The sequence below is a fragment of the Corylus avellana genome, chromosome 4 (genome assembly GCF_965113065.1).
Source record: "Corylus avellana chromosome 4, dhCorAvel1.hap1.2, whole genome shotgun sequence".
Classification (NCBI taxonomy): Eukaryota; Viridiplantae; Streptophyta; class Magnoliopsida; order Fagales; family Betulaceae; genus Corylus; species Corylus avellana.
This window is the reverse complement of record NC_142493.1, coordinates 35,798,849-35,900,122: the sequence shown is the minus strand read 5'-3', so window position 1 is coordinate 35,900,122 and position 101,274 is coordinate 35,798,849. Positions and strand designations below refer to the sequence as shown.

Below are 101,274 nucleotides of genomic sequence, written 5' to 3'. Positions count from 1 at the left end.
ATGACACGTACGTACCTTTTCCCTCTGTATTATCACCTGTTTTTAACTGCCAAACTAGAAAAGTTGCTTTCACTGTTTCGAATCTCAAGCAGCCTTGAACACTTCAAAGAAACTTCCTCAAAAAGCCCACCTAATAACAACAAAAGATCCGTGTCTTTGGGCATGTGATCCAACTGGCCCTTTTGATATCATCACTCACATTAAAGCTACGTCTCTAACTCTCATTCTACGAAACTTACAAGGTACAGATTCCACTCTTTTAAGCAAATCTCTTCGTCTTTATCAACTTTATTCCTTCTTTAAGGTGTTCTTTAGGATAACCATTTTGCTAAGACTGTCCCCATTGCACATGCATTTGAGAAAGGTTTCCAATGTTGTTCGATTGGGTTTCGAATTATTTGATCACTTGTTTGGATATGTGAGCTTTATTCGGCAGACTGCAATTTGAGCGGGGAGATTGCGGCTAATCTCAAATCCGATTGATTTTGTACTTGGTGTGTGTTTGTCTCAACCAATGTTATTATTTGTTGGGTAAACTACAAATCTCTAGCGATGTTTTTGAAAATAAGGAAATTGACAAATGATGATGGGATGAGATACCTTGAGGTTGTAATTTAAAAAACCAAATAAGACAAGTTGTAGGACAGAGGACCTTCCGTCTCAAGCATTTTGAAGAAGGTTCCCTAAACTTGTAACTCAAGTACTACCCTCAGCTTTCTTTTCATTTCTTGTAAAAAGGGTAAAAAAAAAACTCAATCATTTGGCAACTAAGACAATGTTTCTTTCGTTTCAACGTTGATTGGTTGGGTCATGCCCGTTGTTGTAGGCCTATTGATCCAGGTTTAGAAACTAGGCTCAAGGAGTTCCCTGGGCCGTGGGTGATGCCCGTTGTTGTAGGCCTATTGGGTCATGCCCGTTGTTGTAGGCCTATTGATCCAGGTTAAATGAAATAGATGCATAAGCATAGGCTTCATTGTGTGAGATCATAAGAGATGTGTACCTGCATTGGATGCAACGGAGTTCAACTTTGATTTGAGGTTACATCGAATTTTTTGGAGGGTGATGCAATTCAAACAGTGGTTGTTTTGAAAGTTAAGAAACAAATTTGGAATAGATATAAACATCTAGTGATTAGAGAGATACGATAAAGTGTTTTGAATATGTTACAAAGTTGACAATTTTGTCACGCCAAAAGAGACGCTAATTCTGTTACACATGGATTAGCTAAAGCAACAGTTAAACAAGTCATAGATAAAATTTGAATAGAATAAATTCTCAATTGTAACTGTCACATTGTATTATTAGAGCAACAAGCTCTATTTCTTTTTTAGTATGAATTTTTCTCTTGAAATATAGTCAATATTACTTCAATTAATAGAGTCAAACACAGTTTTTTTTTTTATTATTCAAACTACGGAAAGGGAAAGGGAAAAATCAAGCACATTAACTTGTTGGTAGCTGATTTGTGGAGACGATTGTGAGTCGAGAAGGCCGCCAGAAAGTGTAACCGGGGTGTTGGATGAATGAAAATCTGGCCCACGAAACATTGTAGCAGTCTCAAAGCCCAAGTTGGGACCCAAACAAGAAATAAAAATTAAAAAAAAAAAAAAAAAAAAAAAAATCATATATGCAAAATGATGTACGAGAAAGGATAAATCTATATACAGAATTTAGACTTGAGGGAGGGGTGGGGAACAACATGGTATGTCTATTGCTTTCAAGTATGTAACAACTCCGGTGGAAGTTTGAGAGGCAAAGAGAGTTGTTGCTGCAAGAATCCAGGGTTTGTTGTCACTTGCTTCTGTCCTTCCTCTCCACGGTCCTCCGCCAGCCTGATCCAATCTGAGATTGCCTCTGTGACTTCTTCAACCAGGTCAACAATCACTCCGTCCACACCCATACGATGTTGCACGTAAACCACCTCTGGAAAGTTACTGCAAATGTCCAAGTATTTTATTATTGAATTCGTGAGAATAAGTGCTGGTGAAAAACATAGCTTAGCTTAGCTAATTACTTCAATTGGCCGTAAGTTACAAGGGAAAGCTTGGAGTCTTTGATTCTAGTTACTGCTCCTGGATTTCTAAAGATGGCTCTGAGTTCAGATACAATTCCTTGCAAACCACCCGTCAAGCACACCTTGATAGCCTCATCCAAGGAATTCCTTCTTATGTCTATGTATATTTTGGATCCTCCATTTGTGAGGAAGAACACCTGGATTATATCATTAGCATTAAACTTACAAATCAAATCAACTTACTTAATATTTTCACCATTAAAACCAGGACAAAAAAAATAATAATCTCGTTCAAATTGCTCTACTAACAAATTCTATGCAGTGATTGAGCTTATCTTCACTTAAATCAGAGGAAGTTTCCCCTGTATTTTACAGAATCCTTGAAAATGAGTATCTCGTTTAGTTTTTTTTTTTTTTTTTTTTTTTTTTCTCCAAATTATTATATGGATTCGTCAAATAATTTATTTTGCAATGTAATTATCTCATCCCATGTTGCTTTTAATGATGGTAATTTAGAAACTAAATAATTTTAATTCACTTTTACAATTATGGAACAGAAGAAAACTGCAGGCCCAAATGCACACAGAAATAGAAGAAAGTGATCTTACAGGGTAGGTGGTCTGCAATTTTCTGATCAACAGGGCAGCATCAGGTTGAAAGCTTGAAAAGATGATAGGTCTGTTGTTGGCACACTCGTTTACCACCTGTCCCAAGAATTAATGCTGTCATTTCCTCAGCATAAGGCCAAAACGCAAAAACCAATATTTAGGATAAGAGCAAGAATTATACCTGCAAGATTGCTTGAAGAACACGAGTGAGTTGTTCCTCCGTATATGCCACCTGATCATCCAACTTCAATTCAATGTTGAAACCGATAGAATTTTCAACTTTCTCGAAGGCCTCTTGCAATGTGCATAGAGGGTCATCATTTTCAACCTTCCACTCAAAGATATTGCCATCCTTTGTTCTTCTAAAGAGAGGCTTCCCCACCTGCAATTTTAGTAACAGCAGCGTAATTAACAAAATGCAGCTACAAATTCAATCATTAGGGAGAAAAAGTGAAACAATGACAATTACACTTCCGAGCTGTTTCTGGGGTCCATAAGAAAGAAATTCAGCTACAGTGAGATCCGTGACTCTTTTCTCAACAATGGCACCCTAAAACCAAGACTCAATTATGGTATTTGAGAGCCAAAGACAGATAATAAAATCATAAAGTTTAGTGAGTTGGGGATTCAACTAATCAACCTTGTCTTGAGTGAGGATGAAGCCGTCATGGAAAATGACAGGACACCCATCTTCAGTAACCTACAAAAATAGCTTCCGTTTACAGATTCGTCTTAAGGTTTCTTCCATCACCCAATAGTAAACCAACAAAGACACAAGTAAACAAATTAGTACCCATAAATTCAGATAATAATTTTAACGTTGTGTAACAATAGTACTACTCATTCCAATGTTAAAGATCAAACAAACTAAATGATCGATTGAAGGCATCTTACACAAATTACACAATGTGACAATTATAACTAAAAAATTCATATTTGGGAATGTTATGACGGTGTCATGTATATTTTCACGTCAATTTGTAAGTCTATGTAATACTTACCATCTCAATAACTAAAAAATTAAATTTGATTGTGACAAACCCAATAGCATGTCAATCAATATTACAATAACAAATTTAAAATATTTAATTAAAATAATAAAATTAGAAAAAATTTCTTCAACTCAATACAGAAAATTATTATGTATTCCTTAACATATAAGAATCACATTTTTTTTAAAAAAATTGTTTGTTTTAATAAAGTTTCTCTCAATTCTATTAATAGTTTTTTTTCTTCTTTTTTTTTTAAAAAAAGTATATGTTTTTCACGTAATAAAATAACACATGACGTACAATTTTACATGAATAAAATTTTGAAAGAAAACTCCATCCATTATTAACATGAAATAGAAAGATACCCTGACACGTTGAACAGTCATACACGTGGTCGTGAGAAATCTTAAACCGTCTCAACCACAGGTTCTCCGCGAATGGAGACACGATCTGCAGCTTTTTTATTGTCCGGACAACCGCCAAGCAGACAAAATTCGTTTATTTTTATTTTTTTTTTTAAACAATTTAAAACTAGAAATAAGCTGATCCTCTCAGACCAACAAAAGTTCTCTATCTATATATAGGCTATAATTATGAGTAATTATAGGGTATTCTCTTGTATAAACAGATTTTAATTATTTAATTTTAAAACTAATGTCTAAGATTTTTCTACCAAATAAATTTTATTCTTTGACATTTTAGAAAATTTTGATTTAATTAAATCACCAGCCAAATGTGGCTAAATTGATATGACAAGGTATTTTGGGAATTAGGCAATTGGACCGCAAACTTATTTCCCCAAATTAAAGTCCAAGTCTTTCTATGTTTTTCATAACATTCTCGGACAAAGAACCCAGAAAACAAAGACAATGTGCGGAGGTTTATGTGTGTTTATTTTACCTGAACGTCGAACTCGATGAAATCAATAGGCAATTTAGCGGCGGCATTGAAGGAGAGAATCGAGTTCTCTTTCAAGAATTCCATTCTTGGGACCGAGGATTGCACCATGTTCATCCCGCAGCCCCTGTGTCCCATCACCGTAAATTTCGAGAATTCATAGCCACATTTACCTTCTTCACCTCCATGATCAGTAACACCTAAACACAAAAAATAAAAAAAGACCCAAAAAATGAAATTGACAAGAGACTGTAAAACAAGAAGAAGAAGAAGAAGAAGAAAGAAAAAGCTTCTTATTACAGCACTGACCTTTGAAGAACTGGGTGGAGGAGAGGGCTAATTCGGCATTGTCCGCGAATTGATCAAGATTGGGGACGTCGGACACATGGACGGCTTTGAGAGCCATTGCTTTTTCTCTTTCAAGTTTGTCGATTAAATTTCAAGAAGATTGGACGGGAATTTCGAACCTTGCTCCAAGAGAGTGAGTCACAGACAGGTAGGGAAGAAATGAGTGAGGCCCGGAGGGGTATATAAAGGATGGGCTAAGGCCTAAAAAGCCCAATACCAAAAATAGTCTATTGGACAACACAAACCTTCTTTTGCTTTGCAGAAGGAGACCCGGATAGAAATAGAATTATTTAATCGTACAGAAATTTTATCCAAATCAATTTTGAGGAAATATCCTTTAACTCATGTAATATACTGTAAAGTGTCTGTAAACATTTAAAATGTACATTAAATTCTTAACCTCATTAATAGCAGACACTTGGCACTATTTTACATGGATTGAAAGATATTTCTTCCGGGTTTAGAGAAAATTTCTATCATTTCTAATTTATGAAAAAAAAAGTTTTCTATAAATTGGATGGATTTTTTTTTTTTTTTTAATTTCAATTCATTCTATTAAATTGTGACTACTTAAATAAAAATCACATATATTCTAAAATTAGATGTATTTTTAATAAAATATGTAATTATCACATAAAATTACATGCATTTTGACCATAGTTAGTAAAATAGTCCTCATTGAAGAAAAGTTCTAACCAAATTTGGTCAATTTGATTTTGAATTTTGATCTTTGTTTGAAGAGGAAGTTGCGGGGATGGGTCTATATTAGTCTGTGATTGTTGGAACCAATATGATTTCGGCGTTTTCCACATCGTACGTGAGAAGAAGAGAACTGATTCACAGCACGCGGCGTGCGTGATCTTTACTCTGAGAAGAAATATGTTAGCAAATGTCTGAACCCATGTCCCCGATACGTGTAAGAAACAAAATATGAACACGTAGTATGACTTTCTGTTTTTTTTTCTTTTTGTCGTCAAAGCCACTTTCTTTTCATTTCCAATTTGTGTGGAAATGACTACTTTTCTGAAGAAAAAAATACCAATCAAATTCAATTTAATAGCAATATATTAAGAGAAAAAGAAACACCGTCTAGATTGTAGTACACACTACACGCGTGTTTGCTATAGATTCTTCTCTAAAAAGAACGGTAAGGAAGGTTCGGGAGACTAAAATGAGTGGCCGTTGTCACAAAGTGAAGTCCCCAGGCAGATATTCAGAAGATGATCATGAAGCGTGCACCAACCAACAAGGCATAAAAAATAAAAAAAAAATCAGAAGCTTTTCTTTAATGATGAGCAACTTTCGTGAATCATGATTCCCTGGCATGCCCGCAAACAAAATATCTAATTAAATTTGTGTAAAATATTCACATTCAGAATAGTACTTTCTTATGGTTATCTACTTGCGATATCGATCTCTAATAATCCATTATCCAAATTATTAGAAATTCAAATAATAAATAGGAAAGAGTCTTTATAAAATTTGCTAAAGTATGTAAGTTTATATTTGTTTTCTCGCATTTATTATTCGAATTACTAACAATTTAGACAATAAAATTAATGAAAATCTTTTATCTTCGAATTTAAATGCATGCATCAAGTGTTTGACATTGAGAAAGCTAGCTTTATTAATGCTTTAGCTCAAAAGAGAAGGAAATAAACACTGGAATGAATGCACCATTAGAGCTTGGAGAAAACAGGGTTTCTTTTCTGGGTGTGAGCTGAGATTGCCTCTGTCAAATCATCGGACACAAGCATAGCCGAGTTCCAAGTGGCAACATAATCCAACCCTTGATCCAAAGTCAGATCCCTACTTCTCAGTAACACTGCTTTTGTACCAGTCACGGCTAGGGGGGATTTGGAAGCAATTCCTGCCATATCCAGTATCATTATAGTTAAAAAGATAATTTTTTTGAGCATTGGGGGCACCCAAACACAGATTCTACCCTTCATTACTATTCTACTTTTCCCGGTTACATATTTCCTTTTCTCACAACAAAGTTATAACTTCTTGTTGTAATGCTGCCTCAATTTCTTTCGTTTTGGTCTTCCTATTTTCAAAACAAAAAAGTGCTAATAATATCTAGGGTTTCGTATGGGACTGAGATAGACAAAATTAAACCAAAACAAGTAGCAAGGATCACTAGTTACACAAACTCATTGCCATCTCTAGATAAGATAGCTTAAATTCTCAACATCTATGCCGTTACCAATCCCAACACACCACATTCTACTAAAAGGAAAGAAGCAAATTGTTAAGTCATCTCTTCCAAAAAAAAAAAAAAAAAAAAAAAAAACTACCACTAATTAGTTAATGGGTAATCTAATTTACATTCTTAATCATGGGTACTTAAATTACGCACCATTTAAAAAATATTTAAACATATTTTATTCTTTATAGAGAAAAGTCATTTGTACATTAAATAATCTCATCTATAACTACAACTCTTTTATAACTGCTAACCATAAGTTAGCATGTGATTAAAAGGTGTTAAAAAATTTTTAAAAACCGATGTCACTTCAATCTTATTGCTGACACGTGTTGTCAAATTATAAAAGAATTATAAACCATTTGTCAGCACTAAGTAGACGTTTGAAAAAAGTCAATTTTCCTTCAGATAATTAACAAGATATTTTATCATTTAATACTTTAATACTCCAATATGGTATAGCCTATATCCCAAAAGCGTGTTCAAAAACAGCATTCTAATAAATATCTTAAATATTCCACTAAGCATTATTTTAATCAATCAACCAAGAAATAAAATAAAAGTAAACAGAAAAAGACAAGCTTACCCTCAGCGACAAGTGTCACTCCTCGATCCATTTCCTCCTTAGAACCGAAAATTCTAGAAACCAGACCCAAGTCTTTGGCATCCGAACCCGAGAACCTCCGACCCGTCAAAGCCAGCTCCATAGCGTGACCGTACCCGACTATAGCGGGCAGCCTCTGGAGCGTCCCGAGATCCGCAGTGATCGCCAAGTCAACCTCTTTGACCGAGAAGAACGCGTCCCCCGTGCAAAACCTCACGTCACATGCGGTTACGATATCGACGCCGCCGCCGATACACGCCCCGTGGATGGCGGCGATCACCGGCTTCCGGCACCGCTCGATAGAGGTGACCGCGTCCTGTAGGAACTTGATGTCTCGCCGGAGCTTCTCTCCGGAACGGCCTCGGTCGCTACCAGAGAGTGTGCTGTCGGAGATCGAGCCTAGGGTTGTGAGATCGATTCCGGCACAGAAGTGAGCGCCGGCTCCGGAGAGGACGACGACGTTGACGTCGGGGTTCTGGTCGAGGGAGGCGAGGGCTTTGGGGAATTCGGAGAAGAAGTCACGGGAGAGAGCGTTGCGATGGGACGGGCGGTTCAGGTAGAGGTGGAAGACGCCGGAGTTCGGTGTCTTCTGAACGATTTCTAGGGTTTTGAATTTCTGCATTGTTCGTGTGTGCTGACCGGCTTATTCGCTGTTTGGATGATGAAAGAAAATCGATTTAGATAAGGGAAAACATCAGGCGACTGGAAATTTACAAATTTACAGTGGGTAAAAAATATTAGGAAGTTTAAAAGTAAAAACAAATAAAAAATACTAACTTAAGGTCCTACCGGGAGTCGAACCCAGGTCGCTGGATTCAAAGTCCAGAGTGCTAACCACTACACCATAGAACCACTTTGCTGGTGCATGGCGGTGCATTATAAATTTGTACATGTTTTATTATCGGATTTAACCTCACGCTACTGTATTCAATTAGAAGATATGTGCCATCTCCTTTGTATTGCATTGAAATAATAATAATAAAAGAGTTGTGTACGGAAATTTTGGGGTTGATTGAATTGCTTTCAGTTGCATCAAGGTTTCCTTATTTATCTCATACTTGTATGTGATATTAATATATATGCTGCTACTCTTAAACAATGCAAACCAAAAAAGGATTAACTCAGCATTGCACGAAATATTAATTGGAATTAGAGTAAGTTAAGGCTGATAAAATACCTCCTGCTTGCACGTAATCAAATTATTTGCACTTTTTTTTTTCTACGCACTCAAATTATTTGCACTTATTACATGATTAACTGCAACTTACAAAGGCAGGCACTGGGGACTAGAGCCACATACGTTCTTAATAGGAGACTACAATTCATCAATATGGTGTCAATATTGTAACACTCAAATCCTATTTTGGGAGGAAGAATAATTCATATAGAATGTATAAATTATTAAGGCACTTAACACTGTTTCGATTTTGTAAGTGATTCTAGATAAACTTTAAATTGATAGCATGTTGTGGCTAAAACTTTTTTTGAGTCGTTAAAAATGGTATCGTAATAACCTAATAATTAAGGTTATATGGTATATATTGGAGTACTACATGACGTAACTCTGACAAATGAGAGCAATTATGGGTACTAAAGACCCGTTTGGTTCGCGGAATAAACTCTTTGAATAAAATAGCCATTCCTTTGTTTGATAAGAGTTTATGCCTAAGAATAGTTATTTCCGTAAGAATAATTAATTTCTTACACACAGGAATAACTATTCTTCTAAAACATAAGAGAAATTAATAGATATTCTAGAAGGAATAGGCTGCATTTTCCAATATAATACACTTTTTCTTTTTCTTTTTTTCAAAAGTACAAAAGAAAAAATAAAATAAAATAAAAAAAACTGAAAAATAAAGTGCGTGGCCGGCCACCCACAAAAGAGTTTAGGGGACTACCACGAGGTGCTCTGTGGGGGGTCGCACTACCCCCGTGGCGTTGGCTAAGGCCACCCCAGATTGGATCTCTCCATTTAATTTTTTATATATTTTTTTGTTTTTTGTTTTGATTCAATTCGACTTAAAACATATATATGTTGTTACCAAACTAAGAAATAAGAATAATTATTTCATTTCACTCTCACATATTCCTAGTAATAGCTATTCATTTTTCTAATGGAATACACATTCTGCAAACCAAACGAGCCCTAAGTCCCATGTTAATCTGGACTTTATGAAATTTTATAGAACTTTATTTACAATTTGACTAATTAATCCTTTTAAAGTGACAAAGCAAATGTAGCTAATGTTTTCCTTGATTGATATTAAAGCTTCTCATTCTCACATACATCGTCATGGTGTTCTTTATCCAACCTTATCGCCCTAATAATTGAGAAATGGTGATATCTTTGATCAGCAACAGAACTCCATCACTAATCCTGGTGTCCGTCTGCTACTAAAATAAGATGACTCCGCATTCATGTCAGCTCAGATAGGATTCCAAATCTTTCGATCGAACCCAATAATCAAGGCTAAAAGTATGTGATCCCACAGATTCAGCAGCTTGTTGATTGATTGATATGATCATGATTCTTATCTTCCATCCTTCATACGTAATAAAAGGTTCGAAAAACATTTAGATTTTTAATGCGTCCAATCCCCGCATATCTCTCTTATCCTGAGAAAAGTTGACTAGCTAATTAATTACAACCACGGCACGGTACCATATATATATATATATATATGTGTAAAACATATTGGAACACCTGGCCTTCTTCTTAAATCATACCTTTATAATGAACATTTCAAGCATAAATGTTAACAATGCTGATGAGAGACCACATAATATAATCTTTTAAACGAACATTCATGAATTTTACACCTGGCCTTCTTCTTAACATACCTTTATAATGAACATTTCAAGCATAAATGTTAACAATGCTGATGAGAGACCACATAATATAATCTTTTAAACGAACATTCATGAATTTTACACCTGGCCTTCTTCTTAAAGCATACCTTTATAATGAACATTTCAAGCATACATTTTAACAATGCTGATGAGAGACCACATAATATAATCTTTTAAACTAACATTCATGAATTTTATATATATGTTTTTCAAAAAAAAAAAAAAAAGTGAAAATTATATATTTTAATAAAAACGCATTCAATAGTCATATGCTTTAAAGATAGATATTAATTTTCTTTGGTCAAATTTAGAGAAAATGTTTATCCATATAGAAATAAGTGGGAGATTAATAAGGTTATCGACGTTTGTTTTTAAAAGTCGTACGAAGATTTAGATGAGTTATGAAATTAAAAGCATATCTAAGTATCTATAATTACACAGGATTGTCGATTTCGATGAAAGGCTTTTGTCCATTGACGAGAAATAAAGTATAATATTCTTCGCTCATCAACAACCCATAGTGCCAACCATACGTCAACAAAAGTAATTAAAGATCAACCCACAAAAAAGGGCAAAAGAGCCTAGCGTTGTTTTTTCCCATAATTTCTTATTTCTTTTTTTTCCCTGAGCTGATAAAAAGAGCCGATAGATAATATTTTTTTTGCTATCACTTCAGTTTCCCTGTGCCGATATAAAGTAAACATAACCTTTGTCTATATATATATATATATGATCCAAAAATAAAAAATAAAAAATAAAAAATAAAAACTTTGTCTAAATGATTGCATAATCAATTGAGTGACTCTATATGAAGGGGTGTGATCAGTTAACGTTGTAGCATTATGGGCCACGAATGAGACGAAAAACTCCACATTAGTTGGCGAGCAATACATGTATGATAAAATGAATCACCATATTCACCTAAAAGGCTGCAAGTGGAGGAAATTTTACACTACCAAAAGTAATCAAATCAGACACGCACCCCAAAAGCATCATCTTTAGAGTCTAGAGATCCGGTCGAGTAAAAGATACCGTAAAGAGCTATGTTTTTAACTGTACAAGTCCTATCACAACTACAAGTCTTAATACACCTACAACGGACATAGTTCAAGATAGTCCGAAATAATTAAGTGGATGTTGCAGTAATGCCACTGAGGATAAGATATTGTGATAAAAGTGTTTAAGGAGTCGGAGGATCACGAAGAGTTTGAATTATCCTTTGTTAGTCTCATGTTATCAAGAGTCGTTTTGTCTTCGGTGACATTACTGCAATCATCCACTTCTTTTGGAGTATCTACTTGTACTATGTATATTAACAGTATGGCCTTAAATTCACTCCACGTAGCATTCCAAAACAAATCCCAACGAGGTAATAAAAACAAGAAGGAATAACAACATCATCAGTATCTTTTGTTGATCATCATGTTTTGTCCTCCTTCTCGTACATAACCGCATAAATTAGGAAGGGTAGCTTGAAGAAGAAAAAAGCCAGATCACACCCCCTATACCACACGAAACCCTTTTAATTGCATATATATATATATAACACAAACAAACAAATGACAGATAGAATCAAAGTAATAAAAAGCTTGTGAACATCGTGTAAGCCAGAGAGAGAGGTGTCCAAATGACACTTAGAGCTGACTCGGCGACGCTTGTTCCGTTAAGGGCTAAGAGATTTTGAGAGAAACGCCTAAAATTAAGCAGCGTTCCGAGAGGTCACGTGAATCGAGCTCTACGCTGGATACCTTTTGCATTATACTAGTAACGTAAAAATCTTCCTCCTACTCAACCTCGTCCCACGCTCTCTCATGGCGCGTCACCTCCTCATCTTCCTAGAACTGAAACTGTAGCAGAAAAGTCGCGTGAAAAATGTGAGTTACAGTACTATTATATTATATATCCAATTTTAGTTACAACTTACATGGCATGGCATGAAAAATGTACTGTGCTTTAATGCATTTGACTGGAGATTTATCACACGCGACTGTGGGCGCACGTGGGGGTGGGAATTGTGGTTGAGTGAACGATTTTACGCTACCCTACCTACTGGTGCCCCACCTGTCATGAAACGAGAATGAGTTCAATACGCACACTCTCTTATTTTTTCTCTCCCCTGCGAGCCATATATATGTATATATATATGCCTACAACAACCATCCTCACCACGCCTCCAATGTCTGCATGAGATTGAGATTGAGAGAGAGAGAGAGAGAGAGAGAGAGCTAGGGTTCCCCTTGAGGCCCTGCATCAGTTTTCTTCATAGAAAGAGAGAGAGAGGGAGAAAGTTTGGAAATTTTTGTTATCTGGGATATGGCATTCATACACAGTCAGCACTCGTTGACACTTACCTTTGGCCTCCTAGGTAATATTTATATATAATATATGTACTATGATGCTTAGTCATCGCCCTATTGTCTTTCTCTGATAGGTCGTTTGCGGCCATGACCAATATGGTCTGTACAAAAGTCATTTCGGTTCTTCTTCTTCTTCTTCTTCTCTTATGCTATGTATTCTTCTCACGTTTCAGATTCTTAGTCTTGTTGATCATTCTATTTCTTCATCTTTCGTATTAATCTTCTTTGGTTAAATCGTCTGGGTCCAGTTTTTCACTCGATCTCCCTGGACAATCTTCCCATATTTTTAAAATGATTTAGTTTGTCTTATTATTCATTTTTAGTTTAAGTGAAATGATTGCCTGGATTAATTGTGCTTTTAGTTACATACAGCTGGGTGTTAACATTTTTAGCAATAACGTAAATATATCTACTATTCCACTTTTTTCATGAATAATAGTGTGATCGAGTTGATGATCCACCTGCCTCATCCTAATACCAAAAATATTTCTATTTTAATTATTTGCCCAACTCAACATATATTGTAAATTATTCAAATCAATTATTGCTGGTAAGTAGTTGTTATATATATATATCCAACTGTGTTTAATGGAAGCTAATATGTTAACTTTTATTCTGCTTATGCCAGGTAACTTAATCTCATTCCTGGTGTACTTGGCTCCAGTGTAAGTACTATACATATGTGTCCACTTTTCATTTTCACTTGTATACATGCTGTGATCAATTGAAGAATATTTAAGCAAAATAGGAATAACGATATTTACATTGCAGGCCAACATTTTATCGAATTTACCGAAAGAAATCAACTGAGGGCTTCCAATCGCTGCCTTATTTGGTGGCGTTATTCAGTTCCATGCTTTGGTTGTACTACGCATTAGTTAAAAAAAATGCGGAGCTTCTCATCACCATCAACTCATTTGGATGTGTCATAGAGATGATCTACATCGCCTTGTACATTGCTTACGCACCAAATCTTCCAAGGGTACGTACGTAAGATTTTTTTTTTTTTTTTTTTTTTAAATAATAATAATAAAATAAAATAAAATCGGGAACTATATATGGATTTATAATTAATTAGCCCGTTTGTGTTGTAATTAATTTGACGTTGAATTTTAATTGATTGCAGAAATTTACTGTCAAAGTGTTTGTTTCTATGAACATGGGATTGTTCTCCTTGATCGCTCTTACTTCACAGTTTCTTGTGAAAGATTCACACCGTGTCCAAGTCCTTGGATGGATTTGTGTTGCTATTTCTGTGAGTGTCTTCGCAGCGCCCCTAAGCATTTTGGTGAGTATATATAGAAGCATTTATAACTAAGACGTACACTTAATTAGTTAATATTATTTTATTTTAATTTATTTAATTCCTTTATTTTTATTTTTTTCTAGGCACAGGTAATTCGAACAAGGAGTGTTGAGTTTATGCCGTTTACTCTATCATTTTTCCTCACATTAAGTGCCATAATGTGGTTTGCTTATGGTCTTTTCCTCAAGGACATTTGCATTGCTGTAAGTAATCTCCATTCCTAAAACTCTCTCCCCATTTCATATAATATAACCTTCGATCAGTTTCAGCGATTAATTTTTCGATCTTTATTAATTTGTTGATGTGTATAGCTCCCAAATATCCTGGGTTTTGTCTTGGGGCTGCTCCAGATGCTGCTGTACGCACTGTACAGGAACTCCAAAAGGGTAACTGCAGAGCAGAACATAAAAAGTATAGTGATATTAAGCACGTTGGGGGCTTCTGAAGTGTATCCGCTGGATGCTCAACCATATATTACTAACAAAGATGCAAAAGAGCATGACCAAACTGGGGTCGACCTTGAGAAAAGCATGGAAGCCCCGGTTCATCATGAACTCCAAGCAATTGAATGTGCAGTTTGATTCACATGAAGTATCTATCATCATCCATCCTGTTACCAGTACTACTACTGCTCAGCCCCAAAAGTGCTGCACTTCTTGTTTTCCTCTCTCTCTCTGTCTATGTGTGTTTATATCTCTCTCGTCTTGAACGTGCACGGCACGTGATTGCTATCATATGTATGAATCAAAAATACAATGTTCATCGTTGTTGATTTTATTCCACATGTGACATATTTGCGCGCGTGCTTATATATATATATATATATGTGTCCAGTTGATGAAAAGAGAACCCGGCGCCTGCGGGGTTTCAGTAATTGTCATCTTCTTCTTCTTTTTTTCTTTTTCTCTTTTTTTACAATTAAAAAAAAAAAAAAAATCCGCAAAGGTGTTGTTAGTATATATGTTGGAAGTGAATTAAGAACCTTTAAGCATGAGCAGTGGGAATAGCAATATTAATCTTTTGTGTGACATCAGCATGCATTGACACAAGTAATCCCAGTGGGAGCTAGCTGCTGCTGGACATGAGTAGAGAGGTCCACACATGCGCTGTTGAGGTGGTAATTGAACCCATTGACTTGTACGCCAGTGGAGCTAAAGCCCCTACTTTACGTCATCTGAGAGACCAAGACTCTTTCACATTCACCTGCCTCTTTCACGTTGCCTTTCTATAGAAAGGTCATCATTTTCATTTGGAAAAACAATTGTAAATATCTATCTAGCCTTAATTGTATCGAACCAGCTCTTGAGGTTTAAAATTCGTCAAATCATTATGCGAGTAATTATACCCCATTATCGAGTCTATTCGTCTCTACCCAATTCATATGCAAGGCTTTAAAAAAAATGAAGAAAATAAAAATAAAATAAAAAGGGGAAGAAAGTGGTAAGACGACCACTACGCAACAAAAAAGAGGAAGAGTTAACCATCACCCATATATGAATGGGTCAATAGTCCCACACACTAATAGAAGATGGGAATAAGTCATCTTACCGCTTATTCTATCCGCAGGTTGAGGGTATTAGTCACAACCCCATGTTACCAATGGCCGCGAATTGGACAATATATTCACTCACTGGCAAAGGGTGAAAAAGTGATGAGGCAATTATACCCCCTCCTTTATTAGAAGGTGGGGCGACCGACTCACATATGCAACCAATATATCAAGTTGAGATTGTGGTGTTTGTACATGGAAAACTTGTTTATTGGGTCCAATGTGGTCTTACATCTAAGGGACACAATTTCTATTAAAAACTCTTAACAAGTAGTGTACAAGAGTAATTTGATAATGAAATTATACCTTAAAAAGTGATTTGATAAAAGGTTAAATCTCAAAGACTTCTACAAATATTTTTTCTTTTTCTTTTCCCCTTTTGTTTCTTTGTTTTTTTGTTTTTGATTTTGTTTTTGTTTTTGTTTTTTTTTTTGTTTAAGTACGGCATGCCATTAAATTAGATTTCTCTAATCACTTTAAAACCCCATTTAATGAAGCTACAATTATTATAACAAGCCTCTTATTTTTCTGTAACATTAAAAAGACAACCGATTTAAGGCAGTCGTCGGTGCCGGCAAACCCGGCCAGAAAAGGTGACGAATCACGATTGAATATTGACATTGGTACAGAGTAAATAGACACGTTTTGTTCGAGACAATAAAACCTAAATCAAGGAGCTATAGAAGAAGCGCATCACATGACTAGACAGACGTGTCTACTCTCAAAATTTTTGATTACGTCCCACTCACCTAGCAGATAAGATAATGTACACTCTTTTCTTCTTTTTTTTCTCCTTCCTCATGTTTGATCAAAAGAAAAAGTGAAAGTGGAAATTTTTGTAAAAGAAAAAGAAAAAGAAGTTAAATTAGAAAACATGTTTGGCACCATACAATTACCCCCATCTCTCTCACTCACTGGTAAGAAAAGGGTAAGCTGCTTGAATGCATGCACCAGCTAAAAGAACCATCAGATTCCAACATTTCTTCACCTGGTCTGGTGGAACATGGTGCCTTTCAGTGTACATGGGGGCACTAGCCATTATTCCCATCAAAATTGCCTTGTACACCTTGTCGTCTTTTCTCTCGCCAATTCTCTCCCCACATCTTTGCCTCGGCAACGGCTCGTTCTCTATCTAAATCCCTGTTTAACATCCTTGCAGTTTCTTTTGGTGAGTCATCTTTCTCAGACCCTTCAAAGTCCCACCGGCGACCGGATCCTCCACCTTCCTCATTCTTGAATATCCTTCCAAGTCTTTCATCTCTGCTTCTTTTTTCATCCCTATCACCAGTACCTCTGTGGCCATGCCCAGGTGTATTCGGGTCATATGCCTGGTTTGCCAGATATGAGAGGGCAGTAACCACATCCCCAATGAGAGGACGAGTGGCAGCCTGCTCTTGGATGCACATGGATGCCACAGCTAGAGCCTGGTAGAGCCCCCGCATTGGATACCGCCCTTGCAGCAGCGGATCTGCCAATTTTGAAAATTTTCTACGGTCATTGAACAATGGACGTGCCTGCATGCACAGAAAAACACCATCACCATTCTATTATCACTGCATAAAACTGGGGAGTGTACAAGAAGAAGGAAAGTTTAGATAGATTACCCATGTGACAAGGTTCTGTTCCCCATGGGGTCGACCACCATCGATGGCCTTACGTCCAGTAATCAGCTCTAAAAAGACAACCCCAAAACTGTAAACGTCTGACTTCACTGTCAATTGTCCGGTCATGGCATACTCAGGAGCACAGTAACCGTAAGTGCCCATCACCCTGGTGGAAACATGTGACTTGTCTCCAACGGGACCAAGCTTTGCAAGCCCAAAATCAGAAAGCTTTGGTTGATATCCTTCATCCAATAATATATTGGATGACTTGAAATCCCTATAAATAACTGGAGGATTTGCTTTGTCATGTAGATACTCCAAACCTTTAGCTGCACCAGCAGCTATTTTCATCCTCGTGTTCCAATCTAGTGGTTCCTTATCAGGTGGAACATCTGCAGAAAGATCAAGATCAATACACTATTGGCAGACCAATCACTAAAATTTGAAACAATACGGTTTATTTTTGTACCAGTTAGTGTAATCTATCAGTCATATACATTCACTCACTTATGCCCCCCAGCTATATGATTTCCCTTTTGCTTTTTAATTTAAAAGAACAGAGAACAAAGATAAGTTCAACAAGATGAAACAGCAGAAATCGTGCATCTGTCTGCATCAACTTCATCCAAACTAATCAAACAGAATTCGTGCTAGGTAGCTCATAATTAGGTTCCAATAAATTATCCCCAGCATTTGAGTGCACTAGCACTTAATATATATGACTTCCTATTTGGCAATCCGGCATTAATAAGACAAATCTTGCCATGCCATAAAGCATGAGATCGTTATCCTTTTATTACATCATACATTTCCTTAAATGAATAAAAAATGGGATTGAAGAATTTCATGAATATAAGAATATCAATAGCTGAGACATGTCGGCATAAAGACGACCATATTAATGTCCTTAATAGATAATGTCATTTCAGCTTTTCTTAGGACCTACTATAAGCCAATATTGTTACTATGATCTGCCAACATCTAATGCAGCAATGCCTTAGCAGATAGTCCTAATCTCAGGGATAACCAATCATTAAGCCAAGATCTCAATAGCAATTAAACCAATCCCAGTAGCTGAGAATTATAAACCATCTTTTGACATATCTAATAATAGATATTAATTAAGCATAACATAAGGAATTTACAAGTGAAGCACAGACCTTAAAGTCTAGGAAATGAGAGAAGACAAAACATGCCATATAGCGTATCAAAAAATTAAAGATTCATTGACAGCACAATTTAGAGAACAGGAAATGAGGGTGGGGAAGTTAAATCAGAAACTGAGCACACATAAAATGCCATTGGCTGTCCCCAGATGAAAAATCGTACCGGACATACACCAAACAAGTAGAGAGCATTGAAAAAGAATCCTTGACTAGATTTATACCAAACTCTATTTCAGCACAAAAGAAGCCACAACAGGGGAAATGAAATAAGTACATCACATCTATGCACTGACATTGGTTTTTGATTGAGCAATCTCAACTAATGCTACTCAAAGGATTTCCAAGAATCCAATCCCTTATGATCTTATTTTTGTCTTTTCTCCCGTTATCATCAGTGCAGAAACATATCTTCTATCTGTTCTATGCCATAGTTCAATATTTGTACTCTTCCTGTTGTTGAAAGAGTAGATTTTATTTTCTTAAGTAACTCAGAATAATTAGTTTCACTTAATAAAACAAACAAGTGAGAGAGGACAAAACTTCTGTTCTTAGAAACAAAACAATATGCAACAAGATGTTACCATGAAGGTGATCTTCTAGAGAACCGAAGGGCATAAATTCATAAACAAGAAGCCGCTGGTCCCCATCAGCACAATAGCCAATCAGACTCACTAGGTTAGGGTGGTGTAGAAGGCTAAGCATGAGAACCTCCACCAGAAACTCCCTGTTGCCCTGAAGACCATTTCTATCCAATTGTTTAACAGCAACAACCTGCAAAAGACAAGAAACTAATTTGAGGAACAAGATACACATAAACCATTTTCTCCATTCATTAAGATTGAGTTGAAATTCCTCACATTTAAAGAAAGTAGGTATTGTCAGAAAGAAATCAGAAGCCACTAGAATGGGGGCATGTTATTAGGATCTCAGTGTTTCAATCACAACACCATCAATCTTAGCCTAATATATCTGGCCAGTTAAAGATTGATTTGACTTCTTTGAGAGAGACTCAAAGATTTTCTTTCAATTTTTTCATTTTACAGATATAGCTAAGCCTATCATATATTACAATTTTGATTGAAACAATGATTGAAATAATCACTTAAAATAATAACCTCTGTTACATATATCTTTACATTTTTCCTCTTTAGATGCATATAGAAAAGCATCATACAAAGCGATTAATTCACTTGACTGCTATGAACTTCAGGACAAACTCAACAGGGAAGCCACGCTATGAACTTCAGGACAAACTCAACAGGGAAGCCACTTAACTTTTAAAGCCATTATGAAGTTAAGTAAACACATAAACATTTTGTGACCTAAATTAAGGTGATTACATCAATTACTAATAGCATCCCCAAAAAGGACACATGCGACACAAATATGTCCTTACAGTATTTATTGCTACCACTTTTCACTGCCACAATCATTTACATATTTTGGGGGGGGGGGGTTTGGTGGGCGCGTTGTTGGGCATCATAGATGACTTGTTAAGATGGAGAAATTAGCTTCCCATGTCCAAAAATTTATAGCTTCTACCTTCAGAATCCTGAATAGACAATCCGAAGGTAGGGTGCAGTAATCAAGGGAGGGTAGGATGTAAATTAGGAAGATGAGTTTACCAAACAGGCAGAAATCTAGCATATTTCAAAGCCTCGTCAATGTTTATGTCATCCATTTTTATGTTGGCAGAACAAAATGTTTATAACAATATTATCCATGATAATTGATATAAGATTTATGACAAAACCAAACTTCAATAAAGAAATGTACCTGACCAGTGCTCTCAAGTCTGCCCTTATATACACGCCCAAATCCCCCTTCCCCTAAGAAAGACTCTGGCCTGAAATTCTTTGTTGCAGCTGCAAGCTCACGAAAAGTGAATGTTTGAGCAGCAATATTGACACCAGGCCCATCCTTGGGACTCGGTAATTCCTTTTTGAACCCTACATTGCTCCTTGATTTGAGTCTGTCAGCTCCTACAAATTCCATCATAACAAAGAAATGCAGATTCATAAGTATCACGCAATTCCCACCTAGACACTCAGAGACCAAGCTATATTTAAGACCTAAATTCAGTACAGATTGCAAAGACAACAAAATCCCATCACGAAGGCAAAATGAAGGAAACTAGAGTAAGCTATAATCCAAACCAGTATGCAATCACTATGATCAACTTTGACTGCACAACTTCGTGAATAATAGTTCTACTAGATTCAGCTATCTCTTGGACAATCAAATCAAGTTATGGGAATCTTCCAGTATTAGTCGTATTTGGAGCCAAACCTTCAACAGCACCAATAACCATTCAGATCAACCAAAACAATCAATCAAATTCATCATGAGATCTCAATTTTCAAAACAAAAGGACATTAACGGTATCGAAATCTGGTGGGGTCTACTTAAAACAGTCCATAAATTTGAGTTTCATAAACCTCACCAAAACAATTAATCATGTAATGATACACAAAACCAAATATAAGAACCAAGCATCATGAACATGTTCTTTACAAACATAAATAAATCAGAAATATCCCAGATCAGATCAAGCAATAACATGGCAAAAGATACACATACATAAAGATCATATTAACAAAAAACTATGAACAAAAAAAAACAAGAACCTGAAGAACTAACCAGAAGTCAATCCGGAAATGTTAGAGGAGATCGTGGACTGGCCTTGCTTTCGATCATTGCTTTCTTTCGCGGGATTCAGCTTCTCCTCCTCCTTCGAATCGAAACACGAAAAGCAACCCATTTCCCCAAATCAAATAAAAAAGCGTTTTTATCTCTCCAAAACAAAAAATAACTCCAGATGTATCCAAACTCAATCTACCGGTTCATATTCCAATCCAATTATCACCCAAATCCCCATCACAACACGTCCAAAATTCTGGGTCTCTCTCTCTCTCCGATCAGCTTGGGAACGATGACGAGAGATTGGCAGAAAAAGAAGCCCTCCAAAGAGAAAAGACAAAGCGAGCGAATCCAAGTTTCATGAAACACCACCAACAACGATAACAAGGAGAAACAGAGAGCCAAAAAAATAATAATTGCAAATTACAGAGACACTGCAAGGAGCCGGCAGGGTTGTCTTCCGCTTGGTTTTACATTTGTTCTAACATTACACACACGCCTTATATCAATCTCTGTGTCCCTCTGTGACCTCAGTTTCCCACTATATATCTCTCAGTTTGACCAAAATAAATACGGAATTTCTGTGCGCGTGTTTCTCTCTTTAAATATTTTTTTTGCTCTCGGTAAAAATTTAGTTAAATATAATATTACAATGGAGTAATTGTTGTAAGAAACGCCGATATATGTTATCAAACAATAAATATATGGAAGGAAGAAGAATCTTATTTGATATGTTTCTTCTCATTATTCTGAAATTTTTTGAAATTATAAATAATTTATATTAATATGTTAAACTCTTAATATTATTTAATTTAAAGCTAATTATTTAGATTTAAAGAATATTTCCTGATAAAAATATATTATAAAAAATTTTAGATTTATAATTGTTTTATAACTTACTGACACATGTCAATACGTAATTTGAGCCATGTCAACAAATTATAAATGTTAAAATCATACTTTTATTTTATTTTATTTTGTTAATATAACACTTTTAAAAATTAATTGACAATATTACATCAAAATAAGATAAAAAGAATCAGGATTCATGTATTTTCAACTACTATAACTAACAAAATTGAGTATTTATGGATAGGGTAGTTTATTGCTTTATCAGGTAACAACCAAAATTATATAGCGTATTTTGTTTTTATTTTGTCAGATAAATTAACGTTGTAATAAGTGGGTGTACTGTGTGTACATGTGGGGTGATGGAGCCAGTGAAAGGCACAGACGTGTCGTATGGCAGAACTGGCGGAAGATAGATCGAGCCGCGGTTCCATTTAATCCACAATACGCGCACCGTACCCGGCCACTACGACGTTAATTTTGGCAACTTGGAAATTAACTAATTATTGACTAATGGTGTCCTAATACCTGTATTTTCCTCACCCCCTCTTATCCAACTGTAAACCAAATTTAATTCATTTCAAGTTATTCTTGAGGGCAGATTTTTTTTTTTTTTTTCCAGTCTACGTGGCATGATCCTAGCATATATGTTGTTCAACAATTCTTAACTTATTACAGCTAAACACAGTTTTTATGAATGCTAAATAGTTATTATTATTGTTGAACATGCAATTATTATATCTGTTGAACACATCATTATTATTACTCTTGGAATAAGATCTTCTTCGGTTAGTTATACTTAAGGAATATTTTTATTTTTTCACTTTTAAAATAAATAAAAATACTACTTCACTATAATTAATTGAATATTTTTCGCTTTAAATAAACTGGAAAAACTCATAATTCCAACTTTTCATTATTGTTGAATATATAATTATTATTATTATTGAACACACAACTACTAGTATTGTTGGACACGAAACTATTGTTACTATTAAATTTTTAGTATCTATCACTATTGACGTGACATTGTTATCGCTTTTGAATTCGTCAATATTGCTATTAAACATGTACCTATTGTCATACATAAATCAGATCAATGTTGTTGAATATATACTTATCAGTACTAATAAAATTATAATTATTATCACTATTGAAGTTATGATTAAAAATATTCATACAACTAAATATAATGACTATCGATTGCATTCCTATAGTACTCTGGTACTTGTCAACTCTTCTAGTTGGTGTAAGTTTCAGGCTTGATTGTATTTCTAACAAATTCGAACCTATAGGGACTTGAGTTGCTCGCTTAATTTTCAACACACAAACAACCGCAAAAAAAACAAAAAAAAAAAAAAAAGTGCCCTAACAACTATTAATTGTTTTGTTTTTGTTTACTATGACTTTTATTGCTACTTAAACATATAACATTATTATGTTGCAAATGCAGTTGAGTCAAGTTGTGAGTAGCTTGAATGAACGGTACAGTGACTCGACAAGTCGATTTTTACTCATTAGCTTGAAGATGGAGTTGTCACATGAGGATGGGGAGTGGCATTTAATGGGATTATAAATGGGCTTGTCAAGGCCATTTACTTTGGCATCTACTCTTTTCCCTTGGGTCTTTGGAATCTAGAAAGATTATCATGTTTTATAGGATTGGGTTGATCCTGATTTGTTGACCGAATTATAGTTTATTTAGATATACTCCCCTTCTTTGTTAGGATTATTCAAGTTGATTATAATTTAGTTAGTAAATTGCAGTCAATCTTCATCCTATTTTATAATTATCAAAATCGCTTGAAAGTTTATGGCCAAATTGTGTAAAATCCTACCGACATGTGCGATTCGGGCACAAAAACAGTGAAAGCAAGCCTATTTTCCAACTCAAATTTGAGGGATCCTCATCCATTATATAAAAGCAAGGCATTAGTGGCAGTAGTAGAGTGGTAGTTCATTCACAAATTCACCAAACTGAATTGCTAATGTGATGAAACCACAAAAACTTCAAAAGGCTTATTTGATATAGAATAATGACTAATTTACTAGCCATTAGTCCCATTAGAAGGTCATACCATGATGTTAGCATAAAATAAGGATGCACTAGATAATATTCGTTAGTTATATTTGAAATGTATTTTTGTCTCATAAAAAATTAGTAAACCAACAAAAATACAATGAATATAACTAAATAAATATTCAAAACAACCTGTTCACCTCCACTACGGCTGACTACCACTTTGCCCATCCCTTTCGGACCGCAGACTGGTGGGAATATTAGATACCATTCCCACTAATCAAGAATGCTTTTTAGTGGACTAATTTCGGTCAAATTAATTATGATGGGATTATTTTAAATCCAACTAAATAATTAAGGGCTTCTGTTCTAAAAAAAGGCTTATTTTCAGGAAAAAAAAAAACATGAAGGAGCATAGGAGTCTTTTCTTATATTATGCAGACTTGACATCTTTCAAATCGTGTAGAAGAGAGTAACCAGATATTGACACTCACTTGAGGGTCTTCGTCTTCCCAGCATACGTCTCCACTGGGGCGGGGAAATAGATGAGAGCTGACAAAACTTGAAACAAATATATATGTATATATAAAAACAATTTTAGGAAAGTACAAAATTATCTTACAGCTTAAAACACTAGATTTTTTCTTATTTTTTTCTTTTTCTCTCTCATTTCTTTCTTCTTGCCGACAACTCCTCTCCCATTTCTTCTTTTTCCATATCCTTATCATTTGACAGAAAATGAAAGATTCAGTAAATCCCTTTAGGGTGATAAAATCTCTAAAAGGTTAACCTTCTCCTCTAAGATTTCGTTTTGAATCAAAAAAATAAATTTAAAGGCATTAAAATCGATTTTTGAGACATTAAAATTTAATTTTGAAGTTGAGTTTGCGTTTTCGGTTGGATTTGGCCGGCGATGAAGAAGAAAGGAGTTGTGTTTTCCGGTTGGGTGTTGCAAAATAATTCCGTGTTTTCAATCCTATTATTTAAGATGAGTTTAGTTTAGGTGTTAAAAATGTATGAACATTTTATGCACCAACCACATAGTAGGTGCTCTCTTATATCCTCTTATGTATCTTCTCACAAAAATTAATTTTATATATATATATATATATATATAAAATGAAGTGAGAGATAGAATTTTGGTAACCACACATTTAGAGTACTTTTCCCTGATCATATATTTACAAGTCTGAGCTTATTGCAACTGCCAAATGCTGTCGTTATCGTCCGGTGACTACAACTCAGAAGAGAATGTAAATCTTGTAATTTACTAATTTGGAAGTCAGAGAAAATGCCACACGTTTTCCGTTCAAACTTTTTGGACTATTTGAGATTTGAAATGAGGCGTGGGTAACATACACGTGCCACCGACAAAATTCCTAAAGCAAGCACACAGTGCCGGAGGTGGAAATCGTTCATGCTTCTTCTTCAACCTTTGATTTTTATATATTACTTATTCCCAATATTTATCATCCTATTCCTCCAAGAAGCTTCAATTGTCATTCTCAATCACAAAAGATTTTACTTTTTTTATACCTTTTTATATTACATTACCCTTACCCGACAGTGAGGATCGGAGCCACTACCCAATGTTCCAACATCAACGCTTTGATGATATATAGTAATCATATCCACCACACAAATATTGAAAAAATATTTTACAAAGCTGATCGATGTAACATAGATTCATCAAATGGTTACTAGAAGGTTGAGAGGTGGTGACAGCTAGCTTTGAAAGTAGTTAAGAGTCATTTCTTAATTCAACCGCTATCAGGTTATAGCAGTTTTGAATGTAGATCAGCCACCTTTAGATGTAATTATTATGCGATAGTTCGGCTACTCCTTCTCACATAAAATAATGGTCGTGGTAGTCATTGATCATATTCAAAAAGCAATTTTTTTTTTTTTCTTCTTAATAAAAATTGTACACTCCGACAAAAATTAAATTTCAAAAAAAAAAAAACACCGCGTTACATTTAAGAGGTAGTCTCACACGAGTCTTTATTAATGACTTGAAGGCCGAATGACTCATAAAATTGGTGAAACTCTAATGAAATATAAAAGGCATTTACTAGTTTGAATAATATTTATTTACCTTTTATTCTAGAGGACGTAGTACAGCCAATTCTCTGTGTCACTGGGTCGGATAACTACTTTTCCACATGAAGAGATGGTTTTGCCGGATTCTCTGGAAATCTTTGTTTCTTATTTTCCTTTCAACCTTCTCTTAATTAGTACTTAGCGCGTAATCAGTCAATCAAATCACCCTAGAAACAAAAATCGTAAACTCTGTCAGTACATGCAAATGATGAATGGAATACGTACAATAGCCATTGAATTATTGGCTCAATTATTATGTGCTTCCTCACATGCAGAAGAAACATATATATACACATGGTTGGAATGCGTCTACAACGTACATATCCACTGTCATACATCCATCGCAGCAAACAGGTAAATCATGATGATGATTAGGGAAATATCCCAATGTTTTTCTTCATATCACACTTGGACGTAAGATGAAAGCGGATTGAAATTAAAAATTATCTAATTTTTAATTGTGACAATTCATTTTAAATTTAATGGTCTATAAAATTATTTAAACCTCGATAAAACAAAAGTCAGCATTTGATGCTTCGGTTATACAAAAACAACTGACATTATATAGACCATTAAATTTAAAATAAAATGCCACAATTAACAATTGAATAATCTCAAATTTCTCTATAATAGGAGGAGATCTCAATTCGATAAAAAGCGTTAAGTCTGGTAAAGTGGGTAAGGCTGCTGGCCGCCTACCCAAGAGTCTGGCCCATGCTTCGTTCGGATCGTTTCAGCCATCTCTTCGTCCATTAAGCCTTTTTCACTCTTTCATTTGGTTCGTCCAAAAGTTTTGTGTTTGTTAAACTCCAAAAAACCTCGGGCTCCTCAGGCTGTGGAGCCCTTCTGCTCAAACACCATGAGACACACATCTCCAATCTCATATTCTGTAGGAAATTTTAGAGATTTGCCTACCATAATACATGGGCTCATCAATCTGGGCCGGACCAATTAATTTCTAGGGCCAGTTAGCCTTCCACCCAACAAACACACGGAAGACATCTTGTCCTTGTCATTTTTTTTTTTCCCTTATCCTTTTCCTGACAAAAGAAACAAACTAACATAGCTTATTTTCCAAATCAGACAAAGCTATCAAATTAAATCGTTAAATTTTATTTTTCATTGACCGTTGAAGTGTTGAACACCACCATCGTCTTCTGGAATGCAATGCAAGGCATGTAGAATAATCAAAACACATCCATGTCGTGTCACATTGAACAGCAATCAATCTAAAATTCAGTATTCTAATAATAATCTCACGACCAATGACCACGATGGTTTGTCAACTACCGGACTCGGGACTTGCCGGCGCTATTTTATTCCTCCTATCAATCTGAAGAACATGATGAGTGGCACCCAATTACTCGTAATGCTACACGCACTCACTCCACCGGATAAGAACAATAAAATAATAATATATAAATAAAAGACTTGGCAACTTCGTGGGAAGCATACACATACGTGATGCAACCTTGTGAAACGGGTCAACCTACCAACTGCCACCACCCCCAAAATAAGCGGCTGCACCTTAAACCTCCACCACGTCCGTACACCCTTTTCGTTTCATTTCCTTCCAAACAAATTGTTATTGAAAATATTTTCCTTTGGTGAAGAAAATTTATGAAGAAGATATGATTCTTGACGTCTTTTGGCAACTCATAATCCCTCCTTAATTTCTTTTAAACACGCACAAACGCAGAAGGCGAAAAAGGAAACTAATCGACAAGTCATGGAGAAGAAGCCACATTCTGATCAGAACGACAATGTGTCATCACCCAGAGATAATTCAGAGACCGTTGATGCGAAATCGGACGATCATCAACAACAACACGAAGAAAAGGAAGAGAAAGACGTCGAGGAAGACCCACCACAGTTGGATCCGGAGCTGAGCCTCGCACAGATTCTGGATGAGGTTGATCGGTTCCTGGAGACCCTAACCAATGCCCAGAAAGGAAAATCGGATCCACCGGATCAAGTACCCAACTCTGTGGAGTTATTATCGAAAATGGTAGAGTCCATGATCCACGCGTACAATGCATGCAAAACGAAGTTTGGTCGAGACCGTGAAGACGACGCGTCGTTTCTGGAAGCCGTGAATCGGATTTCGAAGCTGTCGAACGGGATTTATGAGTTCCCAATCCAATCATCTTCTCTCAACCGAGCAAGCTCCGTGCTACAACGAGCGATGTCGTTTTTGGAGGACGAGTTACGAGTCCTCCTTCATGAAGAACCCAAACCCAACAGTAACGTTTCAGATCAGAAATCTCAGAAGCCATCGAAGCAGTCCTCGTTCGATTTAAATCACGAGCAAGACCGGTGCGTCCTACCCGACCCGATCGAACAAAACAAAGAGCAAGAAGAATTCCCAGGATTCTCCCAAGAAGCCATTTCCAACATGAACAAGATTGCGTCGGCGATGATCTTCGCGGGGTACGAGAGCGAGTGTTGCATGGTTTATGGCATCTTAAGGGGAAGCGCATTCAAAGGGGCGTTGAACAAGCTCGGCTACGACTACGTATGCATCGACGACGTCCAGAGAATGCAATGGGAGTCTTTGGAAGGAGAAATCGCCTTGTGGATCAAAGTCGTCAAGCAATGCTCCACCAATTTCTTCTCCGGCGAACGGAAGCTCTGTGACTCCGTTTTCTCCGACCACTCCTCCTTGTCTCAAACACTATTCCTAGATCTCGCACGCCCCGTCGTTTTACAGCTTCTCGATTTTGCAGAAGCGTTGGTGGTGACGAAGCGGTCGGCCGAGAAGTTGTTCAAGTTCCTCGACATGTACGAGACTCTGCGCGATCTGGTTCGGGTCATGGATGACGGGTCGTACCCGGAGGAACTGAAATCCGAGGCGTCGGAGGCCAAGACCCGGCTGGGCGAAGCCGCAATGAGCATTTTCTGTGATCTCGAGAACTCGATCAAGAGCGACCATGGGAGGACACCTGTCCCTAGCGGCGCCGTGCACCCGTTGACCCGCTACGTCATGAACTACCTAAAATACGCGTGTGAATACAAGGAAACCTTAGAGCAGGTGTTTCAGAAACACCTCAAGATCGAATCCGATGACGTGTCGACGCCCAAAACGTCGCCGTTCTCGGTACAGATGATGACGATCATGGACCTCTTGGACGCGAACCTTGACATGAAGTCGAAGCTGTACAAAGACTACGCGTTGTGCTACGTTTTCTTGATGAACAACGGGAGGTACATCCTGCAGAAGATCAAAGGGTCCACGGAGATCCACGAGTTGATGGGCGACACGTGGTGCAGAAAGCGGTCGTCGCTGATGAGGCAGTATCACAAGAACTACCAGAGAGAGACGTGGAGTAAGGTGTTGCAGTGTATGAGCCACGAGGGTCTTCAGGCGAGTGGGCATGGGAAGGTGTCCAAGCCGGTGTTGAAGGAGCGCTTCAAGAACTTCAACGCTATGTTCGATGAGATTCACAGAACCCAGACCACCTGGGTCGTCAGCGACGAGCAGCTTCAGTCGGAGCTCCGGGTTTCCATATCGGCGGTGATGATTCCGGCTTACCGGTCTTTCTTAGGGAGGTTCCAGCAATACTTGGCTCCAGGGAGACAATCGGAGAAGTATATCAAGTACCAGCCGGAGGATATTGAGACTTTGATTGATGAACTGTTCGATGGAAATCCAGTGTCTATGGCAAGAAGGAGAGCATAAGTGGATTAATTTCTATCTCTCAATTTCATATATATAAAATGTTATTTCGTTTTGATCATATAATTTTTTACACACAATTAAGTTTTGCAAATTACTGGCATGTTCTTCTAAATATATATCCTTTAATCTGGGTCCAAGTCAATATGTTCAATCATGTTCTCTCTGCTTAGATGATGGTGCTTTTTAATAGCAATTCAATCATGTTCTCTCTGCTTAGACTTCCCACTTGAATGAATGCATCACTGAAACAAAACAAAAGAGACAACTTCACTGCGGTTGATGATGTACGTGTAGATGACTGATCGAGCATGCAACGCGACGTTATTGTTTGGAGTAATTAATTATCTTCTTTTTTTTTAAATGTATATCTAGATCAAGCAAGCATCAAGATCACACTCACACGGTCGCTTATATTAGTTTTATTCTTGTAGAGTACTCGTAGAGGTGACTCTTTTTTTTGTTTTTTTTTCCTGAGCTATTCATGCTGAATGCATAACATGAACCCCTTCTGACGACCATGTCATATTCACAACTTGCTTTAGTGAAAAAATTTCTAGCATATATATATATATATGCTTTGAATTTTTTTTTTTAAGAATATAAACTTTTTTTTTTTACACGAAACTGTTTATCCACTGGACTTTCGTTCGATGGCAGCAATTAATAAGCCAAAATGTTTCTCTTAAGAAGCTTGATTGATATTGTTTTTTTTTTTTTTAGGTCAGGAAATATTCTTTTCTCATGCTATTATTCTTCGTGTAAGGTTCCGTTTGTTCCGACATTAATATTTTATGAGAAATATTTTCTCTGTTTTTGAATGTCTGGAATGGAACAAAATATTTTCATTTCACCAAGAAAAATATTAACTTGTTTAGATGTCAGATTTTTTTTGTTTACAATGCCTAAATAAGTAGCCAATCAATATATTATTCTTTTTGAAAAATCAGAATCATGAACATAACTTGGGATTTGCTTTTACCCAATCACCTACTACATGCAACTAAACAATAAAAGAATCAACATTTAATGGTTATTTTGTTGAGACATAGTGTTAAAATTACTCTCCATTTAGCTCAACAAAGTAGCCAAGAGTTTGCTGAAGAGCTTTTGAGTACTGTAGCTCAATAATCTATAATTTTATTAATAAAAAAATCATTTCATCTCTCTCCTTTAATTAAAAATTATTTAGACTTCTCTCTCTTCACTTGTAGAATTACATAAAGAATAAAAAATAAAATATTAAAAGTTGATAGTTAAAATGCAAAGCCGAATATAAGTATTTTTAAAAAATAGATAGTTAAAATAGAAAAAAGTGATATTTTAGCTAAATTTAACTAAACTTTTGTTGAGCCAGATGTAAATGCTCGCTCCCTAGTAATTTAGCAAATTTTGCTTTGTCGATTAATGCGGGCGTGGTTTGCGTGGGAGCCTAAAAGTCACATCCTAATAGCTAAAGTAATTAACTCTATATGTATCCTCGAAAAAATAACACAATACAATAAGATTATCTAAGAGAAGAAGAAGAAAGAAGAAAAAGATTATAATTAGAGGAGCTAGGAAAATGATTTACTGATTTCCTAGTTTTTTCGAGGTTAACCCTTTGTAATCTATGTCTTCTGAGCTCACGATAAAAGAAAATTGAAAAGAAATAAAAGAGCCAAAGTACTGTCGAGGAAATTAAGCTTTAAATAACATTAATGATTTTTTTAAAAAAAAAAATTGTTAGAATTTTTGGTGACTTACCGAGAAGCTTTTGAGTTTGAACTAAAAAAAATTGATACAATGTTTTATTTCAAAAATAATGTCGTGAGAAATCCTTTCTATATAATTTTGTTTCTTTTGGAGGGTTGGACCGCCATATTTAGAAAAGGGTAGAAATTTCCTCTAAACTAATTTGGAGGAAATATTCTTCAACCCATTTAAAATAGAGACAAGTATTTATAAATATTTAAAAGACACATTAAATTTAGTCTAAGTTAGTAAACTACTATTAATAAAGTTAATAATTTAATATACATTTTAAATATTTATAGACACTTAGCACTATTTTACATGAGTTAGAAGATATTTCTTTCAGACTGGTTCGAAAGAAATTTCTGTCATTTAGAAAAATAAAATAAAATTAGGGAGACTTGCATTTGGGCTTCAAAAGTTCATATAAGTTTTTTTTAGGGGGCTATGGGCTCAGTTTGTTTTTTTTTTGGGAGGTAAAGCTTTAGTTTGGGCTTAAAAGGTCCATGTAAAACTCTTATTGTATGGAAAGTTCAGCGGGGTCATGGGGGCTTGAGGGGCTAATGCTATGGCTCGTCTCCCAAATTGTTTGGTGGACATCTAAATACTCATCGTACCAATGAAGAGAAATATAATACTTCGAGCAGATTGACCTTTTTATTTAAGGAAAATTTTACAAAGATTTTTTTGATTTATCATACGATTTGAAAAGTATCTCTTTAAATTTTAGGGATAAATGCAAAATTGATCCATGTGGTTTGCCTAATTTACAAATCACTCATTGTGATTTAAAAAATAATTTATAGGTCCCTAGGGTAGGCCAAAATAACTTTTTACTCCTTAAACTCATTTTCCTTTAAATGACTTAACGAAAACTGTTACATTGTCACATCACACCCAATAAAAATAAGACTTGTTTTATTTTTTATTTATGCTTTAAAAAAATGACAAATTAGTTTTTCCATGTCATTTTGAGACTCCAGCACACACTCCGCGTCAAATTAAATAAATATAATCCCTCAATTCCTACAGTGCGTCTTCATCCTTATATCCCACAGTGCGTCGATAATCTTCTTCACCGATTCACTTTCCTGAGTTGAAATCGCTGCCAGAGAACCGCCGGAAACATCACGACGATAAGACGCCCCACTTTCAAGCTTTTTTACTTCCAGTTTTAAGATTTTGGGCATCTTTGATCTTATGGTTACTCTGAGATTTGGGCATCTGCGTTTTTTGGCAGTGCTTTTTACAGAAACAATCTCTCCTTCTTTGTGTGTCTAGTTTTTTTGTTTTTGTTCTATAGCAAGTGCTTTCTGGTTTATGTTAAATAGATGTTGGAAGATGGTGGCTTTAAAAAGCAAACTGTAGGTTCATCTTTTAAAAAGTGATCTCTTTTTTGAGATATGCTTTTAATTCACATATCAAAGATGCCCAAAATCTTAAAAGCAAAAGTAAAAAAGCTTCAAAGCAAGGTGGTTTACCGTCGTGACGTTTCTGACGATTCTCTGGTGGCGATTTCAATCGTACTACGAAACCCAACAGCTCACCTAGAGATGAACGCAAGAATCGTTGGAGAAGATAAAGACGACGGCGACACATGGGATATAGAGGGATTAGGTTTATTTAATGTGGCGTGGAATGTGTGTTTGAGCCTCGAAATGACGTGGAAAAACTTATTTGTTATTTTCTAAAAGAATAAATAAAAAAGAACACGTGTCTTATTTTTATTGGGTGTGATATGGAAATGTAACGGTTTCCGTTAAGTCATTTAATGGAAAATGAGTTCAGGGGGTAAAATGTTATTTTGGCCTACCCTAGGGACATATAAATTATTTTTTAAACCATAGTGAGTGATTTGTAAATTAGGCCAACCACAGGGACCAATTTTGCATTTATCCCTAAATTTTAAAATCTTTCAATTTTATTCTCAATTTTTTAATTTAATGCATTATGCCCTTTCCGTCAGTTTTTGAACATTAAAAGTAATGAAAAAAAATTTTATACCCCTGCAACTTTTATACAATTATAAATTTACCGTTAATTTGAAAAAAAAAATTAAAAAAAATTAAAAGGTAATTTAGTCTTTTTAATAGTTTCCATTAGGATTTGATGACAAAAAAAAAAAAAAAAAAAATTGACGTAGTGGTTCAATTACATCAAATTAAAATTTTTTAAAATTTTTTAAAATTTAGAGAGGCATTATCAAAATGTATAACAATTAAGGAGTTAAGGAGTTGTAAGTGAAGATATTCCTTATATTTATGAAGTAAAGATGAGTGATCAGCTGTGTGTTGTAACACTAACAAGATTTACGTACCGTAATAATAACTCTAAATTCTCTATTTGTTTTGTTGAGTCTTGATTTGGTACCATGTACTTAAAATTCAACCCATATATAAAACCAAAAAAATTATTTGGTAAATAAAGTAAAACATTTTTGAAGTGAGGTCAAAGTGTTTGTACGAAAAACAAACAGTTTCTCCATTGAACTAATTAAATACTCATAGCTGAATAGCACCATCGAATAACGAGATCTCGACTACTTGGAATGGGTTAAATAAAAATCAAAAGAAAGAAAGGAAGGAAGAAAAAAGCCTTAAAAGCAGAACCAGATGACGTGTATCACTAGGTGAGCAGCTAATATATATATAGAAGGATAAACACCGTGAGAAAAAGAAAGCCCAAAGACGGTTAAACAGGAGAGGACGGGCACTTTTAACAGCTAGAAAGGTAGTTTGAGGTCCGACCTATCCGATCCTGCCGGTTCAAATACAATCAGATCCTCATATTTCGCCGGAGTTCGGCGCGTATCCGTATCCGCCGCCCGACCCAGGCAGTGGTGCAGGGCACGCGTTGCCTTTTTCTCAGTACTGTTGACAACTGCCACTTTGTCACTGCTTTAGGTGGACAAGTCAGCAGGAGCATAAATCCCATACGTATTTACTTCTTTTTACCTGATTTATTGATGCTTCTGGGCCTGGGCACACAGAATCATGCCCCCCCTGCCCCTACATATATTGCAACTGCGTCACGCCAAAGTGTATGTTTTGTCATGTGGTGGAAATTATATAAAGGCCTTGGTCCACATTAATTAATTGGGTCGCAACCAAAATTGAATCGTGTCCAACCAGAGGAAACATATTCGGGAAATATTCATTATACCCAACCTTCAAATTTATTCATATATTTTTTAAGGCAACAAAACTGATCGATTTGCAGTCGAGCATGTCTCCAATGAATAGAAAAACATATAGCCATTCTTCAAATTTAATTAATGGATACATCTTTTCGAATTGGCTCATTCATATTTATTATGTCAGTTTATAATAAATTTTGAAAATATATATATAAAATAAGGTTGAGACATTGAAACCCCAGCAATGCTGGAATAGGATCCTCTCCAGTCTATTTTAGTTCATGACTAAGATTTCTTCTTAAAAATCATAAAGCGACAAATAAGACACATGTCTATTAACAGAAAGTAATAATAAAATATTATTTTAAATTTAAATACAAATAAAATATTAAGGGGTGGCCGAACCATCCCAGTTTGGGGTTGGGTTGGCTTCGGCCACCCAAGACCACCCCATGCCCCTTGGGGGTGCCACCCCCAAGGGCCAAATTTTTTTTTTTTTTAAAAAAAAACCGTTTGGCCCTTGGAGGTGGTCGGACCACCCCCAAGGGCCATGGACGGTCGGTCTGGGGTGGCCGAAGCCACCCCCAGGCCCAATGGGGATGGTCCGGCCACCCCAAGGGCCAAACAATTTTTTTATTTTTTATTTTTTAAATTTGACCCTTGAGGTGGCCAGAGTGGCTTCGAGCCTTTGGCCACCCCAGCCCCAAATTGGGGTGGTCCGACCACCCCAATGGGTTGGCTAACAACCATTTAATATTTTATTATTTTTTATTTAAATCTAAAATAATATTATATTATTATTTTTAGTTAATGAACAATTGTCCTATTTGTAGCTTCTTAAAAATTTTAGCAATAAATTAAATATTTTCCAATTGATTTTGGACAAGAGAGAACCTATTCCAGCAATGGTTGTAAAAATATCACGCTTTGTTGCCTTTTTTTTTTCGTAGGATGGGAGGAAGGTCAAAGTGAGAAACCCAAGGAAGAAGAAAGCATTGATGATGATGATGATGATGATGAGCATCATTCAAATGCATGCCTTCCCCGTTGGCGTTGAGAATCCAAATGCAAAAAGGCAAAACATGCGCGTAATGGTCACGTCAGAAGGCAAGGGGGGGAGGGTCCGACAGCAAAGACGGACACAGCCGTCTATATATATTAAAACTTCAACTCTGTAGAAAAAAAAAAGGCCAAGGCTGTGCCCCATGTCTCAAAAGCATATATGTAGATTGTAGACCCTCATACAGTAATCTCCAACGTAGACAAATACCCTCCGTAGCCGCCTTCTATGGCTGACACCTCTGCTTCCCCACACTTTAAGCTTTTTACTGTTTAGAGTAACATTTTTTGTCATCATCTACGCCTCTCACTAGCTAGTCAGTACAGACAACAATCCTTTTGAAGCAAAAACCACAAGATCCTCCACGCACGCGCTGCGACAGCAACAGACAAACTCTACATATTTACTCCACTGCCCTACCCAACACCTTTCCTATAAAACCTCGCCATATCACACTCTCATAATCTCATTCTTCGACTTGCTCACAAACACTAATTTTCCAAATTCACTACTAGCTTTCTTTGGTTTTTAATTTTCAATTAATTAATTAAGTTAATTAAGAGAATGCATTATCAGGCTGCTGAGTACTCGTGGGGTTACTATATGCCTGCGGTGAGGAGCATGGCGTCCGACCCATTAGAGCGGGTGTTGAGGGTGGCGTCGGAGAGCGCGGTGGTGATATTCAGCGTCAGCAGCTGCTGCATGTGCCACGCGGTGAAGAGGCTCTTCTGTGGGATGGGCGTGAATCCAACGGTGTTCGAGCTGGACCAGGATCCCAGAGGCAAAGAGATTGAGAGGGCGTTGATGAGGCTGCTTGGGAACTCTCCCGGCACTGTGCCGGTGGTTTTCATCGGGGGGAAGCTAATTGGTGCCATGGACCGAGTCATGGCGTCCCACATTAACGGGACCCTTGTCCCGCTTCTCAAGGAGGCTGGAGCCCTGTGGCTCTGATCAGCGTCGCCGTCGCACAACAAATTAGCGTGTTAATTTTATACGCGAAGGAATGAAGGGAGGGGAAGGAGCACTGGGTTTCATTTTAGTGTGTTTGATTTTAATTTTCCTGGCCTTCTCTAATCTTTGATATAAAAGCTGAGCTACTTTTGAGGTTTCTAACTTGTGTACGTAATGAATGTTAAATGGAGCAATGTATTTGAATCTCGATCTCTCTCCTTTGTATACAGAATGGAAGGTGAAAATCAATATTTAAGCTTCTCTTAAACCGGTTCTTGATCGTTAATTTATCGTAATCAACACCACGCACCCATATAATGGGAAAAAAACGATTAGAGTGTGAGTGGTCTTTGATTTCCGGCAAAATCTAGTGGTGTCCGTACGCGTGGCTGTTCAAGTAGTTTCATTCATTGCGATGTTTATCTTTGTACGCCACATGGACCAAGCTATGATGACAAGGACGGTGGTCTTGGCCATCAGCACGAATAGCTGTTTGCCATGTTTGATTTCGTATGAACAGAGACTCTGAGTCATGAACTCACCTTTGCATGTTGGGACCCGTTTGTTTCGATTTAGCAGCTGGGCCAGCTTTGCTTTATCTGGTCGGGGATCCTGTTTATTACCTGTATAAAGTACATGCAATACGGGAATGTCACGTGACAGGGTTGGTGGGTCCCACTTGCTCTTTGCATGTTTTGAGTTGCTTCGACTCCGACCAGGGTGGGTTCAATTCAACCAACCCGGATAAACATATTTTTATTTTCAATGGGGATAAGGGCCTTGGCCCACTTTCCATGGGCTACCATTTGAAGGAAAAACTGAAAACATTTTGGACTGTTATAGCCCAAAGGATTACTGTTTGGACTGAGGCTTGTAGGATTCTTTTCGGCTGCCTTTTTCCCAGTCTGAGGCCCAAGAGAGTCGCACTCAATGAACCATTCCCTCCCTCCCACCCAAACGTGCATTTTGACAACGAATATATAACAGGATAAAAAATAAATAAATAAAATCCAAGGCTAGGAAGCCCTTAAGGTGCGACATGTGCAATATGGGTGTGCCAGTACGAAAAAGAAAGGCGAAAAAAAAGGGTGTGCCAAGTCCCATGTCCTCTTATACACTTTTGTGTTTTTTTGTTTTTGGAAGAAAAAAAAGTTGCATAATTCATTTATAATCAAGAAGAAAGAGCTCGTCACTCTAATAAAACAATGTCACAGATACAATTTAAAATCTCTTTTTATCTAAACTTGATTCATGACCAGTTTATAAGTTGCTGCTTTGTCTAACTCATGTGCTATAGAGTTGAATTCTAGATTGACATGGTTGATCTGCCAATTTTGGAACATACTCAAAAAGCTTCTTCTATCCTCTACTAGCTGTCTAAATCTACTCAAATTTCAATCCGTTGCTTTCATAGCATATCACCCTACTACATGATGGTTTAAAAAAAAAAAAAAAAAACCCAAATCACGACTAAATTCTGCCAAATGTAGTGCTACTGGTTTCATTATGGCGAATTTGGTTGTACTGCAAGTACATATCCCTCATGATCTGCACAATGATGACAATGTGCTCTTATTCTTATATACTAGTTTTGGTGAATCTCTTAACCCAATTTAGCTGTATGCAGATGAACATTACTCTAATATAATAATATGCAGCTCACCATGGTGCCCAACAGTTAAAAATCTGTGCATATCCTGTGAGTCCCACTCCAATAATAATTTTTCTTTTGGCAAGGAAAGACAACCCACAAACTACAAGATGAATTATACGCTCAGGAAACATGATCATTGCACAGTACTGTCGTCTACTGAACGTTTTGCTGCAGTCCATTTGTGGCGTACAATGAATGAAAACTTACCCAGGTGCTGCATGTGGCCTGTGGTGCAAGCCGAACGCTTATCTGAACTAGCCAAGTAAATTGGGTGCCGATTTCTTCTTGTTTCCATGAACAGCAAGTGGAAGGAACAAAAATGTGTCAGAGAGCAAGCAGGCCTCAGTGCAGAAATAATTTTTTTCTTTTTTTTTAAAGAAAAAATTCCAATCTTCCACTGCAACATGGTCCTTCAATCCTTGGACTTACTGTTTCTCCTACGTGGGAAATCACAGAACCTCCAAATCGAACCCCACTTACAAGTTGTCAATCTGCTACAGAGCAATAATCTCTCACACTCTCCCCACCATTGTGCAATCCGCCAAAAAAGGCTCTTCACATGTCTTTGTTTGTAGTGAACAGATAAAGCATTTTAACTCTCTGATTACAGTTGGTCCAATTACCAACTACTCACGGGCTCATTATATGCGTACAGAACACACTTCTTCAGTTATATAATAATGCCGCCGATGCCTTTCATGCAGTACCGCCTATAACGATTGATGCTTTTGTAGAAGCTTCTTCCCACTTCTCCAAATTTCCCTTCCCATGGATTCTGTAATTCTCCTTGTTCTTGCATTTCTCTTCACTCATCCACTTTCTCTCATAGCTCAACCAACAAATCCAGTCTCCCACATCAACGTAGTGGGTGTTGTTTTTTGTGATATCTGCTCCAGCAACACTTTATCTAGACACAGCTACTTCTTGCCAGGTAATCATCACTTGAGACAGAAAACTACTCAATTATAGTTTCATTTGCAAATGAAATCTCAACTTTTCAGTTTCCAACAGTGTGCTTTTGTTTTACTAATCAGGTGCAGATGTTCAAATCCAATGCAAATTCAATGCACACTCACCAAAAACCACGGAACAAATCTTGTTTTCAGTCAACAGAACCACGGATAAGCATGGAGTATATAAACTAGAAATACCGACTGTTGATGGGGTTGACTGCGTACAAGGTTTAGCAGTGACATCACTGTGCCAGGCAAGATTAATAGGGAGCTCAACCTCAGCCTGCAATGTCCCTGCTTCAAAGGTCACATCAAATGTGATCACAGTCAAGTCTAAGCAAGATAATCTATGTATATACAATTTGAATGCATTGAGTTACAAGCCATCTAAGAAGAATAGCACCTTATGTAGAAATCAGGAGGAGTTGCTAAGCTCTTTGAACTCCTCGAAGTGCTTTCTTCCTTACTTCCCACCATATGTATTCCCTTGGCCCCCCTTACCTAAATTACCCTTCCCTCCCTTGCCACCCCTCCCTCCACTGCCACCTTTCCCATCACTACCCTTCCCTCCATTGCCTCCTTTCCCATCACTACCCTTCCCTCCACTACCACCTTTTCCATCTTTTCCCTTCCCTCCACTACCATTTCCAAACCCACCATCTTTGCCCTTTCCATTCCCACAACTCCCTCCTTTTCCTCCTACTCCATCTCTTCTTTCCCCACCCCCTCCACCTGCATTTAATCTAAGAGATCCAAGAACTTGGATACCCAATATCCCTCCATTATCTCCTCCTCCTCCTCCTCCACCAACATTTAATCTTAGAGACCCAAGAACTTGGATACCATATATCCCCCCATCCCCTCCTAATAGCCCTCAAAACCAAAATCCATAGTGATAGTTTACTTCTTTTCTTCAATTATATCAAATACTATGTTTGATCATTAATATTGTATGTCAATGCTGGAAGACAATGCAGATAGAAAATACAATATATTTTGCCTAATTAGATTGTTACAATAGGCAGATGAATTTCTTCACATTACTACATTGTGTTTATGAACACACTTAGCAGTTAGCAACCAGTAGACACACTTTTTTCATTTTCGCTTGCAAGTCCCCCACACTAAACAAGAAGAAATTATCTAACTATGAAAAGCCTTCACAATCTCAACAGCAGTAAATTTATTGGATAAGAGTCCAATGCTTAGAAAATAAATTTTAGTGGCTGAGCTACAAACGAAACCACCTTTTTTCAGGAGACAAAATGTAAACACAAGACAGTCTCAATTGCTGTCATGCTAAAGAACACAATTAGGATGCAACCATACGCTTTTCTACAGCATTATCTCACCTTACAGAGTCTGAGAAAAATCTCTTCTCTGTCTCTCCTCAGCAGCAAACAAAATCTTATTCTTGAGCATGTATGAGAAGGTGGCAGAGGAATTTAATCCGTAAGAGCTCAAATCCATCGACACCAATCGATAAAACAAACAGCAATCCATCAATACTCAATATTGTACTGAGAAATCATGTAACTATTCCGTTCAAACTATATTAACAATGAACCCAAAACATCTAACTAATTTTTGTGCTTAATTTAAAGACCCTAATTGATTATGCCCAACTCAGATAATGAATCTGCACCTTAATTCGGAAGGAAAAAAAAAAAAAAAAAACCCTAAACAGTATGACAGATTAGATTGCTGAATTTTGCTGTATCTGACCTGTAGACAGTGATCATTTGGGATGTATTCATCTATAGCCTATAGGAAGCAGTTTCAGAGGGTCTGAGGCCCAAAACTGGCCCATCAGGTAAATATACTAAAAGAACTTCAAACGGGCCGACGCCCAAGGATGCTCGTCTCTTTACCACGTAACCAAAGTACAAGTTCCATTTCAAATGAAATTGAAATAGATAGTATTAATTTTATGATAAGATTTGATATGTGATATATCTAACAATTTTTTTTTTTTTTTAAAGTGTTAATATTAACTTTACATTGATGTACAAGCTTTAAATCTTGATATCCATTTAATTTGAAATGAAGTGGATTTTATTCTGTAATTAATAGCTTTTTCCAACCCATAATGATTAATTTGAAGTAGTTGTGTGTTTCATGAACAGTCTTGATGATCAAATTTTGGCTTTGGAAAATGCTTGGCATATTATAACTTTTCTTTAATTCATGTACATAGTAGCCTATATATAATTAGTGAAATAGTTAACAGTGTATGGTTAACAAGTCAAATTTTTCATTTAACTGTCACCTCAAAATCTATAAATGATTTATAGTAAAAGTTATAATAAGCGCACTCATTTTGTACCAATGGGCTAGAACAATGTGGCCGGATTTGGTCAATTGTTAACCCGCCAAAGTAGGTTTCTTCTCCTAGCAATATTGAAGTTCCTAATGAGGGTTTGTGCTCCTTTATATGACACATTTAAGGATGAGCACACACCCCTTTTCTATAAAATAGAGTTAATTACAACAGTTAATGCTGGTGGCAGTTTCAACCCTTCTTGCCTTCTAGCTGCTTCACCTCCTCAAGCAGCTCAGAAATTGTCGCAGATGCTTCCTATGGCACACAAAATAAAAAATTAATACTTCATTAGCAAAAGAAAGATTTTTCAGTGTGCTAAATTAAGATTTTACAGTCTAAGAAAAATCTGCTGACCTTTAACTTATTCCTCAAACTCTTCTCCAGAGCATCTCTCCGCCCCCTTTCTTCTGCGATCATATCAATCAGAGTTATTTGCTCTTGGTCCAGCTCATCTATTTTACTTTGTTTCTCTTGAACCTGATGGTAATGAAGAGAAACCAAAAAGACCAAGTAGAATAATCCACTATGAGAAATTACGGGCATAACCAAACTGAAATACTGTATAACAAGAACAAATATATAAAAGGATGAAATGGGCAAATGACTATCCACTTACTTGAAGTTCAAGTGATTTACGCCTCTCTCTTTCATGCTGTAAATCATTTAGCACTTCATTCATCTGATGTAGACTGCCTAGTTCCTTCAATCTGTAAAGTAGATTTCATTGGTTAAAAAAATGGAACCGCAAATGACACAATCAAACAACATGAGCTCAAGGAAGGTAACAAGAACAAATATATAACCTTTTACTTGATTTTCCCTTGTCTTCTTTTGGTTTGGTTAGACTATTTGAATGGTCATCAGGCTGGGACACTTTTCTTTCTGCGATTGTGGGAGCTACCTGCGTGTTGGGGAACATAAACAGAACCATTTAAAGAGAGATAAAGAATTGTAAAAAGTGACTATTTAAAGAGAGATAAAGAATTGTTAATCAACAATCAATTCTACCTTTGAATTTGATGTGGGGTCTTGCTTAGATTCACGAGAGGAAGGTGATGCTTCATGAAAACTTTCATCTTCACTTGCAGAGTCTACAGGTCGTGGTCTTTTATTAGATTTCACAGTGGACTTTGATTTAGAACCCCGACTTGGAGAAGCACTTCCATTACATTTCTCTTCCTGGGCTGGAGAAGCAGTAGTGGATTTCTCTTTGCAAGATACTAAAGATTCTTTGTCTGGAGAATCAGCCTGACGTCGCCTTGCAGCATAACCAATTTCCTGGCAGTTTGCGCTCCTAAGAAAAAAACGTAATTAAGTCGTTTATAATTGCCTCTGATTTTCTGAATACAAAGAGCTCAAGAGACAAACCAGTAGTTCCTTTGGATTTTAATTAATCGCTGCTCGAGTCTCGAAAGCACTGTTGTACGCTCAAAGCCCTGTTTGTCATGAGCTGGTTCAACAAAATTAGCTTCCAATACACCTGTTGCATAAAGAGTAAGTAATTAATGACATTAAAACTCGTCAACAAATGCCAAAAACAATACTAGATTGAGAAACATACCAATAACTCCACGACCATCACTGCCGGCAGGATTCCATAGCCTCCAGAATGGCTGACAAAGAATAAATTTGCATGTCAAACAAGACAATCAAAGAGAATGTAAAGTTAACATAACAAAAATGGAGAAGAAGAGAAAAACAAACCTTAATTAATCGGTTCTTATGATATATACTGAACCCCTGAATATCAATATGGGATTTCGCATCCTTTACAAACCCAATTGTCCCGAGGGCAGCCATCTGCTTAAAGCATGCATCAAGACAAAAGCAGGTTATGGTGAAGTGAAAGGCAGGCAAGTAAGCTAAATCAAGTAGATCAATCTTAAAAATAACATTACATTTGGATCTTTTTGAAGATGCAGGGGTTTGTATGCTATCTCCTTTGTTAACATCATGTCATTCACTATGTTGTGATGTTGAACATCTTTCCCACGCAACATAATTCTGAAGTTAGCTGGAAGTTTCAGATAGAGAATCGATGCGTAACTCTGACAAAGATGAAATACAGAAATGTCACTAACCATATATTGCAGTCATGTATTGAATTTAAATTAAACTCAAGTAAAAAAAAAAAAAAAAAAAAAAAAAAAAAAAAAAAAGAAGAAATTTACACATACCCTTAGTGAGTGTTGATAAGTTAAGAAGTGTCTAGAGTTGGGATATTGTTGTGCCATTTGTATGCTCTTTTCATCTCGGTTGACTCCTCTAAGTTGAATGTCCTTTTACATTGAACATTATAAATATTTAGCCTTATCAGAAACTGCTTGAGCCATCAAGTAAAATCAGAAAATAAAAGTAAGAGTGATTAAAACTTACATGTTTATCTGTGTCAAAATCAAGTTCCAGATTTCCTTCGTCATCTTCCCAAAGGTTGTATATAATTATTCGTGTTCCATGATCGTTCAGGGAATTGAACTACATCGAACAAAGAATCATAAGTAGTGATAAAATGAGAAATGTCATTAAAAATTTGATAGATTTTTGAAATTGAAAAAACGAAAAGAAGACTTACCTGCTTAAAAAGCTCTTCTTCACTTGCATAAGGTGACCACTGCAATATGGTTGCTAAATTTCTATTCCAGTCATGCAGAGAAGATCGTGTCATCTTCTTCCACTTTTGTCCTTTTTTCTCAAAGTCAATCTTGTCATTCCAAAAAAACAAAAAAAAAAAATTGGTGATAAAGAACGGTCCAACACTTGGATGAAAATTCAAGTATATAAATACATGCAAACTAGAATCATTACAAGTGGGTCTTACCATGGGAACCACAACATCTTCCTTTCCAGTACCCCTCAAAAATGTGTAGGATAGCATTCCGATGCTTTGTGTGAGCCTTAAACAAATAAATACAATTAAATTAGTCTTGATTCTTGAAGATGACATGCAAACAAATTGAGCAAACCCATAGAAAGTAAATAAATAGATAGAAATTGATCTCTAGTTGCCATATATATGATCACCATAATAGAAAGATCAAAACAAGCAAGCCATAAACAAAATTTAATTGTAAGCAAATTAAAAAAAAAAGAAAAGAGAACCTACCCTTGTCCATCATTCCCTTGGCAACGTGAAAACACGAGAACATCTGCTCCTAGCCTCATTGTACTTGTCTTGAACCCATTTCCATCTGGGAGAAAATTGGGGGGAAAAAAAAAACAGAAAGGAAAAGATTAAGGCATATGATCAAGGCTTCTGCACATCCAATTATTTATCCATTAAATTGATGTGTGATCTTTTTTAAGTGATTTAGGAGCTCACATTGACCAATGGTGTTGGCCATGTTGCTTTTTACAGAATAGCCAAGAGACATGCACTGCCGCATCTTATCAGGAGTCATTCCACCACCATCATCTGTAGCACAAAAGTAGAAAGCAATAGATATTTAATGAAATAAATAAAAGCATATGAGGAGCTAAATTAATCTTTTAAAAAATTCTTCAATATCCGAAAATGATAATAATAAGACAGGACAATAAATAAATAAATTTTCAAAAAACAATAATTGAATAGAAGGCAAAACAATCAAGCTACCTACCTTCAACTTGCAACATTTTAGTGCCATCTTTCCTGTTTTCAAGAACATCGACATAAACATATGTAGCTCCATTACAGACCTGCATGCCAATTAAAAGACCAGAAAAAAAAAATGAAAAGATGAAAATTAATATGCATGTAATGATTCTTAACTTTTGGAGTAAAGAAGCGAGTGTTAGTACCTCATCCAAAGAGTTATCTAGAAGCTCCGCAAAAGCTGTGCAATTAAGACCCACAGTCAATAATATATTCTTTTATACATAACCCAACTATTTTGGAGAAAAAAAAAAGAAAAAAAACATATTGGTTATCTACCTCCCAGAGCCCATTTATGGCTGGTCGCATTTGAATGTAGAAATTTAGGATGGACCCTAACATGTTCTATGCCTGCTGCAAAATAACAAACGAACAAAAATTGAAATATGTTTAGAATTAAACATACTAGATGTTTGATTTTCTTGCTTTGAAGTTGTTATACAAACATTTGATTTCGATCGTTTTTGTTAGATCATGTCAATGAACATGTGAACTAAACATAAATTACAAGAAACTCATAACCATAATTAATAATTAGAAAAATAACAATTTGTAACTCCATATATATCCACTATACATTAGAATTTATGAACATTGATAATGTAAAATGCCAAAAACTAATTATTTGATAAAGAAACGAAAGAAACACAAATTCAAATTGAAAAATAATATTTGATTTGTTGTTATAAGACCTAATGCCCCAAAAATGCATATATATTAATTCCACCACTTGCTCATATTCATTCAATATATAGCGGTAAGGCAATTCACTACAAAGAATGCTTAAACAAAAACAATCAAACACTTCCATGTATCTTCTTTTTTTTTTTTTCTTTTTTTTTCTTTTCTGTTAGTACTTACACACATGATTCTCGATCGTAAAAAAAAGAAAAGAAAGCATTAAACGCAGACATGCAAACTGTAAAAACGAAAAGAAGCAAAGGAAGAAAGAAAAAAGAAGAAGGAATAATTATTAAAGAAAAACAACTCATGCTCTATTAATTACCAGAAGTGGAAGCAACATCGCCTCTGTTGGTGATCTCGTAATCACCTGCTTTCCAAAACTGCTTGCAATTGTGAACAACCAGACCTTTTGGTTTCTTATAATTAACCAACGCAGCCTCCACTGGAACCCTCACCGACAATGGCCAAGCCTCCGTCACAGGCAAAGCCTCTTCGCCCTTCACCGGCCCGACAGAAGAGATAAAATTCCTGGCAAACTCGACTTTTGAATCGTTGGAGTCGTCGATATCCGAAGAACCACTCGAACTACTGGTTCTACTGCTACTGCTATTATTTGTAAAAACTTGTGCAGTTCGATCCTTCGGTTCCGAAAGGTTATTACCTTCCGTGACAACTTTCTTTCCTTCAGACTTCATGGTTGAGAAAGCGAGGGTTTGGCTTAAGGGTTAGGGTTTTGTTTAGAGCGCAAGAAAGAGCGAAAGTTTTCTTTGCTTTCTTTCTTTTAGGGTTCTTTCTTCTTACTTCTTATTTGTAAAGATTGTTAAAGAGGAAACAGTGCCACGATTACACACACACACACATATATATATATATATATATATATATATATATATATATATAAGAGATATGCTATAATGCAATAAAATAATTATTTTTTGCCCATAAAAGTTCTAAGTGTTAAGAGGTTATAGGCTTATCAGTAGGTGGGGCCACAACAATTATAGATGGGGCCTATAATCTCTTGCCACCTAACACTTTATGGGCCAAAAATGATCATTTTATTGCATTATATCATTTCTCTATATATAAAGGGCCGTAGCCAATGGGATAGCACCACGTGGAAAGCGAGCTCTCATAATCCCATTACAGGTCGGTTTAGAATTTTTTTTTTATTTTTGACATTAACTTGCGGCGCTTTGTTTGGGAGTAAGCAATTGTATTCATCATGTATCCTCTTCACAATGATGGCTCTTAAAAGATAAATCACAATTGAGCTTATAATTAAAAGAGAAATCACAATTGAGCTTATAATTAATTATTATTATATTGTAATTTTAAAAGTAATTTTATTTTTTTTGAGAGACATAATAAGAATTTATAAAATTATTCAAAAGAGAAATCATAATTGAGCTTATAATTCATTATTATTAAATTGTAATTTTAAAAGTTAATTCAGTTTTTGAGAGATATAATAAGAACTTATAAAATTACTCAATTTTATAACATTTAAGCACGAAAATAAAGACATAAGAAAAGAGAAGAGGTTCAATCCTAATTCTCTTTTCTTTTATTATCTCTTATTTATGGTTTAAAATTTATAAATTATATATGCTTGATTTGATAATCCAAAATAAACCAATCACACAGTACTTGCACAATTTAATTATTTAGTTATTGAGATGATAACTGTCACTTTGACTTATAAAATGATATGACAGTTCACAAAGCATTATCATATCAATTACAATTAAATTTAATTATTTAATCAATATGTTTTGACTAATTGAGTATGTATCTTACAAGTAGACTGCCATTTGCCATATCAATTTGTGGCAAAGCAAGAATCAGTTTATGATAAATGTGGAGATAATGAAGAAAGTGGAGATGGAAGTAAAATGTATAGAGTTTGAGTAATGCTATAAGTTATTCTTGTGTCACTCCAATAATGATATAACTTCTAAAATCACCATTGGTTTTGTGATTGATTATTATTGAATTTTGATCAAATTGTGATTTTAAAAGCCACCTCATTATTAGAGTGACATAAGAGAGATACAAATATGACTTCTAGATTGAATTACTAATCAGTTGGAGTTGTAGAGTTTGGAGTAGGTAACAATAATGATGGAAGACATATATGGAAGAAAAAATCAATTTGATTAGATGATTCATATGGACCATGGTAAAGTGAGTGAGTGAGTAATGACTTATTCTGGATTAATGTAGAATCAAATTTAAATATAATGACAAATTTTAGATTGTGAATGTGAGAAGAGAATTAGACGTGATCCATTTTTTCTCTTTTAAAAGGTGTTTTCTTCTCTATTTTAATTGTAGTCCTGATTATTCCCAAATAGTAGCTTAATCGGCTATTTTGATCCTATTATATTTTTAAGAGTCTTTAAAGTCTTTATTTTTATTTTTAGGAGTTCTTATTCATTTAACGGTTATGAACTTTTATTTGTAAGTATTAGGAAATCGGTCTTTAATTGTTTAATTCCAATAGGATTTCATAGTAATAGCAGGATTATGAGTTTTAGCCTATTTAAAGGCAACTTTTATTTGTTCTTTCAATTTTTGGATATTCTTAAGAGTATTCTCACTCTCACTCTCACTCTCACACTCCCACATTTTTTTTTTAATTATTAATTATGTAATTAGGGTAATTTTGTATTTTATAAGGGTATATAGAAGGGATATTTCACCTATTTACCATTTAATTTAACCCTAATTAATCCTAACCATAAGACTGACATTACAAAATTTTAAAATATGGAACCTGATAGCACCAAAACATCCATGTACGTAAGTGAAGTTTCTCCAATAATAAAGTATAATAGCTAACTTAACAGAAAAATAAAATTCAATGTGCTTATCGAAAATCAATTATTAAATTTGCAGGACGCACACCTTTACTTATGTGAGTCATACAAATTCAATAATTGATTTTCAAAATATAGGGATGAAAGAATAATGGGAGAATACAAAATAACATTGCTCAATCAGAAAAAGTTTCGAGGGAATTATAACATAATAATTAAAACTAAAATTAAGAGAAAATATCAAGCAAAAGTAAGCACAATTTAATTTTTATAATCATTCATAATAAACTTGGTATGTAACTTGTAATAATTTTAATCTTAAATATTTGGCTTATTTGATCATGTCCATTAAATTTAGGGTTGCTTCTCTTGTTCTTGGAAGTGGAAATATTGGACTCCATCCCATATTGTCCAATGTCCACTATCGTTGTTGAACTCCATCCTGTATAAATTTAAGGGAAAAATGTCTTAGTTTCTTAGAAGTCCCTGAGTTATCACTTTTTGTCAAATGACTCCCTAACACACAAATTTAACGGAACTCTAAGGGAAGGATCAACCTATTTGACACAGATTGAAACTTTTGATCACAGTACAAAAAATGAAACTTCTGGGACATTTTCCTAAATTTAATAAATGCTATTCTTGCCTATCATTCAATGAAAGTTTAAACGAGCATAACTTGATTTTTTTTTTTTTTTTAATGTGAAAGTTCTGAGAAAGTTTTTTTCATTTTCTTTTTCCTTCTTTTGGGATGAGCCAGCTATTGTCGACCTACTCTAGAGAGTAGAAAGGGTCAATTTCCTCATTATACAACCAGCCGGGAAGAAAGGAGTGCGTAGGTATATATATATATAGACGGACAAGCAAGTCAAACAAAGTGTTAATGAAGCTGGCGATTGCTTGCGGTGGAGCCGGTGGAGGTAAATCAGGTCAAAGAATCGAAGGGCTTTAAAGATATCTACTTCTTTAGAATATTGTTGATTTTAAAAAGAAGATTATTAGGCTTACAAACACATTTTATAAAAAAAAAATTTACAAATTGATGTATCACAACATGATTGAATAGGAGATAAATTCAAATTTTGAGAAACTCAATCATGTTGTGTCACATCAGTTTGTAAAAGTTTTTTTTATTTTTTTATTTTTTTTTATTTTTTATTTTTTATTTTTTATTTTTTATTTTTTATTTTTTATTAAAATGTGTTTGTAAGCCTAATATTTCTCTTTTTAAAATACATTTGAGAAATATTACATATCGTGTTAAAATTGTATGCGAAAGAAATACATCGATTTAATATCCGTCATCGGATTCATCTTTTGTTTTTTTCAATTCATCCAAAAAAAAAGAAAAAAAAAGAAACAGAAAACAATATCTTGATTGCAGAGAAGTTTTTTAGGTCTTACTTAAATTAGGATTTAATCGAGCATGCCCTAGAAGATATTGCTGTATGATAATGAATGGAAAGGAAATGTATAAGATATAAGTTTTGGAAGGAGTCCAGCAAAATAATTTATATAATTATCAGTTTTTATTATTCAATTCACGAACCACTTCATTAGTTTCTTTATGGTTAATATGTCAACGGCTTCATTAAAAGACAAAATAGGCAATACTTTTATAAAGATTTATAAACACTCGAATAGTCGGCAGTGATCTCATTTAATTTGAAGAGGCCAGGAAATTTTGGTATATATAATCCGTATAATCAGCACGGCAGTTATACATTCATTATTATGTTAAATAATATTCCAATATTAATTAATTTTTAATTTTTTTTAACAAATCATATGTGATAGACTGATAGTTGTAGGATAAAAAATTATATAATATTATGGATCAATGCAAAAAATTATCCGTCATAAGGATAAACTGATATGGCATGGCACTAGTTCTGGAGAATTTTCTGTCAAAAGTGCTTATCATATTGAAAAGGAGCGTCAAGAGAGGAACAAAGGAGAGAGCTCCAACCAAGGCAGAGGTCAAGCGGTATGGAAGACCATCTGGAGCTTGAAGGTACCAAATTCTTCAAAAGTTTTTTTATGGAGAGCTTGCAAGAACATCCTCCCCACTAAAGATAACCTAAAAAGAAGAGGAATCATTGATGAAGAGTTGTGCATTTTCTGCTGTCAAGAGAAGGAAACGGCACACCACATATTATGGGCGTGTCCATCGGCACAAGATGTTTGGGGTTCCAATAATCACAAGCTTCAAAAGTGCAAATGGAATTGCAGTAATTTCATTGATTTTTTTGAAGAAATGGCGCTATGCCTAAATAGGGAGGACCTGGATCTTTTCGCTATAACTTCCAGAGGAATTTGGCAACGTCGCAATTCTGTTGTGCATGGGGTGAATTCTCACATCCAACGACGGTGGCAAATCTGGCGAGAGAGGGGCTGATGCAATACACTCAGGCAAATGCTAAGGAATCGGTCCTGGTAGTAGATAATATTGTTGGGACGGGATTGAAGTGGCAAGCTCCTCCACTTGGATTTTACAAGGCAAATTGGGATATTGCTCTATCTTCGGATAGGAAGTGGATGGGTATAGGAGTCATTATCAGAGATGAAGGTGGAAGGGTGCTTGCAGCTAAAAATAAAACCATTGGGGCAATTTATGAATCGACTGTTGGGGAAGCTTTGGCAGCTCTACACGCAGCCGAACTATGCCGAGATTTGGGTTTTTTTGATGTAATTTTGGAAGGCGATTCATTATTGGTTGTTAAGGCCATTGGGGAGACAGAACAAAATTGGCTTCGATATGGGCATTTAGTGGAAGATACCAAGCTAGTTCTAAGATCCCTCCATCAATGGAAGATTAGCCATATTAAGCGAGAGGCTAATGAAGCGGCTCATGGCTTGGCGAAGGAGGCATTGAGGGTATCAAGGGATAATTTGTAGATTGAGGAGACTCCTACATGTATTTCCAATATTGTTCTTTTAGAGCTTAATGATCTTTCTTTATAGAGCTAATGAATGCTCTTGTATTCTTTTTTCATCTATGAATGAAGAGTATCCATTTTTCTTTCAAAAAAAAAAAAAATGCAAAGAATATTATGTAACTTTTAGAATATGGTTTTAATTGTATAGCTAGCCAAACTTATAATTTAAATGGAATTACCCTAATAATGATCTGTTAACGTTTTAATTAAGTTATCATAATTATGAAAGTATTTAAATCTTATACGGAGTATTAATCTGAAACATTCTTCAAAATGTGACAAGTATAAATTATGTCAGCAATAATCTTAGTGGCATTTTATTAAGAACGAGAAGAGTAATAATTGAGACCTAGCTTGACATCGTCACCTCCTCTCTCATTTTTTTTTTTTAAAGATTCTTTCTTGTGTCGGTGATGAAATCAATTAATATTTTTATCAATATATATTAATCTTCTAATATAATGCTATATATTAAGGGAAAGTCTTCAATTCTATGGAATTGAAGTTAAATTTGGACTAAATTATTGAAATGAAGCTCTCTTTTGCATCTCAATGGGCAATCTCATGTAGAAGATTGTATGGATTTCACTTGCTTAGACAAATATTTGAACCGTTCGTCCCTATATATCCGTTTGGACAACTACACGAACAAATAGAATTCAAACAAGTACTTCTCACATGATTCTACTGATTGTTCAGACAAATATTAAAATAATTTCATTCCTATTTATTCACACATGCAGCTCTAATTACTGAAGTTCAAACAATCTCTCACGAGCCGAGCCTATCCGTTACAATAGACAACCAGCTGATCATCTTTGCATGGCACCCAAATCGTTAAACTAATTCAACGGAAAAAAAAAAATTGTCTCTTCATTAAAGTCAAATCAATCAACAAATTCTATATCGCCTTAACTGTAGAAGGAGATACAAGTGGATGTTAACAGTACGTAGCACGGAATATAGACAAAGGCAATCATGTCTCCAAAGAGCTTTACCATGTGGCTAATAGTGCACGGTAGTAACTTTTCGTATAAGTAATTATACAATTGTCAGCTCAAAATTTATTTATTTCCATTAATTGTAGGTACATAATGGAAATAGTAATAATTAATTGGATTATTTTAAAATTTTGGTTGGCGAGCAGCCAAAAATTGAAAAAACAAATACATGGATGGTGGATTGACTTTTATCCCACCATTCAGTAATTAGCCACGGGAAAAAAGAAAGCAAGGATTCATCTCCGGATTTGAAAAGTCTCATTAAGTAATTTCCAGGACCACTGCATGCACTAACTAAGCCTACTTCAATTTCTACTCGTATACCTCTATATATAAACACATTGAAAACGACAAATATTCAAGGAGAAAGATACATCCCGTGGGCGGCTAAAAACTGTATGTAAATAGTAAGTCTTTCACCCATCCATCCTCTGACGCTGTCAATTTATACATTAATCTAACCAGACATCCTAATAATCCGCTAAGAGAATATATAATTAACAAGTCATATACTAACTAGGGCTCTATTTGTAATTTTTCATAATTTTGTTTAAAAATACACTTTTAATGAGGCCAAATAATGAACTATATAATTAAATTAACAAATCTTTTTGTTTCTTAATCATTTCATGATCAATGATAAAAGTAATCCCATAAACATGTCCCTCAAAAAAAGAAAGATATATAGATAGATATGGTGGTAAGAAAAGTTTTTGTCCACTTCCATCTCCATTCGAGGAGCTGGCCTCTTCATGTCACCGTAAGGGTAAAAAAAGAAAATTGGAATAGTGTAGCATAGACAAAGATAGGCTCATAGGCCCCCTCTGTCCTTCAAACGTTGACAAGTGGGCTACCTTTAAGAATATTTTATATCCCATTTGAGCTTTATTTATAGCAGACGAAAGCTAGTGGTGATCATCGTCAACTAAAGACGCAAGTGAGGCCATATCCCAGCACTAATAAGACTCTTCTCCTTCAATTCCCCTCTTATCCTCTTCTTCGTTCTAGAGTTACCCAAATGGCTACCTTCCTCTGAATCCTCTTCTTGTGCGCATGATTTCGTCTTTCCTTTTTCCAGTTTCATTAGATTAAGGTATCATGAGTAACACAATGAGGCCAAGGATCAAGGTGAGGTTTCATTTGGTTTACGACAGAGGTTAACCAAATCACCCAACACTTTCAAAGCATTCCTTTTACGTACCCAGCTCTCGCCGTATGTTGTGTGAGTGATTTTTAAGCTCATATATATCCTATATAGATATTATAGAATTAGCTATTTTCTGGTTAATTAATTTTTGTACCGACGAAAATGGATGCGATCACTAAGGAAAAAGGGAAGAGGGGGCTGATCATCAAGACATGGGAGCGATGCAAATCCATCGGGCGAGGCCCAAAGAGGAGTTCGGGTTCGGGGCCCGTACGTGGCCTAACTCTGAAGAGCAAGTCGTGGCCGTCGCTGGTGGAAGAGGAAAAGCGTGCTAGAAAACGACGGGTGGCTCCGGAAGGTTGCTTTTCGGTGTATGTGGGGCCTCAAAAGCAAAAGTTTGTGATAAAAACAGAATATGCAAACCATCCTCTATTCCAGATGCTGCTTGAAGAGGCGGAGTCGGAGTATGGTTATGATAACCAAGGCCCGCTTGCTCTTCCATGCAACGTTGATATCTTTTACAAGGTATTGTTGGAGATGGAGCTGGATTGCCGTGATATTCATCACGGCTGCGGCTTGAAGCGTTATGGCTCTTATCACCTTCTTAGCCCCTCTAGAATGGTGGCCACAAATATTCACTACTTTTAAATGTGTGCCTAGCCTGCCTGCCTTTTGATTCTCATCTTTTCTTTTTTTTTTGTTCTTCTTCTTAGACTCGTGTGATATAATTAAGTGTTTTAAGAAGGTTATAATTTTGTGGGGTTTTTTTCTTTCTCTTGTAACATGGTTAATTATGTGGGATTCATGGGTGTTCTAATTACTTTCTGTAATCATGTACTGTTGTAATCCATATGCAGGAAAGAAATCCAAGCTATATATTTTTGTATCAGAGTATTTGTGATCTCTCCCTAGTTTCTTCACAAATCTTCATCGATCACCCATTCAAATCCAACATTTCTAAACTACTTGTAACTTCAAAAAACATTTCCATTTTCATGAATAAAAACAAAACCAATAACATCAATAAACACCCACACCAACTCAAACGAAAATGCATACATGTAATTTTCACTTACACTTTTACTGCAGCTAGCTAGCATGTTAAATTTTATGTGAAAATCATGTGTATTTTAAATGGTTAATTTAAAGAAAAAAAAAAAAACTATATTCACTTGAATAATTATCAATTATGTACTACTAAAAAAAAAAAAAAATTAATTAATTAGTTTCATTTTAGCCTTTGACTTCATGATGAGTAGTGGGGTCTGGTGGCCAACGGATATTGATTATACTATACATGTTGGATCTTGGCAGTGTCAATAACTCCAATTAGTCTGATTTTCGCCTTTTGACTTATTAGATGGACGGCTGGTCTGATGGCTAACGGATGAGTATGACTATTTTACGTTATATATATACACACACATTGATACAGCTTATAACATTTCTGATCTATTTCTGGACTAAAATTTTAATTTTAGAAAAATTGGATTGTATTGAATATTTTTTTTTTAGGGATCATCATAATAAAGTTTTAAAAATATACTTTATATATGCTTAACAATTTTTTTTTGGAGGCCAGAAGGGCCCCTCCTGGCCCCCCTTGGGTTCCGTCCGTGACTGTGGTACGGCAGGCATGGCATATATAGGCTTAAGAATATGAATGTATCACAAATTAATTTAGACATCATATGGCTCGCAGACGACGACATAATTATGATCATCTTGGGTGGGGTATGAATCGTATGATGGAGAGTGACTGGTAGGTAAGGGGCTTAATTACATTTGTGATTTGGTGTATGTTTTAATTACTTGATTATTTGTAATTGCATAAACAATCCCGTTAAATGCTGCGCTCAATTAATAAAATTCAAGAAAACTCAAGATCCCTTGCAATTTTTCAAATTATGTGAATTTAATTAGGCCGTTTCTTGCATCAAACAACTTTAAAAAGTTACTGCTTATTAAAACAAAAAAACACTTGATGAAAATACATCGCATGCAAAAGTAAAGCTTAAGGATCTACAATGGATCCTTATCCAAATGGAATAAGGCTAAAACAAAGGCTTTAATTAGTTAAAGATTTAGAAGTCTTAGTTTCAGCTACTCTCTCTCTCTCTAAGGATTAGTGTAATTATTTGTTACGTGTGTGGCATAATAAAGCCAAAATTGATGAAATTAATAAGATAGTTACTTGGTTTTGCGTAAGGATCATTCTAGCTTGATAACAGGTGGCATGATTGCAAAGTTAACCCATGCTATATATTTACGTAAGGATTTTCTTAATTATATATAATGGGTTCACCGTTCACACAAAATAAAAAAACTCGATTAAAAAAATTTGGGACGTATGTTAACTTCATTTTCACGTTTTCTTGCACAACTTATAAAAGCATTTACTAAGAGTCCCACACTTTCAATTATTTAGTCCATGCTTAATGAATAATATTAGTCATAGTATGGCTAACTTATATGCCGACGTGGTACTATCATGTCAGTAAAAAAAAATATTTGCACATTTTCCTGATCGGTACTACTTTCAACCATGACACTTGAAGCCAAAAGATAGTCGGCCACTCATAAAAAATACTAATAAAAATTTATTTTAATTGACATGACAGTATCGTGTTATACTCCTATATTGGTGCATATGGGGTCGGTATATGCTTTCGCAATCACCGTGTAGCATGGGATAGATGACTTTCATTATTATCGGCCACCGTTGTAAGTTTCTATGAATGTTGGCGTGTGTGTATATGCTTAGTCAATATTACCTTCAACAATTATGATTATATTTAATTTTCTTCCATTTTAAAGAAATAGATATAGTTTCATTGACGCCAGAAATTTGTTTACCTTCAACAGTCACATGAATGGACCACTTACCAATAGAAAATTACATGAATGGACTTTTCATACTAAGCTTCGTACATGTATTGCCCCGTCTTTGAGGCGTGCCATTACTTACTTAAATATCACAATTGACCTTCAAGGGATTTTAAAAAAAATTATTTTCTTTTTTTTTTTCTTCATTCAACAAGCCATTTAATAAGTTCAACTATTGTTTTTTTTTGTAGTATACAAGTAGTTGAACCACTAAACGCTAGCTATTTGTGCTTTTTTATTTTATTGATATCGTTTTTTAAAAAACAATTGGGGTTAATTAACTACATTTATGATTTACTCTCTTCTAATTATCAATTTTTTTACAATGTTCTTGTTTTAATTTTTTCAATGTTCCCCTCCTCCAATTTACCACTACCATAGTAATTAATGTTCTCATTTTGCGACTTATAATAATAAAAATATCATTTATTAAGATTGCAATTGCAATGTTTTCGTTCCGTTGAGACATTGTAACTCCAATAATAGATCGAATGATTATTATAAAGAAAAAAATTGATATAATTGAATGACGATAAATGTAATTTCCCTAAAAAAATATATAATATTAGGCATTGATGCTCCTACGTGATGGGGATGGGTACTGCCATGTCCATTATTATTATTATTATTATTTTAAAAGCGTCCATTGATTTTCTTGATCTACTAAAAAATGCTACTGCAAATTGATTTGTCCCATTCAACTAGCCGAAAAGAATAGTTGTTGTAAGTTTTAAAATAATAGAATAAGAGTAATCATATACATCTTTAAATCAGTTTTCTCATATTCTTAGGTGACTTTTAAAATTACTAGTAAATTTGTAATAATTTCTTTTTTATTAAATAATTCAATTGTAGTTTCACCTATAATTGAATAATTTGATTATACAATTGTATTATATATTCTATTTATAATAAAGGTAGGATATAATTTTATTTTTTTTTTGGTAGAAAAAAACATAGAATAGAGATGGGCTTTCTTTTTCAAACTGTGGCAAATGGGTGAATGCAAAGAGCACTCAGCACGCCCGTGCAATTTTTTTTTTTTTTTTTTTTGCATTAAAATATTTTTTTAAAAAATTTCCTTCACAGCGTGCGTAGTCTGCATCACGGCTCGTGGCAAATTATATAAACTTAGAAAGCTGGTCTATGCACATTTGAGCTGCTTAAGCCTGGGCAGATGGTGCTGCCACAAAATTCCACAAAGGGAGTGTTCATGAAAAGGAAATGGACGTTTATCATGATCTCTTGCTTCTACATTCCATTCTTCTCACTTGTACAGTTTTTTTATTGAAAGGGTATTCAATGCCATAATGGCAATCTCAATTATACCTGTAATTAATTACACGAAATTCTGCTTCAAAACGAAATTCCACCAATTATCAGGAGAAGGAATGCTAATTCCACAAGTCAGTCCATCAAAAAAATATAATCAATCATGTTTATCATTGTTTTGTACTTTTATACTAAATTATTCATAAAAATGCCTCCACTTATTTATCCACTTGAACTACAATCTCATGGATGCAAATTTAGGGACAATTCCACTTTTGCATGATTCCAATACCATGAGTAAAAGTAAAACTCAATTAATTAGTGGATTGTTGTGTCATACACAGTTCCCACAACTATAGAAAAATAAAACTTACCATTAACCATTATCTCGGGTACAGAAAAGATGATATGACGTTTCAAACAAGTTATTTACTATCGTATATGCGGTAGAATCAGTACTTATCTAAAAAATTTAAGCCAGTGAAAAAAGATTAAATGCATTATATATATTTTTTTATTTGATAAAAGTGAAACCCAAACCAAAATCACCCCAGTTCAATAACTGATCACGTCAACCATCATCCCACGGGCTCAAAATCACCCAATACAGTTAAGTTCTCAGCCATAAACACCCAATTTAATTAATTCCCCCCTAATATCAAACCAAAACCTCAAAAAAAGTAAATTAATTTGAATAAAAACATACAAATCCAGTGATCCACACTCAAAAGGAGAAAACAAAAAGAATTTTCGGAAAACCTGACTCGGCCTTGATAGCTGCAGTATGTGTCTCACTAGTTTTCCCACTCCAAGAGCCTTCCACCAATCTGGGGAACAATTCTCTATGATAAAAAGAATGTCCCCTGCAAACTTCATTTTTAATTAGAGCCATCAATTTTGCAGATCAAAGACATGCATGTTTAAGTCAAGAACACGATACGAATACGGTGAAAGAGCAAGACAAATTATTGGAGTATAAGAACAATATTATCATGTTAATTAAGCAGTTGCAGTGCTGTTAGACCTACAAGGAGCACTCAGGCCTTCGGTTAGAGTAATGATCAGCACAAAATATTGAAAACCCACCCAGAAAACCCTCCACTAATCACTGCCAAAAGGCCCAACTGAACCCACGACGCAACTAATTGACCCATCAAATGGCCCACTCGGAACATTCTGGAAATGGCAACTGAAGGGACACGACCCACTTGGAATAGGATCCTCTCCAAGCCGGTTCACGGTGGCTAATGTTAATAAAATAAAAAATTGTTGTTGTTCCTTTTTCCAGTTTCTTTATTTGAATAGAAGCCGGTTCATTGTTAATGTCCAAACTTTCAATTGTATCCATGTTTTTTTAATCTTTCTGTCAATAATTTTACTGTTTTTTTTTCTTCTTCGGCCAGTATATGCTTATCAAATAGCAGTTCTCTTTCTCTCGACAAACGACACAAGATTGCTTGTCGAAAACAGAGACTGAGCCACAACAGAGAGCGAGAGTGAAGGTGGACACATGATGGCCAACACATCGATCATACTCCACAACGCCGTGATCGTGACCATGGATCCCGAACGCCGGGTGTTTCGCAACGGTGGGATCTTCATCCGACACGACACAATCGAAGCCATCGGTCACTCCCCCGATATTCTTCGCGATTTCTCTGCTCTCGCCAACCAGACCATCGATCTCCACGACCAAATCCTACTCCCAGGTCCTCTCCCTATTCTTATTAGTTTTCCTTGGTAATAAACGTTATGGCGATACAGAGGTAGTTGGAGAGATTAATTCTTTTGAATCAAAAGGACTTTTCATTTCTCACTATCAAAACAACTACTTGCTTAATTGTGACAAATTGGTTGCCTAGGCACTGTACTGAAACTTTTATTACAAAGTGACAGCTACTACATGAACTGAAATGACTGCCGCAACAGTATGGAAAAAATTTATAGAAAAAACAGTTATAATCCAAGCATTTTCCCCCTTATTTATTTATTTATTTATAGATTAACCCAAACATTTTCCTACCAAATTAGTATCATTGTCTAAGGTCTCATAACTGATTAGATTACGTGTTTGGTGCTAACCAGGATTCATCAACACTCACGTGCATTCTTCTCAGCAACTAGCGAGAGGGATAGCGGATGATGTGGATTTGATGACATGGTTGCACGGTCGCATTTGGCCGTACGAATCCAACATGACTGAGGAGGATTCCTATATCTCCACTCTGCTGTGCTGTATCGAACTCATCCACTCTGGTGTAAGCACCCACAGAGGCACAGACATTCTTTTGTTTTTGGTTTTTTTTTTGGGGGGGGGGGGGGGGGGGGGGTTGGTATTTCTAATGTTGTCGTTGATGATATTTGTGGTTTTTTGAATCAGGTAACATGCTTTGCTGAAGCTGGGGGGCAGCACGTATCTGGAATGGCGAGGGCAGTGGAGTTATTGGGCTTGCGCGCATGTTTGGCCCAATCAACCATGGATTCTGGTGAGGGTTTGCCGGCATCTTGGGCGACTAGAACAACAGATGATTGTATTCAGGTTGAGTTTATGCCTTTTTTGTCTTCACAATGTTGTACTTATTCAAGTTTCATGTGTGATGGAATCCCATGTTAAGTAATAGCTATAAAAGTAATATTGAGTAATAGCAACAGAAGTAGGTAGTTGATCAAATGTCGTTGATCCAAACTCAATGGCTTAAATTTTTGGTTAAAGTGGTATGCAAAATGTTATAACAAGGCTACATGAAGAAGTAAAAACTTCCCCTAGGTGCTTTTCTCCTAACAGATTTTACATGTGATTTATTTTTTTATATTGCCAAATATGTTATATTCATTCGTTTTTGTTGTTCTTGTCATCAATTTGATTTGCTTGTGTTAAGGGCTCAGTCTCAAAAGGAGCTCTACAACAAGCACCACAATACGGCAGATGGGCGCATCAGAGTATGGTTTGGAATTAGGCAAATCATGAATTCAACTGATTGTTTACTGCTTGAAACTAGAGATGCTGCGAGAGAACTGAAAACTGGAATCCACATGGTAAGGAAAACTATAGCTTCTGGGAGAGCATGCTTGTGCATTACATGCCTTCTCTTCCATACTGTATATGAATTACAAGATATGATCACTACATTACGATACATATAATCCATCAGCCTTTGAAGATATCTATCCTGATAGATTTGTTTAATTCGTGCTGAAGCCTTCTTGTCAAACTAGAAAAATGTCAAGTGAGCAGCCGTTCTTGCATGACATATGAAGTTTCTGTCATACATTATGGACCAACATTGGCATAATGTAAATGGTACAATTTTACAAACATTTCTCTTCAATATTTCAAGTAGGTTTTATGAAATGGATGTGAATAACTTTTAAGTTTTAACTTATTTTGAAAGGTTTTCAAAAAAAAAAATAAAAAAGGAAAAGAAAAACTAAATTCCAATTGTCTTTTTCTTCTCGAGAATCCTCAAATTTCCTCCAATTTAAACATTAAAGTTCTGCAACATGTCAGTTTGATCTGGCTGACCTTTGATGCTAATGAACATTATGGATTTGGAAATAGAATGACTTGACCTTTCTGGTGTTTAGCATGTTGCAGAGATACCCTATGAGAATCAACTGATGATGGATACTCGCAAGGTTGATCATGGAACAGTTACATACTTACAGAAGATAGAGTTCCTCCAAAACAATCTGTTATCAGCTCATACAGTTTGGGTCAACAGTACTGAGGTGAATTATTTTTTCTTTTTGCTTGCTGCACTTTAAGAAAATCAATAGATCTTAGTTTTTCTTGTGTGTACCATCTTATTAAAAAACAGGAAAAATAAGGATGATGTTCTATACTCTGAAAAGGTGGCGAGTAGAATAAAAATTACGGGTTGGTAGAAGTGTCAGTGGAGTTGGACTTTCCATTATTGGCGTTTGATCTGTTTGGATTTTGTGGCTTGGGTTCTTTTAGTTGAAAATATGAGCATTGTTTACATACCTATTCTGTTTGTCAAAAAATTTCGTTCATACATATAATTTACCATTCTGGGTATTCTTTAATTGTTTGAACTTATTCCTTGTGATAATTATGATTCTCTGTACCATGGATGGTATAAAACTGTACATCTTATTCTTAATTTGGGATTACAAGAAGAAGAAAAGGTTTCAAGAGTAACCAAACCTTAACCATCAATATGTTGAATGTATATACCATGATCAGCATTAGAATTGATGCTATATACCATGTTCCCACGCTAGTAGGTGGTAATCCTTAAAACTCATGCTAATCAGTGTAGCATTCTCTGAAGCTATATGTATTGATGGCAACTGGCATTAAGTGAAAAATGGTATTGAGTTAAGTCAAAGCAGACAAACTGTTGGGAGCATATATTACATGCCTATTGCAATGTTGAATGTGATGGTGTATGGTAGTTACTCCTATTACTTCATCAATTACTGCCGGCGATATCCATATTTGTGTGTCATGCCTTTTCTTATTTCGTGGTTTTAGTATAGTGACTGTTTTCTTCTACATGTCTTCTTCAGATTGGTTTTCTTGCAAGGGCTGAGGTCAAAGTATCTCACTGTCCCGCTTCTGCAATGCGAATGCTTGGATTTGCACCTATTAGGGAGATGCTTGATGCTGGCATTTGCGTTTCCCTGGGAACAGATGGGGCACCATCAAATAATAGAATGAGCATTGGTTTGTCCAAATACTATATCAATAGTTGGCTTTTTTCTGAATTGCTCATTTTTCGTTAAAAACTGTCACTCCTTTAGTATCTCAGACACATTCCATCCCGTACACACTGAAAGGAAGTATATGCTAGGTATTAGCTGTAACTGATATGCATATTTAAGAGGATCCTTGTGGAGGAAATGCCAGCTTCTCTAGGGTCTGCTGCATAACCTGTAATTAACTGGAGCAAAAGGAGTTTCAATTTACTATATCAGTTCAGTACAATCTTTTCTTGATAAATGTTTTTTGGAATTAAGGATTCTCGCTGTAAGACTTGTGTCTGGAAATTAATATGTGGATTCACCTCTTTGTAGTTGATGAGATGTACCTCGCTTCTCTTATTAACAAAGGACGGGAAGTTTATGCAAAAGGAACCACTGATCCCACTGCTCTTCCCGCCGAAACAGTCCTCAAAATGGTGACACTAAATGGTGCAAAATCAGTACTCTGGGATAATGAAATAGGTTCCCTTGAGGTTGGAAAAAAGGTTGGACCATTTCTTCAAATTAGTCACCTTTTTTTTTTGTTGCTTCATTCTCCTTTTAAGTTTTCCCCAGAGTTTAAGTTTTATTGCATGAAGAGAAGTTCCTATCTAGATCACTGTTCAGCTATGTTTAGTTATATCTTCCATTAGATCACAATTCCCATATTGTTTTGGTCATTCTCCTGACGATTGAGGCTGATTAATGTTTGTTCCTTATATTGTAGGCTGACATGGTTGTTGTCAATCCTTCCTCTTGGTGTATGGTTCCTGTTCATGATTGGTATGAACTCCATCCTAGAAGAAAAGATATGCAGTAATTTTATTCATAAACTATTTTGTAAGTTTTGGAATGAATTTATTCCATTACTTGGATGGTTGTTCGTCTTTCTTGAAAATGAATCTTCTTGGTCTTCTTTCTTGGTTTTCTATTTTATGGTGTGTTTTGTGATTAGATTGTGGTTGAAAGTACGTGAATCTAGTTACTTAAAATTTTTCTGATTAATAAGTAATGATTTGAAACTCGATCGTGTGGAATAATCATTGACCTGACCATCAGTTATTCTCAATTTTTTTAGTATTCTCTGGCTTTTGTTGCTAATAAGTACTATATTCTATCTGCCCGCAAGGGTTATAGCTTGAATGGCTGCTCGTTTGGTGTTCCTCTTCATAAGAACAGAAAAGTGTTATAGTCTCTCTGTTCAGCTTCGTGTATTCTTCTCATTATCATCCAACCAGTAATTTGTTCAGGTAGATAGATTACCGATTTGTGATCTCTTATTGAATGTTTTGCTTTACTACAATGCAGCATATCCAGCATTGTGTACTGCATGCGAAGTGAAAATGTGGTCTCTGTTATGTGCAATGGCCAATGGATTATGAAGGACAAGAAGATTTTGCGAGTAAATGAGGTATCTTGAAGTTACTTTTCATTGGTGTCAGTTATAAACTGAAAGTTAACAGTATTGGCCTTCTTTTTCCTTGTTTCTAAGAGTTCCATGGTTTACTTATGGATGAAAATTGTAACTCAACAGGAAGATGTTATTTTGGTGGCACGGAAAGCTGCTAGCGAGATTTTGAAGAGGGCAGGGATAATAATTCCAAACAGAATGAATATCCTGTAATTGTTCAATTTCTTTTGTGATGAAAGTACTTCCTGAAAAGCATTTGCCTTTGTATGATTGTATTTTTTGATGCTACCATCTGAGACTACTCACTGCAGCTAAAAGCCTTGTTACTCGGGCTTCTCGTCTCCATCTCCTAGTTTGCTCTTGGCACCTCAAGCAATCTAGCTTGATACCACATATTGCATGCAATGTGGAAAGCATTTTCTTCATTAACTCTATTGTAATTTCCGTCCGTCCCTCAAAATCTTAGTCAACAATAAGAGCATCATTAATTTGCTGTAATTTTGTTTTTTTTTTTTTTTTGTGAGTAATTTGCTGTAACTTTTTACTTTTCCTAAACAAAGGAGGAGGTCCTGCAATGGATTTGTTGTGGATCAAAGATAGAACATGAAAACGGAGAGGTCCTGCTTGACATGTTGCAAACCAATGTTGCCAAACTGGCGGAATTTAGAAGACCGGAGTTTATGTTGCACTTAATTTGAACTTTGGCCCATTAAAACAAACATGACAAAAAGCAAGTAAACCATAAAATTGATAAACACAAGAAATTTAAAAAACACATAATCAAAATGTTCGAAATTCATTTGCAATTAAGGATCTATTTGTTTTTACGAATGATCCTTTATGGAAAAGGTTTTTTTTATTTTTCGGTGTTTGATATGACAATTTTTTTTTTTTTTGGGTCAAATTGAAAACATTTTCGGTTGGCCGGAAAAATCTTCTTTAAGTTGTGTAAAATGGTTTTTTTTTTTTTTTTTGTAAATGATTTTTCAAGTTTGAGTTTTTCTTTTGCTCACAAACCCTCTCATGCAGTTCATTCTCAGTTGCCAGTAGCTGCCACTAGAAATCGCCTACTGTCACTAGTCATTGTTGTTGTCATTGATTTTTTGTACAAGTCAAACACTGAAAAATATTTTTTGTTTCGAAACAAATAGAGCCTAAGATTCACTTAGAAAATGAATTTTGAAGTACAATGATGCTATCAAAACTCTTGTTATGCTTGTTAATGTTGGTGTTAAATACAATTGTATTTTAAGAAGAATGTTATGCTTTGAGTTATTTGTTAATATATTTTGAAAATGATAAAATATTCTAATCGAATAAAAAACCCATAATTAATATTTTTGGGTAAAAGAAGAATTAGTGCGGGGGCAAAGTCGTCACCCGCGTAAACTCGGAAGAATCTAGGGTCATCTAGAAGAACTCCAGGCGCCCCACTATATAATGCCCTCCAATTCGAAAATTATCTGACCTGAAACTTCTCGAACTTTCAATACCCTCCTAGAACCAGAGACACTGTCCGATTCCACTCTTTATAAACACCAGAATCCTATTTCCTTCTCACTCAAAAAATCCAAAACACAGCAAACACTTTCGTAATTACAAAAAACATTGAGAGATCTAATTCGGTGATGGATAGCCATTGGTGTTTCCCATCGCGCTACCTGCAGAAAACCGCACCTTCTCGGAAGGTGGTGTCGATCCCGGTCCAATTCGTCGGGTCGGGCGGGCGGAGTAGGTCGGACTCGGCCGTGAAGATCCAGAAGGCGTTCCGGGGGTTCCTGGTGAGGAGGAGCGTAAGGAAGATCGCGGAGATAAGGCGCGAGGTCGAGGAGATGGAGAGGAAGGTTTCGGAGGAGTCGACAGTGGAGTCGATTCGGTGCGATTCGAAGGAGAGGCTGAGGGTGAACGAGGCGCTGATGAGTTTGCTCTTCCGGTTGGACTCGGTGAGAGGCGTGGACTCGGCGGTTAGGGATTGCCGGAAGGCCGTGATCAGAAGGGCGATCGTGTTGCAGGAGCTTGTGGACGCGATCGTCGCCGGCGTCGGGGAACAAACCCTAGGTTCGACCGGTGGAGGCGCTTCCGAGGCCGGTAAAGAAATTGCCGGAGCTGTTGATCAATCCCTAGAAGCTCCGAAAGTGGATGATGGAGAATTGCGAGGTAAAGCCTCTGAGACAGAAATTTCTGCTGCTGATTTAGTCGATAATTGCTGCGATGCGCATGAGAATTGGGGAAGTTTGGAGGAGTCGGAGACTCATGTTGTCGATTCCATACCTAATTCCTTTGAGTCTATGCCTAATTTGAGTGAGGCTAATGATAAACATTGTGAGAATTCGGAGAAGGTGGATTTGGGTGGAGTTGACGAAGTGGGTGTCGAAACGAAGGCGAATGGAAGTGAAGAAATTGCTGAGAGCGTGGGGATGAGTCAGAGTGAGTCTGGGTCCTCTGCGGATCCTGATAGTTTGGTTGAAGGAGTTGAAGAAAATTCAACGAAGCAAGAGGAGGAGGGAATGGAGATTGTTGGACCTGAGAGAAAAGAAGAAGTGGGTGGTGATGGGGGAAGAGAGGAGAGCAAGAAAGGCAGCGAAGTTCTGGAGAGGATGATGGAAGATAATGAGAGAATGATGGGTTTGATGACGGAGCTCTTGGAGAAGAATGAGATGCAGACTCGATTGCTGAGCTCGCTGTCTCATCGGGTGGAGCAGCTGGAGAGGGCTTTCATGTGTGAGAAGTTGAGGAGGAAGAAGAAGAAGAGGCACGCATTTGGGGCCGTAGATGGCCTAGAAAAATTGCCCGATACAAGGAAGTCCGGTAAGAGATAGCAGGCTGGCGATCTGATTGTATAGGATTCTGAAAGCTGATGACCTGAAGATGTTGTTGAGAAAATAAACATGTTGGTTTCTTTTCCTTCTTGGGATCTTCCTTTAATCCATTTGAAGTTTTGTTTGGCCAAATGCGAATCTGTTTTCTGTACAAAGATTTAAAATCGAGTTACCTTTTTCTTCTTTGTTCTACTGTATGTATGTCTCTGTTTTTTACAATCCTTTTGGTACCCTTCTTGCCATTTTTTATGTACTCGCGAACTCGAAACAAAAATCATGAATTAAAACATGTTAAGATTCAAAACATGAATTCGACATGTTTTCGTTACAGAAGCTTAACTGTGATGTGATGTAATAACTCATGATATTAGATTAAAGCCTCAATTAGCTCCTCTAGCACAGAGGTCACAATCCCAGAGGTTATGAAGGGTCCATTGAACAGTTATCAGAAGCTTGTAAAAGAAATCACAAATTTCTCTAGAGAATCGTATGTTTGGGATTGTGACCTCTGCGCTAGAGGGGCTTAATTTTTCACAAGTATATTTTGGCCAACTAAAAAGTTGTTGATGTGAGGTATGCCATTAGGAAAAAAGCTTTTTTGTTAAGACGGTCTTTAGAGTTGTGAGGACACAGGTTTTCACCTTAATATGTATATTGTAATGGACCGGTGTTTTTAAAACAATTTTTTAAAACTTACATTAAAAATGTTAAACGCACATTAATTTAATAGACTTAGATAAATTTTTTACAATAAAAAAAAAACAATTCTATTAAAATATAATATTAATTTCCAAAGACAATTTCTTTTAAAGCAATTTTCTTGTAATTTTTTGAGCTTGTATTTTAATTTTTACTTAACTTTGTAAGAATTATGTGATTAAAAGCGACAAATGCGATTGACCAAGTCTGTTGATGACTCACTTTCTCAACAAAAAAAACAAAGGGTCTGTTGACTCATATAGTTTATTAATCTTAAAAAAAAAAAAAAAATAATAATAATAATTTTTTTTTTTTCATTTACAAACACATGTAATCGTCTATGATTGATTATTAATTAATCTTCTGTAATCGCTTGGAATTGATGAATTTAGAAGATCGCCGTAGTTTTTTTTCTTCTTCTTCATAATTAAGCGTAACTAATGCTAGACCAACCAATTAGTATACAATTCTTTTGCAGTCTGATTGAAGCCATTAAAAAAGATTTAACAACTTTGACTCACCTGCTAATACTTGAGCAATCTCAAATTAAATGTGTCAGTAAGTTGTTGTAAAAGGGGAAAATTACACTTATCTTTTCAATCTACCACTCCATTTATCATGTTTTTTAACATTTCAATTTAATTAATGTGTTCTACTAATCTTCTTTTGATATTGCAATGCCCCGTGTTGCCTTAAAAAGATAAAAATACTCATAAAAACCTCAAAAAAGTAGAAAATTATTAAAGACTTTAGTTTGTAGGATGAAAGGGGAAGTGCAACCCTAATAGTAAATTGTTGAGTACTTTAACCAAATTAAAAATTTAAGAGGACAATAAATAAATAAATAAATGGTGGATTGGGAGAGATAAATGCAATTTACCCGTATAAAAGAGCTGTAAAAAAAGTATTAGATCTAACATTATTCATTAAATCATAGAATTCAAGGATACAACGCTAATGAACTCAAATATCAACCTCTTGAAAATGAGTTATATATATATTTTGGCATAAAAAAATGAGTTACAATTTGCTTCATGAAAAAAAATAATAATAATAAAATAAAAATCCAATAGTGTTTTTCCTTAATGTTCTCCTCCGGCCCACAATTATTATTTTTATTTAAAAAAAAAAAGATAAAAAAACACAAGTAACTACTTCTTATCCAGTATAAATTGGAAAAAAATAAAATAAAATAATTCTATATTTCTCGATAAGCAACCTGGTGAAATCATATGACTTGATTAGTTGATTTGGCTGTTCTGACCACCACCCAAACCCTCCCTCACCCTTTTCCTCTGTCTCGCTATCTCTCCCTCGCTCGCTCTCTCGCTCTCTCTCTGCGCAAGTGCTCTCAACAAACTGTTTCCGAAACCCTAGATTTCCCGAGACTCCAAAATCCCCAATCCCTCTCTCTGTCTCCCTCTCTCTCGCTCACTTCCTTGGCTTTGTGTCTTCGGAGCTCCAATCCACAGTGTGTGTATGTGTGTTTGTGTAGGTTGATTAGATCTTCGCTCTCCCTTTCTCCCTCGCTCGCTCGCTCGCTCAAGTTCGTCACCTTTTGACTATTCAATGGCGGAAGGCAAGCTCGATCTGCCGGACGATCTCCTCGTACCCAAGCCGTCCGATCATTCCTGGACCTCCAAAGGTACTCCTCGCTCTTCCACTCTACTTCTTCATTTCTTTTTTCTCATTCCATTTATTTTATTTTCTCTGTTCTTACATCGGGTTTTCGATTTGTTTAGCCGATTTCAGAATAAAAAACAAAATAAAATTTTGTGTAGCTGATGGATTTGATAGATTCCGATTCGGTACGAGGTTAGGGGGTATTGATCTGGAGCGTCCTACTTGTGATGGACCAGTTCATTTCTGTTTTTGAACAATCAACGTCGTCAATTAGGGTTCCGAGCCAACGTATTGGTCATGCTTCAGATCAAAGTCTTTTTGTTAATTGGTTTTAGAATTTATTTATCGGTGATTGTTTGATTGATTTGCGATTTTCTAACTTGTTACTGGATGATTTATGGGGAAATTAAGAGTTTCCAGATATTACGGTCTTTAGGTTTCGATTAGTTTGTTGTAATTATACGTCGGTTCCAGTTGCTTCTCTTTTATTTCCTCTTCTTTCTTTTTCATTTTTCGTTCCAGTATTTTGTTTTAAAACTATTAAGGTTTTATATGACAATAAGGTTGTTCTGATATTTCGATAAAGATAGGCCTCTTCGTTTCACTTGATGAGTGGATGGGAATGACATTGGTATTATGCTCATGATTTGTTGGTGTGTGGTGATGGCTAATTTAGGAACTTTGTTGTTGATATAGCTCAAGTCTTTCATATTTTAGAACTATGAAGATTCTGGTTCAGTGCTTGGAGTATTCTTTCGGTGCAATTCAGATCCTTTATCTATCAGGAAAAAAATGTTTTTCTTCTAACTCTCTCTTTTTCTCTCCCTCAATATCTTTTTTTGGGGGTGCTCCAGGAGGGTTGGATTGCTTTTATGATGGATTATTTTTTGTTACCAGTTGCGCCTTGCAATTGAAAGCTAAACATATATTTCTGTGTTTTCTTCTGTGTTCATGCTATGCCAGTGGAAGCTTCTGGAGGGAATGAGGAGGAAAAGGGGCTTATGGGGTTACTTGATGAGTCAAAAGGTGGTGTTCCATTGTTAGATTCGTTTGTTTCCAAAATAATGAGCTATTGGTTCCTATCTGTGTTACTTGCTATCATTTTGTCTCCTGGTTCTATTCTGATGTGAATTTTCATTATTTCAGATCAAGCGGCATCAGAAAGCAGCATACCTCTGTCTCCTCAATGGCTTTATGCCAAACCAACTGAGCCAAAGATGGTATAATCTAGCCCTCCAGGAAACATGGTTCTATTTGTTTTTCCTTTTTTTTTGGTGGTAAAGTAATGTATATGCACTAAGTTATTGTTTTGAATTTATATTGGAGGTGGTAATTTTACATCTTTTACTGTATCAAAACATATTTTTTTAAGTAATTGGAATTGTCCAGTTGGTATCATGACTACAAACTTGTCACCATCTTACGCATTTTCTATTTTGAATTTAAAAGGTTCTTAGAAATTGCTTGATGATTTTCTCTTTCAGATTTCTGTTAGTAGTGAAATTTTTTCTTGTTTGGTAACCCCCCTTTTTTATGGTACTAGATTCTGTTGTAGTTTTGTTGTGAAGTGATATAGGTATATAGTATATATGCATGTGTACCTTATTGCCTGAATTGTATAAGGTTAAAGGACAGTAGTACTCTGTGGTGTATATATGCCTTGCCTTCAGGTCCCGGCTAAATATTACTTTGTCTGCTGGGCATTAGAATAGATTTGATTTTATGGCCATTGTAAAATTCTCAAATTTTAGTGACGTTTTCAGGTCTGGCGTACACATCTCAGAGCACATTCTTGGCTGTGGATTCCCTTTTGTATATCATATTTCAATTTCAAGTAACAGGAGAACAATTAGAAAATAAGTGCAAATAGATTTTGCTCGTTTTGTCTTGATCTGCTATAGAGGAAGAAGTGATAGGCTAAATATTTTTTATTGTAAGTACTCACTGTTACCAACTAGATTTAGTATTGTAATTTTACTCATTTTTATTTGTGAGAAAGTGAGAGGCACACTGATTGAGGATAAAATGAGGAGCCGTTTGAGATTGTTCTGACAAGTGCTTCAGAGGCCAACCAATGCACCGGTATTAGACGGTGACTGTATTAATGTGAAAGGGGCAAGAAATGGAGGCAAAAAATGAAGTGGGTAGAAGTTATGAGGAAGAGCATGATTATGCAAGAGGTAAATGGGGACATAACTCTAGATAAGGTTGATTGGCGCTAAAGAATCCATGTAGCCGACTAGTTGGGATTAGGGTTTAGTTGACTTGAGCGTTGACTTTCAGGAAAAAAAAGATGGCACGCTTGGATCTTTCCTGTGTTAAAACGCAGACCCTTATTTTGGTATTCTAGCAAGGTGCTTAGCCCCCTTAAGTTAGTACCATAACTTCAATTCTTCATCCCTTATTTTCCTCTATGGGGGGGACCACCGGATACAGGGTGCCAGATGTCTATGCCTTCTTTGAAATTGCTTCATGCTCATGTACCACAGCTTTCCAATACAATGCCCATTGTAAGAAATGGAGTTTATGATAAGTGTTTATAAAGTAACAAAATAATTGAGTTTTAGGTCATATGCGGTTTTGTTCACCCATCAGTCCTGTTCATGTATTTTAGATTAATTTTTGTGATTCAATGTTGGAATGTTTTGTGTTTGATCATCATCCTCACACAAATGATCTCAGTTATTATTATTATTGATTTTTTAGTATTTTTAACTTATAACCATATGGCCAGATTTGTATGTGTATTCACAAAGATTTTGCTGTCATTTGACATTCTGTCATTATGGGTACCTTATTTAATGTTTATTTCATTATGACAGGATATGCGTGCTCCAACTTCTGGGTCTCTTGGAAACTCTACCGATCCTAATCAGAAAGAGGGTTGGCGTTTGGATGGATCTGAGGACAGAAAAGATTGGAGGAGGACTGCCACAGACAGTGATAGTAGCCGTCGCTGGCGTGAAGAGGAAAGAGAAACTGGCTTACTTGGTGGCAGAAGAGATCGCAGGAAGGCAGAACGCCGTGTTGACAATCTCTCTATCAGAGAAACAAGTGAGAGTAGAGCATTGCCTGCCTCTGATCGGTGGCATGATGGTCGTAATTCTGGACATGAAACACGGCGTGATAGCAAATGGTCATCTAGATGGGGCCCTGAAGACAAAGATAAGGACTCCCGAACTGAGAAGAGGACAGATCTGGAGAAGGAAGATGCTCACAGTGACAATCAATCTTTTGTAAGTAGTAACCGTTCAGCTTCCGAGCGTGACTCAGATTCTCGCGATAAATGGAGGCCACGCCATAGAATGGAGGTTCATTCTGGTGGTACAAATGCCTACCGTGCCGCACCTGGATTTGGACTTGAGAGAGGACGGGTGGAGGGTTCAAACTTGGGATTTACCCTTGGACGAGGAAGGCCAACTGTCGTTGGGAGAGGTTTATCTGCAGGCCTCATTGGTGCTGCTCATTCTGACAAAGGTGAAAGTGTTCCTGGAAGACCTAGCCGCCCTGTTGATTATTTTTGCTACCCAAGGGGAAAGCTTCTTGACATATATCGGATGCAGAAGCTTGGTCCATCATCTACTACCATGCCAGATGAGATGGAGGAATCACCCTCCATTACTCAAGTTGGCTTCATTGAGCCATTGGCTTTTGTTGCTCCTGATGCTGAAGAGAAGGTAATTAATGGGATTCCTGTAATTTTTCACTTTTCTGTAATAATAAGTTCTTATTCTTTACTGGTTTTTTTACTTATCAAAAAAAAAAAAGTTCTTATTCCTTGTAATTCACTAAAAAATCTTTTATGTTCCGCAATTGGGCCCTATGATGCTTACAGGCCATCCTTGGCGATATATTGAGGGGTAAGATCACAAGTAGTGGGATGGTGTACAGTTCGTATAGAAAGGGGAGATCAACTGAAAATGTTACAGGTACTTTCAACACAATTGCTGTTGACTTCTATTATGTACTTATAATAAAAAAAAAAAATTAAATAAATAAAAACTTCTATTATGTACTTATCCTTGGTCTGAATATTTCTGAATGTTCCTTGACTAGGTGTTGAAGACTTCGACTCCACTGAACAAAGTCAGGGTATGTTACCTTCAAGTCTCAATGAAGGGTCTGTTGATGCCTCACAGGAAGCTGCAGCTGATGATGCATATCAAGCTGATGATGGTGGTGCCTTGTTGAAATATGGTTCACATAGGAATATGGTAGATGGTGAGTAACCGTTTACTTAGCTCTTGAAACTTATCCTTTGAACCATATGTTTACAACTTTACTAGTTAGAGCATGTTTAGGATTGTGTTTGAGAAATAGAGCTTTTAAGTCAAAAACCGCTATTTGGCAAAAGCTTCATTTTTTAGCTTTTGCCAAAAGTGTGTTTTGGCCATTTTTATGCTTTTTGGACTCTTAAAAACGCTTTCAATTTTTTTTAACTAAACGGGTACTTTTTTCTTTAAACAGACTTTTTGAGTGTTAAATACATGTTTAGGCCCCTCAAACGCACACCCAAATTGGCCCTTAATTCTATATTTGAAAGGTTCTGAATGTACTTTATTTACAGAATTATATGTTAAAGAATCAGAATATAAAGTTACTGGAGCAATTCATGGGTTGGAAGATGGATTGGCAGCAACAGTTTCAGAAAGTAATGGTGTATGTGGTGCCATAGAGATTGATGGTGATCAGCATGGTGCTTCTCAGATCAATATTGGTGAAAAGTGGCAGATGGCGGATGCTGATTTTACCAAGCATGCTCAGTTTGATGCCATTGAGTTTCCCACTTCATTTGACATCAGATCCAAGCTTCCTGATGATTCAAGTTCTCTCTTTGTTTTGCCCTCTCCTGAGCAGAATCAAAGTAGCAACACTGAGGCAAATGGATTAGAAAGGGTAGCCCCGCCTGAGGAGTTGAGTTTGTGCTACATTGACCCTCAAGGGGTGATCCAGGGACCATTTGTTGGGGCTGACATCATTTTGTGGCTTGAACAAGGGTTTTTTGGGACAGACTTGCTAGTCCGCTTTGCAGATGCTCCTGAAGGGACGCCTTTCCAGGAATTGGGTAAGATCATGCCTTATCTGAAAGCCAATGATGGATATGCCAATAGCAGTGAACCAAACTCTAAGCTAGAACACTTCGAACAGTTGGACGATAGTTTACCTGCTTCTGCTTCTGTTTTGAAAAGTAATTCATCTGCAGTAAATGACCTGGGCCAGCCATTGCCCGAGTTTAATAGCCTTTCAGTTCAGCATGTTCAGCCAAGAGTATCTGAGCCTGAGGTTTCATTGCAACTGCCACATTCCGAGGGTCAAAGCTTTCATAAGTTTGTTACTCAAGACGAAGGTTTGTTTTCTATTATTAATGTTTCTGGTGATTTTTTTCCTTTCAGTAGATTCTCCTTATATCTTTTTTTTTTTTTTTTTTTTTTTTACAGAAATTGTGTTTGCAGGTCTTCCTGGAAACACAGGTTATTCTATTGCAAAAACTACTGGGAGCAGTCGCCATTCATCTGAAAATTCTGTCAGCCATCCTTCTCTTCCAAATGAATTGACAGAAACTGGTGTACCAAATACTAATGATAATAAGTTGCACCCCTTTGGCTTGCTCTGGTCTGAGCTTGAAGGTCCTACAAAACATTCAAAGCCGTCCATTCCGTCCAGCACTGGAAGGGCTGCTCCATTTGGTGTGATGGCTGATCCATCTCTTGCTGCAGAGACATGGCCTGATGTCTATAGAAAGAATACACTTACTGAACCCAACATGTATCAAGATGCCATGGCTGCTCATCATTTGTCACGCATGGAACAGGAGTCGAACCATTTTGATTTAGCAGAGCACCGTATGGCACAGCAATTTCAGCAGCAGCAACTCCAACAACGAAATCTGTTGTCTCATGCACACATAAATGAATCAGTTTTAGACCATGTTCCTACTCAGAATCTTATGCACCACCAGCAGTTGGCCAATCGATCTGCACCGGATCTGGATCATCTTTTGACACTTCAGCTGCAACAGCAGCGGCAGATTCAGCTCCAACAACATCATCAATTGCAGCAACAACAGTTTCATCAACAGCAAAAGCTTTTGCAGGAGCAACAGCAATCTCAAGTCCGGCAGGTGCTTCTTGAGCAATTGTTACGTAATCAAATGCATGATCCTGGCCTTGGGCAGTCACATATTGATCCTATCAGAACCAAAAGTGTCCTTGATCAGGTTTTATTAGAGCGGCACCTTTTACACGAAATGCAGCAACAGTCACACCACCCTTCAAGGCATGTTGATCCATCTTTAGAGCAGCTTATTCAAGCAAAATTCAGTCACATGCCACAACAAGATCATCAGAGAGATTTATTTGAGCTTCTATCACGTTCACAGCATGGACAGATGCAGTCATTGGAACAACAGCTTCTTCAACAAGACCAGCTGCAGGCCAGACAGTTAATGGGATTGAGGCAGCGGACTGGTATTGAAGGAGATAGGCATATTGGTTCCAAATGGCCAACTGATGAATCTGATCAGTTTCTCAGGACTCTTGCTGGTTCTCACCGAGCTCACTCTTCAGGTTTTGGCCCATTGGATGTTTATCAGCGACAACAGAGGCCACCACCACATGAAGAGCAGCTGAGTCACCTTGAGCGGAATGTTTCATTGCAGGATCGGCTTCGGCAAGGGCTTTATGACCCTGGCTCAATGCCATTTGAGCGGTCAATGTCGTTGCCTCCTGGTGCTCCAGGGATGAATCCGGATGTTCTAGCTATGGCTCGTGCTCATGGTTTAGATATGCAGGAACCAAATGCACGTATGCAATCTGCTGGTGGTCAAGTGGGTGCATTTTCATCCAGCATCCACCCGCATAATCCTCACCATCTTTTGGTCCCCAATCAATTTCATGCTTCAGAATTGGATGCAATAGAGGGCCGCTGGCCTGAGAACAATGAGCAACTAGAGAATGACTGGATTGAGTCTCGGATTCAACAACGGCATATCAATGCTGAGCGTCAGAAAAGGGAGTCAGAAGTTAAAATGACTTCTAAAGATCCGACTTTATGGATGTCAGATGGGTTCAATGATGAAAAGTCAAAACAATTGTTGATGGAGTTGCTCCATCAAAAATCAGGCCATCAATCTATCGAGCCATTAGATGCAGGCAAGGAAACAAGGGCAGCAGCTGGCCTATATTCTGGGTCAAGCTCCTCAGACCACCCATTCAATCTTTGTCTAGACCGAGAAGCAGGTCTGAATAACTCATTTGCAGTGGGGTCTTATGGTTCTAATTCATGTGAACCACTGCAGGATGAGTGGGCAAGCGGTGAAATAATGCCATTTAGATCTGATTCGGGGGCATTGATTGAGGGAGAGTCGCGATTGGCAGGCATCAATGAGACTGGTCAGGCAATTTACACAAACTCTAGCATGATTGGCAAGTCATCTATGAGTAATGAGTTCTCAGAGGCCGACGGGAGGAAGCATGGGGCCAAAAGTGTTGGTATGATGAAGGGTCCAGCTTTTGAGATTCAAGATGGCAGGGGTGAGCAAGCTGGGTTGGCTGCTCTAGATCGTGGGGAGATTTCAATTAATGCTCTTAACAGGCAATCATCAATTGGTACTGCAAGTAGTTGTTATCTCTTAATTGTTTTTTTTTTTTTTTGGAAGCTGCTGCATTATGTTCATATTAGAAGAGTGATAATGCCTTCTTCTGTTTTCCCTGAATTTGCTCTCAGGTGGGAAAACCGGCTTCTACAATGAAAACATTGGACATTGTAATTCATTTGTGGAGGAGGTCTCCAAGGAGCGGTAATTGTGTTTATACTTTTATAAGTTTGATATTTATTGAAGAAAAAACCCCGGTAGCTCTATTCCACCGGAGCTGTTCTAAACCTGTATATAATATATATAGCCTTGGAGAAAGCCATTAAAAGTTGGCTTTTCTAATTATTCATTTCTTTGTTTGGCCTTCTCTAGGGTTCCTGTTCCATCCAAAGTGCAAGAGAATATTTTGCTGAGACGTCCTCCTGTCTCTCATACTTCATCATCACAGGAAGGATTATCTGAGCTGCTCTCAGATCCAGTTATGAGAGGGAAAACTTCGAGTGGTGCTTCTGAAGGTATGGACTTTTCAAAATCCTCTTTTCTGCTCGGATGTGATGTAGTTTTTTCAATGATCCAGATTTGATTCCACTTTCTTTTTATAGAGAACTTGAAATTAAATTTGGACCGAATAAAAAACTGCAGCACATTACATCACTCAAGTTAAATCCTTTCTGCACAAAGTAGTTAATTATATATCTCTAAATCTTCAGGGGGAAGGCGAGACCCAGGGGTGAATTTATTAAACCAAAACTCAGACGCCATGGCAGCCGGCAAGAAAGACATGCGTTTTCGGCGTGCTTCATCTTGCGGTGATGCTGACGTTTCAGAGGCATCATTTATAGATATGCTGAAGAGTAATGCAAAAAAGACTGCACCGGCAGATGCTCACTCGGCAGGATTTTCAGAGACAACAGATGGAACGCAAGGTGGACGAGGTGGCAAAAAGAAGGGGAAAAAAGGGAGGCAAATTGATCCTGCGCTTCTTGGTTTCAAAGTCACCAGCAATCGCATCATGATGGGTGAAATTCAACGCATAGATGATTAGGCCCTTTCGATTTTGTATTTTCTTTTTCTAAATTGTGTTCATTTTTAAAAAGTTGTATAGGTTCAAAAGCCCTTGGTATGAAGCAAGTATCTGCCAATGAGAATTCTTTCATTCTTACAGTGTGCAGTGTAGTGACAGGGTATAGTTTTGTACAGACTAGCAAGGTTTATAATGAAAATATTTGGTTCTATTAATTTCTTTTCATTTTTTCAGAAAAGCGTGTAGTCAGCAGTTGGTTTTCACACTAATATCTTCAGAAATGGGTCTTACTCTTACCTCTTGAGGCTTAAAGGGTGGATGCCCTTACCAACTTTTTAGCATGTTGTAAAGAGTTGTAGGTAGCATATCATATCATATGGTTCGTGGCTGAGTGGTTTCCCCATGTGCCACTCTCGTACTTAACAATATTAGGCTCGTGTCAAATATTTAGCTGAGAAGCAAACATCATCCACAAGGGCATTTAAATGGAGGCTCATATGAAATTATGCTGTAAAATATTTTACGATTTATTGTTGGAATTACATGACCAAGAGGAGTGAAGATTTCCATCTTCTCGGTACAATAACAATTTGTCAATACTCCACGCAAACATTTTAAGTTGATAACATTGCTTAGGACTGAAGCCATTGGCCTTGGAAGAGTTGCATGATCGTTTTACCCATGATCAACTCCAACTCAGACGATGATAAGGGAACTTGATTGGCAAGAACAGCCGCTGCTTCTTTTGCTCCCTTATAACCGCATTCAGGAACAACATACGGGAAGTCGCTGCATTCAAAACCAAGGACACTTTTTTCAAAACATTAACAACAATTCAAAACAGACACACTCTTCGAATGTGGACCCTACAAAACAATACTTCTCACCTTTATATCGCATCAAAACACTTTTCCCTCATTTGATGTTTCTAATTTTTTTTTTTTTGTTTTTCCGGCCTCTATGTTATATATGATACATTGTCTATAGACTGGAGTAAAGAAAAGATAGAGCTACCTGCCCCACACCACACGGTTAGCACCAAAGCTGGAGACAATCTGGGACAAGAGCTGGGATAAATCCTGATATGGAAATGGCATTCTTGACACCCTGAAGAATGCGCTGAGTTTTACATAAACCTGCCAAAGTAATATTCATATCATGCATGAGTGTTAGATATCAACTGAATGACTGCTAACGATTGCTTAGCAACAGAGAAAAGAAGAAGAACGCCGATGAACAAGATCAGTACTTTTTCTCAGGCATTTGTTAAGAGGGCACAGAGGCCGCCTATGTAATTTGAATTAATAGTTTACGCTCTAACAAACTTGTTTCTTATATCCTTTTAGATTATAGTAACCTCAGGAACCCTCTCTGTCCAGCGAAAAACTTAAGGTGCCTTGAGTAAAGTTCTAGACATAGTATACAAATTATACAAAGGTCAATCACTTCTTTCAATCTCAAGGTTTCTAGCAAAAGAAAGTCAAAATATAATGCTCTCCAACAATATCATATCCTAGTTGAAGTACGATTAGCCTTGGCAATCTCAAGATGGTAGCTGTAGTTAGGAAGCAAACAAGTGCATATATGCCATTTAAAGGTACTCTGAACACGTTACCTGTGGGAATCTAGATAGCTTAAGAAGCTCAGAAAAGGCCAGCCTTTCATCATCATTTCTGCAAATTGACATGTGAAAGGCAAGAAACTTAATATGGTCTTCTATCTAGCTTGAAAATCTTTTTCTAATAGAGTCAAATTACAATAGAGCTCACGTTGGTGGTTTGCAGAATGCGAAATGATCGAGGAAAACAATTGTAGATGGAAATTCTGTGCACAGTTTCTCAATCTCCGAAACATGTGGACTGAGACCCTGAAATATCCATCTGATTAAATACATTATCATCTTTACCACTGGCATCTGATATTTATGTGCCAATTGTTGTCCCAGCCACTAAGTAGGTGACTGCAAAGTGATCAAGCATATGAAAAACTGAGTTGAATCACTATGCCACTTGGATCAACAAGCGTGCAAAAACAGAGCAGTCAGCTAAAATAAATTTTTGAATAAGTTGAGAATTTTTGCTAAATTTTTGTTTTATTTTTGCTTATGCGCTTTTGAGTTAAGTAGAAAAGATGTAATACCTTCATACACAGAAAACCCACTGGTACTCCAAGTTCTCCTGCCCTGGAGAAAATTGTCTTCCCAACTTCATTTGTCATCTGCAAAAACAATAAAACATGAAGAAGAAAAAAATGAAGGACATCAGGATACAACGTTTGGGAGACTGCAAGGAAATTTACATAACATCCGAATGGTATTGGGTTGCATTTTATATGATTCTCTATCATACGGATTGCAGACCATTTGATGTGAGTTCTGAAAAGAAACTTCCAGTCTTAGATCTGAACAGATCATTTTATTCTTATATTTACGAACCAGTTACTTGCGTGGGATACGTCTGAGGCCAGAGTGGACAATCAGCATTCTTAAGTGTATGAGAAAAAAGAAGAAAATTTCCTTGCTTCATCCTAGAAAATGAACTAACTAGTCCAGAAAATGATTACACGATGACAAAGGGAGGAAAGAAAATAATTTCAGGATAAACAGAAGTGACAATGCCTACTTGGTGATTACTACCTGTTGACCAGATGGCCATAAATATGGATTAAAGCGAACAGCTCGATAGCCATCCTGGCATGAAAGAAGATTGTGTCAATATAATTCCTCTGAGACAAAACAGTTGGTACATGATTATATGAGATTGACTCAGACCTTTAAAACTAGATCTTCAAATTGCTTAACCCCACTTCCATCTTCTGCCGGACTTGCAAGGCAGCAACCAACAAATTTGGTTGGGTACTTCTTCAGGACACTGTCCAGTGATTGACTTGGCATAAGGCATTACCTTGTAGCATTAAATGATAAAGACCATAACATGAAAGCAATAAAATAAAGAGAACTGCGATCAACGGCACACATCAAGAAAAAAATGAAACATCCAACTAAAGAGTCCCGCCAATTCATTGTTTAGCTAACACAAACAAAAGGCCACTTCTTGGATGGAGTATGGCTCAAAAGTGTAGGAGTGCTAAAAACATGCCAACAACCGATGAACTTCCATGAGGCGAGGACCAATATACCATTTCAGCTGCTGGGTTCTACATGAGTTGTTAGATATTCGCATTAAAGCATTCACATCTCAGCAAATTTAATTAAAGAGGAGAGAGAATATGATTGATTTTTTCTTTTACATATTTATTGGTTTATTTATGTATGGTTGAGCTTTAATAGTGCTCAGAAAATTTAAAGTTTGCCAAACACAGTGGCAACAAGCCATTTTTTAAGCTAAAATGACTAGCCGAATGAGGCTACTTTTTTGCCCATTTTTGCTACATAGCTGCCAAAATGAGAATGCTCTATGCACTACATTTTTCACCCATGCCAAGAAAAAAAATAATAATAATACAAAATAAAAATAACGAGGGTAAAACAAAATCTAGTGCATACGAGAAAACATTATATAGTTCCAACACACCTTGTCACCAGAGAATGATCAAACTTATGGTTAATGGGCTGTACAATCAGTGCACCATCTACACCTGCTTCTTTCATACACTGTGGATAGAAACAAACATATAGTGACAATAAATATTCAGCTAGATGGGGAAAAAATGGAATTAGTTCGTGTCCAAAAACTGTAAATTTCCAATATGTTTCCAACAAATCGAAAGAACTTCCTCAAAGCATCATCGAATAAAGCATGAAGTACCGAGAGAGATAAACATAAATAAGTTGCATAAAAGGCACACCTCAAGTAAGAAATCGACATGTGCTGGTAAAGTGGGTTCTTGGCCAGGAAAGTAAGGGTATTTATCCGCAGCCTTCACAAAGAAAGAAAAAATAAATAAATGCAAAATTTCACTCGCCCATGTCAGCTTTCTGAGAAACAAGAAAAGTGATTTCCAGAAGTGCTTATATTGAAACAAAATCCATGAATTGAGAGTGTTGTGGGGGTGAGGTTTACCTCTTGCGGAGATGCCCACACGTGCAAATGTGAATCTATTATTTTTGTGGGGGAAGGAGATGTTTTATCTGTTCCACTGGTAGCCATTTTCGCTGCAGAGATTGTTGGCTGGGATTTCTTTGAAAAATAGACAAAGGGTCGTGGAGAATAATTGAAATGGCAAGGAGGTAATGGAAGTGAAAGCAGAGGTTTTAATCTCACTGCCATTCTGGCAACAAAGACTCAGACCTGGGGATTTGGTGACAAGCACCCAAAAGGGTCGAGTAAAAATTGTCAAAATTTCTCATAAAGTAGATGTAGTGGCGACTTTGTGGTTATTGGGTCGAACTGTAAAACGTTGTACACAAATAGAAAAGACATCTAACAATTTTTCTGTTCGGATTACTAGTATGGTCCTACGAGACGTGGAGGCTCTTTTTGGCAGTAACCCCTTAAAATGAGTAATTTTAGAAATTTTGTCGGGTGTGGAGGTGGTTTTTAAAATTATTATTTGATTAAAATTTAATAATAATTAATTATAAATTCAATGATAATTTTAAAAATTACCTTAATTTTTGAATAATACAAAATGAACTTTTAAAATTTCCGATCAAAAGTTTGATCTGGTGAGGTTACACTTTTCGGCCAAATATGAGTCATATCATATGGTGATGTATTAGGGATATTTTTTATTTTTTATTTAAAAAATTGGCAGCCCATAGATTAGTTAAAGTGGCTAGTAAAAGCAAGTCATAGATACAACTTGGTTAAAGGAAATTCCCTCATGTGCCAGTGAAAGTGATATTATTTTAGCATAGCAATTGCTCGGTCAATAATTCAGGAATAATATATATTTTTTGTAAGTGTTCTTCTAAAGAAAAAGAAATTTTCCTTTTTGAGTGAGTGATAAGCCAAATGAAACGGCATTTTCCTAAGTAAAATTATGAAATTAGAGATTGCATTTGGGCGGATATTCCCGTGGGATGCCCGAGGGTGCAATCGTCATTTGGAACTAAAGTAAGTGGAAGTTTGTGTCATTTCGACACACCGTCTCTTGAACTAATCGTTCTTCTCCAACAACAACAACAGAACCCGCCCGACCCGTTTCATTTGGCTTATCACTCACTCACTCACCAGTCACCACCTTCCACTCCCCAAAACACACGCACACAAATTCTCTCCCTCGATGGCAGCTTCATTCACCACCCTCGTAAAACTCCCCTCTCTTCTTCTTTTGATTTTTCTATCTCTTTTTCCACGATTTCTCGGGAATCAAACAGAGATTGAGTTTCTAATTTCTTTTTCTTTTTTGTCATATCTCTCTCTGACTCGGTGTGCTTGGATTTGCAGTCAAATGTCGGGTCGCTCACGGGTCCACGAAGCGTGTACCAGATCGGGGCTACGAGTCCGACGTGTAATTCGGTCAGGCTTCGGAGATTTCCGTCGCCGTCGAGCTTCGTCTCCGGTTCCTTCCGAACAAGTACTCTCATATCTTCTTCGTCGAACGCCTATTCTCGGAGGAGACTTGGTATACTTACCTCGGTCCGGGCCAGTGCTGAGGTTAGGGTTTTCTTTCTGTGCAATTTCAGTTACTCTCCGTTTGCTTACTGCGAAAAACAAATAAGGAAATGTGGAGAAAAGAAACAAAAAGAACAGAAAAATAGAGCCTATGCCTCTGGTTTTCCGTAGTGTTTTTAAGATTACTTATCAAAAAATGTTATTCTGAATGAAAATCATTTAATCTCTACATTTTAGAGCGCTTTTCGAAATATATAAGATGGTTAAATTTAGACTTGTGAGAATGTTGTAGGTATTAAGAGTTTTAAATGTTGTAGAATTATGTGTAGTGACTTAGTGGGTTTTTCTTTTATTTATATGAATTTCAGGAAGCAACTTTGCAATCAATAGTTACCCAGAAAGTGTACTTTGATATAAGCATTGGGAATCCAGTAGGGAAGCTTGCTGGAAGGATTGTGATTGGGTTGTATGGTGATGATGTGCCCCAAACAGCGGAGAATTTCCGTGCCCTTTGCACAGGTTGTCTGATAAGATTCTCACTAATTGGGTTTTCTTGCTTTCTTTTAGTTTTCTGATTTGGTTGACCTTGAGATGCATTTACATTCAATCTAAATTCCCAACTGTGGATCTTGATTAGGAGAGAAGGGCTTTGGGTACAAAGGTTCCACATTCCATCGTGTAATCAAGGATTTCATGGTTCAAGGAGGGGACTTCGAAAAGGGAAACGTGGGTGTTTTCTCATACTTAAACATTCATAGTTCATTTACATTTCATATTTTGTGCAATGCAATGGTAGTTGCATTATAATTATCGTTAATTATTGTTGCTAATTGAATTGGCCAAAAATTTAAATAAGATTAATGAAATAAAATCAACCAATATGCCACATTTGTAGTTTGTTGGTCAATGTGAGAAGCATCTTATTGTGCTTTGTATAAAATGGTAAGATTCCGAGGTTTTAGAGAAGAACAAAGAAATTGAAATCAGCAGGTTCTTAAAGATGCCCTCTTATGTGCAGATAATTAGATGTGGCTATCGGACCTCTTTTGGTATTTTTACAGATGATGACTTGAACAAGCGTCCTATCTAGCTGAAAAATTAAGCTTCTTTCCAATGAACAATCTTGACCCATAAATTAGTTGTTGTAATGTCTTATATGGATATCGCTCGAGCATTTTTTTTTCTTGTGCAAAATATTTTTGATTTCCTTGCATCCCTCAAGTTAGCAATTGAATTTGAACCTTGGTAAATAATTTATACTGGGTTATGATAATTTGAAGCTCTAGTCATTTGCCACTTTGGTAATCTCTATATTTGCTCTTAAGGTGGAGAAACCACCCATTGTCATGCTAAATTGGTAGGCTGATATTAATGTCAGTACTAGGAAGAAATTGAGGAGTCTAATACTGCTGGACCTCTAACTCTATTCAGACTCTCTTGCTTCATTTAAAAGTGTGACCAACTCTTAAAGGAGAAGAACTTTTGCCTTTCTTTTAGACTTTTGAGGCTTGTTCGACTTATAAGACTCTAATCTAATAGCAACCACCTGTAAGAGACATCCAGTAGAGAGCCTTGTTTCTGTGGCCTTAATTTCTGACAAATCGTGTAGTATTAATTCGAGTTAGTGTGAAGTTTGTTAATTTCAAACATGTGACTTGTGTGCGTGTGTGCACATGTGAGTGCAATACATAAAGGTCAGGTGATAAGATATACATTAGCCCTGATAGAACTTTCAAAGGTTCCCCTGACAAAATATTTAAATCATGGGTTGGGAGTTATAACCTTGATACATGACAAAGTGTAAATTCTTATTGTAATCCGGTAGCAACGTGAGGTTCTTATGCTTAACTGAACACTCTGTCATTCCTACTTAGGGGCTGTTGGATGAATTTCTTTTTAGCTTTTAAGCTCTTTCTAAATGCTTGTCTACCCTTGGGTTGGGAGTTATAACCTTGATTCATGACAAAGTGTAAATTCTTATTGTAATCCGGTAGCAACATGAGGTTCTTATGCTTAACTGAACACTCCATCATTCCTACTTCTTAGGGGCTGTTGGATGAATTTCTAACTCTGAAGTTGAAAATTTCCTGGTGCCATCTTGTGTTCTGTTTCTGGAAGAGGAAAAAATCACTTTATTTTGTACCTGTTGGTTGTATTTTATTTGGGCGTTCAAGCTTGAACGTACAAGCAAATCCATCAACTAATTCTCCATAACTTAATTTTGCTGCAGGGAACTGGAGGCAAAAGTATATATGGCCGTACATTCAAAGATGAAAACTTTAAGTGTAAGTTAATTTCCACTTCTCATGTCACAGTTGCAGCAGGTTGGGACTCTCTGTCAATGGACACCCACCAAAGATCTTTACACGGTTGTGAAGGAGAAAAATTATGAAAAAGAAAACTTTATAAATTTTATTTTGGCACATTGCAATATTGTTTATAAAAGAAGAGTGCCTTGGTAGGGATTAATTGACTGGTGCTCTCTGTCGTGATAATATTTTTACTATGCCATCTCTTTCATTCTCATTTTTTTGTTTGTTTGTATATACTGTCACTGTGCCATTCCACAACTTAATGATGTTTTGCAGTGTCTCATGTTGGACCGGGAGTTGTTAGCATGGCAAATGCTGGCCCCAACACCAACGGGAGTCAATTTTTCATATGCACTACTAAGGTACCTAAATGTAGTTGAATGTTTCTAACATTCTATGTTGCTCTTATTAATTGGCTGATAAACTTCAAATGCTTTATTGTTTTATGTTCCTCTGTTCTTGTGCACCGGAATCCCTTATTTTATGGATAATAAAATACACATGCAGGCACTATAGTTTTCTCACTATGTGTTTGTTAGGAAATTAATTTCTGACAAATGTTCAAAAGATGTCATATTATGTTTATCTGGTGATTGGCAGACGTCATGGCTGGATCAAAGGCATGTTGTACTTGGTCAAGTCCTGGAAGGCATGGATGTTGTTAGGCTGATTGAATCACAAGAGACGGACCGAGGAGACCGTCCTAGAAAGAAGGTTGTCGTTGCGGAATGCGGTGAGCTTCCAATGGTCTGATGTGGGTATTTCTAGTTGTTTTATCTTCCCTTTGCTTCACTTGAGAACTTTTCAACTACTACGCCCAATTTAGAGGGCTTTTCTTTGGATGAGTTCTGCACTGAAGGAGAAAGGATTTTTGGTTTGTTTCAATCCCAGAAGATATAGAGTTCTAGAATTGGGTGTAACCAGATTAGAGAATTCTTGGCTGAAGGATGAGGGTCCTTGAATACAGTGGAATTTTTATGCATTAATGTACTCTTTGAATCAGATGGCAATGGGCTAATGTGTTATTGCCAATGCTGGCGGTATACTTTTAGTTTGCTTATGAGCGCTTTAGTTGATCTCATAACCCGCTGCTTTTGTTGGGGCTGGGCAGCGAGAAGTTCATTAAAGGGTCTAGGTGGTAGCTACTGAGACCCATTAGGGCTGTCTTTAGCTCCTTGCGACGTAAGAATCGCGCGTCCATCTAAAATTAAGTGGACCCTTTAATGGGTCTAATGGGCTGAGCTAGCTAGCTATCCTCTGCAGTTGACCGGTCCCAAGATTCGACTTAAAAATAGGGCACGTTTTACATGCGCAATGTTCCACATAAGATATTTATATGAGGTGTACTTTCTCTCCTGCAAGTTGGTTTTTGTTGCTTATATGCCCATTAACCCACTAAATTCTGGAAAGCTAATGCTAGTCCACGTGTATAGGATTGATACATAACATACCATAATTAATGGGTGCTACGAAGGTTCCTTTAGATACATAAATGGGTATGTTATTGTTAGGTTAATTTCTCGTACACGAGAGAGGGAGTGTGCCCACTTTCTAGATATGCTGCGCGTTTGTTGGGCTATTGTTGTTGAGATGGGGCCCTCCCCTTGTACCAATTAAATAAAGTTACGCCATCATTGAAGTTTCATCCATTCATTATCATTATTTTGCTGACACCCTTCTCACGCAGCCTTATTGTCACCATCATAATCATTTTTGGAATATGAACATTTATCATTTAAGTAGTGATTTTTGGCATACCGGCGTGCTTGAATGGTAAGCACGCCAGTGTTAAAATATTATAAAATATTATTAAAATAATATTTGAATAGCAAAAATATATTTTAACTCCGGGGTGCTTATTGATCAAGCATGCCGGTGTGTCAAAAATCACTACTCCTCCTATCATTCATATGCATATTTATATTATTTTATAATAACAATGTGAAATATGCTATCCACACCTCTTCTTTTGAAAATATGTTAAAAATACTGATATTTTGGTATCACTTATAGAGAAAGTTGTGAGATGAATAATCGGAATTGGCAATTTTCAACTCGGATTGTAGTCATCCCGATTGCAATTAGGGAAGGCTATCAATGGGGTTGAGTAATGTCACACGCTCTCACTTTCTTATTCTTATTTTTACACTTCTTAACGAGATTTTTTAAAATATTATTAAATTTTGGTCAAATAATAATTTTAAAAATTATGGCAAAGAGAGAGTTTGAGTGTATAATATATCTCACAGGGTTTACCTATTCGAGTAGCCCAAAATTGTTTGGGTACACAGGTTCTATTAGAGACATGTCATAGTTACAAAGAATCTCTTATAATACTAATTACAGGAATCCCGATCCATGGTATATAGGATTACCTTACCATAAATAGGCAAATCAACATCTGTAATCTTTTTTCCTTCTTTTCTTAGTCTGCCACCAAGGTTTTTAAGAGAGTTAATCTCTTGGCACATTCTGTTGCCAAATGGGCTATTTCTCATCATTATTATAGAAGTATTCCCACTTCTCTTTCTTTTTTATCCTATGTAAGAATCAAAAATGGAAAAGATTCTCCTTAATCCCCTTTCCCATTTATCATATTGTTAACTAGAAAAAAAAAAAAAAATGCAAGAGAAAATTGTACATCTAGCCCTGCATAGTGGGACAGAGAAAATAAATGGAGAAATCTCGTATAGGAGCCACCACATTAGTTTACTCTTCGTTTGTTATTTGGTTTTATTTTTTCTTATTGAAAAAAAATATTTTGATGTGACATAAAAATAAAAATAGTTTTTAACATTTTATGTATGTTTTTATAATTTATGTTGTTTGTTTAAAAAAAATTAAAAAAAGAAAAAACAAAAAGGGAGATTTTTTTTTTTTTTTTTTTTTGAATTAAAGCCGGAAGCTAGACTTCAATCATATAAATGATAAATGATAGTGAAAAGGTAACTCTATAATTGATATAAATGATTGAGGAAAAGTTACTCTATAAAAGTTTCTCATTCAAACAAGTCTAGACTCCAATCATATAAATGATCCAGGGAAAGTTGCTCTATAAAATAGGATAAGACTACCCTTTTTTTCTTTTTTTTCTTTTTCCTTTTTTTAAGTAAGACTACATTTTTGGCTTTTCTTGATTCAAAACTTTTTATCGCATGCAAAATGCCTTACTTATGCACTTGCGTGGCACCAATCAACACGTGCTAGATGCAAGCGCAGGAAGTAGGCGGTGAGCACGACCGTAGCAGACTTCAATGTCATAAATTGACGATGATAAGACTGGCCTGGTAGGAATTCAGCTCCAGACGTGCTTCGAGGAGGATTCGATACGATACCGACCACGTGACTATGGTGAACCATAAAAAGGAGATCCAACTCGGTTACTGTACAAACGGGGTAGAGACTAGAGAGGGAGGGATCAGCAAGATTCTCACAAACTTTTTTTTTTTTTTTTTTAACACTGAAATGCTTGAAAAATGTGGCATGTTATTGAGATAACTAAAAAAAAATTAATGTGACATATTATCAAAGTAACTAAAAAGAATTATAACTTTCTCTTTACTTTTATAGAGACTCTTCTTCACAAAATTAAAAAATAATTTTTTATTCAAAACTTTTTAACAATATAAAAAATAAAAACTTAATAAAAATATGCTCAATTCTCAACTAGAACATATCACATTTTTAATAAGTGATATTTTTCAAACATTTCAATATATAAAAGGACAAAAAAATTTACATAATTTAAAATTTTATTATTTTTTTAATATTGTAAAAGATCCTAATTGAAAAAGAAGAGCGAGAGGGCCAGCAAAGTAAGTGGCCTCGACATAAAACAGGGGCAGGGCCCCACGTGTACTGGCGGCTGTTGTGTAGCTGAGATTTTGACACGTGTAAGGCAAGGCCTCAATCGGTGAGGGGCAAGACATGTGGGCGTGGAGATGCGTGATGGCCCCTCCCTCCGTATGGAGATTTTGTCGGTGGACTTTTCAAAGCAAAAGTCTAAATTACAAAATCATTGAGGTCATCATCATCCTATCAAATTAATTGGTGCCTAATTAATTGATCATCAAGATTTTGTGTTTTTGTCTTAGTGTCTTCATTCTTTGTTTCTTCTTATTTATTTTTTCTTTTAATTTGTAAAGCTTGAATTGTCATGGTGTTCATGTCAATTTGTTTGCCTATCAAGAGAAATTTGTCGTGTTTTATGTCGACAGATTATTTAAGTTCTAATAATTGAGTTCCTTATCCCATCATTCTTCTTAATTTAAGTCTAAATCTTATCGGTTGGGTAGGCAAAAGAGCATAGGGCTGCAAATTTGGGTTTGTAGTCTATTTAAAAAACGTGCGAATTTACAAAAAAAAATATCAATTTGAAAACGTAATTATTGAAAATATGATTTTTATGGTGACATACTTATTCCAGAACAAGTCTACTGTGTTTAGTGGTTGTCATGTAAATGGTCACTCTCTTGTACTTGAAACAATAATTAAAACCATAAAGCAGCACTTGTGATATAGAAGAAAAGCATCCAATTGAAACTAATCTAAAGTTTCAAAAGCATATCTTAGACAACTATGAAATAGCACAACTCTAAAAACGAAAGCTAATAATCAAAATGTTGAAAACATTGTATAATTTTGTCCTGGATTTAGCAAGTGGCCGGGATCAAACAACTTGTATTGGTAAAATATTACAATAAAGAACAAAGCAGCACAATATACAAATGGAAGGGATGGGGATTGTTTATTGTTTATGCAGGGGACAATATCGTTGTACGAGATTCCAATGGCTAATAGAAGTTGGTAAAGAAAGTAGTGAAAGTGATAACTAGCTCTCACACCACTCACGCCACATGGAGGAGTGCAGAGAGTTGAAAAGGTTACTGGCTCAGTAGTGACCTTACCTGGCTCAGTAGTGACCTTACCTACCATAGCACTAGCTGCCACTTCAAACAAATGCCGAGAATGAAAGCTACTTGAGAAGAACTTTTGCACATCATGACATCAATCTATCTCATCACACTCCCTCTATTACAATCTTCAATAGCAACAATTCAATCTCGGCGGCGCCTCATTTCAGAGGATTCAGGGGATCGGGGAGGTTGGTTCCCTTGATGATTAATTTAATCTATTTTTTTTATATATATATATTGAGTAAGATGTTTTTTAAGCCCCCGTTTTCTCATTTTTACATGTCATTTTCTGCTTAAGCACGCACTTATCTGGCCCTTTTACAGAAGCCACAATAAAGAAAAAGAAGAATCTTTGGAAGTAATAAAGCAGTTGCAGAGCACTTGAAGACCAAAGTATGCAAACAAAACAAGGAAAGGAATATACATTGACCAAAAAAATGCAGCTAAGAAATTAATTCTATATACAGGAAACTTTACAAGTTGAAAGGTTGCAAAAGGTTGAGGCCTGACCAAAGATCAACATGGGATTCTAAAAGGACAACCTACAACTACACTGACATTACTTAATACTTACAGTTACAGGCATTGGACAGAGCACCTTTTTGTTTTCTTTACCCTAATTAACTGCTCAACACTCAAGAACATGACTTTATCAAACCCAAGGTGTATAGGAACTTCTCTGATCTGGAACGGAAAAGGTCACCCAGAGAGAACCTCCCACTCCCACTCTCCTGGGGTGGAGATTTCAAATACGCATCGTCCTTCACGTGAAGTATTGTCAACCCAATCTCTTTACGGACTGCCTCAATTATTTCACTCTTCACCGGATTTCCTGATGCATCAGTCACATAAAAACTATTTACCGCCTGGGAACCCCTGGTCGTGACCTCGGCTCGAGTAACCGATAGACCGTTTTCTCTGAATATACGAGTCACGTCAGATAGAAGGCCAATTCTGTCTTCGCCGCAAAGTTCTAGCCGTATACCCTGTATGGTATGAATATGCATTAACATCAAAATAACACATTGAAAAGTACTAAAAACTTGCATCGAATTAAATTACCCTGTGTGTCTGTACCTCAGAAGTTCGCCTCTTGATAGCAGCCTCCAAGCAATTAATTAGCCTTTGCCTCTCTGCTTCAGAACTAATAGGACATCCATCCGAATGCCTGATGTAATATTCCTATGGAAGGAATGAAAAAACTCAAATGAGGCTCTTTACATCAGAGCTGTACGTGAAGTAAACTTCAAGAGACAAATGAATTTTGACAGCAATGTAAAAACGAATAAATTATTTATCTTTGAATACAATCGAGAATAGCGTTTCACTTAGAAAGCCAATGTTTTCAACATAGTTGTTGTAAAGCAAAAAACCAACAAGAAGAGCAAACAAAGCAATTCAAAGAAATTAAAGTGAACCTGATAAGCCTCGGGTCCTTCAGCAATGACAGTTGCATGGTATACCACATATTGCATATCCGTCAATGTGCACACAGTATCAAATAATAGCTTAGGACGGTCAGGGCACCTCAAGTTCACAACAGTATATCCCTTATCTGCACAATTCTCTACAGTTACAGAAACTTTGCTCTTCTCATTGGTTGACATAGAATCTGTATCATCCATATCATAATCGCGATCAGCATACATCATTTGATGCAGCCTCCGTTCCTTATGAGTGGAACCCACAGAAACAGCAGTGTTGGCACTTCGTTTATCTCTATCTCCTTTTAACACATACAGAAGAAGTTGTTTGATCTTAGCAAGACGATCAGGATTTTCAATTGGCAATCCAGTTGCATCGTCAGTGATGTAAACAACTGATGCCATTCTTGAATTGTGGGTCCAGACTTCTGCAGCTACCACATTACATTTGAGGTCAGCAAGAACAGCAAAAACCTCCGAAAGCAGGCCTGGCCTGTCTCTGCCAGTCAATTCAATTGTTGTGTGTTCCATGGCAGCTTGGACGCCCACAGACCTTCTCAAGGACCGGAAGCTGCGTCTCATAGGTCCAAGTGACTGTGACATGTAAAATTAACCATCAACATGACTTGGAGTTCGCATGGCTCCACACAGAATGTTGCTAAAAGATTATAGTATATACATATAAGACAGCAACCACTGATCCTTCTTTGATGGTCCATCCATTATCTACTCGTTGATGAAATTAATTGGGGATGGTGATTAAAGTAAAAGGCCTTGTAGCTAGCCATTGGAGGCTTCTATACACTTCTCTGCTTCTTTTTTTTGGGTGGGGGAGAGCAGGGTTATGAAGTCTCTTTAAATTGATCTTTTAACCGTGCATAAAAACTTCTATTATTAATTTCATTAAAAAAAAAAAAAAATTCTATTACTCGAAACGGGGATAAATATACCAAGGCTAATGATGACATTAATTTGAAAATTTTGCAGGACTCCACAAACCCATTCAATACAGTAACTAGAAACACTGTAGAAATTACCTACCAAGTTCTTCCTAGAAGCATATCAATATAAACCCCATTTAGAATTCCGACTATGACACTAACATCTCCAGCTCTAAGGTAATTATTTCTTAAGCACTTCATAATTGACATAAATAAAATGTAAACCAGAATCTGGTTTTGCAGATCTACCTGTTGAATCTGCTCAGCGATATCATCTTCAAACAGCTTGTTCCCTTTTTGATCAGTGACATGAAATACTGCAAAGAACAAACGGAAGCAACAAGAGGTAATCACAAGCCATAGTTTCAAGGTCTTATATATATATTAATTTGCGGATCAGAAACTAACCATCCATGAACCATTCCCCATCTGAAGAAATGTAAGCTCGACGAATTATGAGATTCAAGTCTATCAGAACTTGAACCAACTCTAACAAACTACCACGCCTATTTGCACTATCAACCTGAGAATTCACAATATTCATTGTATCAGAGTGACGTTCTTGAATCGCATACAATATAATCCAAAAGAATTCAGAGAATTCAATGAAATACCTTAATCAAAGTGGCTGTCCTGCTCGAGGCATTATCAATTGTAACCCTGCAAATTCCATATTAACAAGGAACAAAATCACGATCCCATGTTTCCAAAACCGTCAAGCTCGAACCTTTCGGCTCAAGAAATGAAAATTAAAGAAAAAGAAAACAACCAACCACCTCAATTCCACAAAAACAAGACCAAATTGGCACAAAATGGAACCCCAACAAACATAAAGAAATGACAAAAGTAATACAGAGTGAAAGGTGGTACCTTGGAGGGTTCATTCGAATCACAAGCTTCTCAAATTCGTCATCCATGGCGAGAGGAGAAGACCAACAATCCATTTGGAAACGAAACTCGGAAAAACAAAGCAGAGAGTGTTTGAAAGAGAGGCAGTCTGAGAGAGGGATGAGAGTATCTTTCTCCCCCAGAATCTCTGCTCTATCTTTAATTTATTGTATTTGATCTCTCTTTCTTTCTCTCTCTCTCTCTCTCTCTCTCTCTGAGTTTTCTGGCACTTTCTTTTGGCCTTTGGATTCTGATTTCTGAATCGGGCTTGTGGTTGTGTGTTGGTTGGGTGGTGGTGGCTCTTTTAGCTGGACGAAGAGTTTTTGGAGGGACATATAACAAATTAACAATTACCCAACAAAATAAAAATAAAAAAATAAAAAATAGAAAATAGAAAAGAGAAGAGAGGCGCATGGATGCGGCTATCATCTGGGTCCCACCCCACTCACCCCGTTAACATCTGGTCGTCTCTAGGGTTTGTGTCAATTTCAGAGGGCGGCTCAATGTTCGTTCCGCCTTTTGGTTGGGACCTTGGGGAGTCTGTTTTTAGCTTCTCTTTGGGGGCTCTTCTTCTTCTTTGCTTCATTGATTCATTCTGCACTGCCCCATGCCATGTGGGTCTTGTTTGGTAATATAGGTACCCTATGTTTAATTAAAGCCACCCTAAAACCAACTTTCATTCTGTATCATCAAGTACTATCTAATGGAATCTAGTAAGATTTTGCTTTGCTTTCTGGGGACCCCTTTTTGTTTTAGGAAACATGTATCGCATTTATCATCTTCAAAATCCAGCAGGATTCTTGTTTGGCTTAATAAGTAACTGTTGCCATGCCTCCAAACTCCCACATCTCTCATTTTTTTTGGCACTATTTCACCTTCTCTCTCTCTGATCTCTCTGTTATCACCATTTTCTTTCTTTCTTTCTTGGGTCTGGCTGTATTGATTGATTGATTGATCACATCCCTCTCTTATATTGTAGCTTTTTCTTCTTTTTTTTTGGTAATCCGTACTAATAGTCACACAAACGCACGGAAAAAAAGATAAAAAGGAATCTGCTTGAGGTGGATCTTAGAATATGAATGTATTTAAGAATTCGCCCTACTTTTTATTATTTATCATCTACCTGGAGATAAGGTGATCCATCTCAGCTCCTCGTTGGTGAAAGGAATACTATATATTATTTCTTTACAGAAAGTGGTGGGAATCCGCTCAATATTATATATTGCGTGGGAGATGGAAGTTCAAAAACTTCTGGGGTCCAGCAGTGGCTTGTAAGTATATAACCAATAATTGCTATGCCATTCTCCCATTGTCTACACCGTTTGATCAAGTACTACAAAAATCCCTCGGTGTTCTATGCTTGTGAAAGAAGTAGCTGTTCAAAAATAGGCTTTATTTGGAATTGGGTCATATATTCTTAACCACCCACAAGTCCCTCTAGTGTCCAATAGACAAGTGCAAGATATTTCAGGTGCTGGTCAAACAAACGCATACATCAATGAAAAAAAAAAAAAAAAAAACACAACGGATGGGGAGAATGAAGAACACCATAATGAGGACGGCAGAATGGACCGTGCATACGCAATTAATGCCACTTGCCATGACTGCTTGTCCAGCACATGATAGGCACATGGAAGAGACAGAGGGGGTAGACAGTATACTCAATGTTTTTAACGTTTGTTTTGATAAAAATTATTTCTACATTTCTAAGATAGTTTTGTAAAGCTATTTTTAGGCATTATGGGAAGAATGATGAAGCAGGGCGAGCTGCAGGCCTAATGCAAGAGAGAATGAGCGGTTTCTATTGAGTTTGCCTAGCATTAGCCTGTTCTCGATCACACATGCACAAACAAACTTTTGGGGTTAGCATCTTATTAAAGCTAAAAAATGTCTCGAGGCTTTTGTCTTTCGCACGCTATTTACAACTTTACTTATTATTCATTTTTTATTTTATGCCAAATCCATGGAAATGTGAATTTTCTTTTTCCTTTTTTGTGATATGAAAGTAAGCAGAGAGAAGAGAAAGGATAGGAGACAAGATCATATCCGTACCTGGCTGGATAGATTGTTAGAACCACCTGCCAAGGCTACATTGACATGTGATTGGGGCTTCTTTTCCCACAAAAGATGTAAAAGCATGGAATTGCATTTTTGTATGCCAACCAACATAGTGCCTCATATTGGAGTAGGGACTTGGCTTGGTTTCAGTTGTAACTAAATTGTGGGAATTGGGTAACAAAACACAAGAAATGTGTATCCCAATTTCGTGTGTCTATATATAATAGAACATAAGAGACATGTTCCAATCCCAATAAATTGAACGGAGTTCAGACCCAAGCCAAATCCTTTGAACAAATCCAAAATTGAGTGATTAATTATGCCCACTTTTACCAAAAATAGTATTAATAGGGGGGGAGGGTTATCACTTTACCAATTCATCTCAACACAAAAATAAATTTTACAAAAACATATGTTTTTTAAACACAAAAAGCACTCCTAAAATGCATTAAAGTCAATATTTATAGGTCAAGATGAAGTAGGACTATATGCTAGCCACACAAGTTTCTGAAAATGATTTTTTCGTCCTGCTATGTTAGACATGAGTAGTTTCTTCACCTGATTCCTAGGACAAGATAACACCTACAGTAACATCAACAACAATAATGTAGGACTAATAATAATAATCTTTTGCATTAATTCATGCGAATCTTTTTGGGTGCCACATGAAAATGACTAAAGATACGAAACAATCCTCCAAAGAGGTAGGAAAGAGTCCCAGACTTCCAGGGCTAAATGGGTTGGAATTAGCTATAATTTCTTTTCCTGATTACACCTTGCCTGATCAAGAGCTTCCTACGATTGTTCGCTCAATAGAAAATTTTCCCAGTTACAAGAATCCCAATCCAGGCCAAACACCACAAAAAAAAAAAAAAAAAAAAAAAAAAAAAAAAATTGCCTAATTTGATGATTAAACTCTTGATTTGGCAGATTGTGAAGACCCAAGCCCCTTGGAAGACCATCCACGATGTAGGCGAGGGGTGATGCCAGATGGGGTGGGTACAAATTCCACTACTTTACCATCACATCAATGGCACAGTGGCCATACATACATATGTACATACATATATTTTACCATCTAATTCTTGCTTGGTGTGAATGGAATGGGATCCTCTCTAGTCCATTTTAAATTAGGGAATCCAGTTCATGATTAGGATCTCTTTAAAGAGATCCAACGACTATAAAAATGTCATGTGTTCCACTTATTAAAAAATAATAAAATACTATTTAATATATATATTTTTAAAATAAAATGATAAAATAATATAATTATTTTTATTTTTTGATATTGCCCTCGGGGGTGGGGTGGTTGGACCATCCCTAGGGCCACTGTTTGGCCTGCGAGTGCGGCCACCCCCAAGGGCTTTCATATTTTTTTTGGATTTAGCCATTGACCATGGTTCTCTAAGAGCCATGAGGTGGCCGAAGCCACCTTCAGGTCAAACAGTGGCTCTTGGAGTTGTCGCTATATCAAAAAACAAAAATAATTATATCATATTATTTTTTATTTTTTTAAAAATATTAAAAAATATTTTATTAATTTTTAATAAGTGAGACATGTAACATGTTGAATCTCTTAAAAAAAAAAAAAAAAAAAAAGAGGACCGAGAGGATCCATTCAGGCGAGGATCCCATTCCGGTGGGAATGGCCATCCATATAATAACAAGCACGTTTAATAGGAATTTTGTTTCCGTTATAAATTGCATGGTCATGATTTGTTTGCAGTCCGTACAAGTTGGCCATGTTGGAATCCACGCAGTTGTGATACCAACCAATCAATCATGCTCGAAAACCGAGTCTCAGGACCCTTGGATGTACCTGGGTCGGATTTCTTTTCGGGTGGTCCTAGATTTCCCTCAATTGGACCACCTATGCTTCTGCTTTCTCAACCACCTATTTGGCCCACTTGCACCACCCTTCCCTATCTCTTCAACCCTAAACCATTCACGACTTGAAGATAACACCATACATCCGGTCCACTGCAGACTGCAGTATAAATCCCCGCCTCTCATGCTCCCGATTGATTTTACAATAAAGCCCAAAGATAGACAATAACTTTTCCCGATCACAGTGATGAAAATCACAAAGCCTATTGAAACAAATCCTCTCCCCTCCTTAAAACGGTTGAGATTTCTCTGTTGTAAATTGCCATAAATTGCATACTCTCATAAGGATCGGAGAAGATCCGGATATTAAAGCTTATGGGTGCATAAGATCTTATTCGATATGCATGGTCTTTGGGGTTTGACGGGTTAAAAGTTCGATTTAAAACAAAATTGTGTAAAAATGTATTGTTTGAAAGTTCGTTTTAAAAAAAAACAAAAATTAGGTTTGAAAATGTAAAAAAATGTGTTGTGCATTATTCAAAAACGCTCAATTGTTTTTTTATTCTACAACTATTTTATAATACTGATATAACATTCCTTGGATTAATCATTATTAAAAAAAAAAAAAATCGAAGATTAGTTGAAAATTGCAATGTCAATATTGTAAAATAAAATTAAGGTGTATAACATTACTTCTTCCATTGTCAACCCTTTCTTGGGTTGGGCTTGGTTTAGGATGGTTTTGGTTGTGGGCCTGTCTGTGGCAATGGGTAATTGGATAAGAGACTGAGATAGACCTTTGCTAAAAGTTACGGGCTAGGTGCTGGTGTTGGGAAACTCAATTTGAAGGGTCCCAACATTTCTACACAAGCAAGGTATTATTTCTAGATGGGTCTGTAAAAAATATGTCCACCGTGTATGCTCATCCACTTGATCAAAATTTCTGTGTCTCTCCCTCTCTCGCTTTCTATCACAGGGAGTAGAATCATGACGGAAATGGGATTTGTAAGGAAAGGGTTTGTTGGGTTTATGGGCCAGCAACCCCACATAACCGAGATACTAAGCCCATCTAGCTCAAACATGGCTCTCTAACTCGGGTAAAGGGAGCTTTTTGGTCTCTACCAAAACCTTACCCTATTTCACAATCATCAACTTCTTTTTCTTTGAATACATTATTGATTTAAGCATCAGAGAGTTGCATTCATCTACTTCTTCTTTCAGTGCATATGGGAACATATTTCAAAACATTATGCTTCATTGCTTGGTTTTTTCTTTTTCTTTTTTTCTCTTTTGCACGTGGGGTGGGAATTGATCTTCGATGCGAAAAAAAAGGGGTTCTAACAGGGTTGATCATAGTAATCTCCGAAGGGGTTATCTGGACCGATGATAATGTCTTGCTCTGGTATACACTGTTTGTGGGCTCAGTTGGGGTGAGTATTTTCAACATGACTACATGTGTCATGCTGCTGAGTAATTTGGGACTCATCAAAGGTTGACAACAACTGTTTCCCAAAAAGTTGTACCGATATTTATGCGTTCGTATAGGAAGCAGATCTTTTAAGGACAAAAAACACTACGGTTGGATTCTTGGAAGTACTTTTTCTTTTGTTAAACAAGTAAAGATAAAGAAAGAAAGAAAGAAATGTCTTGTTCAACTTGGAAGCAACAAAAGGTATCCAAGAAAATATGCATTTGAAGAGCAGAAAATAAAGATATCAAATAGCAAACCCACTCTTCAACTAACCAGTAGGATGAGGAATTGCTGCCTTGTTCAAACTGGAAAAACATCAAGACAGCAGCACTCTTCTATTTCTATAGCTTAGGCTTATATGGCTATACTCTTTCAAAAACGGATCAACTTTCAATTGATATATGTAAGAGAACATGAGAAAGTTCCTAGCTGATAGAACAACATTGGTAAACAATAATATTACACCTCAAAATCAAAGCAAACCTCCAAACATTGCTCTGTCCGTAGTTCATCCCTGCATGTGATAAACCACAAGGAATGATTAATTACAGGTAGCTAGCTACTCAGACGCAAGAACATTTGAAGAGCTAGAGAGAGAAAGCAAAACCTGATTTTGCAGACAAGGATGAAACTTTTTGTATTATAAAGAAGAGAAATCCTGCGAATGAAAAGCAAAACCCAACACACTAAAATACTGAATTGAATTCCCAACTCTCTCTCAATTATACATTTCAAACACTCATCTATTCAGATTCAGGCAACAAACCATAATAGTCTACTCTGCTTCTTAGTCTTAGCTATCCTACTTGTAATGACCAATTTCCATCTTAAAAGCTCTAATTCTTCTACTGCCTTGACCCTTCAGAATCATCCTTGTCAGAAGGCTCCTGGTGTTGATTCAAGGAAACTTCATCGCCTCGGCTCTGTTCCATCTGTCGGTAAATCTGGCTCAAAGCTTGAGAATTCAGCATCCCAATATGACCATCCTGCGAAAGCCCAAGCTCCAAACCAGGGACCTGCCGGTTATTTCCACTCATAAATGTGGAAAAGCTCAATGGACCCAGATTCATATTAGGAAATTCAAACCCATGAAACCCATATTTAGGAAAGAAATTCGAGTTATCGCCGCCGAAATTCAACGATGACTGGCTTGAATTGTGAAGAAACCCTGACCCAATTCCACTGATAGAGGGCCACATCCCACTTGACACGTGAGGTTTACCCAAGTTTCCGCTCATCATTGTCCAATTGGCCCTACCGCCGGCCCCAACAACACCTGGTCCTAGCCCTTCCATCTTTGTGTGCAAGCCTGCTGAAACAGAAATCCCCTGTTCAGAAACAGAGGCCCCTGCAGCTGCCAGAGCCGAAGCTGGAATAGTCCCACTACCAGTTGCAGCTATAATTGACGGTTCTGCTTGCTGTAAGAGCCACTGAATTGTTTCACCGTCGGACTTGTGACCCAATTCTCTGGTCAATTGGAAGACCCTGGCTGCGCAAAGAGCTGGCATCCTTATTCTTCTGCCTCTACCATCCACTTTCTTGTGCCTGTCTTTGGTGGAGCTTCTCTTGGGAGCTAACTGCTTCTTGCTATCATCTTTGTTTGCAATCATAATTTGGAAGTCCGTGACTTCGGCAGGCTTGCTCTCTGCCATGTGTGCTTTTTGGGGAGAGGATTCAAGAAAGGAGGCACCTCTGACCTCTTCTCGATGGTGATTTCAGCCCTTGGGTTCCAAGAGAACAGGGCCGAGATGGGGCCTCTATGATTGAAGAAGGTGACCTCAAAAGCCTTTGATGACCTTTCAATGTCATTTGTCGATGGAATTTAGTTTCGTGTTCAAAAATTCAAACCATAATAAAAATTTAAATTGAATTGAAAGATAATACTCTACTACTTTTCTAACTCTCTCTCTCTCTCTCTCTTCCTCCCTTAATTGTTAAGATAAAATAAATGATTAGACCACATAGTGGGTATCATTTACTTAATCCTTATGTTTGAATATGAGATTGACATGATGATGCTGCCCCTCTTATTCAAAAGTATATCTATTACATTCTA

General features: G+C 36.5%; 15 protein-coding genes, 1 non-coding gene and 1 pseudogene across 22 annotated transcripts; 9 read left to right on the top strand and 8 right to left on the bottom strand.

Moving 5' to 3' along the window:
* Positions 1-1,607: 1,607 nt before the first annotated feature.
* LOC132179179 (glycerophosphodiester phosphodiesterase GDPD1, chloroplastic-like) lies at positions 1,608-4,987 on the bottom strand. Of its 2 annotated transcripts, XM_059591839.2 has the most exons (8): positions 4,821-4,987; positions 4,515-4,711; positions 3,263-3,322; positions 3,092-3,172; positions 2,804-3,004; positions 2,623-2,718; positions 2,015-2,211; positions 1,608-1,934 (listed from the first exon to the last, which is right to left on the bottom strand). In XM_059591839.2, the coding sequence occupies exons 1-8, from the start codon at positions 4,915-4,917 to the stop codon at positions 1,718-1,720; spliced, it is 1,146 nt and encodes a 381-aa protein (XP_059447822.2). In that variant the 5' UTR covers positions 4,918-4,987; the 3' UTR covers positions 1,608-1,717. The 2 variants fall into 2 exon arrangements, with proteins under 2 accessions (XP_059447822.2, XP_059447824.2); XM_059591841.2 differs by lacking the exon at positions 3,092-3,172.
* Positions 4,988-6,410: 1,423 nt separating this feature from the next.
* On the bottom strand, positions 6,411-8,354 carry DCI1 (delta(3,5),delta(2,4)-dienoyl-CoA isomerase 1). The gene is made up of 2 exons (XM_059590993.2): positions 7,655-8,354; positions 6,411-6,729 (listed from the first exon to the last, which is right to left on the bottom strand). The coding sequence occupies exons 1-2, from the start codon at positions 8,292-8,294 to the stop codon at positions 6,539-6,541; spliced, it is 831 nt and encodes a 276-aa protein (XP_059446976.2). The 5' UTR covers positions 8,295-8,354; the 3' UTR covers positions 6,411-6,538.
* Positions 8,355-8,452: 98 nt separating this feature from the next.
* On the bottom strand, positions 8,453-8,524 carry TRNAQ-UUG (transfer RNA glutamine (anticodon UUG)). Its single transcript has one exon. It is a non-coding gene; the product is annotated as a tRNA-Gln (tRNA).
* Positions 8,525-12,694: 4,170 nt separating this feature from the next.
* Positions 12,695-14,999, top strand: SAG29 (senescence-associated gene 29). Its single transcript, XM_059591978.2, has 6 exons — positions 12,695-12,890; positions 13,511-13,547; positions 13,654-13,864; positions 14,009-14,170; positions 14,272-14,391; positions 14,500-14,999. The coding sequence occupies exons 1-6, from the start codon at positions 12,839-12,841 to the stop codon at positions 14,767-14,769; spliced, it is 852 nt and encodes a 283-aa protein (XP_059447961.1). The 5' UTR covers positions 12,695-12,838; the 3' UTR covers positions 14,770-14,999.
* A 1,556-nt stretch (positions 15,000-16,555) lies between these two features.
* Positions 16,556-21,689, bottom strand: PBS1 (Protein kinase superfamily protein). Its single transcript, XM_059589857.2, has 5 exons — positions 21,148-21,689; positions 20,284-20,489; positions 19,089-19,278; positions 17,342-17,733; positions 16,556-17,251 (listed from the first exon to the last, which is right to left on the bottom strand). Exons 1-5 carry the CDS (start codon positions 21,266-21,268, stop codon positions 16,769-16,771), a joined length of 1,392 nt encoding a protein of 463 aa, XP_059445840.1. The 5' UTR covers positions 21,269-21,689; the 3' UTR covers positions 16,556-16,768.
* A 6,156-nt stretch (positions 21,690-27,845) lies between these two features.
* On the top strand, positions 27,846-29,795 carry EXO70C1 (exocyst subunit exo70 family protein C1). The gene has a single exon (XM_059590921.2). It carries the CDS (start codon positions 27,846-27,848, stop codon positions 29,793-29,795), a length of 1,950 nt encoding a protein of 649 aa, XP_059446904.2.
* Positions 29,796-36,181: 6,386 nt separating this feature from the next.
* Positions 36,182-36,881, top strand: LOC132179274 (glutaredoxin-C1). The gene has a single exon (XM_059591974.2). The coding sequence runs from the start codon at positions 36,287-36,289 to the stop codon at positions 36,671-36,673; it is 387 nt and encodes a 128-aa protein (XP_059447957.1). The 5' UTR covers positions 36,182-36,286; the 3' UTR covers positions 36,674-36,881.
* Positions 36,882-38,061: 1,180 nt separating this feature from the next.
* Positions 38,062-40,284, top strand: LOC132178579 (Pollen Ole e 1 allergen and extensin family protein). Its single transcript, XM_059591023.2, has 2 exons — positions 38,062-39,258; positions 39,362-40,284. Exons 1-2 carry the CDS (start codon positions 39,096-39,098, stop codon positions 40,171-40,173), a joined length of 975 nt encoding a protein of 324 aa, XP_059447006.2. The 5' UTR covers positions 38,062-39,095; the 3' UTR covers positions 40,174-40,284.
* Positions 40,285-41,792: 1,508 nt separating this feature from the next.
* On the bottom strand, positions 41,793-46,613 carry LOC132178492 (protein MICRORCHIDIA 7-like). The gene is made up of 19 exons (XM_059590920.2): positions 46,241-46,613; positions 45,514-45,588; positions 45,381-45,415; positions 45,200-45,278; positions 44,923-45,015; positions 44,707-44,791; positions 44,422-44,497; positions 44,176-44,304; positions 43,980-44,078; positions 43,781-43,882; positions 43,502-43,651; positions 43,308-43,403; positions 43,165-43,216; positions 42,972-43,083; positions 42,612-42,897; positions 42,407-42,504; positions 42,220-42,310; positions 41,958-42,080; positions 41,793-41,858 (listed from the first exon to the last, which is right to left on the bottom strand). The coding sequence occupies exons 1-19, from the start codon at positions 46,611-46,613 to the stop codon at positions 41,793-41,795; spliced, it is 2,220 nt and encodes a 739-aa protein (XP_059446903.2).
* A 7,000-nt stretch (positions 46,614-53,613) lies between these two features.
* LOC132179391 (auxin-responsive protein SAUR71) lies at positions 53,614-54,716 on the top strand. Its single transcript, XM_059592115.2, has one exon. It carries the CDS (start codon positions 53,990-53,992, stop codon positions 54,473-54,475), a length of 486 nt encoding a protein of 161 aa, XP_059448098.1. The 5' UTR covers positions 53,614-53,989; the 3' UTR covers positions 54,476-54,716.
* A 4,530-nt stretch (positions 54,717-59,246) lies between these two features.
* On the top strand, positions 59,247-64,532 carry LOC132179825 (uncharacterized). Of its 2 annotated transcripts, XM_059592608.2 has the most exons (10): positions 59,251-59,694; positions 60,071-60,243; positions 60,366-60,524; positions 60,872-61,021; positions 61,571-61,714; positions 62,519-62,675; positions 63,026-63,198; positions 63,420-63,475; positions 64,001-64,103; positions 64,227-64,532. In XM_059592608.2, exons 1-10 carry the CDS (start codon positions 59,496-59,498, stop codon positions 64,314-64,316), a joined length of 1,404 nt encoding a protein of 467 aa, XP_059448591.2. In that variant the 5' UTR covers positions 59,251-59,495; the 3' UTR covers positions 64,317-64,532. The 2 variants fall into 2 exon arrangements, with proteins under 2 accessions (XP_059448592.2, XP_059448591.2); XM_059592609.2 differs by lacking the exon at positions 64,227-64,532 and having other exon boundaries at positions 59,247-59,694; positions 63,420-63,532; positions 64,001-64,086.
* A 1,054-nt stretch (positions 64,533-65,586) lies between these two features.
* Positions 65,587-67,114, top strand: LOC132178491 (uncharacterized). Its single transcript, XM_059590919.2, has one exon. It carries the CDS (start codon positions 65,732-65,734, stop codon positions 66,920-66,922), a length of 1,191 nt encoding a protein of 396 aa, XP_059446902.2. The 5' UTR covers positions 65,587-65,731; the 3' UTR covers positions 66,923-67,114.
* Positions 67,115-68,871: 1,757 nt separating this feature from the next.
* On the top strand, positions 68,872-78,081 carry LOC132177174 (uncharacterized). Of its 3 annotated transcripts, none has more exons than XM_059589416.2 (11): positions 68,872-69,266; positions 70,208-70,270; positions 70,391-70,464; positions 72,067-72,921; positions 73,080-73,173; positions 73,301-73,465; positions 73,827-74,591; positions 74,683-76,851; positions 76,970-77,042; positions 77,211-77,353; positions 77,549-78,081. In XM_059589416.2, the coding sequence occupies exons 1-11, from the start codon at positions 69,191-69,193 to the stop codon at positions 77,881-77,883; spliced, it is 4,812 nt and encodes a 1,603-aa protein (XP_059445399.2). In that variant the 5' UTR covers positions 68,872-69,190; the 3' UTR covers positions 77,884-78,081. The 3 variants fall into 3 exon arrangements, with proteins under 3 accessions (XP_059445399.2, XP_059445400.2, XP_059445398.2); XM_059589417.2 differs by having other exon boundaries at positions 73,812-74,591; positions 74,698-76,851; XM_059589415.2 differs by having other exon boundaries at positions 73,812-74,591.
* Positions 78,082-78,365: 284 nt separating this feature from the next.
* LOC132177506 (catalytic/ hydrolase) lies at positions 78,366-82,147 on the bottom strand. Of its 2 annotated transcripts, XM_059589858.2 has the most exons (10): positions 81,885-82,146; positions 81,670-81,741; positions 81,396-81,475; positions 80,633-80,732; positions 80,498-80,551; positions 80,002-80,079; positions 79,632-79,729; positions 79,478-79,535; positions 78,877-78,998; positions 78,366-78,651 (listed from the first exon to the last, which is right to left on the bottom strand). In XM_059589858.2, the coding sequence occupies exons 1-10, from the start codon at positions 82,089-82,091 to the stop codon at positions 78,495-78,497; spliced, it is 1,026 nt and encodes a 341-aa protein (XP_059445841.2). In that variant the 5' UTR covers positions 82,092-82,146; the 3' UTR covers positions 78,366-78,494. The 2 variants fall into 2 exon arrangements, with proteins under 2 accessions (XP_059445841.2, XP_059445842.2); XM_059589859.2 differs by lacking the exons at positions 79,478-79,535; positions 79,632-79,729 and having other exon boundaries at positions 81,885-82,147.
* Positions 82,148-82,942: 795 nt separating this feature from the next.
* On the top strand, positions 82,943-86,703 carry PNSL5 (cyclophilin 20-2). The gene is made up of 7 exons (XM_059589860.2): positions 82,943-83,073; positions 83,214-83,423; positions 83,750-83,900; positions 84,019-84,107; positions 85,612-85,666; positions 85,970-86,055; positions 86,294-86,703. Exons 1-7 carry the CDS (start codon positions 83,050-83,052, stop codon positions 86,444-86,446), a joined length of 768 nt encoding a protein of 255 aa, XP_059445843.2. The 5' UTR covers positions 82,943-83,049; the 3' UTR covers positions 86,447-86,703.
* Positions 86,704-91,007: 4,304 nt separating this feature from the next.
* Positions 91,008-94,408, bottom strand: LOC132178907 (ACT domain-containing protein ACR4). The gene is made up of 8 exons (XM_059591486.2): positions 94,312-94,408; positions 93,845-94,170; positions 93,589-93,634; positions 93,383-93,497; positions 93,224-93,291; positions 92,028-92,627; positions 91,687-91,791; positions 91,008-91,595 (listed from the first exon to the last, which is right to left on the bottom strand). The coding sequence occupies exons 2-8, from the start codon at positions 93,916-93,918 to the stop codon at positions 91,245-91,247; spliced, it is 1,359 nt and encodes a 452-aa protein (XP_059447469.2). The 5' UTR covers positions 93,919-94,170; positions 94,312-94,408; the 3' UTR covers positions 91,008-91,244.
* Positions 94,409-99,595: 5,187 nt separating this feature from the next.
* LOC132178936 (transcription factor TCP20 pseudogene) lies at positions 99,596-101,002 on the bottom strand (annotated as a pseudogene). The gene is made up of 2 exons (XR_015911931.1): positions 99,826-101,002; positions 99,596-99,732 (listed from the first exon to the last, which is right to left on the bottom strand). The product of XR_015911931.1 is annotated as a transcription factor TCP20 pseudogene (transcript).
* Positions 101,003-101,274: the final 272 nt, after the last annotated feature.

What these genes read in the sequence shown, in the direction of transcription:
- LOC132179179 (XM_059591839.2), bottom strand. Translation starts at nt 4,917, where the DNA reads ATGGCTCTCAAAGCCGTCCATGTGTCCGACGTCCCCAATCTTGATCAA. An exon ending in TCATCCTCACTCAAGACAAG is followed by an intron (nt 3,173 to 3,262) that starts GTTGATTAGTTG and finishes TCTTGGTTTTAG; the next exon opens with GGTGCCATTGTTGAGAAAAG. An exon ending in AATTGCAGACCACCTACCCT is followed by an intron (nt 2,212 to 2,622) that starts GTAAGATCACTT and finishes GATATAATCCAG; the next exon opens with GTGTTCTTCCTCACAAATGG.
- DCI1 (XM_059590993.2), bottom strand. Translation starts at nt 8,294, where the DNA reads ATGCAGAAATTCAAAACCCTAGAAATCGTTCAGAAGACACCGAACTCC. An exon ending in AGTGACACTTGTCGCTGAGG is followed by an intron (nt 6,730 to 7,654) that starts GTAAGCTTGTCT and finishes TGGATATGGCAG; the next exon opens with GAATTGCTTCCAAATCCCCC.
- SAG29 (XM_059591978.2), top strand. Translation starts at nt 12,839, where the DNA reads ATGGCATTCATACACAGTCAGCACTCGTTGACACTTACCTTTGGCCTC. An exon ending in ACTTACCTTTGGCCTCCTAG is followed by an intron (nt 12,891 to 13,510) that starts GTAATATTTATA and finishes TGCTTATGCCAG; the next exon opens with GTAACTTAATCTCATTCCTG. An exon ending in ACGCACCAAATCTTCCAAGG is followed by an intron (nt 13,865 to 14,008) that starts GTACGTACGTAA and finishes AATTGATTGCAG; the next exon opens with AAATTTACTGTCAAAGTGTT.
- PBS1 (XM_059589857.2), bottom strand. Translation starts at nt 21,268, where the DNA reads ATGGGTTGCTTTTCGTGTTTCGATTCGAAGGAGGAGGAGAAGCTGAAT. An exon ending in GACTTGAGAGCACTGGTCAG is followed by an intron (nt 19,279 to 20,283) that starts GTACATTTCTTT and finishes TGTCTTTTGCAG; the next exon opens with GTTGTTGCTGTTAAACAATT. An exon ending in AACAGAACCTTGTCACATGG is followed by an intron (nt 17,252 to 17,341) that starts GTAATCTATCTA and finishes CTGTGCATGCAG; the next exon opens with GCACGTCCATTGTTCAATGA.
- EXO70C1 (XM_059590921.2), top strand. Translation starts at nt 27,846, where the DNA reads ATGGAGAAGAAGCCACATTCTGATCAGAACGACAATGTGTCATCACCC.
- LOC132179274 (XM_059591974.2), top strand. Translation starts at nt 36,287, where the DNA reads ATGCATTATCAGGCTGCTGAGTACTCGTGGGGTTACTATATGCCTGCG.
- LOC132178579 (XM_059591023.2), top strand. Translation starts at nt 39,096, where the DNA reads ATGGATTCTGTAATTCTCCTTGTTCTTGCATTTCTCTTCACTCATCCA. An exon ending in ACACAGCTACTTCTTGCCAG is followed by an intron (nt 39,259 to 39,361) that starts GTAATCATCACT and finishes TTTACTAATCAG; the next exon opens with GTGCAGATGTTCAAATCCAA.
- LOC132178492 (XM_059590920.2), bottom strand. Translation starts at nt 46,613, where the DNA reads ATGAAGTCTGAAGGAAAGAAAGTTGTCACGGAAGGTAATAACCTTTCG. An exon ending in CCATAAATGGGCTCTGGGAG is followed by an intron (nt 45,416 to 45,513) that starts GTAGATAACCAA and finishes TTAATTGCACAG; the next exon opens with CTTTTGCGGAGCTTCTAGAT. An exon ending in CAAGGGAATGATGGACAAGG is followed by an intron (nt 44,498 to 44,706) that starts GTAGGTTCTCTT and finishes TATTTGTTTAAG; the next exon opens with GCTCACACAAAGCATCGGAA.
- LOC132179391 (XM_059592115.2), top strand. Translation starts at nt 53,990, where the DNA reads ATGGATGCGATCACTAAGGAAAAAGGGAAGAGGGGGCTGATCATCAAG.
- LOC132179825 (XM_059592608.2), top strand. Translation starts at nt 59,496, where the DNA reads ATGATGGCCAACACATCGATCATACTCCACAACGCCGTGATCGTGACC. An exon ending in TGAAAACTGGAATCCACATG is followed by an intron (nt 61,022 to 61,570) that starts GTAAGGAAAACT and finishes TCTGGTGTTTAG; the next exon opens with CATGTTGCAGAGATACCCTA. An exon ending in ATGGTTCCTGTTCATGATTG is followed by an intron (nt 63,476 to 64,000) that starts GTATGAACTCCA and finishes ACTACAATGCAG; the next exon opens with CATATCCAGCATTGTGTACT.
- LOC132178491 (XM_059590919.2), top strand. Translation starts at nt 65,732, where the DNA reads ATGGATAGCCATTGGTGTTTCCCATCGCGCTACCTGCAGAAAACCGCA.
- LOC132177174 (XM_059589415.2), top strand. Translation starts at nt 69,191, where the DNA reads ATGGCGGAAGGCAAGCTCGATCTGCCGGACGATCTCCTCGTACCCAAG. An exon ending in AACCAACTGAGCCAAAGATG is followed by an intron (nt 70,465 to 72,066) that starts GTATAATCTAGC and finishes TCATTATGACAG; the next exon opens with GATATGCGTGCTCCAACTTC. An exon ending in ATCAACTGAAAATGTTACAG is followed by an intron (nt 73,174 to 73,300) that starts GTACTTTCAACA and finishes TTCCTTGACTAG; the next exon opens with GTGTTGAAGACTTCGACTCC.
- LOC132177506 (XM_059589858.2), bottom strand. Translation starts at nt 82,091, where the DNA reads ATGGCAGTGAGATTAAAACCTCTGCTTTCACTTCCATTACCTCCTTGC. An exon ending in TATGGCCATCTGGTCAACAG is followed by an intron (nt 80,080 to 80,497) that starts GTAGTAATCACC and finishes TTGTTTTTGCAG; the next exon opens with ATGACAAATGAAGTTGGGAA. An exon ending in AACCGTGTGGTGTGGGGCAG is followed by an intron (nt 78,652 to 78,876) that starts GTAGCTCTATCT and finishes TTTTGAATGCAG; the next exon opens with CGACTTCCCGTATGTTGTTC.
- PNSL5 (XM_059589860.2), top strand. Translation starts at nt 83,050, where the DNA reads ATGGCAGCTTCATTCACCACCCTC. An exon ending in CAGCTTCATTCACCACCCTC is followed by an intron (nt 83,074 to 83,213) that starts GTAAAACTCCCC and finishes TTGGATTTGCAG; the next exon opens with TCAAATGTCGGGTCGCTCAC. An exon ending in TTTTCATATGCACTACTAAG is followed by an intron (nt 86,056 to 86,293) that starts GTACCTAAATGT and finishes GGTGATTGGCAG; the next exon opens with ACGTCATGGCTGGATCAAAG.
- LOC132178907 (XM_059591486.2), bottom strand. Translation starts at nt 93,918, where the DNA reads ATGGATTGTTGGTCTTCTCCTCTCGCCATGGATGACGAATTTGAGAAG. An exon ending in ATTCGAATGAACCCTCCAAG is followed by an intron (nt 93,635 to 93,844) that starts GTACCACCTTTC and finishes TGGAATTTGCAG; the next exon opens with GGTTACAATTGATAATGCCT. An exon ending in TCAAGAGGCGAACTTCTGAG is followed by an intron (nt 91,596 to 91,686) that starts GTACAGACACAC and finishes CATACCATACAG; the next exon opens with GGTATACGGCTAGAACTTTG.